Source organism: Urtica dioica, chromosome 4 (assembly GCF_054948205.1).
Source record: "Urtica dioica subsp. dioica isolate 48M chromosome 4, U.dioica_male_clone48M_v1_H2, whole genome shotgun sequence".
Taxonomy (NCBI): domain Eukaryota; kingdom Viridiplantae; phylum Streptophyta; class Magnoliopsida; order Rosales; family Urticaceae; genus Urtica; species Urtica dioica.
In genome coordinates, this window is record NC_142759.1 from 2,280,872 (window position 1) to 2,399,818 (window position 118,947).

The 118,947-nt window shown below is 33.0% G+C and overlaps 16 protein-coding genes, 1 non-coding gene and 1 pseudogene across 20 annotated transcripts; 6 read left to right on the forward strand and 12 right to left on the reverse strand.

The window, feature by feature from the left end:
* Positions 1-14,241: 14,241 nt before the first annotated feature.
* LOC149399204 (ethylene-responsive transcription factor ERF060 pseudogene) lies at positions 14,242-15,109 on the reverse strand (annotated as a pseudogene).
* Positions 15,110-20,956: 5,847 nt separating this feature from the next.
* LOC149399205 (uncharacterized) lies at positions 20,957-23,086 on the reverse strand. The gene is made up of 5 exons (XM_089612647.1): positions 22,930-23,086; positions 21,931-22,590; positions 21,801-21,854; positions 21,515-21,702; positions 20,957-21,380 (listed from the first exon to the last, which is right to left on the reverse strand). Exons 2-5 carry the CDS (start codon positions 22,550-22,552, stop codon positions 21,291-21,293), a joined length of 954 nt encoding a protein of 317 aa, XP_089468773.1. The 5' UTR covers positions 22,553-22,590; positions 22,930-23,086; the 3' UTR covers positions 20,957-21,290.
* A 3,669-nt stretch (positions 23,087-26,755) lies between these two features.
* On the forward strand, positions 26,756-31,259 carry ACX2 (acyl-CoA oxidase 2). The gene is made up of 8 exons (XM_089611420.1): positions 26,756-27,248; positions 27,496-27,611; positions 28,282-28,789; positions 29,406-29,784; positions 30,108-30,287; positions 30,377-30,543; positions 30,638-30,761; positions 30,846-31,259. The coding sequence occupies exons 1-8, from the start codon at positions 26,806-26,808 to the stop codon at positions 30,999-31,001; spliced, it is 2,073 nt and encodes a 690-aa protein (XP_089467546.1). The 5' UTR covers positions 26,756-26,805; the 3' UTR covers positions 31,002-31,259.
* LOC149399207 (bZIP transcription factor, putative (DUF630 and DUF632)) lies at positions 31,231-34,953 on the reverse strand. The gene is made up of 5 exons (XM_089611421.1): positions 33,434-34,953; positions 33,273-33,359; positions 32,867-33,060; positions 32,554-32,777; positions 31,231-32,084 (listed from the first exon to the last, which is right to left on the reverse strand). Exons 1-5 carry the CDS (start codon positions 34,116-34,118, stop codon positions 31,457-31,459), a joined length of 1,818 nt encoding a protein of 605 aa, XP_089467547.1. The 5' UTR covers positions 34,119-34,953; the 3' UTR covers positions 31,231-31,456.
* A 4,557-nt stretch (positions 34,954-39,510) lies between these two features.
* On the reverse strand, positions 39,511-41,413 carry LOC149399208 (putative ETHYLENE INSENSITIVE 3-like 4 protein). The gene is made up of 2 exons (XM_089613228.1): positions 40,784-41,413; positions 39,511-40,398 (listed from the first exon to the last, which is right to left on the reverse strand). The coding sequence occupies exons 1-2, from the start codon at positions 41,241-41,243 to the stop codon at positions 39,611-39,613; spliced, it is 1,248 nt and encodes a 415-aa protein (XP_089469354.1). The 5' UTR covers positions 41,244-41,413; the 3' UTR covers positions 39,511-39,610.
* A 1,202-nt stretch (positions 41,414-42,615) lies between these two features.
* BST1 (DNAse I-like superfamily protein) lies at positions 42,616-45,524 on the reverse strand. Of its 3 annotated transcripts, XM_089612136.1 has the most exons (7): positions 45,421-45,524; positions 45,223-45,327; positions 44,442-45,018; positions 43,792-43,985; positions 43,587-43,695; positions 43,229-43,377; positions 42,616-42,964 (listed from the first exon to the last, which is right to left on the reverse strand). In XM_089612136.1, the coding sequence occupies exons 1-7, from the start codon at positions 45,453-45,455 to the stop codon at positions 42,745-42,747; spliced, it is 1,389 nt and encodes a 462-aa protein (XP_089468262.1). In that variant the 5' UTR covers positions 45,456-45,524; the 3' UTR covers positions 42,616-42,744. The 3 variants fall into 3 exon arrangements, 2 of the variants coding, with proteins under 2 accessions (XP_089468262.1, XP_089468261.1); XM_089612135.1 differs by having other exon boundaries at positions 45,223-45,506; XR_016296532.1 differs by having other exon boundaries at positions 42,832-42,964; positions 43,229-43,399; positions 45,223-45,506.
* A 1,440-nt stretch (positions 45,525-46,964) lies between these two features.
* On the reverse strand, positions 46,965-50,120 carry LOC149399210 (uncharacterized). Its single transcript, XM_089613727.1, has 9 exons — positions 50,036-50,120; positions 49,295-49,527; positions 48,986-49,209; positions 48,278-48,396; positions 48,026-48,182; positions 47,854-47,955; positions 47,649-47,768; positions 47,321-47,385; positions 46,965-47,236 (listed from the first exon to the last, which is right to left on the reverse strand). Exons 2-8 carry the CDS (start codon positions 49,524-49,526, stop codon positions 47,341-47,343), a joined length of 999 nt encoding a protein of 332 aa, XP_089469853.1. The 5' UTR covers position 49,527; positions 50,036-50,120; the 3' UTR covers positions 46,965-47,236; positions 47,321-47,340.
* Positions 50,121-51,484: 1,364 nt separating this feature from the next.
* On the reverse strand, positions 51,485-52,979 carry LOC149399211 (protein DOWNSTREAM OF FLC-like). The gene is made up of 2 exons (XM_089613726.1): positions 52,681-52,979; positions 51,485-52,066 (listed from the first exon to the last, which is right to left on the reverse strand). The coding sequence occupies exons 1-2, from the start codon at positions 52,841-52,843 to the stop codon at positions 51,708-51,710; spliced, it is 522 nt and encodes a 173-aa protein (XP_089469852.1). The 5' UTR covers positions 52,844-52,979; the 3' UTR covers positions 51,485-51,707.
* Positions 52,980-54,588: 1,609 nt separating this feature from the next.
* LOC149399212 (uncharacterized) lies at positions 54,589-56,211 on the forward strand. Its single transcript, XM_089612465.1, has 4 exons — positions 54,589-54,801; positions 54,888-54,948; positions 55,029-55,173; positions 55,862-56,211. Exons 1-4 carry the CDS (start codon positions 54,627-54,629, stop codon positions 56,117-56,119), a joined length of 639 nt encoding a protein of 212 aa, XP_089468591.1. The 5' UTR covers positions 54,589-54,626; the 3' UTR covers positions 56,120-56,211.
* An 8,615-nt stretch (positions 56,212-64,826) lies between these two features.
* Positions 64,827-66,182, forward strand: LOC149399213 (FCS-Like Zinc finger 5-like). Its single transcript, XM_089613903.1, has 2 exons — positions 64,827-65,316; positions 65,808-66,182. The coding sequence occupies exons 1-2, from the start codon at positions 64,988-64,990 to the stop codon at positions 65,935-65,937; spliced, it is 459 nt and encodes a 152-aa protein (XP_089470029.1). The 5' UTR covers positions 64,827-64,987; the 3' UTR covers positions 65,938-66,182.
* A 6,355-nt stretch (positions 66,183-72,537) lies between these two features.
* TRNAA-AGC (transfer RNA alanine (anticodon AGC)) lies at positions 72,538-72,610 on the reverse strand. Its single transcript has one exon. It is a non-coding gene; the product is annotated as a tRNA-Ala (tRNA).
* Positions 72,611-75,415: 2,805 nt separating this feature from the next.
* LOC149399215 (putative mitochondrial protein ymf1) lies at positions 75,416-76,472 on the reverse strand. The gene is made up of 2 exons (XM_089612695.1): positions 76,282-76,472; positions 75,416-76,199 (listed from the first exon to the last, which is right to left on the reverse strand). Exons 1-2 carry the CDS (start codon positions 76,430-76,432, stop codon positions 75,775-75,777), a joined length of 576 nt encoding a protein of 191 aa, XP_089468821.1. The 5' UTR covers positions 76,433-76,472; the 3' UTR covers positions 75,416-75,774.
* A 2,503-nt stretch (positions 76,473-78,975) lies between these two features.
* On the forward strand, positions 78,976-79,599 carry LOC149399216 (chaperone protein dnaJ 20, chloroplastic-like). Its single transcript, XM_089613452.1, has one exon. The coding sequence runs from the start codon at positions 79,021-79,023 to the stop codon at positions 79,561-79,563; it is 543 nt and encodes a 180-aa protein (XP_089469578.1). The 5' UTR covers positions 78,976-79,020; the 3' UTR covers positions 79,564-79,599.
* A 1,086-nt stretch (positions 79,600-80,685) lies between these two features.
* LOC149399217 (Polynucleotidyl transferase, ribonuclease H-like superfamily protein) lies at positions 80,686-82,246 on the reverse strand. Its single transcript, XM_089613067.1, has 5 exons — positions 81,765-82,246; positions 81,644-81,690; positions 81,234-81,297; positions 80,912-81,136; positions 80,686-80,819 (listed from the first exon to the last, which is right to left on the reverse strand). Exons 1-5 carry the CDS (start codon positions 82,230-82,232, stop codon positions 80,727-80,729), a joined length of 897 nt encoding a protein of 298 aa, XP_089469193.1. The 5' UTR covers positions 82,233-82,246; the 3' UTR covers positions 80,686-80,726.
* Positions 82,247-83,872: 1,626 nt separating this feature from the next.
* AAT (aspartate aminotransferase) lies at positions 83,873-87,666 on the reverse strand. 2 transcript variants are annotated; one of them, XM_089612500.1, is made up of 10 exons: positions 87,423-87,666; positions 87,099-87,330; positions 86,492-86,585; positions 86,304-86,407; positions 85,670-85,918; positions 85,449-85,562; positions 85,249-85,332; positions 84,984-85,154; positions 84,473-84,586; positions 83,873-84,321 (listed from the first exon to the last, which is right to left on the reverse strand). In XM_089612500.1, the coding sequence occupies exons 1-10, from the start codon at positions 87,533-87,535 to the stop codon at positions 84,181-84,183; spliced, it is 1,416 nt and encodes a 471-aa protein (XP_089468626.1). In that variant the 5' UTR covers positions 87,536-87,666; the 3' UTR covers positions 83,873-84,180. The 2 variants fall into 2 exon arrangements, with proteins under 2 accessions (XP_089468626.1, XP_089468625.1); XM_089612499.1 differs by having other exon boundaries at positions 87,099-87,345.
* Positions 87,667-94,961: 7,295 nt separating this feature from the next.
* On the forward strand, positions 94,962-98,356 carry LOC149399219 (Cupredoxin superfamily protein). The gene is given in 5 exon segments (XM_089612181.1): positions 94,962-95,438; positions 95,561-95,653; positions 95,751-95,963; positions 96,479-96,676; positions 97,222-98,356. Coding segments are annotated over 5 exon segments (1,653 nt in total). The 5' UTR covers positions 94,962-95,168; the 3' UTR covers positions 98,101-98,356.
* An 8,131-nt stretch (positions 98,357-106,487) lies between these two features.
* On the forward strand, positions 106,488-108,686 carry PNSL4 (FK506-binding protein 16-2). The gene is made up of 5 exons (XM_089612766.1): positions 106,488-106,903; positions 107,868-107,960; positions 108,075-108,135; positions 108,225-108,293; positions 108,388-108,686. Exons 1-5 carry the CDS (start codon positions 106,556-106,558, stop codon positions 108,465-108,467), a joined length of 651 nt encoding a protein of 216 aa, XP_089468892.1. The 5' UTR covers positions 106,488-106,555; the 3' UTR covers positions 108,468-108,686.
* A 1,098-nt stretch (positions 108,687-109,784) lies between these two features.
* On the reverse strand, positions 109,785-111,169 carry LOC149399221 (Heavy metal transport/detoxification superfamily protein). Its single transcript, XM_089612235.1, has 2 exons — positions 110,692-111,169; positions 109,785-110,425 (listed from the first exon to the last, which is right to left on the reverse strand). Exons 1-2 carry the CDS (start codon positions 110,849-110,851, stop codon positions 110,121-110,123), a joined length of 465 nt encoding a protein of 154 aa, XP_089468361.1. The 5' UTR covers positions 110,852-111,169; the 3' UTR covers positions 109,785-110,120.
* Between the last annotated feature and the right edge of the window lie 7,778 nt (positions 111,170-118,947).

Below are 118,947 nucleotides of genomic sequence, written 5' to 3' on the forward strand. Positions count from 1 at the left end.
AAAAAAAAAAAAAAAAAAAAAAAAACTATTGACGCTTAATTGATTAACCTCAGCAAAAAAATTACCAACCCCTCAAACACTGTTGGCATTTTACCCAACAAAACACACAACTAATTAGATTCCTAGAACTGGATTTGAGCTTACGTGTCATGTGATCTGTTAGGAGGTCCAAAATTCTGTGCTACCAAAGGGGACAATAATATTTAATACAGCTCTATTATATTTCCCACTATATGTCTCACAAGACTTAATAAACCTCTACATTATTCTACAATGACACGTGGCATAAAACTAGAGCTTGGTCAATGCTATGTGGACAACATCAAGGCATGGCAAATATATATGGTGCGATGAGTCGTGATGACTATGAGTGAGAGGCTATAAAATAGAGTCAACTTGAAGTTCGGCGGATTATTTGCCAACTTCACACATGCATAAAGTACTGCATCGTCTTTGTAATGGTATTTCTATCGTGCCATCTTAACTGGGTTACTTTAATTATGTGTATACTAGAGCAAATTATTATAATCGGCTTTGCTAAATTATTTGCTAAAAATTCAAGATCAACTGAGAAACATGTCTCATGTAAGACTAGATATTGTCTAAATTGCCCGGTTAATGATCAAATCACTAAACTAAGAGCAATTTTACTGATTATGATTTTTAGTTGCTATAACCATACATGATACATCGTCATATAATACGGAGTATACGTAGCTCGAACACATTTTCAATTATATACTCGTCTATATAAAAGCACACAATAATCTCTCACAACTACAATTTAAAGTGTGTTCTAATTGCGGAACAACATCTTAAGTAAATTTAATAAAGTTCATTATTTTTCTCAAAGGTATTTTCTGTAAGTGTTTGGAATATCCCAAAAATATTTATTCATTAAGTTTATAATATTGTGTAAGCAAGGTTTTAGTTTATCATCAATGAATCAATATAGTAATATTAGGTGAAAAGGCTAAAATATCATAATAAATGTTTTACATGTATGTTTAAATCTTATATATGTATATAAATTATATATTAATATATATATACATATATATATATACATATATATATATATATAAGGGCATTAGTAATACAATTCCATGCAACTACAGAATGCGATACGATTCCACGAGAAGATAAAACATCGAAGATTATAGTTTTATTGAAGAAGGGAATAAAGCTATAACGTCATTTTTTTTTATTATCGAAAGCTATAATGTCATAAATAAAGCTTTATGCACCATTGACCTTATCCTCTCGAGGTTGAACTTCTGTAACTTATTATCGTTTGCAAGTATTTTCTTTGGGAAGTTATGAGTCTATAACATTGACCTTGTCGCAGTATGAAAAAAAAAGGTACATTATAATTATAGATAATAAAGAAAATATAACAAAACAATGCTACGAACGAACCACTTTTAATTTACATCAAGTACAAATACAAACGTTTTATGTTTTTCCTTTAATATGTTGCTTTCCATCATGCCAAATTTAAAAAAGTGTTATAAATATGGTTGCCAGTACAATTTCTCACCTCACACATTATTATTTTTGAAATCTTTTCCCGTTCTTCATAATAATAATGTAAAAAGACAACATTTAGCTTACTCATCCTATTATAAAGTTTAGGAAATGTCCAAAATTAACAGCTCATAATATATATATATATATATATATATATATATATATATATATATATATATATATATATAATCACGTTTAATGGCCATTTCCTTGGACCCCACAATAGTGCTATTGGTAACACAATGAAACGACGAGTGTTTACATTGTCTTTTCATCTGTAAAATAAAATAAACATGCAATAAACTTTTTTTTTTTTTGCAAATTTAAAGACTACTAGCTTAAATAAGGGATCAATCGTAAGGCCTTTCGGGGTTAAAACAAAAATATGGCACTCATCTCTATCAACATAAGTGAAAAGATTATAACGCCCAAGGATTGCCCAAGGATAGAGGATTCAATCCTTATGAAATGTATAAAGCTTTTTTTGTGTGATATATTCATTTTTACATCCACTGGTATCTAAAATTGATAACATTTATGGAGGCCCAATTTTCCTTTCTTTCCATATTTAAGCTTGAAAGTTATTTATATAAATCTATGCTTGCTAGAATTGATGACATACTTTGTATGGTAACGATAAATACATACCTAAAAAATATGTATATCTTTATACTCCAACTATGAAGTAACTCTCAGTACTACTTTATGTAAGAATTTTTTTTAATTTTGTTACTACATTGACAAATTTTTGTATTCCAAATCTAAATTTACGAGATCTCGATGCATTGGCAAAAAAAAATGTATCATTTATAATATTTTGTAATGGATTTTGCCGTGCATTTGTAATTAACAGATTATTATCATATTTTAATGGTTATAAATGATCGATATTATTTACTTCCTAAAGGTTCTCAATCGGTCGAAACATATTTTTCTAACCAAGAGTATTAAAATTTTACATGATTAAAGCCTTTAAGTTTTGTTCAATTAACTTCAAAAGTAAATATATTGTACTAAAAAAGTCAATTAATCAATTCAACGTAGGAGTCCCAAACATTGAGAAAACTTATTCAAAGAGTCTTACTAAGACTTTTTCTCTCATTTCAAATTCCTGAACTGTTGGAAAACAAGACAAAATTAATTCAAAGAGAGAAAGTATACCTCACACGCTATATCGCTATATATATCTATACACATATATATACCATAGCGACGTGACACAAAAACGAAAATAACTACCACATAACTAAAACTTTCGGTGGAATGCGGGCCTGGAAAAATGATAATATATATTACGTTGTATAATAATCCATACAAGTATACAACTATATTATATAGTTCCTCCAAATATAATATGACACGTTATATATCATGAAAACTTATTTTCTGCCTCTTTGATATGGAGTCCACTTCTATCGAGCTTTTTATAACCTATCTATTATATATGTATTATATATATATATATATATATATATATATATATATATATATATATATATATATATTAAATTAACTTGACTACTAATTATTTGACTCAAAAGTGGCGAACCGTGGTCTAGAAAAATCGAAATGAGGTGAAAGTGAGCCTTTCAATTTCTTCTTTATATCTTATCAGTTTTTTTCTCTTTTGTATTTATATATAACAGTAACAGTTTGTTTTACTCTTGATAACTAAACTTTACAAGTTCTTCAATTAAACCCATATTTTCATTTTATTGACATTATTAGTCCTTGAAATCCCTGACTATTTGATTAGTTCCCTCCATCTTTCAATTTGAACGTATTTAGGTCACGAAGTGGCATGAGAGGGATCTAAATTCTGGGCAAAGATTTTAAAAACACAAGAATATAAGTACACTATCGGTGTGAAAAAAAATTCTAATTAAAGAAATATATATGTATATATATATATATATACACAGTGACACACCAATACATATATATGTATATAATGTATATAGCACGTACCATATTATTTTACTGAGCTCCCATTGAGAATATAGCATATGCCAAGGATAACCCACTTTTGCATCTCCATACATTATATATATGCTGTATATTTTTTTTGTACATAAGGTCTCCCAATAAGAATTGAATATTTCATATATTATATATTAGGTTGTTTTATTGAATTTTCTAAGAAAGTGGCTGTCGCTGATAGATTACTCTATAGGTTTCGAGAAAGGAAGACAAAAAAAATCAAACAAACAAACTAGTAAATAAAATAAGGAGACGAAGTGTTAAAAGTATAAAATTATATATTAATTATGGGTGTTGTGACAAATAACTCTAAAATATGAAATCTTCAAAACTGCTTATAGACATTAGCTAATAAAATATAAAAGTATCTATATATATATTATTATCATAAAAATTTCACCATGATAAAGACATATAAATACATTCTTATATAGAAAACAAAAAGCTTAGTTCATGTCTACTTTTTAATGGATAATAATTTCGAGAAAAATGTCATTAAAGTGACTGCTATCAGAACATAGCTCATAAGATAAAAATTAGTTAAACTGTAAAAGTGATCCAGCAGATTATGTTATCTAAACCAACGAAAAAATAAAATGCTGTTAAATTTATTCTAGTTTATAATTATATAAACCAATGAAATGATGTTCAAAACATATAAATTGGTTACGGTACGTGCAAAAATGATTTGGATTTATATGCAAACCAACTACGAATATTAAAAAAAAAAATTAATTAGCAGAAGAATAGAAAAGTCCATATATTCCTTAAATAAAAATGTGATGGAAGAAAAATAGTGAGAAAAACCTTAAATTCATTATTAAAAAATTAAGAATATTAAAACAAAAACTACTAAATGCATTATGAACAGTTAAGTGTCATATAAATCACAGTTTTAAAAAATCAATAAATAAAACAAATAACTATTAATTTATATATAATTTTTTTTTTATCAAATTACAATTTAAAATGATCACTTCCTCGAATTTCTCATTAATTAATTAATGGTTGCTTAAGACACGGGTCGGCTCTTGGACCCCATGATTAAATGCCACTTTGATCTTTTTACTAAAACTTGAGTATCTTTGTGCAAGTTGATATATATTAGCATAAAGTGATTGATCTTGATCATGAGATTACAAAATGATATCCAAAAAGCTATAAAAGAATTTAAGGTGATTCATTGTCTCTTTAATGATCTCATTCTTAATTTTGTAATACCGCTTTTCAAATCCAAAGATAAGAATTATTTTCATATATTCCCTTACACTTGATCTCCTTTTTTTTCCTAAAACAAATCAAATGCAACTAGAAGCTAGGATATAAAATCAGCACTAAACGGTGATATATTCCAACTCAAACAACAATGGCTCAACTTGTCTACAATATGTGTGAATGAATCACATGGTATATATATATATATATATATATATATATATATATATATATATATATCTATATATTGTCTCCAAAATAAAAGTAGGGGTCACAGAACAAACTATATTTTAAATGATGTATCTCCGACCCCTCCATTTATTTTTCTTATTAAAATGGTTAGACTCTTGGAAGAAAGAATATTAAATTATGAAATGAAATTCTTTGACAAGAGCTTAGCAAATTGCAAACGAAACCCTAAAGTGTTGAAAAATGGCTGGATATGCAACTTGTGCTCTTTAATATTATATATGCTCTAATAAACTAATATTATGCTTTAATGATTGAAAATTATCAATGGAAAGCAATCCAGTTTGCTAAGTAATCGTGAATCTCTCTGTACTTGATTAACTATTTTTTTTAAATGAGCATTGAGTTTTGCAACATGAGGTAAAACATCTGTGAAAAAAATACAATAATGATAAAAGTAATAAATATGCGTAGCATATAAATTACTTGAACTAATTTCAAAGGAAAACTAAATAAAAATAATAGACAAAAATATATATACCAACTACAAGATAAAAAAAAACCCGGATAAAGTCTTAAGGGAAAAATAAGAAGGGAGCGTCGAGATCTATTGGACAACTTCCTCAAAAGCATTATTGTTTTCTTCGCGGATAATAAAATAATGGAACAAGCGTCTTTTAATATACGACGGCAATGAGAAAGAGAAAGATCACCACAATTCTCAATTCCCGCGAACTAAACACCATCGTCGGAACCCACCACCACGGGAAAGAAGAAAACACAATTAATAGAGAAATTTGTCTCTGAATAAAATGTATTCGGTAATATTTACTAAAAAAAATGGTAAAATAATTATCATATTGCTTTCTGTGTATATAGCCAGCCTAAAAGTACCAATCAATATTAAGTAGCCCTAGCTAGATCCATTTAAGGAATATTATTATTACGACTATGGGATAAACATATATATAGTTCCATTATCATATGAATGAATCCCTCGCAATTACTTTCAAAGTTTGGTCCTTATCCTAAAGTTACGAAATGTACAATACTTTTGTCGCTTATTACCAATTATCTCACAAAAATCTCACTAACTTTTGTCAATCCCCATAATTCCGTCGCATCATAATAACAAGCTAATATAATTAAGTATATAGATCCCACGCCCACAGCAAAAAGGACACCAAGCTAAATTTATATTTCATATATTTTTTAGAGTAAAATATTTATAATGTCCTAACACAAATATAACTGTTTTCTTAAACTAACTGAGATGTCTTGTAATGAAACCTAAAACAGATGTACTATAATTATTGTGTATTTTCTTCCTTTTTTTTTTTTTTTGCAACATTCGTCGAAAAATCCGTCCAATCTTGTTATCCATCAGACACAAAAATACTATCTGTACGTTTAAAAAAAAAATCAAAACAAAAAACAAAAACTCTCTGCGTGTCATATATAGTGCTATGGGAAAAGCTAGGGTTTGCTCTTCTTTTAGGGAGTCCATGATGAATAATCGTATCACCGCACTCTTTTAAAGCTTCCATGTGTATAATGATCACTCTTTCTATCTATCTATCTCCAACTTTTTATCTCCATATTGGTTTCAAGATTAAAAGCTTTTGTCTCTCATATGGAGGGAAAAAGAAAAGGCACGACTTTGGGATAAAACTCTACCCTTACCCTTTATATGCTTTTATTATCATCATTATTATAATTACTATTATTATTATTTGCTTTGGCATATCCTCTAAAGCTAAATGCATCAAACCATTTAACTAACTGAAACAGTTGATGATGTGATGTAATTGGGACCTTGCTACTAATGTCCATGTCAACATGATGGAGATCCACGTTGCATTTCATTGTCTTCTTTCAGTATAGAAATTATATATGGTTACATTTTACATGAATAAACCCAAAAGAAAAAAATACTATTATAATGAGCTCTTGATGAATTGTTTCAAGAAAAAAACCAAGGATTTGGTATTTATTTTTTTCCAACCAATTGTTACCTCCTCACGTTGAAGCTTAGATTATTAAAATACAAATAGTTTATGTATGTATGTATGTACACATATATATATATATATATATATATATATATATATATATATATATATATATATATTACTTGGAAGTTGCCCTATAATTGAAAGTACGTGAATGTTATTCTCTTCAATCATCATGATTCCACTTACATTATTATGACTATTTATAATAATAACGCAGTCATTATTGTTATTTATAGTGGTTGTGAATTACGCTTAATTAGTAACAAGTGATTATAGTTAAAGAGCTCACATGTATATAGCTTATGTATATTATATATATCCAAGTACTTTGCATTTATTTATGCGTTAGTTTAGTGCCCAATTTTTTTTTAAATTTCATGACAGGTATCTTAATCTTAGATAAATCTTACTAACTTTAAATTGCTTGGTTTTTTCATGCAACCCACTGATGTCTTTGTTCGCAATATAAATTAAATATGAATAAATGATACCTAAAATTTTATTTGCATTATATGCACACTCTCGCAGCTTAATTTGATAGCGAAATCTAACAAATATCGTGTTCTAATTTACAACTCAAAATTAACGGTGAACAATGACAGATGGTCAAGCATCAAAGTTTCATTATTAAATACATTTTTAATTAGTGGGGTAATATATGATAATATCTCTATAGTTAATTAGTACATCCCGGTCAAGAGAAAATAAGAAGCAACATATTATTAGAATATACATATACTACAACATATTATTATATATTTACATATATATATATATATATATACACACACATATATATATATTAATTTGTACTATGCATTGAGAGGTCAATTCAATCATTTGAATGATATGCATATATGCTTGCCCTTTCAAAACACATAGGCATTAATTCGTAAAGCATTCTAAATTTCTAATCAGTTTGAAAGTGCACACGAGTCTCTATTGATTTGCATGTATTTATATATACTATTTTGTTTGGACGTGAAACCTCTCACATGGGCACGGATGCTATATGGGCCATGGTATCATATTTTCTTTCCATGAATTGGTATCCATCGGCGTGACACCTAAGTTTTACAGGACCATCCCCTATCATTTGTCAAACATCTATATGTGGCTTATATTTAAAGAATTAATTGAGTAATTAATTACTTAATGAAACTGCTAAAGCCTATAGCAATTCGCCAAACATCGGTACACATATGATAAATATTGATATAAACCCATAATATATGTATATATATATATATATATATATATATATATATATATATTTACACATATAAATATAAGTATGAATCACAACGAGCACGGATCCGACCTGGTCTACTTGTTATGTTATCCGGATCCGATTTGAAAATAGACCCATTACCCAAATTCGTTTATTCGGTTTTTAGAACGGGACGGGTAACGGATATACCCACCAAATAAACAGGTAGAAAATATTGGACCAATTATCTGTTTACCCGGTTAATATTTTTGGATAGCGGGTTGGGTAGACCCAATAAACTCGTTTAAATACCCGTTCGAATTAAAAAAAAACAGCGAATAATTTTATATAAAAAAAACCATTATTGATATATATACATATATATATATATATATATATATGTATAAAATAGCAAACATTGTTAATATATATGTATAATATTAATCTTCTAATACAGCAAAGGAATGAAAACATTTGCTAATAAACGCAAATACAGCAGTGCTAATATTATAGTTCTGTACAGCATTGTTCATGTATATTGTACGTACAACCGTAAATGAAAACATATATTTCTAAAGACTTGTACATATATATAAATGATAAAAATAATTAAAAAAAAAAACACTATATCAACAACTTAAAATTTACTTCGGAAAGTTCTCGGGCAGCCCTAATCGCCATGAATGTTTGGAGACTCGAAAAGTTCCCGGGCAACCCCTTATCAGCCATTATTGAGTTTTCGTGACTTCAAAAAGTTCAATCAAGCTCTTATCGCCAAAACGCTTGAAGATTCTTGATACGCCCGGACAGTCTGATTAGTTGTGTCTACAAGGCTAGTTACTTTTCGGATGGTGATTTACTTCGTGCTCCGTGTGATCTGACCTGATTGTTCACGTGACGTAGCTTGGTTTGGGGAAAGATCGAGATGGAGATGAAGGTGGCGGAGCTCAAAGGGTAAAGGGGATTGGGATGTTGAATTGGTCTGGAATATGTTCGGGAGATAGGAAGCATACGCTATCCTCTACATCCCAGTAAATGGTAATGGCATGGAGGATGCTATCCGCTTGCATTACACTAAGGATGAAAAGTTCTCGTCCTCCCACTCAGTGATGATATATTGGTGGAACAAGGTCTGGAATCTCGAGGTCCCCCTAAGATACGATTATTTGTTTGGCGTATGTACAAGTGTTGGATTCCGGCGATGACTTTCTTTGAAAGACGCAAAATTGTTAAGGATACCCGCTGCCCATTCGCTCGGGAGGCCCGAAAACAATTGTGCATGCAACATGGGGCTGCCGGTGGACGCATAAACTGTGAAAGCTAGCTGATTTCGGGGAGGTGGTTAAGAGGATCCAAGGAGAAGACGCCATTAGGCTTATTCTAAATGTTAAGGACTTTGCCAAGGTATGTGATCTCGATTTTTTTGCAATTTTGATGTGGGAAATTTGATAGGAACAACGTGTATATGGGGAACGAGAGATGGTACTCCGAGAACTTGGTGAGTTAGGTCGAAAGTTTTTTGGATGAGTATAAGGTTGCCCAAACCGTCATTCCAAATATCGTTTGCGCGATGGAGTGCCGGGGGTGGATCCCGCCTCTGGAAAGAGAGATTACAGTCACGGTGGATGCGGCTATCGAGTTAGAAGGAAGACATTTTGGTACGATAAGCGTTCTTGGAGACCACAAATGTATGGTTATTGCTTCTAGTGTATCCCTTAATCATCAAAGTTTTTCTCCTCCTCTTGCGGAAGCTGCAAGCATTCTCCGTGGGGCGACCTTGGCGTGCCAGCTCGGATGGGATCGTGTTCTTCTTCAATCGAACTGTTTGAAGGTGATTAATGCTTTCAAATGGGGCATTATTCGGACGACAAAGCTCGGTGTTAGAAGGAAGGAAGGCATTTTGGTACGATAAGCGTTCTTGGAGACCACAAATGTATGGTTATTGCTTCTAGTGTATCCCTTAATCATCAAAGTTTTTCTCCTCCTCTTGCGGAAGCTGCAAGCATTCTCCGTGGGGCGACCTTGGCGTGCCAGCTCGGATGGGATCGTGTTCTTCTTCAATCGAACTGTTTGAAGGTGATTCATGCTTTCAAATGGGGCATTATTCGGACGACAAAGCTCGGGACGAATTTGAGGGATATCAAGGTGATGTCATCCAATTTTAACAATTTTCGGATGTCCTTCCCTGTTCTTGTATTTGGCTTGGTACTCTCTTAGAGTTAGGGAGGATGTCGTTTAGTCAGGGATTGTCCTGTCACATGCCTTGAATGAGATTATTTTTTTTTATCAAAAGAGTCTTTGTTCGAGTCACTTGTAACCACGGTACTCCTCCGCCATTTATGTGAGGGCTTTAATGTAATCTCTCCGTGGTGCCGTCCACGTTTATTCCAAAAAAAAAAAAAAAAAAACTTAGAATTTTAGTCAAGTGGTAATAAAGGCTTGATACAACTTAATGCGTAGTTGATCATTTTTTAGTAAAAACTATTATTTAAATATTAAGTTATTAACGGACCTAGTCTCGGCGGGTAAGGATCTACCTATTCTGTTACCCAGACCCTCCAAAATCTTAATAAATCTTACTCGTTTACCTGATTACCCGCTAAGAGCGAGTATTACCCAATCCGTTTACCCCAGATAAATGATGAGGTAACGGATAACGGGTTAAATTGTCATTCTACATGTATGGATTGAGTCTTCCTTAAATAGAATTTATTACGATAAATTGACAATTATATGTGTTTACATCAATGTCACATGTGTAGTGATACTTCATGATTTTTTTTAATGTGTATAGTTAACAACAATTCGGTTATTTAGTATAGCTAATTTCTTTACATTGTTCATAACTTATTATCCGAATGAAAATGCTTGCTTAAGTACAATGAACCGAATTGCTTTTAATTTTTTACGAAATGAACCGAAATGAGAAAGGAATTGAACTTTTGAATAACAAGGGAGAATATAGATTCGAGAATGTTTTGAATGGTCTATATACTCTCAGAACGTGGTAGCTTCATTAGAAGAATTAATTCCTTTTTTTCCTATAAGAATTAATTCCTTTTTAACCCTATAAGAAATTTCTCTTCAAACGTGGAATAATTCCACTAAAAATATATTTATATTTGTGTAGTCCATTCAATTTCTTTTTTTAGTGTCATCAATCTCTTAGAGACAATTTTTGCTCCAAAGTGTTTGACCATTAAAGTTAAACCACTTGGGGGGTTGAAGGTTTTTTTGACCAAATTTATCTTATCTCAATGCAAATTAGGAAACAACAACTTTGCTTGCTCATGGATGACTCAAACGTGACTAAATTGTGTATAGATTCAAATCCCTAAAATACTATACTTATTTCTCTCAAGGATAGGATTTTTTTTTTTTTTTTAGATTATTAGAATCAGGCTCATTTATCCCTAGAAGATTATCAAAAGCCAAAAGGCATTTCTTTTATTAGAAGGAATCCCAATACCGTGATCTCTCTATAAATTTTGTGTGTGTGCATATATATATAGAAGATCATGCATGTATATTTCATATGTCAAACTCGCGTGCAAAAAAGGCATGTTGTATGACAAAAGAAAATATAAAATACTCAACGGATTAATTCCTCGCATACAAATATTATTATTATATTTATTGTTGATTTGCATAGATATGCTATAAGAATATATATATATGACCATTAAAAGTAATGAGATCTAGAACGAGAACCATTAAGATAATAAGTAACATAAATATCATAACTAACGTTGGGTTAGTCAAAAAGATTCTTAAGATATTTACCTTTACTACTATGTGAATCAAATATATTAATTATTTATATAGGGTAAGGCCACCGATATTCCTCAACTTGATAAGGAAATTTTGATCACAAATTAATGTCGGATTCTTGGTAAGGCACAAAATCTAAAATTGGTAGAATCTTCTCTTGAATGGCCTCTAGGCCCTTCACAATCTATCTCAAAGAATAATTTTCACTTTTAGAACAAAGAAGAAAGAAAAAATAAAAAGGAACTACATTAATATGTGTCATGTGGGCAAAGGGATTTTCATTCACATGGAGTACAAAGACATATCCCACACTACCATTGATGAGGACATGCATTACATACTCACTATAGTAGGACTCTCTTTCTGATAATTACTTATCATTTTTTGGTATACCGGCAAGTCATTTTTATACTTTTCTAAAGAAAAATAAATAAATTTATTTATTTATTTATTCATCAAGCATCACGCTCTGTCACATTTTTGTTTATGAAAATAAATATATCACATAAAAAATAATCTGAATTTTGTTGACCTATGAATGATTATGCTTACGGCTCAAATAAAAGAGAATTGATTCTTCTTCTTTTCTTGTTACAAAATTTGATTAAGGTGACTCCTCAAAGAAGGAAAAAAAAAAAAATATAACGAGTGTTGAAAAAAAAAAAAAAATTGGTTCTAGGTCTAAGATATAAAACCGGTGAATTTTTCGATCACGGGCTTACATCTCTTGACTTTGATCCCAGGCTTTTAAGGGAGCCCATAATCCATTCAAATGGGCTACAACAAAAGGCCTAATCAGAAATCACTTATACTTCAAATCTGGGCTTGAGATTTTCTCTAGAAAAGGTCAACATCACATTGAAACTGTGGAAATTGCTTCTGATAGCCGTTTTCACACTTTATCACGAAAATAACATGTTCAAACTTTTTACTATAAAATAATATTTTTTAAGTTGTATTCGGTCATTTTTTTTTCTTAATGTTTAAGCCTTTTTTTAAAAAATTATTTACATTTTTGGCCTCTCTAACATTATTTAACGTGTACAATTATATTTATAAAGAAAACAATTATTTACCTTTTAAAAAGAATTATTTTTTAAAAGATAGCTGTTATTTTGGGGATGATACACTTAATAAATGCTATTTTTGTAATATCCATTTTTTTAGGAAATAATATCCCTATTCAAGAAGGTTGGAAAGCACATGTCATTCTACTTTGTTGATAAAAATCTGGGGAAATTACAAAAATATCGTATGTTTAGTGCAACACATCTAAAATAGAGAAATTGTAACAATAAATCTTAAAAAAAAAAGCTATAAAAAAAATAAAAATTGTTATTTTCGCAATAAAATATTTAAAATGCCATTCTTTGAGATAAAGTAAAATACGGTTCATTTCTTATGTATCCACCAGAAACAGGATTATATAAAAGGCTCAAATCAATTGCAAAAAAAAAATGGGAAATTTGCGTCAATGTCACAAATTCGTCGGGTTTTTGCATTTGTGTCACAAAGTTGTCAAAATTGCATTTGTGTCACGTATTTACATTCATGTCACATGTGCAAATTTCAAATTACTCTCTTTCATCATTTAATCTTTTTATTAGTTATTACATGTCTTTTGAATTTTTACAATACTTCATTAAAAATCACTGCATCTTCCTCTACAAGTTTCTAAAAATTTTGCGTGTGACTTATTTGCAATTGGATTGCCAATTTGTGACATAAGATGCAAATACCACAAAAAAAATTAACCCCAAACTTGGGCATGAGATTTTCTTAGATAATTTTCACTTCGGTAAAAGGCGTAAACTTATCATTTTAAAATTTTGAATATTCCCTTTTAAAAGAAAGGGAATCTTAAAACATGAGTTTGAAAATATTTTATTTCTCGAATATCTATATATATGTAAGTATGAATATTATTCTTTTCAACAAATGTGGCGTGACTTCTTCAAAGTCATTTTTTTGTATGTTTAGCTTAAAATTACATGATTTTTTTTATATATGCCCATCTGAATTTTAAAAAAAATTCCTACACCTCCTATACAATTTTAGAATATATAATTGTATGACCCCAAGGCGAAATAAAAGATAAAAGAAAAAAATAAAAGAGTATGACCCCAAGGCGAAATCTTTAAATTACATGACTATTATTATTACTATTTTCATTATTATTATTCTGCAAAGAGTAATACTATTATACACCCGGACTCACCGAGGCATAGGATTTAAAAAACTACCAGCCTCGCCGAAAATACAAGAAAATCTTGCACCCAAATTTTTTTTTGAAGATTCTAGAAAAAAAAATCTATCTCCAAGAGCCATATATATGATATATTTGTAATTAATTAAAGAGCGTCCCAATCAATTTCGACTGAAGGACACTTCCACAGAGACAAACTCTCACTCTCTCCCCAATTCCATCCTCCGTCGGAAAATGACTCCGACGAGAAATCCAAAGAAGCAATCTCGCCGGAATCCGACGACGACGAATATGAAAGGTCCTCCGGCTCCGCCTTGGGCCCCAAAGCCACCGCCTTGTCCTCCGTCGGACCTAGGCCTTTGCAGATCTCGGCGAGCTTGACGTCAACAGAGGATCGGAGAATCGAGTCAGCGGCGAGGTGGTTTCGGAGGTGAGGGAAGTTGAGCCTCGCTAGGTCTCCCCGGAGCTTGAAGGCGGCTCTGTCGTAAGCCATGGCGGCTTCCACGGCGGTCTGAAATGTTCCGAGCCAGAGCCGAGTCCGATTCCTCGGCAATCGGATCTCGGCGACCCATTTTCCCCAGTGCCTCTGTCGAACGCCTCTGTAGTTCTTATTACCACCCTCTGACTTGACCCGTTTTGTTTGACCCGATTTGGATTGGAAGAACAAGAGCGTGTTTAGGTCCGGGTCGGAGAAGATCGGTGGCGTTGGACTTGGAATGAAAGGCGAGAGAGATTTGGTCAACTCTGACCATGAAGCTTCTGTGTTATTCGTTTGGGTGTATGTGTATGTATATATGCCTGTTGTAGTAGTTGTTGTTGCCATGGTTTTTTTCTTCTTTCTAAAACGAAGCTGTTTTTTGAAGGACTAAAATGAAAAGAAAAGAACTTTGTGGGTTTGTTTGATAGTTTTTCAAGATTCTTCAGCTTTTGTACCTCTCTCTCTCTCTCTCTTCTTTGTTTTGCTCAATAAAATTCCTTCCGAGTCTCTATTTATACTATACAATATTCCTACCTCTCTCACGCTCTACGATGTTTTGACTTTTCTAATGTTTTTATTTAATTGATTGATACGTCACGCTCATCACGAATTTTAAAGATGCTTTTTTATATTTTATTTTCAATTAACGCTAGCTAATTACACGTGTTAGACTGTTATTCGCACGCAACTTTTGTTTGAGAGCACCATTTATTTTTGTCGTTTCTCCAGTAAGGACTAAACGAGATAGTGTTTTTTCGTGCACATTACGATTTGTTTTCATTAATTTTTTTTTGCTGAATAGTTTTGGACTAAGCTCATATTTTTACGAAACAACACGTGCGTTTTTCTAAAAAAAAAGTATATGAAGTTATACTCTACTTAGACCAGTAATGTGGGAGACTATTAATCCAATTTTAAGTAGCTCAAACTCAATTGTCAACTGGCAGTTCTTAATTTTAATATTTTCTTTTTTATTTGTTAACTATAATAGGTTAAGTTGGACATTTTAGTTTGGGTTAAAGTTAAAGTTAAACACGTTGATTGTTAAAATGGAACAATAATTTTTTTGGAAAATATTATGTCTTCTTTAAATTTTATTGAAATGCAAAATTTATTCCCTTAATTTTTAAAAATATCAAAATTCACCTTCAGCATTATTATTAATATTGAATTTGACCTTAAATTACCATTAGTCATCAAATCCATCCTTAATCTTCGAAAGTGTTGAATTTGCCTTGTTCCTAGATTTATTAAATCAGCTAAATTTTGGCTGTTTGAAGGATAGGTTTTGATATCACCAATCTCTCAAAAATGTATTAATGTTAAATTTATCAATATTACCTAAACCTAGTACACATGGGTTGTTAATTTATGTTAACTCTAATCACGATTGTGAAATCCGTCATTCTCTTGAAGCTAAAGTATGATTATTAAAAGGGAGTTAGTAAACAAGTGTAAGGATTAGTGAAAGGTTTTTTTTTTTTTTAGCAAATAGTCCTTGAGTTTTTATAATTGTATTATTTTGGTCCCGGACTATTTTTTTGAGCATTTGAGCTCCTAACCTATTAATTCAATAGTTTTGTTGTTCATTTTAGCAAAACAATTAATTAGTTTTTTATATATACAATTTAACACCTAAAAAACTTAAAACACATATATAAACTACATGTAAATATAAAATTTCGAAAGAGAAAAAAAAAATACTAAATCAACAAGTTAAAGACCAATATGCTTCAGAAAAAGTTAAAGACTAAAATAGCACGATCATAAAAATTCAGGGACTATTTGTGCCAATTAAAAAAATATAACAAATATAAAACAATACTAAGAGGCTAAAGGTGACCTTGATTTCTAATATAAATCGGATGTTTTGGGGTTAAATTGACCCTTATGTTTAGGGTCACAGAATAATGGAAATGACTTGACAAATAAATTGCGGCGCCTTGGTTATATTGTATGTATATAATAAGCTTTGGTATTTTATTGAAACTAGATATGGAGAAATGACCTTTGGATTTTTCGTTCTATCATTTTATTTTTGGCTTTAGCCAAGAGCCAATTTGACTTAGTTACTCGAACTCAGTTACATCACTCTATTGGGGTTGGTAAATTTGACCATGGTAAATATGTCATGCAAATTTACTTTACAGGAAAAAAACTACGACATGATGAAGTATTTTAAAATTGGGAAACGATAAAGTAGTTATAAATTAGTTCAACAAACCTTAATAACATCATTATATAAAATTAGTTACTCTCTTGATTTTTGCCTTTTTTCCATGTATTTTCCAAGGTGGACACCATTATCAAACCACGTAAAGTACATCTTCTCTATTAATATTTTTATATATAGTTTATAAGTTAATTACACGCAATACTAATACATGTGGTTAGTGGTCTTTCAAATTACTTAACGTGGTATTAGACGGTTGTTCAATTTAGTTATTGTAATTGATGATTGAGCAATTGATTTGATTAATCAACTATCAATCAGACAATAACTGAAATAAGTAAAGAACAAAAAGAATTAGTAACCATATTCGGTGAAATACACCTACTCGAAGGGACTAATACGTCCAAGATGAAAAGCAATCTACTAACTCAAAATAGTCAAATGTATAGAAATATTAAGTTTGACAAAACTCTCATTTGCAAATACTTTCGTCTTTGACTTTTCTCCAATGGATTTTATATGACTGACTTCTTAATCTCTCGCAAAATCTAATAAGTCAAATTCTCCAAGCAATCTGATTTTATACGTCCATAAATCTCGGAACCAAACAATTTGTTTAGTTTCTATTTTTCGCGCAGGAGGAAAAGACATAAGTACCCTGATCACTTATTGTTACTTGAACAACACCTTGACGCTTTGACCTTGAACAACTGTTGCAGAATGTTTTGCCAATCTAAAATTTATGCCACAAAAGATTCAACAGTCTTAAAGCTAAAACAAGATAAATCAATATAGAGCATAGTCCTTAGAAATTGAACTCCGCGAAAAGAGATAATCCGATATAAACGATACCTATATTGATTTTAAAATTTATTTACTCATCATCGTGTATGATTCATAATTGGAGTCAACATGTAAATTAGTTTTTCTCCATTGACTTGGTCACTCCCAATCAATGATTACATTATCGAGTCTAGTCAATAAAAATGCTGATCAAAATCTTAGAGAAACTTTAAACAAAAAATTGACCAAAAAAATTATTTACCTACGAAATGTTGATTGTCAACGAAAAATTTATAATTAAAACAGATTACAAATGACATAAAATTACTTGTAATCATGAATTTTTTATTTATGACTAATTTTAGAAAACAAAAAATCATTACAGACAGTAGAAGATTAAGATATCAATGAAGAAAAGAAGTAGGGTCAGCAAGAAAAGAAAAAGATTATCCAAATATTAAGAAAATTCATTAACATTGAGCAATGAGTAATGCTATTTGGCACGAGGCACGATTTTAAACTATTCACTCAGCATTTAACACGTGGATGTTTAAAGCTTTTGGGTGGGGACGTGACAACTCTTGAGTGGGTCGTTAAAATTCGTGACCCGTGCCATAAATTATTACTGTTAAGCAATTGAAAAACAAATAAAAAAAACTAAGAGGAGAGTTAAAAATCTAATATCAAACATCAGATGTTAAGGATACAATATATACATATATATCTCAATTGTTATGTATTAAAGGGTTGATGAAAATATAAATGCAGGTATAACACAAAACAATTAAAGCATAGATAAATGGGTTCAATATTCTAACTCTTAGATATAATGGAATAAATGGAATATAATAGTACATTCTAAATGAGTTTAAACCACATGTATTGTGAATGAAGAAAATGAGAAAAATGTTATTTATAATAGTCTTAATCTATAATAGTTTTTTTAAAAATTACGTAATTTCATTTGACTCGTGAATTTTAGTTGAAAGAGAAGGTTTTTATAAACAGAAAAATACTATCCCATTATTCAATTTTATACATATACAAATTATCCCTGAACAAAATTACGTTAAAAAAGATAAATGATATTTCACAATCATTCGATTATAAATTAGTCAAAGACAACCACAAAATTTCCTATCTAGAAGTTACAAAGAAAAATAGATAATCAATCACTGAGCACTTAGCTTGCTTGTTGCAGAAACTAGATTAAAAGACATCCATTCATTTCCCAATCACCGCCAAAAGAAGGATAGAACTTCACAATTATTAAGACTAGTTGACTTAATATAGAAATTCTAGCACCACAAATAATTGCTAGCTAGCATTAACATAATTTAATGGCCTAAGTAAGCATATATATGCCATCCAGTTCAATGGGAGCCTTCACTTGCACCACCCAAAGCCAATTATAAACAAAATGCTATGTTACAGATTAAAAAAAAATAATAATAAAAAAAAAATAATGCTATGCTATAAGACCAACATCTTTTTAAAATATTTGACTTTTGAATCACTTAATAAACTAAGAAACGTGTTTGTTAGTCTTTCTTGTGAAAAAAAAGTTGTCAATCAATATAGTGGGAAGCCAATGACTTTTTGAGGAAGAATATGTATTAATACGTTATAGTAAGCTAGGAAGGATAATTTACCAATATAACCAATTTCAAATATGATTTTAAGGATGTATTTAACGTTTGTTAAATTTTGTAATCTAGTTATTTAGAGAAATAAACAGTTAAAAATATCATAAATACTTTTATATAACATAAATCATATAAATCAATTACTTATTAAACCTTATCACGTGTAAAATAAACAAAATTAACTAAAATTAACTTAAAAAAACTTATCGCGTGTAAAATAAACAATAATAAATAAATAAAATATTATAGACTATTAAAAGTTAACATCTATTCTTTTTTTATTATTATTATTGAAAGGAAAAAAAGTTGACTTATATTAAAACATTGACTATATGTTGATGTTAGCTGATTTTAATAGAGAATAATATAGTAATTTGCTAAATAAATAATAAATCATCATTTGTGATTAAATTTGAAACTTAGATGAAACGTTGACTAAATTGCAATATCAACGTTTCAAGTGGCTTAATCCGATTAATTTTTCTTAGAGTAATCAATCAATCTTATGCCCAAAAACTAGTCATTGGCTATATTGTTCATTTGTTCTATAAGCAATAATTGAAACATAATTTTTTAGTTTGAAGACTTAGAAGATAAATGACGAACCACCATGGAGAAATAAAAGCTAAAACTTGGATAAGGCCACTAAACTCAACCTAACTATTATAACTATAAACTAGTTTGTTTTGAAACTTAAAAACTCATCAGTCACATCCACCACTTACGAAAAGTGGGAGATAACAAAATAGAGAAGTACTATTGGTTAAAAACAATGAAATAGTAAGGTCAACCAGCGCACTAAATGATTATGGGTTATCTCCGAATGAAACAAAATGTATTAAAAGAGTTCATTGAATTATTCAATGTTTTGACTACCAAGATAGTCAACTTCCACTAACGAGTGCAATAGTGGATCATCACCTTTATGGGAAAAGAGATTCTCAACCAATGGCTGTAACGTGAGACCATAAAAATGCACATGAAAACATGTGATATTGTTATGGATTTTATTACAAGTCCATAACTTGTGTTGTGTGTGTATTAAAATTTCAAAATAAAAAACATATAGTTGTCGAATGAGATATGGACCACTACCAAAATGCACTGTGAAACCGAATTGTATTTAAATTTCATACCATCATGTTAGTGGAGACATTTTCCTGTAATGGGTATTATTACCATGCAGAAGGAAAATACCACACCTAACAACTGAGCGAATTCTATAATAAAGTTTAAACTTGAAACTTATCACTTCGCACTTGTTCAATTATGTCAATGCCTCCACTACTTTAATGGCGTCACGCCAAAGATATTTTCATTCCGATAAGGTCTCTATTTTCTATACGGTAGTAGCCTGCAAAAGAATATGTCTAATAATAAATAAATAAAACGCCTCTAGAGTTGGGACTTTCAGACTCCTACTATGTTTTTCAACTATTCCCTTTAGATGGAATGTTAAAGGTCAATCAACACACGTATCTATGCAAATACTCTGTACATCCATCGCTATATTAGTCCTAAATTGATTCTATATAACCAGAAGCAAAACCATATAAAGACTACCTTATGAACTTCCAATCTGGTGTCTTATATAAATATCATCATGAGCAAAATCACCACCTAATCTCTCAATTCATAGAAGCCAACGAGTATTGTAATACAAAAACAATTTTTTTACATAAAACAAACGGTAAATTTACGAGAATATTAGTAATAGAAGTATTTAAAGCATTGACAGATTCAAAGTACAAATAAAAAAATGAGTATGTTAAAAGATCTTCAATTTTATAGGAGTGGCTGTAAGAAATTTGGAACCAGTAAGTCAATAGAATACATCCAAACCAACGAGGTTTGATCGCTGATGTGTTCATGTCATTGTAGGACAAGAAACCCGGTAAAAACATGCAATTAACCGATACGTTACAGACATGTGAAAACATTGATAGAACTACATCCCGCGAAACAACAAGGCAAGAACTACGCATAGGCATGCACTTTCAAACTGTGTTTCATTTTAGAGAAACAATACTGAAGTGAAGTGACGAGACAGCCTTGTATTTGCTACGGAAAAAAGATAGGGATTTCGGAAGCATACTAATGGTTCTGAGAAGGCGTTGCGTTGATAATCTCCAGATCAGTCTTGCAGTTCTCTCTCAATTCTTTAAGCATTAGGAAACTCGCTTGCTGTTTGAGAAGAACCCAAAAGGACCGATCACATTACAATCAAGCAACATTAAAGATAGAAAAGATAGTGCAGATAAACAAGACATGAGAACACAAATTTTAAGCGAGCGATGTTAATGAAAAATCATACTTACAAGCTGATTGTTTTCGTTGCGCAAAACATCTTCCATATGACAAAACAGTAATTTCCATTGACCGGTGAGATCGGATTCGAGCTTGGACGATTTGACAGGATTTGCTTGACCAAGACCAGCATCGGTCTCTGCTCCCTTGCTACTCCCCTGAGCCAAGGCATTAGCTTCCTTTTGGCTCCTCTTCAAGGCTAGAGAAATACAATAGGAAACCATGTCATGGCAACGAATGCAAACGGGTCACTTAGAAATCTCATTCACTGAAAAGAACAAAACCTTTAATACTTACCAGAAATTCGACCCTTTATATCTTGGTACTGCAGGTCCGACCATATATAAGCAGCTACAAAAATTTAACAAAATCAATCACTTAATGAGACCTTTTCTATGCCAAGCACATTAATCACCGTTGTTACTACCTTTCAAGCAAAAAGAACAGGAACAGTTTTTCAGAACGTCCTCGTCAACATTTACACACCGCCCCAATTCGTGTGACTGAGAACCCTGACTCGGAAACTTTGACCACTCGACCGAACTGGGCTTTTTTGACCCGAGCCCGAGACCCTCTTCTTGGCTCTCCTTGCAGACTGTGACCGTCGGGCCCACTACAGTCACAACGGGGTCGGTCAGGCCCGCATCGGAGGCCCGGCGCCGGCAAGCCTCGTTCCAGAGATCAGTCCACGTCGAAGCGTCGCCGGATTCTCGAGCGACTGAGACCTGAGAGCCCGTGATCTCGACTGAGCCCTCAGTCTCGGCCGAGCTGGACGAGGATCGGCATGGCTGTTTGTCCTTGTTGTTGTTGTTGGACGTGGACAAGCTCGGCTCAGCTGGGTGGGTCCCAGCTCTTTCCTGTATGAATTGCTTGACCTCTGTACGAAGCTGCTTTGCAAATCGCGAGTCAATTTCAGAGTTCTTTCTGCTTCCGTCTAAAGATTTAAGACCGGAAAAAACCGAGAAGTTCCTCTTGGCGGGGCGGTTCGTCAGATCGCCAAAAACAGCACGGGTTTTTCTTACCCCGTCGGTCGAGCCATCTTCGCTCATCTCGTAACTCACCGGATTGCAAAATGAATCAACAGATACTGTAAAATCAACCGAGTTTTTTTTCACCAAATTCACAGTATGAGCCTATAAGCCGGTCAATTTCACAAATACTTTAAAACGAAATGACGATTGAACAGCCTAAAAAAGGCGGTCAGATTCATAAATAATTTCGCTGGAACCCAAAATGATTCAACATGTATCGTAAAATCAACCTAGTTTTTTCACCGAATTCACAGTACGAGCCCTAAATCTGGCCAATTTCACAAATTATTTCAAACGAAATGACAAGTGCGATAATAATGGAAATTACGAAACCCTAGAAACCGAAGAGTACAAAATCAAATCAAATCGAATCAACATATGAATAAGGAACTGACCTTGAGATTTCGGAAGGCGATTTGGATTGGAGGCGAGATATTAAGGGAAAGAAGAGAGTGAGTTTGAAGTTGGATTAGAGAGTGTTTGTTTTGAAGGAAAAGGCGCGAGAATAGCGCTTTCTCAGTCTCAAAAACACCCCCAAATTAATTAAAAAATAAATGATTCAATTCGCTCAGAGAAAAAGAAGAAACAAATTCCAAATAATTCTTTGGCGGGAACAGAGAGGGTCTAACCCGCCTATTCAAAATCTTCATTGTTGTAAATCGGGCCCCGTTAATTTTAAGACCCATTATACAGGGCCATCATTTTCATGCAGTATTGCTTATTTTAACCGTATTTTGTACTTTATCGCAAGAATAGCGTTCTTAAACTTTTTACGCCAAAAATAGCGTTTTTTAGTTGTAAATTTTTTTCAATGTTTTAAAAAAAAATTAACTTGTTTACTGTTTTGAGCTGCTATTTAACTTTAAACTTTCATTTGTAAGGAAAATAACTATTTACTGTTTGAAAAATGCTATCTTTGAAAAGGTTTAAAGTAACGGTTATTTTAAAAATATTGTACTTAAAAACGCTATTTTATAATATTACATATTTTGATTGATTTGTAAGGCATATGACACAGATGATTACTAGGATCTTGCAATTTGTTTCGCGGAAATTACTGAAATAACGGATTTGTGATACTTTACGAAAACAAATGAATTTTTTTTACAGCTTTACGAAAATAATGGCTTGTACATTTTTAGTACCAACATGTCATTATTCAATGCGTTCAGTATTTAAACCAAATCCATGAGATACAAAAACGCGCTAAACTCCGCGTCATGTCGGAGCTCGAACGCCCGTGGGGAGCCGTCTCCGCCATTGCTGTGGCTCCGAATTGATATCGTTATATTCTATACAAACCAAATCTACGATATGCGAAAGGGCGCCAAACTTCGCGCCGCCACGTCGGAACTCGAACAGCCCATGGGAGATCGTCTCCGCCGTCGTCGTGACTCCAAAGCTTACAATATACAATAATCACATTATCAGTATATTGTATACAATATTTTTCGTTGTCGTCGTGGTTCCGACGCTAACAATATACAATAATTCGCATTATCATTATATTGTTTACAATATCTCCACCATCACATAATTCCGACGCTCCTCTCCGACTCTAACTGTATACAATAATCACATCATCAATATAATGTATATAGTATCAAATAATTAGTATATTGTATACAATAACTAGTATGTGATTACATAAAATATATATGATATATATATATATATTACTGGTTAAATTATATATATATATTATATATAAATCATATACCGTATACGTTAAGTTTATTAGACAAGACAATCAGCCCGATAAAATAAGTCATTGTTGGAGAAAAACTTAAGAGCAAATGTGAAATAAGCGAATGACAAAAAACCACCATTCACATTTAAAATTCATTGTTTTGTAATCCAACCAAACATACCATTTTGTTCTTTTTTTCCCCTTCATTCATAAAAAAAAATTGAGGCACACACATTCGATCTCCTCCCAATTTTTTCCCGTACGATTATTATTATTATTATTATTTTCATATTAAATCATGCCATTGTGCGGACTTTATCTCTCATCACTTGTGGCTCCAACCACTACCGTTTTGCCTTGGACTATGTGGAAGGCTAGTGCATATGGACTTTGCTGCTTTGTCAGAAAAGCGGTCCAACAAAAGTAGTCATAGGCGGTTGCACAACGTGGTTGGTGTCAATGGACTCCATTTAAGGTTGTTACAGTTTAGTGGCCTATTGGCGCGGTGGATTTTTTTGTCATTGATGTCGGGTCAATAGTTTGGGGGTGTGTTAATGTTATAGCATCTCCAATGCAAACAACTAAAGTTGCTTTATTGCTTATTTGACAATACCATATCATTTTCATTTTTGCATATTAATATTACGAGTTGTAATGATTATGAAAAAATAATCAATTCTAGCACCAATGCCAACTATTTTTTAATATAAAAAATAATAAAAGACTAAACACACCAATATCTTGAATAGAGTGAGACCCACTTTAGCAACTTTTGGTGTTATTATCATTGAAGTATTTTTATGTAAAAGATATCACAAATGTTTATATGGATAAAAATGCATTGGAGATGCTCTTAGGCGCGGGCTAAACTTGGCAACGGATCTCATGGTCGCCGAGTCTCGATAGCTCATACTTTCCCACACAACTCTACACCTTTTTTTTCGTTGTTATTGTGTTATTGACACTTTATTTTGTCGATGCGAATTCTTTTTATTTTGTTTTGAATCGGAGTACATATAACTATCTTTCACTATCTCATTATTAAAGTACTATGATAAGTGCTCAAATTTTAGTGTGCAGTTTGTCCTTCATTTTGGAATAATAATGCATATAAACGAGCAAACACATATACTCAGTTTAATTGTATTACTATGTTCTACAACTTTATCTATGCATATTTTATTCACATTTTAATATAATAGTTGTTGACACGCTTTTCACCAAAGTTAATATTCACAAATTTGACAAAAGAATTTGTTTTATTTAAAACAAAAAAGGGCCAAGTTTTTGTCGGGATTATGAATCTTCTATGAAATTAAAATGATCTATTTAATTAGGAAACACAAACAAAGCAAAGAATAACCTATTTCTAAATGAAAAATAAGAACAAAAGATTTGGAGTTCAAGGAAGGTTGTGGAACATGTGCATATATACGGATAAATAAAGTCAAATATCATAACGGTACTTACACATGCATGTTCTTTTATTAGTCTTAAAATTGTAGAATATAGAGAGATAAACTGGAAGTCGGAGCTCTTTGAATTCAAAGCAACAAAAAAGAACAATAGTTAGGTAGCACATAATTACCCACTTGGAAGGTATTGTTCTTTGCTCATTAATATGTTTCATCTGTAATTTTATTTTACTTTAAAGCAATGACTTGCATTTACCTCTGTTGTCGGAGTATTGGTATGTGGTAGTTGTATAGCTCGGAGTTCCCTTATAAACCAGCAGTTTATTGCTTCATCTTGTACGAAAAAATATATAGAAAATTTATGAAACACCCTACTTATGTTATGAATGATACTATTGGCTAATATATATTTTTTTCTATCTCAAAAAATTATTTCTTTAATAATTGTAACTACTTCTATAAATACTATTTACGCGAGTATGTTTTGTAAGAGGCTTCAAGAGAACTCGTAGAAACGTAAGTATCATTGATTTCATTTATTATTTCCTAAAAAAAAATCATTTATTGTCTTTTATAGGCGATTTGTTATCCATTTATATATGGTTCGACATGTGACATCCACATCGTAGACCACCACATACCACCAACCAACTTAATTATAATCTATATGCATTTGAAATTTATTTAAAAATAATAGAAGTTTTTTGCGTATACTAACGAGCCACGAAATTAACGTAACATAGAAGCAAAAGATCCCAAAGCCCAAATGCCAAATTTTTTTATATTATCCTGTATCATATAGAAACTAGCCTTTATAATCAATTAACCGGAAATTTCTAATTTTATTTTTTAGAATATGAGACGTATTCAATTAACCCAAAAAAAAAAGAAGAAGACAAAAACTGAACATGGTATGACATGTAAATAACAGAAACACAATCTCATCCAAATCCTTCTAGTTTTTACGTTTATCCTCAACAATATTATTGAAAGGCGCGCCAAAAAGAACCATTGCCAAATTGAGACCCAATTACCTCGCGCCGCGTGTCAAATATAAAAAGAGCCACGTCACAAATCGTCGCGTATAAGTAATACAACAAACAAAACGAAGCCACACTAAGTCAATTCAAAGATAATCAAATCTCCCACCCTCTCTCTCTCTAAAAATGGAAAACACCGACGACGACCGTGATCGGACGGACGAGGAACGATCATCGCTGGCGCTACGCCGAATCGAACGGCTCTCCTTCCACCTCTCGCCGGGAATCCGAGAACCCGCCGGAATCGACTTCCAGCTCACGGCGGCTCCGGCGACGAAGTTTACCTTCAGCCCCGAAAACCTCGCGGCGTACATGAGGTGTAAGCACAGAGACTTGCAGGAGAGAGTCTTCGAGTTCTTCGAGTCACGACCGGATCTCCAAACTCCGGTGGAGATCGCGAAGGACGATCACCGCGAGCTCTGTATGAGGCAGCTCCGAGCGGTGGTTCGTGAAGCCGGAATTAGGCCGTTGCAGTATTTGATCGACGATCCCGCGAAGTATTTCGCCGTTCTCGAGGCCATCGGAAGCGTTGACATGTCGCTCGGGATCAAGACCGGAGTTCAGTACAGGTAACGGAATCGATCGAGTCGTTTCTAAATTTAGATTACGTTTTGAGCTTGCTTGTGAGTTTATATGAAACAAACTCAGGTGAGAATCCGGCGATCGAGCGTTATCAGCTCGGTAGAAAATTGGTTTATGAGTGAAAAAGACTATTTCTCTGTCTGATTTATTCTCAATGCAACCCCAATTAGAACATTCTAGAATCTTAAAGGTGTATAATGGTTTTGAGAACCAATTTCTTTGTTATTTGGACAGTCTTTGGGGTGGCTCTGTGATCAATTTAGGGACTAAGAAGCATAAGGATAAGTACTTCGATGGCATTGAAAGTATGGAGTATACGGGCTGTTTTGCAATGACTGAGCTTCATCACGGTAAGTTTTTCACTTCGAGCATTAATGCTTTCTTGTCTAATTGCGTTTTACAGAACTATTTGAGTTGAAACAAGACACATCTTGAAACGCCATAACTCGAGATATCATGTCATTTGACTCTACTGCGTGTTAAAGAATTTTGGTGACCTTATTGTGTTTGGTTGGCCTGAAACGGTGCGTCAAAATCGCAAGATCTATCTGTGGCTATGGGGATTGTGCCCCGCAGACCTTAATATTTTTCTTGTTCATCTCTTTCTCTTTTGTGTTTTTGGCTTCTTTTTATTTTCAATTAGTCTCCAACTGTAACCTAATTTTTTACACCAAAATCAGAAGAAACGCGAAATAGGCTTTGATCCAAAATCCCAAACTCCAATCTTTAGTTAAGTTTTTGGAACTCCTAAAAAGAGAGATGGAGAGGCAGTTGTGTGAATTTTTCTCCTCTGTCCATTATTTTTACTCGTAAAAGAGTTCTTGCGTATTCTATTGTAGTTTTTGGTATCGCATTTTTAGTGGTAGTTTACTTGTAATTTACAACAACAGTATATCAGAATGTCTAATGTAAATAAGACTAGTATTATGAGCTAGGAGTGAGTGACACTAATATGATTCCTTTGAATAGAGAGATATTTCATAAAACCTTTTTTTTTCCCCTGATTGTATGAAATTTAAGGTTCAAACGTACAAGGCATCCAAACAACCGCGACATTCGATCAAATCACTGACGAATTCATCATCAACACTCCGAACGACGGAGCCATCAAATGGTGGATCGGAAACGCCGCGGTCCACGGGAAGTTCGCCACCGTCTTCGCCAAACTGATGTTGCCGACCCATGACACGAGCGGGGTCTCCGACATGGGAGTCCATGCATTCATCGTCCCGATAAGAGACATGGAGACCCACGAGACCCTCCCGGGGATCGAGATCCACGATTGCGGCCACAAGGTCGGCCTGAACGGCGTCGACAACGGAGCGCTCCGGTTTCGCTCGGTCCGCATCCCCCGCGAGAATCTCCTCAACCGCTTCGGAGACGTCTCTCGGGATGGAAAGTACGAAAGTACCCTCCCGACGATCAACAGACGCTTCGCCGCGACCCTGGGCGAGCTCGTCGGAGGGAGGGTCGCCCTGGCTTACTCCTCCGTCAGCGTGCTCAAGCTCTCCGCCACAATCGCGATTCGGTAATTGATAAGATTTTAGCAGTTGCAGGGTATTGTAATAGTTAGTAGATAGTCAGTGGTTTAGAATAGAATATCTAGGAGTAATGGCAAAAGGAAAGTTCAGTTACTTCATAGTAATTGGCCTAATGGAATCATAATCTGTAGGGTTCGAACCTGCGACAAATCAACTAGGAGCACTTTTTTATCGCAATAGATAAGGGCTTCTACCGAACTGAACTAAGAGTCCCTTTTTTTTGTATCACAGTAGACAACGACTGTAAAGAAAAACACACACTAGACTGGTATTGTATTTGTAAGACCTAGTAGATATATAGCCATATGAAATATTGGATTTTCCATTTAGTAGCCTTTTGTAAGTTTTTAGTAAATGGCCACGAAATATTATTTGCAAGCCCAAATTGTCGTAAATAACCTATAAAACTTACAAAGTTTAATGTGAAACACAAGGGCAAATCTGAAAATCAGAAACTATCCAGAAGATGCCACGTCACCATCATGGCTATTAAAATTTACAAAAGGTTGGCTATTTAGCAAATCTCTTAGTTTAGGTGGCTTGCTTAGTTATAAATTTGTTGTATCAGGATTTCACAGTTCTGATTACCAAAGGTCTTATCAGGTACTCTCTTCTCCGGCAACAGTTCGGTCCCCCGAAGAAGCCGGAGGTGGCGATCCTCGACTACCAGTCCCAGCAGCACAGGCTGATGCCGATGCTGGCCTCGGCGTACGCGTTCCACTTCACCACCGCTCATCTCGTGGACAAATACTCGGAGATGAAGAAGAGCTCGGGAGACGACGAGCAGCTCGTAGCGGACGTCCACGCGCTCTCAGCGGGTCTCAAGGCCTACGTGACTTCGTACACCGCCAAGTCCTTGAGCGTCTGCAGGGAAGCCTGCGGCGGCCACGGATACGCTGCCGTTAACCGCTTCGGAAGCCTCAGGAACGACCACGACATCTTTCAGACCTTCGAGGGCGACAACACCGTGCTCTTGCAACAGGTTATTGCTTTCGTTTCTTCATTTGAGTGTGATGGGACCCGGGTAATTATGAACACAAATAGATACTTCTATTGATAATTGAATCGAAAAATTACACCAAAACAACCTACAATTTGATAATTTATGATAAAATTAAACCCCTAATTTTCACTCAATATTTGCCTATCTTCCCATTCCGAGTCCTCTCACACTTATAGCATATAATTGATTTAACTAGCTCGTGATTCCTAATTACAGTAGTGCCTTTAGGTCCAGTAATCAACAATATCATTTTAAGAAGAAATTGTTTACACTTGTAGTCTAAAAATGAAGTTGTGACACAGGTCGCTGCTGATTTGTTGAAGCAATACAAGGAGAAGTTCCAAGGCGGTACACTCACGGTGACTTGGAAATACTTAAAAGACTCGATGAACACTTATCTCTCTCAGCCGAATCCGGTGACGGCTCGATGGGAAAGTGAAGAGCATTTACGAGATCCCAAGTTTCAGTTGGATGCCTTCAGAGTGAGCCTTACAATTCTTGTTCTTGCTCCTTTTCGTATCTCAAATCCATACAGCTCAATTTCTCAATTTACTATAATTTCTTCATGCAGTATCGAACGTCTAGATTGCTTCAAAGTGTTGCCGTGCGGCTTCGTAAGCACTCAAAAACTCTGGGCGGGTTCGGTGCTTGGAATAGATGCTTGAATCACCTTTTGACTCTCGCTGAATCGCATATCGAATCCGTACTCTTAGCGAAGTTCATCGAAGCCGTGCAGAAGTACATTTTAATCTCAATCTCTCTCTCTCTGTTCATCAAATTTTCTTAGCTTTTGCGATCGCAATGTCCAAATGTTTCCACATTTATGTATCAGTTGCCCGGATCCAAACTCTCGCACGGCCCTGAAGCTTGTGTGTGATCTCTATGCATTGGACCGAATCTGGAAGGACATAGGAACATACCGCAACGTGGATTATGTGGCACCGAATAAAGCCAAGGTATAAGTTACTCCGAATAGTTCTAATTCTTCAGTATTCTGATCCTGGAGTTCTGAAGTGGAACTTTGTGTTTCGTTTTTCCAGGCGATTCACAAACTGACCGAATACCTGAGCTTCCAAGTGAGAAACGTTGCTTCTGAACTCGTCGATGCATTCGATCTTCCCGATCAGATCACGAGGGCTCCGATCGCAATGAAGTCGAACGCTTATGCTCAGTACACGCAGTATGTTGGATTCTAGTGGTGCAACAACTCATAATGGAGCAAAAGATGATGGTCAAGAAATGAGTGTGGATTAGCAAGGGAAATGTCAGTTTCCTGATACTTTATTTTATTTTTACCACAAGGTAATTTAGATGCATACAGTATTACAGTGAAATTAAATTATAGAGCTCCGTGAAGCATGTATTTGCAACAAAACCAGGTTGCAAACCTACCATTGTTACACTGTATTACTACCAACTTAATCATCATAAATAAAATTCATTGTTTTATTTCATCAACCTAAGTATGTTATAGAGTAAGGGAGTGTTGTTCGTTGTATGAAAACCTAAATTGCCCAAAACTCTTAATTCCCACTTTTCTCTCTCAAATGTTAGGACAAAAACTAAAAATAAAAATAAAAGTTGCAAGCTTCAAAATTTACACAATCTATTTCCTCCACCAAAAAAAAAAAAGGAAAAAAAAGTAGACTGATCAAAAGCGAGATCTAGAGTTTGAATAGGCCACCCGAGCATCCTCGTTTTTCTGCTTGAGGTCCTCGTACATTTTAAGAGACTCCTCTGAGAATTTAGTCAGCTTATCAAGAACCTTGGTCAAAGTCCCTTGGATAGAACTCATCGGAGAAGGAGAATGAGAATGAGACTCGTTCTTCTTCTTCTTCTCCTCCTCCGCCGCGGGCGATCCAGCGCTCTTAGCCTCGTCCTCGTCTTCCCGGAGATCCTCCAGGAAGGCCCAGATGGCGGCGGTGAGGTCATCGGACGGCAAGGTCCTGATCGCAGCCGTCCAATCGCGGACGAGGACGAAGATCGGAGGGCCCACATAGCGTCGGGGCGAGAAGGGCGGCCTTCTTCTGGTGGAGCGCTCGCGCGGGGGAATGATGCTGTGGTGGAGCCAAGCGTTGAGAGACTCGACGTAGGAAGCGAGGCTGTTGATCCAGTCTGCGAAGCTCACGCCAAAGCACTCCACTTCTTCCATGAGCTGCCTGTGGGCGTCCCCGCGGGGAGTCCCCGCACCTGCGCTCTTCGTCGAATGGTACGCCAGCGATATCGTGATGTACTGCGCGTGGTGGCATTCCAGCATCGACTTCCACATCCGTATCATTCTGCAACAAAAAAAAAAAAAAAAAACGAGAATCATTCCACAGATTAAGTTTTTCGATTTCACGAGGAATTGTTCGGCTCTCAGGGTCTGTCATAGACGTACTGCGGCATAAGTTTGTTATTTTTTTTATTTTTTTAAATTAGCTCTATAATCTATAAATAGGGAAGATCATAAGAAGAAAGGCATTTACATGTTTTAGCTGTAGGATTTTCTAGCTCTCGAATTACTAGAATAGATATGGAACTTTTCAATTTTCAATGGTGAATTCTATTATAGTGCTAAAATTGGTATATTTTTCTCTTTGAAAGGAAAAGGGTATGATATTAAATAGTTTCTTGAGATTGGAAACTGCTTGTATACAGTGCTAAATTTGGTATAATTCCTCTATATTTTGCTACCCCTTAACTTTTTAGGAAAACAAATACAATTCTAATGGAGCTCCCAGATTAAATTTGGTGTAATTCTCTTACCCGTGAGTGAGTTCGACGAGCTGTGGATGCAATTCGTCGTCCCTCATCTTCTCGATCCGCTTTGATATCGAATCGACGGACTGGATGGCGACACGTATCCGAGAATGCAGGTCCTTCACGACCGATCGGGTCTTGTCGATCACTTGACTGCTGTAATCCTTCGCAAACATGATCCGGAGCTGCTCGCACCTCCGGTCGTACTCCTTCCTGATCGATTCGCTCGCCTACACACAACCACCGAATTCGATCACAAGGTAACTTTTTTTTTTTTTTTTTACGGTGCATATTTGAATTACTTATTATGATTACGTACCTTGACTTCGTCGTAGAGCTTCCTTTCCCACGCGAAGAGGCGATCCAAGGTCGAGGAGTGACTCCCAGCGATCATAGAGAACTCCTCGGCAAAATCGCTGCCACTGTCGTTTCCGTCGTCCTTTGACGTCAGAGGATTTCTCGACGACGACGATGTCGTTCTCTTCCATGTGATCACCTTCACTCCCCCTTGTTCTATAAAAAATACATTTCAACTTAAATATATCGTTAATTTTATAAAAAGAGAATAATCAAGTTCTAAATTTCTAATATATACCTCGTTTGTGTTCTTTTTTTTGTTCAAGTTTCTAGTATGCTGAAACACATAATTTGCTTCTAAATTTGGTTCTAAGGAGTAACATAATAAACCACATAGCAACTATTGGTGGAAAAAAAAAGGAACTTGCCGTGAGACGTGAGAGCGGAATCTCGGTGACAGCAAACAATCTGCAACGCCTGAAGAAACGCCAGCGGCGACGAGGACGATCTCCCAGCTGTCAACAAACATTCACGATCAGCGACTTTTTTCGAAAGAAAACCGAAAAGGCAAATTCGAATGGAAACCGACCTTTGGCATCGGAAAACCCGACCCTGATCTTGTTCCCCTCGAGCATCCTGGCCGTCTCTTTCCCCGCCTCCGAGGCCCTGAAGAATCTGTGCTCGATATCCTTAATGCTCGACAAGTAATCCTTGGCTCGGTGAGTGATAAACTCCGACGGATCTTCCCTCTCCTCCACCGCCGCCACATTCTTCTCCGCAACCGGCAGCGGCGGCGGCGGCGGAGGCGGAGACGCTTCCTCGAACCTCGGCTCCGCGAAGCGGAAGCTGCCATCGTTGTCGTCTCCGTCGAAGAAGTCCCAAGACCCGTCCGGGGGCGGCGGCGGCGGAGGCGGCGGCGACATCTGCATGGGAAACTCGTCGGGGCTGAGCGTGACAGTGACGGTTTTGGTGGGCCCGGAGTTCATGTAATTGACGGTCGTGGCAGCGGGGCCGAGAGGGGAGTCGGGGAGGTGCGAGGACGGGGACGGCGAAGAGTGGGAGATGGAGAGAGAGGACTCGGCGGCGACGGCCTCGGCCTTGGCCTCGGCGTGGCGGCGGAGAGCGACGCCGAGCTGGCGGAGAGACTCTGTGTACGACACGTGGCTGGCGGCGAGGGAGTATCTGGAGTCTATGGCTTGCTTCATGAACCGCCGTCTCTCTCTGCACAGCCTCAGGGCTTCGTCTTTCTCGCCCTTTGAGTTTGAGCAACCCATTCTTTCTTTCTGATTCCGAAAACTACCTAGCACCCCATTTTTGATCGACCGGAATCTGAAAACACTCTCAGAAAGCCCTTTTCTTTTCCGACGAACGTGGGAAAGAAAAAAAAAACAAGAAGTTTTCTTTGTTAGCAATAGCTAGGTTGGTCTCGTAAATTTGCAGGGTTACTAATAAGCAAAATGTGGATAAGAGGAAGAAGAAAAATACCTTCTTCAAGCAAATGATAGTTTGGTGTGAAACAGAGCGCATAAACCCTTTTTTTTATGTTCAACAAAGGGGCTTCTTTTTTATTTTTTCTTTTCCCTCCTTTTTTTTTCTTTTCTTTTCCTTTCCAAAAATGAAAAATGAGAGTTACACAAAGACTCTTCTTTTAACAAAATGTGAGAGAGAAAGAGCTAGCTGAAAATAGGAAGAAGAAAAGGAGAGACCATAGAACGGAGAAAGACGAAAGAGAATACAGTGTGCCGAAAAAGAAATGAAATTTAGTGAGAGAGAGAGAGAGAGAGAAAGAGAGGGAATCTACTACGGTTGGTTGCATGAGAAGAAAGGACTAACCTCGACTCGGATGTGTGGAAAAAGAGGAGTGATTTTTGGAGCTTTGATTTAGAGAGTAGAATGAGTATATCATTTAATTGCTCTGTGTGAATCTTAGTTGTTTCAATTAATATTACAACTACAACAACATTAGTAATAATAATAACATGTTATTTTAAGAGCCAAGGCCGAAGATCGTACTCCTTTGATATTGCAAAACAAAAAGCCAAATGGTACCATGCGCATATTTAAGAAGAAAAATGAAGAGGAGATGGCATTTGGTGCTCTGTCAGAACGAGAGAAAAAAAGGGTGTGTATTATTAGCTGCTATTTTATTGGGAAATGTGTATTCTAAAAGTACTGAATTGCCCTTCTTCAATCTTTCTTTCCCCTTCCCTTGAGCCTCTCCAACGGCTCCTTAAAATCCGGCTTCTTTATTTTTCTTTTTTTATTTATTTATTTAATGCCTTTCTTCTTGATATGTTTTTTAATCAGCCAAATGAAACTGTCCCAAATGAAACTTTAAGATATAAGGAAAATTTATGAATAATTAGTTGCTATTCGATGAAAAAGTCTGTTTAAGATATAAATTTGGGAGTTTGGATTCCAATTTAATCTATTTTAAATTTACTGGAACTCCGATCTTTAATGAAATCGAATACTCTGATCTAAATAGTTCCAGAATTCTGACCAAATTAGAAAGAAATATTTTGTTCCGGCTGATAACAATATTTGTAGTATCTTTACAAATTCACTACATTTGCATATGATATATATGATGATTTAAAAAAAAAAAGTGTTTTTAGATTCAGTTTTTGGAAAAAAACTGTTTTTTTCAAAAACTGATAGGTGTTTGATAAACTGTTTATATATCAGTTGTTGCTGATAACAAAAGTTGATTTAGTGTTTGATAAAATAAATATATTATAGTAAAATGACTAAAATAGATTTGTTCTTAAAAATTAAATAAAAATTATTAATATGATTATTTATATGCATATACATGAATAATATTTTTTTCTAAAAAAAAATCAAAGAGAAAAAAAGATAACGTATCAAGACAAACTACTATTGGACTCCAATGGCCAATGACATTCCAATAAAATGCACAGATCATTTTTTAACAAGTTTCACTCTTAGATAGAAAAAAAAAAGATAAGACAGAGAGAAAAATTATGTATTATGGTACAAAAATTCTCACAATTTATGAAGGGATCTATAATTTAAAATATCATACAGATGACTTAGAAACACTTTGTACGAATATATCACGGTAATTTGTATAGCAAACTTAAAATCACTTTTTATAAAAGCTAAAAATCATAATTTCTCTATCTCATATATAAAATCTAAAATCTTTTTTGAAGTTTTTTGTAAAAACAGTTTTGTCAAACACAAAATAAGCAGTTTAATTTTTTCTAAAAATAAAAACAAGGCATTTTAATCTCAACCAAACGCAACCAATATTTATTTTTCTGAGGAAACACAATATTATTTCAAGTTGTAAAATATTTAAAATTAAAATCTAATGATAACACATCATTTCAACATATGGATGACGATAATAAACACTAAACTCATAGCAACTCTATGGCTTGTTACAATGAATACGCTTTTATCCAAAAAAAAAAGAATGTCTGAAAATATATATGGCTAAAACTCTAATAGAAAAACTTGAAAGATGGATAATTTATCTTAAGAATTAGAACACACCAATTAAAATGCATATCCTTAACAACACAATATGCTAGTTCATATGTTTGAGATTCTTATATTTAAAATAATCAGTAATTTTGTATTATTTGTTTTCTCTCTAGAATGAGGACACGTAGTGTAATTCTTGTTTTATTCTTATATGTGTTTACCTACACTAAAATAGTTTTGTTTTATTCTTTATTTTTTTATTTTTATGCGTGAAAAATTGCATCATAGTTAAATAGTGTTAATTTGAAATCACCATGAGATGAAGACTTCGCGCTTAAACCAAGTTAAAATAGTGATATAATTATATATAAATATACGTATACATGTAGATGTACACAATCTAAAAATATTTTGTCCAAGTATAAATACTATTTCTTTTGCTAGCAGAAAGAAAGAGAGACAATACATATATTTGTACTTTTATATTTCTTCGCCGTAAAAGCCGAAGAAATTGAGGAAAGAAACACTGCATATTTTTTAAATATATATGCAACCTTTTTGTAAGACTGCTAATTTAGTGGTCGTGTTGTGTCACTTGTGTTGTATTGATGGTACACCACATATAGTGGGAGGATATACGTTATTTCTTTAACAAAATGTAAGAACATATTATTATGATCAAAACTTTCAGAGAATATTCTTTATTTCTTTACACCTGACCGTTTTTTTTAATGAAAATTCCCGTAATTAATTGAAACAATATAATATATATAATAATATAATGCTACACGAATCTTTACTGGTGACATGGAATGCATAAGCAGTAATGCCTTTGATATCACTGAATAAAATTTGTTATACTTTCTCAAAAATAATATTATTAAATTTGTTAAAGTGTAAGAGATGGTTTATCACTTTATCTCACTGTAAAGAACCATCACTCCCTGCTGATTTCAAGCTCTATGATTCATCCAATTCCGAATCCACATATTATTGTCTTTTTGGGACACTTCTCATCTCTTTTATATTAGAATTTGTATTGTCCATATTAACGATGTATATTTTATCAGATTTCATATGTGTTATTTATATATGTGCTTACTCACATAGTGCTATATACAATGGTGGAGCCACATGGAACATGGAGACTAGGGGTCAATGCCCCCATGAATTTTTCAAAATTACAAATTTTACCCTAAATTTTTATATTTTTTTATATTTCTAGCTGAGATTTGTATAAATGTTATATTTGTTTTCACTTATAAATTTAGAATTTATTTCATGAGGCTTAATGTCTGGCTTTGATTACAAAAATAACCTCAACTCTCTTGCCCTAAGTGGGTGACGAACACATGTTGGATAACTTTTCGAGAAATAAAACAATTTTCCCGAAACAGAAAGGCATGTAATTACATGGCACCAACGATACCCTCATGACATTTTTTTGCGTAAAATATATAGGCGACTAAAAGAAGTTAGGAGAGAAAGGATTTTTGAATCTGTACTTCCAATCTCAATTCAATCAAAGAAAAATTAAGACAAAGATCTAAATAGTGAAAGCATATCCGAATATCAAAATTAAGACAATTGTATATTTTTATGTTTACACTTATTAGTAAAAGTGTCAAAAAAACATAATTTGATTTATTTTGGTCAAAAAGATCAAAATTGCTATTACTTGTGATCATTTTCCCTATGATTTGTTTGTTACGATTACGAGACATTAAGTCAAGCCCAAATTTTGAATTCATTTCAGTTTGACCGTTTATAAAGGAATAGCCAAGAAAGGAAATACTAATAACTACCAATATCTACTGATACTATGAACGTATTATTTTAAAAAATGTTTAAAACTTTATGACCCAAAAACTAGGAAAGTCAACAATAAATTAAACCAAAAGGATAGAATAGTAAAATGAGTTATTTAAAACTGCCTAAAATATTGATAATGACTAGTTATTTCAATAAAATAAAAGATTGACTATTTTTTAATTGAGTTAATTTGAAGTGACATAGTCTGTGTAATTTCTCTTTATTTAATAACATTAATAGTCCCAAAGTTATTCTAAAAAAGGAGTTTAAACTACTTATTAGTATTACAACCAAAAATGATTGAACAACCAAAATAAAATCACATTTGCTTGCCACAAAAAGACATGGTGGACATAAAATGCCTAGAAAAAAAAATTAAACATTTTAAACCCCTCTGATACAAGTTCAGGTCTTCAAAAAAAAAAAAAAAAAAAAACGAACATTCGAACATAACTAGTTCTCTCCTTAATTGTTAAACACGAGTCACAACAAGTTCCTTGATATTTCAATGGTGACAAACGTAACTATAAACTTTTAAAATAGAACACAAATGCTCTTTCCGTCTTAGTATTTAATAGATTTAAAGGAAGATGAGAGTAATTTCGTAAATATGGTATTTTCTTCTTCCTCTGATCTTTCTTCTTATAGTCCTTTTTCATATTTTTCTTCTCTCTGGAAATAATTGCTTAAAATTTATGTATACGTGGGTGTTAAACAAGCTGGAATTCTAAATTACATGACTGAATGCAATAAGCCACGTCAAACAATTGAGTTGGATATAAACAAACGTCTAACTAATTCTAATTAAATAGTCTCAACAAACATATTTGACAATTTTTTTTCTTTCTCAGTTTATCATTTAATTTTACAATTATGTATATATGGCTACGTGTGTACATCAGCTGAGTGTAATCAGTTTCAATTAATTTCAATAATTATTTATTATATATTAACGAGGAGAGATATATATTTTTTGTATTATGAAATTATATAATTAATATTTAATTAGTTTTAATAAAAAAATATTAATTTTTTAATAAATTTGAAGTTGACACGTATTTTTCTAGCCAAATTAACCATTTAGATAATTATAGCGCAACTAAAACATAACATCAAGTATTTTTGTCGCATGAATTTTTTTTTTATCATTTTTTTTTTATATAAATATGATTTTTAAAAAAATGTTTAAGTGTTTTTTTTTTTTTTTGCACAAGTATCCAAACTTTGTTTTTTATGACGTTTGGTCTTGAAACGAAAAAGTCAATGGAAATTTGGAAAATGAAAAAGGCAACCGAAAAAATGTGAAAAAGGAAATTATTATAAGACAATAGTCCATAAAAACCTACGAATCATAAAAGTAAAAAAAAAAAAAAAAAAAAAAATTATCTAATACTCCCAAATATAAGTACACGATGAGTTTCGATAAGCAGCACATAAAAAAGAAAAGTTAAAAAAAAAAGACTAATAAACATAGGGTTATTGACGCCAATTTGAATCTCTAGTCAAATCCCAAATTCCCAAAGTCCCAAGTGGAAGAACTAGATATTGCTTCTTCATTTCGATCATTAACTATATCGCTTAGAAGAACCAGAGGGGTGATCATGTTATGGTGGGCCCCAAAAATCTCGGCATCGTCATAATAACTCGTACTCGCATAATCATAATTCTGATCATAAAAAAAATCATTACGTTGATTATCATCGTTGTTATCATTACTAAAACTACCCACACTCAAAACTTCTTCATCATTCTTCCTTGAAGTCTTATATAGGATTGGATCAACACAGCTGATTTCACGATCACCATCGAGATCAATCAACGCACAGCTCTTTCTCTTCTGTTGACCGTTGACTATTTTCGTATTACTTGACTCTCCATCGTCGTCAATAGTGAGGCATTTGTTGGTCAACTTAGATAGCTCGAGCTCCTCTTGGTTGACCACCTTTGACCAGACCGCGCTGTCCTTCGCCGTCATCTTCCCTTGCAAGCACTTCGACCTTCCGACGAGCCGCCGTACACGGCCGAGATCCGGCGACATGTGCTTGATCACCGCCGTCAAAACCCCGACCTTCCACACCTTCTTCAGATCGTGCGGCTTCCGGTACGGCGGTCCTCCGTCGTCTCCGGCGACCGGCCACCACGGCGGAGCCAAACCCTTCTCCAGAGGAAACTTCCTCTGCGGCGGCGCGCAGTGCTGCATCAACGCCGAGATTATCGAGCTGAGAGTCGTGTCTTGCAGCTCAAGCAACAGGCTCGCCGAGCTAGGAATAATTTTAGGGCCGTTACCTGGAAGTCAGGATGTAAAAAAGTTTTGGTAAAGTAATTGTATTTTTTTTTTTTTTTTGGATCGAGAAAAAATTGGGAGATATTTTTTTTTTTATGAAAAATAGAAGAAATATATAATTAAAATTGAAATACTACAAAAAAAAAAAAAAAATTATGTATAAAATATAGAATTTTTTATTTTTGTTTTACTTGCTTCCTTGACTTCAAATTTTAATTTCCTTACAAAAATGAATACCAAAACGTGGCCTAAGGGCTTCGAAGAAAAATAAGAGGAAAAATCTATATAATTAAAAAGTAAAATCCTACTTTTTTTTAAAATAGAGAATTTTTCTTATTCTCTCATTTTCTTTTTCTTCAAAGTTTAATTTCCATGATAAAATGGTACCAATTATATCCTCAGGACTTCGAAGATCCAACGGAAAGGAGAGCTCCGTGGAAGACGATGAAGAAGCAGCAGTGGCAGCGATGGCGAGAGGCGCGTGGCGGTCGAAGCTGACGTGTTCGCGCCACCATTGACGGAGGCTGTCGGAGGATCCGGTGACCGGCTTTCCGTTCTCCGGCACGATTCCATAGACGAACCCTTTGGCTTTACAAACCTCCATTATCTTCACCATGTTCCTCAGAATCGCGTCCTGAGCTCTCGCCGTCTTCTTTCTCAGCGACGCCGATGATGACACGTCGTGTTTGTCTTTGCAGAGTCTTCTCATCAGCATTTGGTCCTTCCACATCCTCTTCTTCAGCTCTTCGTAGCTTATTTCCTCTTCCTTCTCTTCCAACTCTATTTCCTCAGTATCTTCTGCTTCTCTAGGGTTTTCGGGGTCCGAGTAGTCTTCGAGGACCTTCATGATCACCACGAAAAACTATATATATTAAGAGAGATCAGACAAACAGTGATCAATAGTTTCAGTGTAGATATATATACTTAGTACTAGTGGTGTATGTATAGAGAGAGTGAACGTTTTTATTTAGTAATACAGAGAGCGAGTTTGATAAATTGTTTCGGTGAAGATGATCATATAAATGTGTGTGTGTGTGTTTGTGTATGACAAGATAGATATGGTATATATAGTGTAAATGCGTGACAGAAAATATAAAGGCGGTTTTGGATAAGATTTGGTCCGGCAGAGGGAAAAATTAAATTTTATGTTTTGTTGTAGGTCTGTGGAGAGGAAAATTATACAATACTATATTATATGTTTTGTTCTGAATATATTAGGAGGATACAAAATATAAGTGGTTCACCTTGGAAATTGGAATAGCGTAGTTTGGTTAGTATTGGGGTGATATATATATGTGGCAAGTAAATATTGGTGATGTGTACGCAAGTTTTTGACTGGCGGTGACTGAGTATATATGTATAACTACGAGAATGCATAACGACATAATCTAGCGGCAATTGACACTCTATAAAAGCTCATGCAAGACACGTGGAATGTATTCTATACTTCATAGTGACGTGGTTGAAAATTTAGAGATACTTCTAATTTTATTTATTTTTGTTAATTCCAAGAATTCATATCTGACCTCCGAGAGATGAATATTAATTAATTCATTTCTGCTCTTTGAATTAAATCATAACCCTCCGTAAATTACGTATGGTGTGTAATATGGGAAGGATCTAGATGTAGGGTTGGATATCATGGATAGGCGTATTACATGCATTTGCTATTGCTATTTTTTTGCGATTTTACATAGAAGTCGATTGTCATTAATAAAATGTATTATCGTTTCTTTAATTCATATGTATAAGATATTAAAAAATTCAAGTTAATGCCTCTCTTTTTTTCCTCAGATCATATCACGTATTACTAATTTAATTCTCTAGTATGGTAACCCTATATGCAGAGACGGTATAAAAAGATTGAAATAGGGGAGTTAAATGGTTAAAAGGCTGCTCAATCCAGATCTAATCTAGTCGATTTCAGATTTGCGTCTAATTATGAGTTAAACGCGAGTTTTCTCGCACCTGAAGTTTTTTTGTTTTTTTATTTTTATTTTTGTAGCATAATTTCTCAATTCTAGTCCCCATAGTTATATTTATTATATATATAACCACATAATTAGACTAGTTTAAATAAGGTCACATGGGACACACATCCTATATATAAATTGTTTGGTGTTAGGGATAATGGTCACACATGTCAAGTTTCTAAATTTCAGTGATCTTCAATGAAGAAAATACAGGCTATTCTACAACAACTCGTATAATTTTTAGGGGACAATTATAACACAGTCCATCTTCATTATAAACTTTTAATACTAGTATGGACAAAAGGAAGATCAGAAATAAATGTACAATTAATATGTCACAATTAGCTAGACTACATAATCAAGTGTGTAAGTGTTCTAATCGCAGAAGCTGTGTCGTTGAGGAACGCAATCATCGAAATCGAGCCTGTGAGGAAGGCAAGTAAAGCCTTTTGTAATGAATCTGACGTCGTTTCGGATGATTGAAACTTCGACGGAGAAGAGAGAGCACACGGGTCTGTGATCTGATAGTCTCGATTCTCCGCGTACATATGATAGTTGTTCCATCCCATTCCCACGCCATAGTATTCTGTCACACCTGTTTGAGTTTCATAAATATAAAAAACTTTTAATTGAGTTTCATACTAATTAATGCGCATCATTTAATTTCTCTATATATAAATTGTAGCTTGTTTATGAGGTCACGAGTTACTTTTTTTTTTCCTTGCTAGTTGATTTTGTAAAGATGCCATATTTTATAGCTTGAGAAAAACTATTAAAAGTTATGACCATTGGAAAATATGATAAAACTAGAAACATATAAATGTGATAATTATTAAGTAAAAGAAATCATTAATAGTACCAAGCAGGTGTTCTTCGTTTCTTCTTGGATTTGACGGTTTCACCGGCGTAAGAATCGGAGTTATGAGAGTATTTGTAAGTTGGGGCGAACGAAATAAGTCCTTCCTTGAATCCCTCGAAGACTCTCTTTTCCTTTCTCTCCATGTTTAACTGTAACAAATTTAGATTCAATCTGGAGTAGGAAAAAATAAGGGATCATAATTGCATATGTGTAGCTTAGTATAAATAACGTTAAAATAAATTTTAATTTTTGTTCAATCATTTTTGCTCTATCATTCACTAAATTAATTATGAAAATTGGTATCCGTGGTTCTTGTAATAATTTAATTAAGTGGTCATAAAAAAAAAAAAAAACAAACCTGGTCTTTTTCCAAGAGTGTGTCCCAATCATTATCCTCCAACAAAATCCTTGCTTCCTCATAGCTCAGAGCCACCCGGTAATTCAAATCTCCAAACCAAATCACTCGACTATAAGTAATAGCATATAGTAATTAAAATAGTCAATGGCCATAATAATTCAATGCACTACATATTTAACAAGTAATTACTTAAAGAACTACGTACTCATGGGCAGTGATTCTTTGGGGATCGCGGCGGTTGAGACTCTTGCAGAGCTTGGGGAAATGAGTGCTCTTCAGAATCTCAGCCACGTCAGCATTTCTCTTGAGCTCATCGCCTTCCTTCTCGCCGGAGGCCAAGTGACTGCACACGAAGCAAAAGCTCGTTCTGTGCAACGACATGCTTATCGATATACATCCCTGACCCAATGTATATCTATACCTCATTAGTCTTGTTATATAAACGAATCATGTCTATGTCCACATACAATTTAAAATATTAAACACAAATTCACACACAAATTTCTCAAAGCTATGATTTTGATCAAAGGCTCAAGGTTCTAGTGATATTATAACATTTAATCAATAGTAGTAATCATAGTACTAAATCATAATTATTTTATTTTTATACTAGAAAATAATAAATGGTTTAGGTAAGAACTAAAGTATATAAGTATTTTAGGTCTGCAGGCGTAGTAAATTTTTCACAAATTTTAATTATAATAAATTGTTAAAAGGAAAATATAACCTCGTATGTAATTTTTTTTTTAACATAGCTAATAAACCATTCAATTACATAACGAATATTTAACTAAAAAAATAGGCTATCTTAGAAAACTATAGGGTACTTAATTAAGATGCTTGAAAATTAGATACCTTATTTCCGAGGCAACCCATTATCCCCCTTCCCACGGAGGAGACTCTAAGATGCGAAACGTGAGGGACTAAGTCGCTCCGAACCCAAACCGAGACGAAAATCCCTACCATTTGTTTGCTTGCCACTAAGCGATAGCACCTACTTTTAGGGTTATCATCATATAAAGGTATCTCCGCAGCCGCAAATAATTCATCGACACAACTACCATATCTTGGGCTAAGAAAACTCTCCGAGTCTACGAGCTTTCTCAGCCTTCGAGGCCTTTCCCGCGAGGGAAAATCCTTAGGGCAATTGCAACACTTGAGAGGAGCGCTATCGGCTCTCAAAGCCTTGCTTAAAACTTTGAGAGACGGCTTTTGGAAGAAGTGAAGACCGCCACCACTTGACAGCGAGGGTTTGTTGAAGAGCTTTGAATGATTAGCAAAAATGTTTTTTCTCGAATCTTCGTGAACGTTGTTGTTACCGTTCTTCGATTTGTTTAGGGCTTTGTTTATTAGGTCAAGCCATTTCGCCGCCGGCTCGTTGTCTTCGATCACTAGAATGTTTCCAGCGCTAAGTGGTACCACTTCCTGAAATCTACACAGTTTTCAAAATAATAAAAAGGAGTGAATAATAAACAGAAAATATGATTCCCCTTGAAAAAAAAACCCTAGTATACATTAGGCAAGAAAATTAATATTTATGTACAATGGAAACTCTAAGAAAGTTTAATAATGTGTGATATCTTCAAACTTGTAATTTATAAACAATTTCGAAAGGAGAATGAAAAAAAGTACATACCCTAGAACATAAATATCTGAAGAGCCCTCTGCTTGCAAGAAATCTTCTAGGTTGAGATCATCATGTGGAATTTTTCCTCCAACATTCCATGTCGCCACAAAAACCCTAAAATGTGATGAACTTATAATCAAACTATACAATATGACACTATATCTATACATTAATACATATATCATCAATTGACAGATATTTTTTTACCTGAGTTTTTCCGTTGATGTGGCGGTCAGAGACATTTTAAGTTCGAAATCCGAGAGGCTTACGCTTTGATCATCATCAACCAAGTTTCTTTCTGAGAATTTACAAAATTAATTTTCAAATACTTAGCTAATTAAGCTACCATAAGTCGACGCAGAACTATCATTATTATAATATATATTATTCCCATGTACAATAAGTCTACGGAAAATTAACATTTTTATCAAATGATTAGGCTAAGGCGTCAATGTGAATATAGTGTGTTTCCCTTTTGTAGAATTATGTGTGTGTATGTGGCATTATTATAATATTGTTTGGTTGGTGAACTACCAAATTCAATACAAGTGGTTAAGATGAGACTTTTATTTATCTATCTGCATTTACGTGTCCTTATATCGTATTCACTTCAGATTCCCACCTGAAAATGACCCATCAATTATTCTAACTGCAAAAAAAAAAAAAAAAAAAAAAAAAAAACCTTTTCCCTTTAATTAAAAAAAAAACCCTACCTGAGCTTAAAGGGTCTCTTGGTACGAAACCTTCTTCCATTGATGCGATTTTTCTGTCCAAGTCTGCCCAAAATGAGAAAATCGGTAACTATATTCTTTTTGCACAAATACAATTAATTCGATTAAAAAAACATTGATATATCAATAAGAAAAAGGGAAAAGTTTATAACATACGTACCATGATCAATTGCATCAACAACAACAGCATCAGGTTTAGTAGCTATTCTTATTTCATCCAAGTTTTCTCGTCCATTTCGCTTCAACCCGAAAAGCCAAGGAATTTTAGACTTTTTTTTTAATCCAATTTCGCAAATAGCCAAAAGAAAAAAAAAACCCCTCAATTAATTAATTGGACAATCGGATGAATGTAAAATCATATATGATGAAAAGAAATTAGAAATGTACCTTCTTTTTCTTTTCTTCCTTGACAGAGTTATCGTGGATGCTTTTGGCCATTAAAATATTGGCTTCCATTGGAATGATCATTAATTACTATGCATTTGATTTGATCAGTAAATGTGGTATCATATTTACATAATAATTGGGAATGACGTAATGATTATGTGAAGATAGTCTAGGTTTACATATGGGGTTTTTTTGTCGCCTGAGCTGGGAATAATAATTATTATTATTATTTTTTTCGTTTTAGTATTATGTTATAAACGATGAAATATTGGCGCCAAAGTTTTCGGGTGCATTGAAAACCGTTTATTTAGGTGGTTCACGTGACTCATGAAACCCTATACATACACCTTTGATTCTTTTGTTACGTATTCATTAAATTTTTGGATTAACAAACATTTACAAAACTAAGTGTTTTCAATCTTTAAAAATTAAAAGATTAATGACATTGGGTTGGTTTGGTTCAACTCATCACGACTATAAAAAACCAAACCAATGCGAAATAATTGCGGTTTGAGTTGATTACAACTCAAACTTCATTGGATTTTAATAGGGCGATTTAAAAAAAATGCGGTTTGATTTGGATGATCGGGTTGTTTAGTTTGACGGTTTTCATGAACACCCCTGTAACATATTATGTCATTAGTCAGCCCAAAAAATGCATAAAAAATAAAAAAAAATTAATAATAATAATAAGACTAGAGGAAAAATTTCTAGCCTGATATTCAGAATTCCTTGGGCATTTTGCCCATATGTAACTCTTGCTTCTCTATCAAATTTCAACTATTCTATGCCATAATTAATACAACGCTAAACAACTTCTAAAATTCTTACTGTGATAATTAATTAAAAAAATCTGCTGCCAGCCTCGTACCCCCTGAGCTGCAACGAAGTTAGACCCGATTTTCCTGCAGAGAAAAAAAATGAAGGCCAGTTCATTAATTTTATAACAATCAGAATAATAAACAATGTCGATAGAATGCATTAATTACCTGTTGAACAAAAAATTTGTTTAATTTGAGCCTCCATCCAGTTCCTGCTTGTAAGAAGCTAGACTCTGCATTCACATTTATTAAGAAGAATTGAAACAGTGTGTAGATTATAAGAAGCAGGTTTTAACCAAATATAAAAATATGATAAAAAAAACACTTAACCGCCTTTTTAACAAATTATAATAAATGGATATTTCTTGGTTAATCGAGGTTCAGCTATAGCCTCTAAAGTTTAAACTAAACAAGAACTATCAGAAAATATATTCAGCTTTAACATGAAACCAGTAGATGAATTTGAGAAAAAAACAGTCAAAGAATAGAACTGTACATCCGTAAAAGCGTAGACACCGGACTCAAACGGTCCCACGGGACTTCCTCTGTTCACAAACTCCCCGTCTCTATACACGTATAGAAGCGGGACCCCCGTTGATAATTCCAAGCTAATTACCTGTTTTTTTTCACGAAAAAAAAAAAACTTAAATAATAAGTTTGAAAGTGAAATACATTATTCGAAATTTCGAAACAACTTTTACCTCTTGAGTTGTTAACCCGTCGAGATACATTATTATCGACCTCAACGAATTACCGTGAGCTGCGACCAAAACGTTTTTCCCCGATCGAAGACGGGTTTCAATCTGCAATTTTGAGGATTCACTATTTAATAATCTTTTGATCACATAATTAAAAAAAAATTATTTTACTTACATTTTGTTTGAAAAAGGAAACGGCTCTTTTCGAACACATCTCCAAGCTCTCTCCGTTCGGAGGTGGAATGTCGAAACTCCGACGCCACTCGTGAACTTTTTCTTTGCCATATCTCTCGGCCGTCTCTTGTTTGTTCAGACCCTGCAATTCTCCGTACCTTAAAAAAAAATCGAATTAAATCAATCCCATCGGTCTTCTCAAACACTTTCAGGCATTAGACTGAGTAGAGAGAGAGAGAGGATTAATTTTTACATTCTCTCGTTCAATTGCCAGGACGTTATAACAGGAATCGATCCATCCGCGGTTTCTTCGCTGTAAACTCTGGTCCACTCTTTTGCCTGTTCGCTCTCATTGTGAATGATAATTGGCACCTGTGAACACACCCAAACCATGAAATCCACATTTTGTTATAAATCAATGAGAATTGCACAGAGAGATGTACATGACGAATTAAGACGGTGAAAAAAAACCACGGGTAGATGAGAAAACTTCACTATATCGAAAAATATGTTACAATTGGAGAGCTTTAAAAGAACGATAAATAGTAATTTAATACGACTATTTGATTATGTTTTGACTAATAGGTAATGCCTTGTTATTGATTTATGTTATTTGAACTTATTGATTATGGTCAAGGTTTAAGTAATTACGTTTTGTGCTCAGCCCATTTGGTTGTGATCCTTGGTCTATTTAAGAGACTTCAGGAGAAAGATAGCCAATAAATTGATCACAAGTAAGTTTTAGTCTCTCTCTCTCAAAAGAGAGGAGATCAAACTTTGTGAGAGATTGATAAATTCCCATTATGAGATCGAGATCTCGGGTCATAACAGTAAACTGCTGAAACTTTGTATCAGATATTTTTGCAGTGCTTCAGGTCATCAAAACTCTATTATATTTAATATGATAAAAATAATTTAAAAAGTGTCTAATTATTATTATGGATATGATTTTTTTTTTTACCTTCTTGGAATGGTGCTGAGTCATGACAAGCATGGCTGTCATTTGGGCGCGGATGAGCGAGGAAGTGAATATTACGTCAATGGGCATAGTGCTGATTCTCTTCCCGGCTTCAATGGCTTCGTCAACACCTTTTCCGGTCAAAGGCACGTCCACGCAGCCCGTGAACAAGTTCCTCTCATTCCACACGGATTGTCCATGTCGAATCAATATCAACGCCGCTTCACCTAATTAAAAAGAAAACACAAAATAAATACAAAAAAAAAAAAAAAAAACTTTTTGAGTCACTAAAAGCCTTGTTGAAGAGCAAACCTGAAGAGGATTTCTGCGGATCTGCGGTGATGCCATTCAAGGAAGGCGTTTTGGCCAAAGTGCAAACCGTGCTTCGTCTGATCAGCGGTGGTCTAAAGCTGCAATGACCTCTTCCGAGGTTCGGTGATGAGACTTTCAAAGAGGGATTTCTTGGAGAAAACCCGAAACTATCCTCGGGACCAACACCGAGCTTAATTCCCGGATAACAATGGTGATGAAGACTCCCCAACATTCTGCGAATTCAAGTAAAAGTGTTAAGAACAGGACCCTAAATAAATCTTCAATTATTAATAAAAAAAATAATATAATAAAATAAAAATAAAACAACTTTCGGATCCCAAAGTATAATTTTAACAAAATCATTCACATTTATAGAAGTGATCTTTAAAGATGATTTTGGCTCTTTCATTCAGATATTCCCAAAAAAAAAAAAAAAATCATACCTTCGGTTGTATTTTGATCAGAGTTTGACTCAATAAGAATGATAGAGATTCCAGCACAGGGAACAAAAATCTTGCATAAACAGTAAATAAAACATACAAGATTTTTTTATCACCCTGGACTGCGATCATCAAAGCGTAGATAACGAAAACGGAAATTATATAAGTTTTTGGGTGAGACCGGAATTAATACTTCAATGCGGATTTGCGATCCATAAGAGAGCATGCATATTATAGATAGTTAATATCAAAAGAAACGTACAGAAGAAAAAAAGAAAAAAGAAAAAAAGATTGCACTCACATTGAAAGCGAGAATGTAAGAACTTGAATGAATTCGTGAGTTCGGTGAGGGCGCTTTGAACTGGAATAGACTACGAAGTGTGAGATTTCTTTTCAGAGTCGACCTTTGATTAGTGGTGTGTCAATATTTAGTTTTATTAATTTTTGCTTCTAAACGACGTCGCTAAAAAGATATTAGAAAATAGGATTCACATAATAGGATTTCCACTTTTTTTTAGGTTATACTTTATAACTGTTTCGTTTCAATAGAAAATAGTATATTGTATCCTCTCTTTAATAAAATATTACGATTCAGTAGGTCTATAATTAAATCTCTTATCTTTGACAATTTAAATTTTTAGTCATTAATAATTTTCTGTTTTAAAAACATAAATAGTATTTTAATAGTTTATATTATTTTTGGCGCCATTATTTTTAAAAGAAAAAAAATAATAAATAGATATATTATTTATCATAAAATAAATTATTAACATAAATTAAATTTTCTATGTCTTTTTTCAATCTTGTGATACAAAAATATCATAAATTTTCTAATCAAAGAAGCTTTTAGTTTCCGAAAATAAATGCTGATTATTTTTAGTATCATGTTTTAGTAGCGCTATTTAAATCCTTTCAAACATAGTTTTTTTTTAAAACAAAAATATTTATTTTCTTTGTAAATAGAATTGTAAGCAGTAATAATAAAGTTAAATATGGACAAAATATTAAATAATTTTCTTTTTAAAAAAGGAGTGTAATCATCGAAAAAAATCAAGAAATTTAACTGTTTACAACTTCAAAAATATTATTTTACTATTTTCGCATTGAAAAATTTAACACTAGGTAAAATATAAAACACGGTTACCATGATACAAGTGAATCCAACTTCACTTTCACTAGAGAGAAACCCATTCCACCGTGAGGCAATAAGAGGTCCATTTATAAATTTATAGCCCAAACCGTATTCAATTTACCTTCAACATAGCCCAAGTGGATGCTAGGGCCTACCTCCCGTTTAAAACTAGTTCTAACAATATCTTAATTCTCATTTTTATTATGTATATAACTCATTTTCTGTGTATATTTCCTATTATGTCATAATTTCTAACTCTCACCGCAAATAAGGTGAAATAAGCAAAGCAATTAAGTATAATCTTGATTCTTGAGGGCATTTTATATATTATTTATGAGATAGTTTAGGAACTATTTAAAAAGTGAGGTGTTTTAGTAAATTTTATATCATTTAGAGTTTGGACTTAACAAGACAAGATCCAATTATTTGGGTGGACACCAGCTTGGCCGAAACACTTGACCCAGATAACAGTTGATCACAATTACAATAGAAATTACGCCAGTTTGCTTGCTTTACCATTTTTTAATATTATTTGTTTGATAAGGTCAAAGTAGAAAAAAGTCAGAATTCGTGAAACGATTAATTTAATTATTTTATGTAAAACAAAGGCAGAAGATGATATTCAAATGAAAAAAAAAAAAAAAAAAAAACTTCAACACAAAATTAAACGTAGCGTGAGATTGGCAGAACCTCTTGCAAAAAAGGCCACAATTATATAACATAAATAAAAAAAAAAACGTAACGACGATGATGTGATGATGATCGACAACGATCTAAAAGTGTAGTAGTTAATAAGTCCTAATTAACACTCATACTTATTTTTTATAAATAGAAGTAATTATTAATTATAGTAGAACTCTCGAGCAGCATCGGTCCCCTCCGGGAAGTAACGCTTGAGAAGCTTGTCGCATCCGGCGAGGCGCTTTTTGGGGTGGATGAAGAAGCCCATGTTGTTGACCACGTGGCGGTCGTTGTGGACCCCGTTGCCACGTGTCACGACGGCAGTGGCGGTGGAGCGGCCCGGGTCCGCCTCGTTGCAGTGGGTCAACGGGCTGTCGAGGAGCTTGCAGGTGCAGATCTGGTCGCCGTGGTCGTCTTCCACGGCGAACTCGTATTTTCCGGCGGAGTCCGTCGTGGTTTGCATGGCGAACCTCAGCCCTAGGGTTTCGCCGTCTTTGCACTCCATCCTCACCGTTGCACCTTTCATTATATATTGTTCATAATTATTATATAAATATTAGTATTTGTTTTTTAAGATATGAGCATGGACGAAGCTAAGCTGGGTATTTTTTTTTTAGGAGGCGACTAAAATAAGAACTCTAGTGGTACTGGTAGTAGTGTATACAATTTGTATTCGGTCAATAATTAAAATATATATATATATATATATATATATATATATATATATGAATTTATTCAGGGGAGCTTAAATATTAGTATATAACACTATTTAAATAGGATTTTATGAGATCATGATCCTTCATAAACTCGTAGTATATATACAAGAATAGTTTTTTTTTTTTTTTTTTTAATTACGTTTTATCAGCTGACGTTCAAGATCTTGAAACCGAATCATATACTTGTATTTGTAGTTATTCTTCCATAAGCTCCTACATATAATATATAGAAGATTATAGACTCATTATTTAATTTTTATTTTTAGTTAGCAACAACTATAAGTATCTTAAATATACTTATCATCAAATTAATAATCTATCCTTGCATTTTACAGCATGCACGAAATAAAATTTGATGCTTTATCACACATACACACTAGTAGATATTAGGCACACAAAATAAAAAAACATAAATACCGGCGATGAAAGTGGTGGCGGTGGTTTCGAAACCAGCACGGCAAGTGTCACAATAAACACTGCCGGAGATGTAAAACGGCCGGCCGGTGGGTAGGTAAGCGATAGCCGGCGTAGCTACGGCACTCAGAGCCGACAAAATTACCAATAATACCCTCATCCTCATCAGCAAATATATATATATAACGGTTGTACTCAGTTGTGTTAGTCAACTCCAAAAAGTATCGTGAGTGCTAAATATCCAGAGGAAATGAATTATGCGATTCGTGATTTATAGGAAGCTTTGGAGTTTGGTCATAATGTATTAGAATTAGTGCTTTGGACTATCAAAGTAATTTTATTATTTAATTATTTATTTAGTTAATATACAGTGAGAGTCGGTGGTAAGTCATGTGGGCTAGCTAGAGAGGAAGAGAGCGAATCTCTCGTCATGTTATTGGAGTCACATTCGATGTCCTATTTTTATTTTTTATTTTATTTATGTAATATGATATACGTGTGAATATATATTTTTAGGTTCATCAATTCGAAGCAAATATTCATTTTTTATATTTAAAAATAGTATCTATTTTTTCTTCCCATGGCTTCCATGTTTGTCTCATTTCATATGGCTGTTGTATACATAAAAACACCTTAATAATTGTGATTAGCTAGTAATTTGTGTAAAATCTATCATAATAAAACTTTTCTCTCTTGGCACAAGTGGCGATATTATTTAAGGAAAACAAATTAGAATGAACGATGCTCTTATATACACTATAAAGGTCTTTAAATGCATGTAATGGATCCTAAAAACAAGGTCATCGTATCTTGAGTCATCTTAAATGCAAAGCATGTGAAGTTCCGAAAAAATTTGAATATTTTCTTCCCATATACATATATATTAATAAAGTGAATTTAGACATTAGTGATTTAACAATTTATGCTCCTTCCTCGTCTTCTAGCCCAGCGTCTCCAAAATCGACTCATTCGAAGAGCAGTTTTACCGTCAGTAAGATTAAATATACAACCTCTACTTTGAAGATGGTGTAGAATTACCAACTAAATTATGCTAAGTATTATTTGAACGTCCATTTATTTCATAATTCACATAAATAAATTCATTAAATTATAGGATGAAAGATTATGTTCTAACAATTTATCAATTCTCGAATTATGGATCCATAAAAATCTAGATAGAATCCACAATTTCATATTTCCAAATTACCTAATTATTAATTTTAATGTGATATTAAAGGATTTATTTGAAAAGTTTTTATGGTTATGTGTCAATTTGAAATCAATGATAAAAATTTAAAAGTAAGTAAATTATATAAAATACTTAAAGAAAATATGAATAAAAGTTATATATATATATATATATATATATATATATATATATATATATGAAAACTTAGAAGTAATACGAATACATAATTATTTTTATTTTATTTTTTTGGAGTATAGTAGTGTGTATAAGTAGGAGTATTCAATTAATGAATAAAGAAGTTTATCTCCCACATATATTTTTCTGCATTTTGAAAACAATGCCTTCCTTAAATATTTTTGAAGAATGATGAATGAAGATAGAAGGAAGAAGAAGAGCATGTAAATGAAATACAGTTTTTTAACCGTTTAAAATAAAACGTTGTAGGTTCAATTTTCACTAGCGACAAAGCTGTCATTAAAAAACGATATTCAAATAATTGATAAGTAAAAAAATTTCGTGCATTTAACATAATTTTTTTTAATGCATTTAAGACATTAGAAAAAGAAGAAAAAAAAGTTGTGGCTGTCGATTGGGAGAAGAGTTCTTACATAGAAAACTAGTTTATATACCAAAGTGGCAGTGTAATAATAGTTCAGGGACTATTAGGATAAAAAGCCATACTTAAATTTAAAATACACACAAACTCAATTCTCTCGCTTTCTCCGCTCTCTCGCTCTGCTCCTACTCCAAGTGAGAAACAATGGCAACGATGACATCGAATTTCTTCTTCTCTTGCTCTCCTCAACACTCTTCCACCGCATCAACACCTTTCTCTCTCCTCCTCTCCCTGAACCCTAAACGACACCTCAATCTCTCCGTCTCTTCTTCTCTCCACGGAAACGACATCGCAGGCCAAGCCATTCCCATCGAGAAAAGTAACCATCCAAACTCTCGTCTCTCTATCTTTCGATAATGTTGTACTAAAATAATATGTGAGTGCATTTTCGTATGCCAATCCCAGAATATCCTGCGTTTCCTTCGGTCTTGGATATCAATGAGATTCGAGAGATATTGCCACACAGGTAACATTTTCAATTTTATATGTAATTTTATTCGATTTTTTCGTTTACATGTTGAGCTGATTCGAGGTGTTGTGTTTTAGGTTTCCATTTCTGTTGGTGGACAGAGTGATTGAGTACAATCCTGGGGTCTCAGTCGTGGCGATTAAAAACGTGACGATAAATGACGATTTTTTTCCTGGCCATTTTCCCGAGAGACCCATAATGCCTGGTGTCCTTATGCTTGAGGTACAATTTTCAGTTTATCCTCTCTTTTTGTTTGGGGGTTCGAGAGAATGGTATGATATAAAAAAGCTTTATTTTACACTTGTATATAATCATGGCGTGTTTCAAGCTGATTTTCAAAGGTACCCAATAAGAATTTTACAGGCATTTTTGGTTGGTATTAGGTCTTTGTTTTTAGTACTCGTTCGGAGCCTAAAAAGAGGCATATAGTTCTTGTCTTGGAAGTGTGTTGGTGTGTTCTTGGATTTCTGGGATTTGGCTTACAAGAAAGAACCCATGCTTAGTGTGAAATTGGTTAAACTCTTGTTTGGCTTGAGCAAGCTCTTGCGTTCGAAGTAGCGATATTGATTTAGGAATTTCTCGTTAATCGACGATCTTGAGTCATGGGCTGATTTAGCATTTCAAGCATGTTTACTTGGGTCTCAAGTAATAAAAACAATGCTTGAGTTCATTTTGTGGGCTAGAATGCATTCCGATTACAGAAGATAAGCATGATTTGTTTTGTTGTGAGATGTATTGCTAGAATTTTCATCTCGCGGCGTTTTTTTGTTTAATTCTTTTTTATTTTAGCGACATTTGATTCTTGTTTGGGAAAAAAATAGTTGGCATATGGTCCTTTTAATTGTTTTTTTTAATTAGTAAAATTGAAATTGTCCTTGCTTATTCTCACTTAAAAGAAATCACTTTTCAGGCGATGGCACAGGTCGGAGGCATAGTGATGTTTGAACCCGAAGTGGGACGAGAGTCTCGAGAGAAATTCTTGTTCGCGGGGATCGACAAAGTGAGGTTTCGAAAACCCGTCACCGCGGGAGACACTTTGGTGATGAGGATGACTCTCGTGAAGCATCAAAAGCGGTTCGGAGTGGCCAAATTGGAAGGCAAAGCCTACGTTGGAGGCGGGTTGGTTTGCGAGGCCGAGTTCTTATTGGCCACCGGATCAGCCAAGTGATTTTACATCGTAATTATTTTCTGTACGTGTCGTATTTGTTTCGAGAAAACGACGACGTGAGGGGTTTAAGTGATTTGGAGTTTCGTCAAGTTCACCGCGGCTTTAGTGATTTAAAAAATGTCAAATTTGTAGGTTTTAATTCTGACTTTTATATCATAATTACACACACACACACACACACACACACACACACACACACACACACACACACACACACACACACACACCTATACAAGCATTTAGTACACAAAGTTTTCATTAATTGTAAAGAGAAATCAGAAATGTACAACTTTTTTTACTTCAGAAATTCCTATAATTATTTTTCATATTCACTAATGGTAAAATTAGGAGACTATTTGTTTTTCAATATTCGAACAAAAGTACACATAAACCTCAATAACCTCATATGCTTGCACATGCAACTCACACACACACAAAAAAAAAAAAAAAAAAAAAAAAAAAAAAACCGTCGTCATTGCAAACCATCGAATAGCTCATGGCCGTCGCCGATCTCGAAGTTGTCATTTATTTTATCTTCTCAAGAGGTTTATATATATATATAATATATATATATATATATATAATATATATATATATATATTAAATCAAGGTTATAAGGCTCTAATCCAAAGTGATTTGGTGTTTATTGATCTTAATATATAGTTTATTTTATTTTATAATATTAGTTATAAAATTTATCTTTGAAAGTATGTCCAATTTGAACCTTTTATTTATGATTTAATAACTATTTACTTACTTTATATTACAATTATATATTTACAAGGGCTTAGTATATTTAGCAATATAAATTATATAAAACTTATTAGGCTACCATGGTGAAATTAAATTTCAAATCGTCAGCAGTTTTAATGTAAACAACTAATAATTGAAATGTTTACTTTACAGGCATTTTAGAGGAAAAGTGCAAAAGAAAAGAAGACGGATTAAATGAGTTTACTTCAAGAAAGTCATGATCTAGTTGTGCTTGTGTTAAACTTGGTGAATTAGGTTCATTTTGCCTTGACAATTATGACAGTTTAAAATATAATAATGAAAAAAAAAATTAATGACAGGTTAAAGTATGGTCCCAAGTAGTGGGAGTTTTCTTATTAGAAATTCAGAATGTCATGACTCATTTTCAGGACATTATCATTGAAATTTTTGCAAAATAATGCATCGAATTTCCTAATAAGAAAATGACTTAAAGCTTGGACTATTGGGAAATGATCAATCATTTCCTAACCACTTGTGAAATAAGTGACTAATATAATATTGCATCGGACAAAGCATTACACATCATCACTTGAGTCTTGAGGTATGAAAGGGAAGAGATTTATCTTTTCAACTTCATTTTTAAATGCCTAAGGTATTCCAAGTGATATCACACCTTTGGTTTGTTTTTATACAAACATGACCATTAAAATTAATGTATGATATCACAGCGTGATAAAACCTTTTCAATTTAAAAATAAAATCTGAGTTCATATCCACCTCACTCTCCAATCTCTAGGGGACTCTTATGACCAACCGTTTTCTCCTTGAGGCTATCTCCAGAATTGATTCTTTGTTAAAAAGATATGCAAAAAATAAATAAATAAAAGAATTAATTCATTAGGTATACATAGTCATCAAACCCATATTCACATTATTAAATAAAATTAAGAGAAAAAAAAAAATTCATTTGTTTTCACCTGTCCAAAGTTCACCCTAAGTATTAAAAAAAATGGTTTTTCCCCTTGAATTTGTACATTAATCAAAACAAAAATTCTTGTGTTGAGTTTTTAAATGAAAACAAGGCATTATATTTGGAGAGATTTATAAATTAAATTAAAAAAAGCTGGTGTTTAATTTTTAGAGACATGTAATGATATTTCATTTGAAATTTAATTTTCCTTAGAGGGGTTTTAACTAAAATTTAAACTTGACCTAAGTTATCGCTTTTGTTAAATTAAAAGCAAAACTTTATCCGACGACCTTTATGAGCTAAGAAAATATTGAAAAAACAGTTATAAGATATATATTTATAATTTAGAGCACATACGCTAACAACCAATAACAATTATCAAGGCTTATTTTCATTTGTGGTTCTTAGAGATTAGTTTTTTTTTTTTTTTTTTTTTTTTTACACTAACAATCTCCAACTTTAAAAATTAGGCAATCGTGATCTATTTTCATAACATTTTGTCAATTTTTAGTCTTTGGTTCACGTGGTTATATACTCAAATCATTGATCTTTGTTCGTGTTGTTTCACCAATCAAGAAGAGTTCATATAATTTTTATAAAGTCAGATAAACATAGTATTAGAATCTGAATTCGTGTATTTATCTTTAGAAGTACCACCCAGTTATACTTATACTAGGTACAAGAATTCATTTAAAACATACAGGGTTTTCTTTTAGGAATATATAGTTTATGTTTTAATATCACCGTCTTGATAGAGATGCTTCTATTCAAGGTATAACCAGTGTATAGTTTATATATGTGGATCGATCAATCAATATTGGTTGACCATATTTTCGTGAACCCTACAATGACATCACTTTAAGATTATTCTCAACATTATTAAAGTACACAAGTGCTTAACTGTTGATGCATTTTTTTTCCTCAGATAGTTAAGCTTTAATTTTAGTACCATTTTTTTCTTTCTAAGATAGACCTATGAGCGAAGGAGATATTGAAATTCAAAGTCTTGTATGCATATATAACTTGTAAAACAATTGGGAGCTCAATTTAAAAATATATATGAATGACATAGTTACATAGAATGTGGGTCCTAGTATTTTTATTTATTTTTGTAAGTTTTTGGGGGTGCCAATAATTCATTTGATGAGTGCAGATACACATAATGGATATGTAGTGTAGTGGAGTGTAATGTTATGAGATGGGAAAAAAATGGTGTCCTTTATGTAGTCATCATTATAGGCTTGTTTATCTCACGCTTTGTGTTGGTAGGGAACACTATAATTACTCCTCCATTACATTTATATATCTTGTACTAAAACCACACATTTATGATTTTGTGCTTTTATTTTACCTAAGGTGTCTTTATACTCAGTTTTTATTTTAATGTTTTGGGAGAAACTTTATGGAGATGTTCTTCCACTAATAAATTATACCTAAAGTCGAGCTTTGGAACAGAACAGAAGTTTCATTCCGATCCGGTTAGAATTTTGCCCGAGACAAAATAAAATGTTCAATTCTTTATATGGGAGGATTCTAGTCAAAACAAAGTTCACTTTTCAATTTTTTAAAAAAAAAAACTCGAGATTCCATTTCATAAATTTATGTTTTGCTTGTCTTCTTTTTTTGGGAACATGATTTTCCGTTTCATAAATTTCGGTATTTTCCACGACAATATTTCGTTGTGTTTCACAAGAACATGTCATGTTTAGCTAGTAGTGTCAAAATAGTTGGTACAACCCCTATTTTCTCAAACCTTTTTAATGGGGGTCTAGTTGTACCTAAAAATAGTGATTCCACGATGAACCTGGACCAAACCGTCGACCCTCGGATGGGCATGGACTGATCAGACTTAAAAAGCGTATCATCCTAAAAAAAAGTTCATAGGAAAATAATTTAAAATACAAAAACATAAAAAAAAAAAATTAATTTCAAAAGGTTTTATACAAACGGATCCGGTCGGGCTCGGAGACTTATACCGCTGTAAAACATGCCCTCCTAAAACCCTTGAAAATAGGGTTAGCCAACGGACAATCTGACTCAATTGACAGCCGTAGATTTAGCTATGTCATAAAAATAAAATAAAATACATGACATGAGCCACATTTTGTTTTCTTGGTTAGCAAAATTAAAGCTCCTTTAGTAACTTTAAAATTGATTATAATATTACTGTACGTGATTACGTCTAATTAGTGGGTGAATAACATAGTTATCGGTTATTTTTTTTCCCCTCTCAATTAATATAATATAATGGACACAGAGTGGACGAATAATCATAATCCACAAGCATAAATGACACGGCTCTCTTACTCAATAAACCATCGTCAATTCTTATGTATGTCAATGTGTATACATAGGTGGAATAATGATGAATCACATAGTTGAAAGTTAAATCAAATGAGTGGGAGGCAAAGTGGATGGTGATCTCAAAGTAATAGAATAATATCATGTAATTACATTTTCGTTATTTTGACGCACATAATGTTCAAGGGCTAAAGTGATTCGTGAAAAGGAAACCCAAATGAACACTAGTGTCTTTACAAAACAAAGAGTCCTATTTTTGTTAAAGTGAATACTAATGTCTTTCTCTACCGTACAAAGAGGTCTATTTCTTTTTTAAAACTTGTTTGTATACCATTCTATTGAAAATTAACGACAAAGACCAAAGTCGATAAGATTGGCCATATTTTGCAAGGCTATGCCTTGGAAGATCACTATTTTTTTTATTGGTGGATAATATTTTGGCAATCATAGATATCCTTGCTAGATTTAGCTAGTTGAATAGTTGACTGATAGTGTAAGATTAAATCTAAAGATCTTGGTCTGATCGTATCGAGGTATAGATGAATATTGCACAACGACTTATCTTGTAGTCTTAATACGTCGAGACAAGTTTGACGATTAGTCCTAAGCAAAGATCATTTATAATTATATTGCACTTATTGCCATCATAATGAGAATGGAAATTCTCGAAACTGATATTGTTTGGAGATCTTCCTAATATATTTGCTGTAAGATCGGTTATAAATCGATGGTGGAGCATATATATATGTTAACATATATAATAGCTTTAGCAATGCGCTACGCGCAATTTATTAAAATTAGTCTAAACATATGATAATTTTGTTATTTTCATTCAAAATCCAAATTAATTTTCAAATAAAAAACAAAGAAAAGGAGAAGAACAAGAGTTAAAGTGAAAGTAAACAATATAGAAACATATTTTGTTAACATGTTGCTTCAGGTCTATAACTAACCCACGAGTAATTAGAAGGAAAAAAAAAATCACGAATATATAAAGAATGAGAGAGAGAGAGAGAGAGAGAGAGAGAGAGAGAGATCATAATCAAAATAAAATTTTATCTTCATCTAGAGCACACCACTTATTAAGTTAGAAAATCTTTTGCAGATATTCTGTAGCTCACCACTTCAAATCATCTCTCTGTCAATTTTTTCATCGTCAAATTTCTAGCAACAACATTTAGTGTGAAAAAGAAATATTTTATTGTGTATATGTGTATGGTTAGACCGTTAGGGTATGCAATATGGAAAATTTTGTTCATCAGCTACATTTAGATATTTACATTAACATACGATCGATCTTTCTTAGCCGGAGGACTTTTTATGAGCTACATTGATCTCATATTTCGTTGGTTTTTTTTTTCAATTATTTGTTTTTCTTTCCATTTTAACTATTTTTATTTCTTGATATAGATAATTGTAATTCATTCTTTATTATTCAGAGAATCTTCGCATTTATTGATAGCAATTTATTTTATATTTTTATAACTCAAGATAAATTTTTAAATAATTTATTAAATGTCGTATCCAGTTACGCTGAATTTTTCAAAGAATTTTAGTACTAAAAATATCAATTATACTCGTCTATATGATCCGTATGTAAGTACAATATTTTCTTAATTCATTTTGAACAATTATGTGGGTGGGTCCATTTGATTACGACGTTGTGTGACTTTGTTTGGTATTGTAAATTATATATTCATTTCTTTATTTATATTTATATGAACAGAAAACACAATAATAGTGCTGACAAAGTATTGATAATTGATGGAGAGTCGAGATATGTGTTCCATAAAATAATAAATAATTAAATACTACTTTAAGTAAACAATATAAAAATACACCCATAGCCTCATAGCATTACATATGTAATATGTTATATCAATATGTAGTACATACAATAATTAAATTACCTTAAGTCACTCCGAATACCCTCATTGTCTCGTGTTTGTGTGCGTGTATATTCAATATGTATAAATTTATTATTTTAATATGAGTTTTACTTAATTGTCCTCAGAGTTAAACTGTTGTAGACGTTCATTATCAAGCTAATAACAAAAAAATTATTCATTTTACCCTACCAGTAAATTTTCAGTGGTTCACACTTTGATTTTATTGTTTTTTTTAGATGAGAAACTATTTTAATTTATAAGAGGCTTCAAATCGTCAGACACAACACAACATAAGAAATACATAATGATTTTTCACAAACGGCACATATATGTCCTCTCATCAAACGGTCACGAATTTTGATGATATTTTATTTGAATTTATAAAATTCTGGTCTCAAGTTCTTGTTTATAAGTATAAATTTATTTGGTATGAGAACTAAATATAATACGATAGTAGATATATTGAACCGAAGATGGGAACTGTTATGGAAATGAATTTGAAGAGTGAAGATCGAGCAAATAAAATGAGAATATCATTCAATAGATCGAACTCGAATACAGAACGTTCAAGTCTCAAAGCCCATAAAATTATAAATTAAAAATAATATGTGCCATTTTTAACCTTACATCCCTACATTATACTAAGCTTATCAAATCATTCTTCCACGGATTTTATAGCCAATGTCTATCTCTTTAATTGCAGTCATCGCTTCGAGCTCGCTTGTTCAAATCAGATCCCCGCGCCTTATCCTTAAATTTGTATTTCAAGTCTACGTATCTACGAAATAATTTTCTCTAAATAATAGCTTAAAAAAATGGTACTACAATTGTTTTTTCATAGTACATATATGTACTTGTCTCAAAACTAGATCATTTTTCGGGTGTTTAACAAGTATTTCACTTTGTTAAAAAATCGAATACAAGAGTTTTTGACCATCCCTTTCGCACACGGCACATCAAAGGGAGGGTCAAAAACTCTTGTATTCCTTTACGGTACAAAGGGTTACAGTAAATTGAAGCTCGAAACGGTAACGGTTCTTTGATATATATATATATATATATATATATATAAATAATTATTTCTTCTCGTTGCAGTTAAAAAAGCAAATTATATGCTTGATGTAATTGTTATCAACACCTTTCATTAAATAGGAGCTGTAGCTGTGACAGCCATGTCACTCCATCATGCCTCTTATTTTGAGTTGACTTAAGAGCCCCACTGAAAGATTGTCATCTTAATTTTTTAGAGGTGAGCTTTCACGTAGCGAAGTGAAACTTTGTAATTGACAATAGACAATAGTTGGTGAAATTGAAGTATTCATATGTCTTATCATAGTAGCAGAGATATCCAAAAGTTAAATTTGATACAAACATTAGGAAAAAAAAAAACATAACACGTTACTATAAACAATTAACAGATGTATTGTAATATTATTACAAAAAAAAAATGAAAAATTCAAGAGTTTACTAAAATCAATAAATACTAGATATAAAATTATATGAAGTTTACTTTATAGCTTTTTCTTAAAGACTAGAGTACAAAAAATAAAAGGAGACTATGGCCCCTGCAAGAGCTTTATGTCCCTCACTAGGCCACTGACTACATGTATTTATAGTGTGTGCCTGTTTATATGGTATTGTTGTAAAACATCCTAAACAAGATACAATATGATCTATGGTCGAATGCAAGATTAAGTATAAATGCTCGCGTAATCTGTGTAGACGTTAAACGTTCACGAAGAAAAAAAAAAAGGCACGCTACAATTCGAACACTTATCTAACTCTTTGAAAATACCACATCGGTTGATGAAGAAATGATCAAATTTAACACTAAGTATAAATGATCACGTAATCTGTGTACACTTTAATTTATTAACCACGAAGAAGATGGTATTTTAGTTTGCACACAAAAAATTATGTATCAATATTTCAAATGTGATCATGGATTACAAGAATAATTGTCGATAAACATAAGAAAAACTCGAAAAAAGCAATGAGAAAAGGATGCCAATATCAGTATAACTGCGTAGCACAATGAGAACGAGAAACAAATGCTCGAAATTAAAGAAAATTTTGTTGGTGCGGTAGTTACTCCATTTTTCCTCCTCTACATAGACAAATTTGGGCGTCCTCTCATATCCTTTCGTCTTAGACGAAGGCGCTTCGGGGATTGGAATCTTGTTGGCTACTTTTATGTCGAGAGCGAAAAGTCGTAGTTTATGTACTTTCAATTATTGTAAAAATATGTAATCAATTATATATGTTGGAAAATTATTAAAAAAATTGTACAAATTCCAACGTGAAAGATTTTTTGTGTTTCATCGGAAATGAATTATGGCCCTCTTAGTGAAGACACCTTACCTCCGTAAAGTCTTGTTACGAAGAAAAGTCATTGGGGGGTTATTTTAGTGTGTGCATGGAATTAAATGAGAGTTTTTTTTTTTTTTTTGGTAAGATATAAAATAGTTCAAGGCAAAGGAAATAGTTTAAAGTTTAAACTCGTGGCCAAACTGGACAATTATAGGAAATTGTGTATAAATATACGTTTAAATTTATTGCGTATATTTTGTTACTTATTGCGAATATCTTGTTATCCAATTTTTTTTTGTTCTTTTTTCTTTTTTACACATTGACACCCCAAATCAACTATTAGAAACATTGAAAATAAATTACACCTTCTGTCCGCCGACGTGCCTATGACTGTAAAAATGATCCCGACGCGAAGAAGGAAGTAAATTTGTTTTTAATAATAATAAATGAATTCTAAAAATAAAAATATAGTAATAAATGAAAGGCCCAAAGTATGTCCCAAAAAACTCCTATAAGACTCCCTCTCTCTCTTCACAATATCTCTCCCCTCTTCCCTCTCTCTCTCTATTATCTACCGATTTCCATTTTTCTCACTCTCTCCACACACATCACTAAAACTCTAAACCCCTCTCTCTCTCTCTCTCTCTTCTTTCTCTCTCTACAATCTCAATTTCCGACAAAAGGATGTTGCTTGGAAAGCGTGCACGGCCACCGATCAAGAGAACAACGAGCATGACCGGCATCACCGCTATCGAAGAGAACCCGTCGGATCTCGCGCCCACGGAAACAGCCGTGGTCTCGGGCGCACCGGATTACACCCCGATGAGCGCCGAGGAGATTCATGACCAGTATTTGCTCATGTCCATGATATCGCCGAGACCGCAAATTCAGAGCCAGCAGAGAAGCCAACGAAGAAACTCTGCCTCGGATTTCGTCGAAACCGCTGACTTTCTTCGCACGTGCGGACTTTGCAACCGCCGTTTGGTCTCCGGTCGTGACATATACATGTACATGTAAGTCTCTCTCTCTCTCTCTCTCTCTCCATATCACATACATACACGGATGGTTTAAATTGCAGTTAATAGCATTCATTGTCCGTGGAATAGTCATCTCGTGATTCATGTCTTTTTATGGTTAAATCTTTATATCGATTCACGCGTTAATTAATTTGGTATATGATCAACTAGTAAGAGGAAGTTTTATTGAGCTGCTAACTATGTAAAGTTTCTATGTTCTGAAAAAAAAAAAAGTAAATTATTTGTTGATTATTAGGTATAGTTTAAAATAAAATCATTTTTTTTAATCAATTGCATATGATATTTTTAATCAATAAGAACATGATATTTTTATTTCGGTTCTTGTATTGATAATTGTAGTAAAGTATGATTGAGAAAAAAAAAATGGAATAATAATGAAGTTTGTTTATTAAATAATTTTGAAATTTGGAATTGGATTTTTTTTTTTTTTTTTTTTCTGATAGAAATTGGATTATTTAATTGTATAGGGGAGACACGGCTTTTTGTAGCCTAGAATGTAGAGAGAAGCAGATGAAGAAGGACGAGCGGAGAGAGGGTTGTACGGCGCGGAAGAGCGGCGAAACGTCGTCGTCCAATAAGCCCGTTCCAATTACTTGATCCGACGGCTGATATCCCTCCATCGTCAAAATAAAGAGGAGACCAAAAACAAAAAATTGTAATGATGTTTCGTCTTTTTCTTCTTCTGTGATTGGGATTGGGACCCACCACCGTTGCTTAATTTACCTATGAGATGACACCATGTCTTTGTTCTTCTTTTATTGTATAACTCGAAAAAAAAAATTTGAAAAAAAGGAAGACTATCGAGGATGAAGGTAAAAATAAAGGCTAGCTTATTTAAATAATTGTGATTCCAACCATTATAATTATGAATTATTATTATGCGATTCTCTCATAATTGATTATCGACTTTATATACGGCTTATTTTTAAATATAGTATCCAATTTCACAAAACATAAAATTCAAGGATCGGTAATACAAAATAAAAGGCGTACATATAATAATTGAAGAAATCATTTTGGAATGTTGTTCAGGGCCTTGATAGGTGATAGGGGTATATTTCAAATTCAGAAATGTCCATTCACATAATTGAATATTCTAAAAAAAAAAAAAATCACATAATTGAATGTGATTATTGTATTTATGATAATCACGCTTTAGAGTATATCTCTATAGAAAGTTGAAACTTCCTGCAATATTATTCCCATCCTAGATTCCTAACGAGACTTAATATCTTCGTGGGATAATTTTAGTTTATTCATTATTTTAAGAAGAGTATCTTCTTTTCTCGGGATTTTTTTACCTCGTTTATTCATGGTAATGTTATTTTTTAATCTATTTTCATCGAATGGTCCTCTTTCTGAAACAATAAAATGATTTCATGTAATAAAATATATAGATTGTATGAATGAAAAAATTATCAAAAAAATAAAATAAAATGGTTAAGTCGACGAGAGAGAGCAAAGTATAAACTAGATCAAAGTGCCGTAAATAGTTACTATTCTCTAATAAGACATAGTTTTTTTTTTCTTTTTCTTTTTTACATTTACGTACTTGCCAAACTTTATGGCTAAAGTTCTCTAAACTATATCCGTTAACCTAATATATGTTTATAGTTATATTCGTAAGGGTGTAAATTTTTATATTAATAAAACGTATTTCCTGAATATTTTACTCCTTCTTTATTTAACTTGCAAATACAAAATCTCACAATTAACATAATATAATTCCCTTAAAAAAACATAATATAATTATACATCCCAAATATACATCACACAATTTGGAGTTTCTGAAGGTTAGACTAGGCTTACTTATATTAGGTTATGATTAATTTAGGTGTTAGATTTTATTAACATCAACGCCTAACAAATAAAAAACTCTAAGTAATTCTCAAATTGTAACCCCAAAACAGCAAACTTGAATATAGGGGCAGAAATTCTCAAAACCTAATATGAGAAAACCCGATTTCAACAACCAAGCTAAGCAGAGATCCTTTTATCTCATACAAACTAGACTGTTTTTATTGATCTGATCATAAGGACTCCCTTGTTGATGCCGAAAATAAATATCAACAGTTAACAATATACATTTCAATTTATCTGATTCTAAAAATAAGTTATTTATATGTCAAATATATACTGATATAGTTAATGCAAAGAATCAATCAGGAAAAATTAATTAAAACACATAATAATAAATTTTTAAAAAAAATACCAACGTAAACATTTAATATCAATAAAAGTTGGAAAGAGAAAACTAGAGATTGAATTCATTATTTCCTGGGAAAATGTCGTACGTGTATTTGCCCCATAATTAAGACCAGGTGAATTCATCTAAATTAAGAACGCATATAACTTGATGAGATTGTCTAAAGGGGAAATAGTGGCAATAATACTAAATATTTGATCAAAATATTACTTATATACTCAAAGTTTTTTTTATATGTTACGTTATTGTTGGTCCGTTACTACTCAAACCGTTAAGTTCAAACAGAAATTTTAACGACAAAGTATTTAACTAAATTTGAAACTTTGAGTATTTTTGCCCAAGAAAAAAAAAAGAATGAGTATATAAATAGTATTTTGTCACCATTTTCACTAAAATAAAATAAATTTCAATTTGAATTTGGTTATTGCCAATAGATATTAACATGAAAGGTATTCCTCGTGAATGGAAGAATATTATTTTTATAATTATGTAACACGAATCACCAACATATGTTTTTGCTTTAATGCATCCGTTGCAAATTTACGTATCTTGAGAGCTTTTTTTCCCACATGAGATCTACATTAAAAAGGCCGTTAAAAACTACACTATATTGAGTGACTCAAAATGACAAGTGAGAATGGAAAAGAAGAAAACTGTCAACTAGGTTGGATGCTTAATAAAATTTGATCAAAGAAAATTTTTATACGTGGATTTTATTTTTTATTTGAATATTTACATCTGTCATTTCAAAATGCCAGCTTCCGAGAAAAGCTATTTCTACTTTTCTTCTTCTATTTCGTTCTTTGGCGTCCTTAAATTCTTTGGATGTGTTCAATAGTTCGCATCAATTATCTAACTCAACCACCAGAAAACAAAAATCTACAATTTAACGTTTTGCTTCACTTTATTCTTTATTTGTTTGTTTGTTTGTTTGTTTATTTATTAAAATAATTATGGGATCATAGTTATGCTTCGTTTTTAACAATTCGATGTTCATCCACCTTAAAATCTGTGGCCAATAAATGACGAAATAAGGCTTCTTATGTCCCCTTCAATATTTGCACTTTTTCTCTACGTCGTCCAAATTTTATTAACTTATTAGCACTTACGAAACCCGCACAGGTCTCTTATGATATTTTTTTTAATTACAAAACATCTAAAAAAACAAAACTTACTAAAGATTATCTTATTATTTAAAAATGAATATAAAAAAAAAGAAGAATGAAGTATGTATATGTATAATTATCATAAAATAATTTAATTTTTTTAAAATTCTTTATCTTTTTCGTCTTCAAACGTCTGTATTAATCTTTTCCAAAGGTGTTATAGAGAGTACTTTTTTCAGAAATGAGAGAGTCTCGGTATCAAAATCATCATAGCCTCATAAAAATAAGAACTAACGGTCAATATCTTTTCTTAAATTTCTTTTGAAGGTATAAAACAATGCTGTTGTTGAAGGAAAATTTTTGCATTCTCTCATTTATATATTGTTTTGGTCTTGAAAAGTTTATATAAACAATCCATGTGGGAATTTTTCATTTCCCTCATTTGTTGCACATGTACACACCTTAACATTTGCACATCACTTTTTTTCATACATCAAAATACTCACTAGTGGCAATCAATGTTCAAAATAGCCACAATTGTAACTAACATTCAAAATTCCCAATTATTATTATTATTATTATTATTATTATTATTATGTGTGTGTATCCATAATTTATCTTTAAATTCAAACTTAATAGCTTATACATGCTTACTATTTATTCAAAGTCACTCATGTATTTGAGTATAAATTTTTAATTAATTTTACAAATTTTATAAATAAATAAAAAGCTACAAGGAAGAATTATTAATTAATGTTATAAATATACTTAGTGTTTTATTGGTGTATAATTCATTTGATGTATTTTGAATATTGTAGAGACTATGAGTGACATTATGATTTATGTTGTATTCTTGAACCTATATAATTTTCATGCTTTTATATATATTGTTTTATGTGAAATTTGTCCATATCCGGTATACTTCTAAATTTGAATAGGTAGAAATCGGTAGCCTTATCAAAATCATTATAGCCTATCCGTCGATATACCCATCATTAGTCTATATGCGATTAAATTCATAACTTTAGTCGGTATCGGTATTTTGAACATTAGTATAATTTTTAATTAAATATTGACGAGTCGTACTTGCTCGGAATTTTAAAAGTTAACACTATAGTTAGTAGCTCTAAATATGGTTTGAAAAAAAAAAGTATCTCGGGATATGTCAAATTATTGAACATGCCATGCCTATATCATTTATTTTTTCAAATGTGTTAAATGTAATATAAGAACACCAATAAGTTGATATTTTTTGTAATTGTGTCCCTACTAGAATAAAATCTCTACAACAGGGTAATATTGTATCTATTAGAAATATATTCATTCTGTATTCTACCATTAATATGTATATCTGTTAATGTCAGTCGATTATATATTTATATATATATATATATATATATATATATATATATATATATATATATATATAATGCAGAGCATTCGGATTATTTATTCAAGACAGCTATATAGTTCCCAACTCCCAGTATATATAATTAAGTTGTATCCCTGTCGTATTCAATGACTAAGACCGAAAACTTACGCTAATAATATTAAATTATATATTCTAATTAAATGATTCATGATCATTACATGTATGTAATGTGTAGAGTAGAGTGTAGATGTGTGTATATATATATATATATATATATATATATATATATATATATATATATATATATATATATATAGATAGATATACACGCTTGAAACAAAATAAGTTAAAAAAAGCAGAAGCATTGTCCTGCAATAGATCCAAATTCCAAACTTGAATCTTATTAATTAAATATTACATGCATATAAAATAATAACATATATATATATATATGTATGTATATTTATATATGTATATTTATAAATCCAGTTATTGACGTATATAATAGTACCCATTTATAATATAGGTCACCAAACTAGAAAGATAATATTGGTTTGCTTATTTACTATTGATGATCATTTGATATATATATATATATATATATATATATATATATATATATATATATATCAAATAAATTCCATTAGATAGAAATATATACATAACCAGTGTAAATTTTGAAAGTCTGAAATCTGAATACAATGATACTTGATCTAAAGCTATTTTTAGACCCATCAAACATGAAAAATGAAAGCATCCATGCGAATCGAATGTGTACCAAAATATCGAGTTTAACGTTGACTCTTTGACAAAGCCTCTGGTAATGGATAAACCAACAAATAAGAGAACTCAAAAAAGTGTCTCAAATACAAACATATATCTATCAAGAACCCCATATAACAACTTTGCAAGATTGTGATTTCTCCATCATAGATGATAACAAACAAAGCAAAACAAATATATAATACAAAGTAGTAAAATAAAATAAGGTTCCGGTTTCGCAAGAAGAACAATCTATCAAGAGGTTGAAGGTACTGGTCCCGCTCTATAATTTTTTAGGCCTAAAATAAATTTATCTACTAAGAATTTTTTTAATATTTACTTAAACTACTTAATACATTTGAGCCTTAATGTCCCTCTCTGGCCCTAATGTTCATCACATTTTTTTTCGAAGAGGTAGTTAATTTTATTGAGCGGACATAAAAAGAGAGAAAAGAAAAAAAAACATTTGTTTAAGCCCAAGTCAATCTACACAAGGAGCACCAAATAGAAGATACAAACATGTATAAGGTTTAGGCTTTAGTATTTGCTGGTCATTCAAAATGGACACTAAAAATATATATATATATATTTGATAATAACAATCCGGATCTATCTTCTCTATACTTAGATTCTTAAGCTATATACGTTGATCAACATTAGTTACTAATATTCCATGTACATGAGATTATTATATATTAATTATTAGCATCATACTTTAACCTCTTCAGGTCCAGCTAGCTCTCTAACTCTAACTAACCAGATGACTCATTAATAATTAATTCAATTTTCCATTTCACTTTCGGCTACATAAATAAAATGCTCAAAGAGTCAACAACCCTCGATTCGGCTGACTGTACATTATTGTCTGGGAAAGATTTTGTAAACAAAGCAAAATACGAAGTAAATATGTTATTCAAATAGCTCAGGGCAATGAGATTAAACATATAATATAAATGCATGTGCGAGTATATATAATACTATTGTTGATTTTCAAGAGTGATTAGCTAGCTGGTGTTGGGATTTTAGGGGTTGCCCAGTTCCCGTGCTTCCTGCCCAGGGTTGGTAAAGAATCTTTTGTCCACCATAGTTTTATTTATTATATTTATGTATATATATATAGTTCGGTATTAATTTTACAAGAATTGTGGTGTGTACATATTTTAGATTTGTTTGTAAGAGAACAAAAAAGTAATTATGTTTCTTCAACAACGAACACTACTACAAAGTACAAATACAATCTATGTATTTTCAGTTTCATACCCAAAAAAAAAAAAAAAAAAAAAAAAAACCCGCAACTTGTTGTATATGCTTAGACGCGACTTTTTTAGATTTAGACGCAATTAGTCGGTTCAAAATCTAATTTTCTTTTTCAAATATGAAAGTTTTTCATTCATTTTCTTCTTACTAATTCTCTCCTCCTCTAAACAAAGAACATTGTCTATAATTGAGCTACGAAATGGCTTATGGGTGAGCAACACAAATATTTTATTTAACGATGCTAATTTTCCAAATTTTGGAAATTTTCCATGAATACATTTTATTTTTAATTTTCAGACAATTTTACTCTATGAAAGTATAAAAAAAAAAATACCGTAAACAATTTTTAAAAGAGGTATTTATGAAATAAAAAGTGAAGAAGTATTTGAGGGATTAATTTTGAAAAGTAGATTCATGAGTCATTTATTTGTTTAAACCGTGCAATTTGTAATTGGGCCTATCGGGCGTCTCAATAAAAAATAAAACCTTAAGTGTGGAGATGCGGGGTATCGATCCCCGTGCCTCTCGCATGCTAAGCGAGCGCTCTACCATCTGAGCTACATCCCCAATACATTATGTAGTTTACAAGTTAATTATATAGTCAAAGTTTTCATGTATATAGTCGGACAAAGATTACTCAATCGAAAATTTAACGAACATTTATGTTGGCCCTAAATCCACTCATTTACATTAGTCCGCATTAACAAGAAGCAAGATGTGAGCTTTATTTTTTTTTTTACGTTTTGTTGTATTGGAGCACATATATTCATATTTTTTTGTCGTTAAAGAGTTTCAACTTTAATTGGATCATTTGAGCAGTCCTTTTATTTATCTGATTGTTCCATTCTCATTCCAATAAATGGAGACGTGTGTGTGGCTGCATAACATTTCACCACAACCATGCAAATGCATCGAGAAATATTTATCAATTACTACACGAGAGGGAATAATTCACGTACAACAAAATAATTGACGTGACAAATACGTGTGTCGGGTAGATAAAATTTAAAAAACAACAAAATATGAAAGGAACACTTGACACAATGAAAGAGTTACAATGAGAATCGAACTAGTTTTTAACTCTAGTGAGATCTAGTGGGAATGTCGGACTTCTCATTTATCTTATTGTCATTTGACTCATTTTTTCAATGATAAGATTATACATGTAAATAATGATAATAGTAATAATAGAGGTTGACAAGAAAATTGCATTACTTAGGGACCCAACATACTTATGGCTTCAACATCTTAATGAGAGGAATATGAGGACCACAAATCATTGAAGCAAAAAAAAAAAAATAATAATAATAAAAAAAATGAGGACCACAAATCTTAGGGACCCAATTTATGGGCATAGAAGAGTTATTGGGGTTTGAATGTGGAGATCGATCTATGGAATGGTCTTTGAGAGACATATGGTCCATGGTCAAGATAGATTCCTATTACTCTTGAGGTAAAGGAAGCCAAATAAATTATAGCAAAGGACCACTACATATTCAATTCCCCTTGACATCTTTATGAATTTATGATCAATTATGTTTGTTACCCTTGACTTGATTGGCTATAAAATATCGTTATTAATAAAAATAAAAAGAATGTGAGTAAGGAATTTTAACTCTTGAGAACACTGAATCACACAAATTTATATTACTTTCTTTCTTATTCTTAGAATGCTTCGATTGCTAAACCTCTATTACGCAAGAACAAGGATTGAATACGCAACACACAACTCGATTAGTAATACCCCTTAACAAAGGTTTTGACTCTCTCTCTCTCTCTCTCTCTCTCTCTCTCTCTCTCTCTCTCTCTCTCTCTCTCTCTCTCTCTCTCTCTCTCTCTCTCTCTCTCTCTCTCTCTCTCTCTCTCTCTCTCTCTCTCTCTCTCTCTCTCTCTCTCTCTCTCTCGTTGTTAGAGTTATAATTTAAATGTGCGGATCCACTTAAGCCATCTTTTTCACCTCAATGTAGCTCAATTTGATGTACAAGATTTTCTCAAAGAAGTAGAACTAGTTGTGTGTAAACGGATTCCTTTGCATTAGATGTAATTAGGTTCAAGTACTTTATCGACTTGGTTGTTTACGAGAAACTGAATATTCATCTTATGATGTTGTTACAACTTAAGAGTATGAATTTATAAGAAATGAAAATGCCAACGGAAGTTCAAAACCATATATGCATTGAAGCAACGATCTAGAAGTATGTGATACAATTGCTAAAACAAGTATTTGTTTCAAAAGAGATATGTCAATAATCTTTCGTCCTTACATTTTTATTGAGAAAATTATAACAGGATGTATGATTATAGTTGTATGAACGGGACTTAAGAAGCGGTCTCTAAATGATAAAAAAAAAAAAGTTAGAACGAAATTAGAAAATAAAAAATTGTCTCAATTTGCAAATTGAGCACATCCAAAAACAATACATCAATCCAACTACACAAAACTATAAAAGTTTAAAATCCTTCAACTAACCCAATGGCCATTTGATCTCTTAATGTATATAAATCATCCAGAGAATTTGAACATTTTACTAGTATGACATACCATACTTTCTGATACTAGAGAGTTTTAACTAACCACGTTCATTGTACTACACCAAAAAAAATTATAGGTATCACTAAAATGAAACCAAACATGTGTTCTTTTATCTACGACGAAGCAAATGATACATATTGATTTTCTCCTCACAGCGTAGCAAGCTTTAAACTGGATGAGCATGTACGCAAGGAATCGAAATTTCTTGTTTCCACAAACAAACTCATATTATTACATCACTTCCTTGGTGTTCCCAAAAACAAACTCTTATTACTACATCGCCAAATACGAACTGTTGAGAATTTCGATAAACGACACAAGATATACGAACCTTCAGTGGGTCTCTCTATAAATAAAACGCAATAGCATTTCATGAAGACACATGTTGTCTGTCAAAAAAATGACGCGTTCCATCGAAATTCCTTACTTTAACACGAGGGTCGGGGGAAAAAAAGTCCAAAGTATTCATTCTAACTATTACACATATGCATAGCCATGATATAATTTGGAACTTGACGTTAGGAGAATTGGTTAGCATGTCAAAGATAACCTAACTAAGAAATATAGAAATAGATAAATCTATATGATTTCCCGTTCGTACTTCGTATCCTCACCAATTTCAATTTCATCTAATGATTCAATCATATATGACCATAATGTTTATACATTATTCAGTTCTCTTCTGTATTCAAGCAAAATGTACAAAGAGAGTAAATGAAAAATATTAATATAAAAGCTTCATACTAGTAAACCACAAAAACAAAAATGAAAATTATACCTAACGACCAATTTCTAAAACAAGCCTCAAATTATATGGTCCTTGTCTCTGCCTACTGATATAAATTACTCAGTAAGCACTAAGCAATGATTGTGAAATAATATTCATTCCGAAAGTTAATCAGTCCATAACAGGGTCATCAAAACAAGCTTACTGTGTAAGCGGTCGTATCGTTATTTAACGAAATAAAATTGACAGGTCAAAGGCAAATCTTGCTGTTAATCAGTTCATATTGTGGATTGCTAAGATTTTCTGAGACTATGATGAATTGTATTAAACCATAAAACAAACTCTAGAGTCTAGATTCGTTTCAAATACTGTTCTTCAACCTAAACTATGATACAGAAAACTTATTTCAGGTCAAAAAAGAAAACGAACAATCACAGCCAAAACATATATGTAATCAAAATTCATACTTGTTCAAGCTTGAGGAACTTCGACGTTCTCATTCCCGGTCTCCTCCGCCGCAAAAACCGGATCAAGAACCGAGCAGAGGTACGCTCCGGGAAGGTGAAATCCGAACAGCGACGATTCTGAATCGTCAACCTCGGAGACCTTGGCGATGTCCACGTGGCCGACGAGGCTCGACTCGTACTGACCGTAGAGAAGAAGCATGTCCTGGCCAGACGATTCATCCGACGGAAGGAGGTGAAGGAGCTTCTCCGCCGCCTCTTTGTCCGGCAGGTAGAGCACGCTCGTCGGACCGGAGCTCTGGCGAGCGCGATCAAAGAACGGCGTCTTCTTATTGCCGGCGGGACGGAAGAGAGTCTTGCCGGGGTACCAGAGGTTCTTCAGCTTCCTCCATTGGTTGCTGGTAAGTCCACTGGCGTGGAACAGCACAACGACTGTGTTGCGATCGGGTTAGGAAGTTCGAAACCCTAGGATTTTGAGTTTGCGAAAGAGAGAGAGAGTTTGTGGTATAATTACCCGGTGCTTTTTGAACTTCATCTTCGCGGGAGGGGCGGGTGACAGAGTTTTGACCCGTCGCCGGTGCGGCGGCGCTGAAGAGTCTGGAGGCGGCGGCGGTGGATCGGGGTTTTGAGAGGAGGCGTCGGAGAGTGACCGAGGACGACGCCATTGGAGGTTCGAGAGCGAGTGAGTGGGAAGGAGAGGAGATCTAGGGCTTTGCTTTTGGGCTTTCGTTGACTTAAGCAATGGGCCAGAGCATCTAGTTCCGGCCCAAAAAATTAAGGAATTTATTTTTATATGGGACGAAGACCTATTAGAAATAAAATTATGGTCAAGCAACACAGGATACACTACAGATTCAAGTCAAAATAAATTTATAACTAAGTAGAAATAAACCTGCATATCTTGTGCATACTTCCAATAAATAAAAGGATAAATAGTACATTAAAAATTAAGCACACTCAATACTCTTTTAAAATATATATAATGGCTGATGAATATATATCCATATAACCGTAATCTTTTGACCATGCTGTAGAAGATGATTCTATAGTCTATGTAGAGAGAAAAAAAATAAAAAAAAAAATCAAATCACGATAGTAAAAGACGACTAGTTTGCGCCTACAATCCAAAACAAACCGAACAAAACACAATTATAAAATAAAATGTTTACAAACACCATAAAAATGAACAAAACAATAATTAAATTTAATATTGCTACGGGTTGGTGCAAAGGATAATTTGGAACAACCCCTTCCCGATTAAGACCCGCACAACACCACCATCATCAACAAGCAATGTCAACATTGTCAACAGTTTATGTCGAATTGTCACCGACGAACCATCCTGCACCACTGCCGAAAAGCAATGTCACATCGTCACCGTGGACGAGAAAGCCACACCACCATCGCATACGAACAAAATGTAGTTTTTCACAATGATTTCATTATAAAATTAGTTTTTTTTCCTTCATAATAATGGTAGGATGAGAACCAATTTTTCTCTCTCTCCTTAAATTATTATTGGATTTTAAAAATATTCATGCCCATTTCTCAAGATTTCGGTATAAAAAATATTCATATGGATTTTACTATTATTCATGCCCATTTCTCAAATCGAAAAGCTCATTATTTTCAAGATTTTGCAGAATAAAATAGTCAAATGATGGACATTATTCATTGAATTATTATGACTTAAAAAAAAATCAATTAACATGATTTAAAAAACATAACCATTTTACATGAGTAATTGGGAAGTGGTCATTTCTTGGGGTCTAATAATTTAGTTCCGGTTTTGTTGGCCTTTAGTGTCTGTATTATATAGAGCTAATGAGATATTTGTGTCTCTAACTTCTGATGCTTTTAAAGTCAAGACGTAGGTTTTGGCCGGTCACTCGCTAATTTTTGCTTGAATATCACATAACTTGATTCAATATGTATGAAAGTTTTGGCCGCCCCTGAATAAATGCACGTGCAGTTTGTGCACCATCGGATGAAAATCTCAATTTGACCCGTATTTGTTTACCCTCTATTTTATAGCTGTATAATTCGTGTTAAAAATTTCAATAGAGTTCTCTAATGAATTTATTTCTTAAAAAAATAGTGTATTATGTGCTATAGTGATGAGTCTAATCTAAATTATGTGTTAAAATAAAAAAAATATGAAATATATATACAATTTAAAAAAAAATACCCTTGGCACATAATTTTTAAATTAAAAAAACTTTAACCTTTTAAAATCTTAAACTGGTCGTAGTCTATGATAGTTGATCACATTTGACCATAGTTGACCGCAGTTGATTACGGCCAACTGTGATCAACAACATTGTGATGAACCGGAGAGAAGAGTTTTTTTTGTCAAAAGCACATATTTTTTTTAGATTTATGAAATATTTTTGAATTATGTGTAATTTACACATAAAATACAAAATTTTCAGGACACTAACAGTTTATATTATGAATCCGCCATCGTCTAGAGATCATTGGCGATATTTTGTTTAGTGTAAATATCCAATGTGATCATCTGTGCACATCGTATACATGTAATAACTAAAAATTAAAAAAAAAAAAAAAAAAAAACCCTACAATGTTAACATTTATGGTGATTTTATTTAGCCTTGAATATGGTGATTTTACACTCGCTGCTTCGAGAGATATTTTGAGAGTAGTTTTTTTTTTTTTTACCCCGACTCTACTGACATGGCAAGATGGATATATTTCTTATAACATTTATAAATTATCAAGCATTAAAAATAATATAGTGTATAGACTTCCAAAAGTTCTTTCCATTATTCTTCAACCTAACAAAACAATAATTAATAATACGATAATTTGAGTATGTATTGACTCGTTCTTAGACTTTATATATTGAGCGCAGTACTTTTGGAATGACTTTTTCATAGAAGCTTATATATCAAATACAAAAACTACGAGAAATACGTGCAACTGAAACTAATAAAGGAAACACCTACGAATCTGCAATGGTCAAACATGACTACTTATATATTGTATGATAAATAATCATTCAACGGTCTTAGACTTTATAAACACATTTGTAAACAAACCAACTTTTACCGCGTTATAATATAAAATAAAAAAGGAATTCAATTTTAATTTAAAAATGGCTTTAATAAAAATACCACGCATACACTCACACACACACACACACGCATATATATATATATAGTCCTACATTCCCATCCTTCTCACACAAAATTCTTCTTCTTTCTTTGCTATCATATACTCATATAAATACAACATGAACATCGCTTTGCATTTGAATAGTAATCTATTGGGAAATAAACACAGTCTAATGAGCACTTACAAGCCCATGAAGTGCCCTAAAATTTCATGCAGATCAAATTATAGCAGCACTACACGTGACAGACACGTGACAATGTACGGCAACAACATCAAACAGGACTACTACGAACTTCTGTCTCTGGGCTCAAGAGACGTTGGTGTCGATGAGATCAAGAAGGCCTACAGAGGCATGGCTCTCCGGTGCCACCCTGACGTGGCGTGCCCTAAAGGCAACGATCCTTCGGTCAAGGACGAGTCAACGAGGCGGTTCATCGAGCTCAGGAAGGCTTACGAGACTCTCTCTGACCCGGTTTCGCGTGAGTTGTACGACTACGAGCTGAGTTTGACCGGTCAAAATCGAGCCAATACTGGCTTGGGGATTGGGGCTCCGGGTTTTACTGGGAGGAGATCTTCTTCCGTGTTCTCCAAGGAAGTTTTGGAAAATCAACTACGGGGTTTGAGAAGAAGGTCACGAGTCAGAATGAAGCGAAGAAATTAATTCGACATATGTTTTTTTTTTTTTTAATAATTTATTCACCATAGTAATTTTAAACTTATTAAAAATATTGATAAATCAAACTGTAAGCACTTATTTAGATCATTTTCTTTTTACAAATCTAATAAGAGAATTATCCTATTAATTAACATCATATGGGCAGCAAAATGAGTTCATTTAAATATCTTAAAATAACAAATACCATTTAAAAAAATATATAAAACTTTATAATCGGTGCGATCCGGTTTATAATAGGATTTCAATTTTTATAACCAGAGTACTGGTGGGTTTTAGACTAGTCTAAAAAATCAGACCTGATAAGATGAAAAATCATGTAAAGTGATTTACGATTTTATGGCTTATTTATGCACCTCTACGCACAATAAATAGACTTGCACATTAACGTAATGTCAACCGATCTTCACAATGGCGAGAATTCAGTTTTATTTAATTATTTAGCATTCTATCGCACACAAAGATGAATTGAATATCCCGTGGTATCGCCCACGTTTCCTAAAAAAAAAAAAAAAAATAATAAAATAAAAGATGCATTGAATATGGAAGTACTTTTTTCGTTTTCTTCTTTTTCTGACGGAGTACGTTTTTTCATTCTATCTTTACCATTATGCATTGAATATGGAAGTACTTTCTGGTTATAATCGAGAAACAGTATTGTTCATTAACTTCATTTGGCGCACATTCTATACCAAAATCCATTTGTACGTGTTTCCTGTCAAGAGATGATGAATTTAATGCTAATATTCATATATGCAGTGGCTTCTCTTATTCATGTATGTACTTTAATCTTATGATGTCCGCGAGTCATTTTTATTTTTTATTTTTTCAGTTGAAAGAATGGGCATAAACAGACAGATCATAAACTCACATTTATCGAATTCCATTATGGTAGCTTTACTAACTGTCTTACAGATTTTATTTTATTTTATCATTATCTCCTGAGTAAATATACATCTATATATAATAAATCAATTGAATTAACAATACTCCAAGAACAACCAATTTTTGGCAAGAAAAAAAAAGTAATTCTTGTTTACTACAATTATTAAAGTTACTCATGGGAATAAAATTCTTTTCACACTTTTAACACCACGGTAGAGAGAAATCTTTTCTTGGTGTTTTTTTTTTCTCATTCCTCATCGTGAATTTCATCTTAGCAAAGAGTGAGAATGCTTGATTATTTGGGTCAAAGGCTGATTTCCATTGGCTTTGCGCAGAAGATTCTTCATACTCTCCGTCATCTGTATTTTTAAGCAACATGTAAGTATTAAAATCCACATGAAATTATATTATGAAATATATGTAGTGATGAAAATAATTATTATATTTTTACCTTTGACAAACTTGACCTTGTAGTGTAGGGCATAGATCGTTGGTATCCAATACTAAAGTTAGTAGTAGTTGGTGGAGATTTACGATTGGTGGTATTAACTATTTCTTCTCTGCATGACGATAATGATGATGATTTTCCTATATAATTGGTTTTACTTCTTGTCATTATCGTGGGAGAGACTATCGTAGGCGTGTTTCCTTTCAAAACACTTGGGAGACTTGCTTCCTGGTACAATATTATATATTAGTCGGAATAAGGTTAATTATTCATTACTTTGATATAAATAAAAAAATTCTAAATATGAGTATTTAATTTAGATTACCAGGAAAAGCACGGTTGCGCAGTGCTTGACAACTTCCAGATTCATCCGAACGTCCTCGAGGCTTCTGTTATTTTAAACAAGTTATTAGTATACCAATGCCAAAATTTAAAAACTTAATTACGTTTTTTTTAAGTATCATCAAAGTACAATGTGAATAATTAACATCCAAACTTCTTGAACTGTTTACGTTATAACATAAATTAAAGAGTTTCCTTTATAAAATTAACAAGATAATTAAGTTTTAAAAAATAATTGAAGTTTATTGTGGGATAGATTTCATTAATATATAGAAAGAAAAAAAAAATTAAAATGCATGCTACGAAGTAAAGACTGTTAATTTACTTAACACTCCAAAAACTACATCGGGTATAAAAGCCAAAATAAATCTTAAATGTGATATCAAGGCATACCTGTGCTTTTGTTGTCCCAGTCCAAAGTACGTAGCCAATGTTGCCATCTAATTGTTTACAAGTAGTGATTAATTACAACATTATTACAAGATAGATCATACATAAATATATATATACGTACCTTCATATCACCGGCTCTTTTGCCAAACTTGTTACCCAAAACCCCCAAAGAATCAATGAGCCCTACAGGCTGAGGTGGCGCTCTACCGATGCGGGCAAAAGCGTCTTTTATCCTCACGCAATCGAACCTCCGGATATTGTGCCCCGCCCAAACCCTACCGTCCAACACCGAGAATATCTCGTCCGCCACCTCCTCGAAAAGCGGGGCCCGCGCCACCTTCTCGCGGGTGATCCCGTGGGCCCGCGAAGACCTGAGCCCCACGGCCGACAGGTCCCCGGGCCTTATGAGGGTGTTGTAGCTCCCGAGCTCGACTAGCTTTCTAGGGCAAACCACTATGGCTCCAAACTCGAGGACCCAAAATCGGCTCCCGGGTTTCGTAGGCACGTTCGTCTCCAAATCGAAGAACACGATTTCTGCCCTATTTGATGATGACGATGATGATGATGAAGATGCAGTACAAGCCTCCATATTTATTTATTTATTTATTTATTTGGGTTTTTGTTCAATTTCTGGTGATTGTTTTCTATATATAGGATGAAGGAAAGATACATGGAGAGGGTTTTGTTTGCCAATTTGATGAGATTGATTGTCTTGTAGTTCAAGTCAATTTATTAAGTTTTTAGGGCTTTGGGTGAGAGAGGTAATTCTTAGCTTCTTGTGCATGTTTTGTAGGTTGTACAAAGTGATCACACTCGGTCAGGAATATATTAGGGTTTGTATATGTGTGTGTATATTTGTGGATTTATATATGTATTTGAAATGGGAAACCTTTAGGGCAAGTTTTAAATTTTCTTATCTGTAAACTCAAGGGATCTTTGGAACATTCATAATCAGGTATTCCTTATCATCTGGAACATTGGGAATTTGTAAATAATTATGGCACGTTTAATTGTTTAAGGCAGATTATTCCTTTGTGAGAGGCTGAGCGCTGATAAATTTGATTCCTTTGCTCACTATATCCTTACACGTTATTATAAGAGACTTTTTGGCTGGCTTTGCTAAAAGATTATTCATACAAAAGCATAAGCGCGGCAATTTATCATATGGGATTAGAATTTATATGTAATTTTCTCTCTTTTGCAATTTTCCTTTTTAACGAAAGAAATTGACAATGTTATTAACAATTTATTCGAATATAAAAACCAGTTGATACAATTATATTATATATGTCATAGTTAAATAATCGGATAAAATTTATGAATTTACAAAATTGTTTAAACTTATCTCAAATATAATATAATAATTAAAATTTATAAAAATATCAAATTTTAATAATATTTTTTACCTTATAATTATATATTATGAAAATTATAAATTGCTTATATACAACATCAAATTTTAATAAGAGTGTAAAAAATTCGACAACGTATTTTTTTGTTTTTGCTGAAAATTTTTGGTATATTTTTTTAATTAATTAATTTTAAATGACTATTTTGTACAAATTTTCCAAATATATGTTAAAATTACAAATTTATGAAGACTTAGTTGCGTTTAACTACGGGCATAATAAATAAATTATTATAATTTTTTCGAAACATTAGCACTTTTATTTTATATTATGAGTTACAACTGTTGCACATGATTTTTTTTTTTATAGATGAAGCATGAAAAGAAATTGTCACGTGAAATAAACCTTTTGAGTTTTGGGACTCGTTGATGACGTATCAAACCTATAAATTTTACCAAATAATACTACAAAGACAACCAAAAAAAGAGAGAGAGAGAGAAGAAAAAGAAGACGACATTTTAAGGCATTTTATATAAAAAAAAAAAAGAGTGGCACATAAATGTCAAAAAAAAAAAAAAAAACAAAGAGTGGCAATTTCTTTTTCGTTTGGAAAAGAGTCTGCAAGCCCTGTCGTTTAGAAAGGCATGTTTTTAGAAGCTTATTGTCGTTTTCGAAAGGCATGCTTTAGAAGCTTATTGTCCTTTTAGAAGCTTATTGTCGTTTTAGAAGCTTATTGTCGTCTTTGAAAACTTTAACAGGGTCGTATTTACATTTAGCAACACTCAAAAATCAAAATGACAGTTAGAGAGAGAACATATAGCTCTCCTCTTTCGCTTATTCCCACCAAACCATTATGAGTGGGAAGCACTTCATAGAAAGATTAAAAACCAAATATTCAACCACTTGACTGTTTTTTTTCTTCTTTTATTACGTCAACATGATTTTTTTTTTTCCTGCAAAAGAATATGAATTTAATACCATGAAATTCGCAAAATAAACTTATTTCCGAGCTTACACATGGTTGGTCTTTCACTTATTCCCTGAAAAAACAAGAACTCTACGAACCTACATTTAGTGAAACAACAATGACAAACACACGGCGATGTCATATCTTGATCGGCGTGTGCTCGGATATAAATCAAATGATACAGTCACAACCTGTTTTTTATTTTACTTCAAATGTCAAGATCAAACCCGAACGGGGCGTTTAAGGGCGAGGATCCCTTTCTTGATTCTTTCGGAAGCCGCTTGCAGAGTCGTTAGGGACGTCGCATACGAGATTCTTATGCATGTGTCGTCTCCGAATGCGCTTCCCGGGACTAGCGCAACCTGATTTTCATATATATATATACACATATACATATTATTAAAAAAAAAAAAAAAAAAAAAAAAAAAAAAAAAAAGGCATTCTGATTTTGGTACAAAAATTGGAAACGTTATATACAATAATAAATCAAAGAATTCGATTTTTTTTTTTTACCTGGCTCTTGTCTAGGAGATATCGGCACATAGACTCAGAATCCTCAACCACTCCGAATCCTTCGGCCTCTGATCCGTAGTAACTGCTCAAATCGATGAAGAGATAGAATGCTCCCTGAAAATTTTGAATAAAATAAAGTCAAACAAGAGCTTCAATAGTAAAATGTTGTATTAGAGGTAAGGTAACTGTTATAATTAGTAGATAGTAAAAAGTGTTAGAATAGAATAATTAAAAGTTATGTTAGCCTATAAGTAGGGTTGATTATTAGAGGCAAGGTGTTGTGTAATCAAAGTAGAGCCTCAAATTTCCCCGAGCTATCCAAATCCGCCTTTCATTAATCATTCCTTTCATCTGATTACCAAAAACCTAGAACCAATAAAGATTTCTTTTTCGATTACCAAAAACCTTAATACTATTTATACCGTCGAGGTTTTGACAAGTCTGATAATATCATTGTAACAATAAAATATACGAATTTAATCACTATTTCAAGAATAAGAGGCGTTATTACCTGGGGTTCATTCATTTTGACATCCTCGAGCTCGCTGAAAGTTTGTATCAAGAAATCCCGACGTTCTCTGAATGCTTTGACCATCATCACAACCACCTCTCCGCCGGCGTACCCTAGTCCCAACGCAGCCACAGCCGCTTTTTGGGATATACTACTCGCATTTGATGTGATCTACGATAACAAATCAATTATATATAAATGGAAAATAAAGTATTTCGATCCGGTCAAAAGCTCTACACTCGAGATTAATTACAGACGTGTGTACCTGAGTCTGTATCTTTCCACACGCTGCGACAAAGTGTTTCGGAGCAGCGAGATATCCGATTCGCCAACCGGTCATCGCAAATGCCTAAAAATTCATTCCACGGTGAAATTCGAGTGAGAGGAAGAGAGAGAGAGAGAGAGATAGAGAGCGAGAAAATGGCTGATCGTTAATGTAAACTCAATAGAATAGCTTGAGTTGACCTTGGAAAACCCGTTGACCGTAAGTGTCCTCTCCCACATTCCCGGCAAAGAAGCAAAGCTCGTGTGAACCGCCGGCTTGTAGATGATGTGCTCATAAATCTCGTCCGAAAGAACCTGAGCCGAAGAAGAAGAAAGAAAAAAGCCACGTGAATCTCGATATTTCGGTTCTACTATATTAGAGGACTTTCGGTTTTTTTTTTTCTTCTGATGGGAGATAATACCAAGAGCCTTGGGTGCCTAGCCACAATTTGAGCAATCTCTTCGAGCAGTTTCTTCGGGTAAACGGAGCCGGTGGGGTTGGAGGGAGAGCAGAGGATCAAAAGCCTCGACTTTTCGGTGATACTGGCTTCGAGGGCTTTTGCGTCCAACAGAAAGTTGTCTTCGATCCGAGTCGGAAGAATCACGGGCGTTGCGTCGGCCATCCTCGCCATTTCGGGGTAGCTCACCCAATACGGAGCCGGAATTATAACCTGAAAACAAAAAACACATTCATGAGTACTTGGCAACAGTCTCTGAAGGTGATATAGCTTGATATTCCTAACGAACCCGTAAAACACATATAATAGCCTTGAATCGGAGCATATATTTTAGCAAAATAGTTAAAGTTTCCGTCTTTTCAGTGCCCTAGTCATTTGAGTGTGATGATTGAAGATCAACTTCGAATGCAGTTTTCGAAACGTAAAAACAAACTGCCTCAGCTCAATCCAGCTCCGAACGACACGCAGTTTACATCCACAGTACTATTTGTGCTACTAATAAGAAGGAAATCTAGTGAAATCTAAACAGTCATAGAAACAAGAGAAAATCCAGAGGAAGAACTAAGAAGAGCATAAATTGAGAGACAGTTTGGTTGACCTCATCACCGGGGGAACAAACTGCGAGCACGGCCTGTATTATGCTCTGCTTTGCTCCGTTGCTGACCAAAACCTGATCAGGCGTGTATGATATGCCATTCTCCTCTGTAAACCCAAATCTTAAACTCTCTTGAACACTAGAAAAATAAAAATAAATACAAAAAACCATTGCACCGCCAATTCACAAACCTTTGAGCTTATGACATATAGCTTCGCGGAGTTCGAAAGTCCCGACGCTCGCGGTGTACTTCGTGTGACCCTCTCGAATCGCATTGATACCGGCCTACAAAAAGATCGAAAAACCACACACACACACACACACACACACACTTTTAGCAAATAAAATCGAAACTAAAACTGATATAAAAAACAAACAAACAAAAAGGACTTGGCAAGACATATAAGGTCACAAGTCAGTCATTCTCCGCCTTGGGAATTAGTTTTGAGATGGAATCTCGACATACTAAACATTCATAATGGGACCCGACCCAAGATGACCGAGTTCAAAAGCCACCTTCTTGAGGAAACATGTTCACGATCTCACGTCGAGAAACGACAAAAGGTCGTGACTTGCTCATTTCATTGTCAATCGATTTTCGAGACGCAATGTCGTCGTACTTAACACAGACAACTCCAACAATCACATTAAATATCCACCTCAGACGAAAAAAACTTGGCAAAAAGTATAAGGTCACGAGTTACTACTCTCATTCTCAACTAATTTCGACACTGAACCTCAACCAAAAAAAAAAAAAAAAAAAAGCCATGGCACAGTAGATTCATATTTTTTTTTTACCTCGGCAACCGGGGCTGGGGTGTCGAAATCGGGCTCTCCGACAGAGAGCTGAATCACGGGCACCCCGGCTCGAGCGAGAGCCATGGCTTGGTCGGTCAAAGCAACGGTCTTGGAAGGCTTGATGGAATTCACTCGTGGGCTCAGAGAGATGTCCAGCTCTACTGAGCTATTCGCCGCCTTAATTACCGAACTCATTCTATTATTCGATCCCACAAGCCTCGTACTTCTTGTACTACTCTCCAAAGATCTATTATCAGAACCCCCAATTGGGAAAAGCTAAGAGCAATGTATATGCTGACGATGAGAGAGTTGGTTTTGACTTACTTGAGAGGGAGAGAAGGGAAAGCGAGAGATCTCACGGACGAGAAATCGGAGTCGGGTCTGGGACTGAGACGACCGAGGCTCGGAGATATGTGGGTCTTCACTGAATATGCCATTCCACGACTGAAAGTTGTTTATTTATTTATTAATTTAGTCGATTAGAGACGAGAAACGAAAACCAAATAGGTAGAACGTAGAACACAAAAACAAGGCATTTTAAAACGGAGAATAAATCATGTGTGGGTTGGTAGGTTGGTGGCAAAAAGAAAATAGAAATTGAAAAAGAAAATAAAAAAAGGGTTAGTTGAGAGAGAGAGAGCGAGTTGGCTTTGGCTACCTACGACAGTCAAGTTGCGTTCGGGTTAAACTTTGTTTAATGGACGGGTCGGATCTAGTGCGATGGGAAACGGTTGAGATTCACGGCTAGATTCCGAACCCAAATCCCTGAAGCCACCATAGTCAGATTCGATTCGCGATTTGGTCGAGACTTATTTTTTCGGATTGAACCCACGACCTACGTTACTTACGTGTGTGCTATGAAATTAGTAATTATCACTTAGATTAGCAATTAAACATATATTATTTTTTATGTTTTTTTAAACTAATATATATTAAAAATATATATTATTTTAAATAAAATACATGTTTCTATATATAAAACTACTTTTTTTTATTTGCAAAATCTGTTTTCAAATTGAAGTTATATTATGGGAAAATATCACGAGTATCCTTTTTGTTTAATCGAAATGCGAGATTTATCTCATCTATTTTTAGAAATATCATACATATCTCTTCAGTTTAATATAAATGATATATACATCCCCTAAAAATGTTATATTATAAATATCATCATTTTCGTTTCTTTTTTACAAAAAAATAATTTGAAATCCCTTAAATACCCTTAATGAAATAATTTTTTATCTTCTATTCTATATACAAAAAAATTAAATTAAAAAAATTTCTTTATAAAAAGTTAAGGTTTTTTTTTTATAAAGAGAGATTTTGATTTTTTTTTTATTAAAATAGTAAATAAATATTTATTCTATTAATGGTATTTTGAGGAGTTCAAATTATTTTTTTGTAAAAAATAAACAAAAAATGGTGATATTTGTAATATAACATTTTTTAGGGGATGTATATGTCATTTATATTCAACTGAATGGATATGTCTGATATTTTTAGAAATAGAGGGGATAAATCTCGCATTTCGATTAAACACGAGGGGTACTCTAGATATTTTCCCTTATATTATTGATATAAATTTTAAATTAAAAATATAGTTGTTCTAGATTAAAATTGCATTTTTTTTTTAATTTGGGATTTTGTTAAGCCCATCCAATTTAGACCTTTCAATGCCATGAAAATTACATCAAATAGCGTGTTTTTATCTTTTTTTACAAAAACAACGTTTTACATTATGAAAAACAATGGATTTTAAATGTCAATGGTCGTCTTTGCCCTTCGCGTATTTTTCTAGTTGCTCTTAAGTTTTGCTCCGGTCATGACTTATTTTGTCTCAGTGATTGTTGTTGTTGTTGTCCAATAAACTTTACATATACAATATATGGTTAGCATATAGTATAGATATATAATTTAGGATTTACTAATTATGTGATACTATATACGTTATATTGATAATGTGATTATTGTATAGTATTAGTGTTAGAGAGGAACGATGGAGTTACGACGATAGTGGAGATATTCTATACAATATATTGATAATGTGATTATCATATACTATTAGCGTCAGAGCCATGGTGATAGCACATGCCGTAGATCTGGTTTGTATACAATATATTGACACCACAAATCGAATATGTGGAGACGACGGATATGAGTGTCGAAGCCACCGCGACGACGGTGACGACCTCCTGCGGGCGTTCGAGCTCTGATGTGGCGGCACGGAGCTCGGTGCGTTTTTGCATCTCGTAGATCTGATTTGTATGCATAGTGCATTTAATAATAGCATTTTGGTCCTAAAAAGGTAAAATTCATCATTTTTTGAAAGATTTAAAAAAAACGATGTTTTTGTAAAGTAACAAACAAAATCCGTTATTTCCGTAATTTTTCCTTCAAAGCCTGGGTCGTGGCCCAATCCTTAATAAAAGGGCATGAGTTGTGCCTAGATCCAGTTAGGCTTGAAATAAAAAAAGGACCGCCCGATCCGACCCTTTTGATATTTTTTTTTTATACAATTTTGTTGACGAAAAACTTTTTTCTTGAGTTTTGGTAGACATTAGCTATTTTGTAAGGTCCATACATCAATAAACTCATTTTTTTAAAGTTTTTTATAATCAATTTGCAAATCACACGTATAATTTGTGTATTTATGTTAATATTATATTTTATATTATAATTTTACGAGCGACATATTAACAATTTAAAGAGAAAAAAATCATTCATAAAAAATAGAGGATTCTATCCTATTAGAGCATCTTCAATGAGTAACTTTATTTGCATAATGATGACATGGATGATACTCAATGTAGTCTACCTACTAGAGTCAACAAAAAAAAAAAGAAGAGAAAGTTGAGCACAATTGCTTTTTTTTTTTGCACCAAGGCTAACTCAAATTGAAACTATTATTTTATTATTTTTAATAAAAAAAAAATATAACAAACATGGTCTCAACTCCCAACCGTAAATAAAGTGAAAATAAAATAATATTATAGTTGACACTTTTAAAAGTTGTTACCATTGAAGTGTTTTTTTGTAAGTTGCCAAATACATGATGTGAAAAAATGTTATAATTAAATATTATTATAATAATGATGTGGCAAAAATTAGCTACTCTTAGTATTTGAGATGCTCTTAGATGCGATTTGTGAAATAGATTTTTTTTTCCGCAAAGTTATGCACGTTTTGGGGCCAATGACGTTGCACCACTGATTTTTTTTTTCCGTCATGCAAAATTTCACACATTATTGCGAGATGCTCAGTGCAATTGAAAATGGATCAAAGTTATTTTAAGTCAGTAAAATCAAAGACTTTGTATGACAAAAACTATTTTTATTATAGTCTTTGCAGTATTGAAATTGCACGATTGATAAATTTTACTGTCAGGACTAAAGTTTTTGTGAGAGAGAAAACGTCACATTTTTTTGTGTGTAAAATAATGATTTTTGTTGTGAGAACCGGATACGAACAATTCAAATGCAAACAATCAAAGTTCTTTTATTGCTTATGTGGTAATGACATGTCACATTTTTTTTGGACACCTTAGCATTTGTATTGCCCACATTATTTTTTAGAAATTTTGGCGCAAATAGTCCCCAACCTTTTATGATAATGATGTTTTGGTCTCTACTTTTTTTTTAAGCATTTTGGTCCTTAAAACCTATTGATTTTGTAGCATTTTGATCCTTATAACTTTTTTTTATAAAATTCAATACCAAATCAACTTAAAACATATTTACAAGCTAAAATAACTTGTTTATAATTTTGATAAGTTTAAAAAGGTAACATATATAATGCTATAAAATCTAATATTGTATATTTTTTTTTAGTGTTGTTAAGATCAAAATATGATGTAATAAATTTATTTTGTAAAATTACCAATTTAATTTAGTATATAAACATGTTTTAAGTTTATAAAGTATATAATTTTATAAAATAAAATATTTTTTTAAAAAAGACCAAAATACTACAAAATCAAAAGGTTAGGGACCAAAATGCTTCAAAAAAGAGTTTAATGCCACTATCATAAAATGTTAGGGACTATTTGAGTCAAAAATCCTATTTTTTATATAAAAGAATAATAAACACATCACTACTTTGGATAGAGTGAGACCACTTCAACCACATTTTGTTGCTATCACCATTGAACTTTGAAGGGGTTTTTTTTATGCAAAGTACTACAATTGATTATGTGTATGAATAAAAAAATAAAAAATAAATATTTTTTAATGATGTGTAAAAATTTGGCAACATAAGCATTGGAGTTGCTCTCTCTCTCTCTCTCTCTCTCTCTCTCTCTCTCTCTCTCTCTCTCTCAGGAACATAATGTGATTGGGTTGATCAATAAAGAAGAATGAGATTAAACCAAAACTATGACCATTTCATATTATTGTCTGAAATTACAGAAAGTGCGACAGTCGCTGAAATTTAGAGAAACAAAAGATTAACAATATGAGTGCGGAAATAATAAATAGACACCAGAGTTAGTAACCCAGTTCGGCAATTCGTGCCTACGTCTGGAGAGCCTTTGTCCGGTGGAAAGCAATTTACTACGATAATGTGGTACAATAAGGATTTACACTCAACGACTCTCTCGCTAGCCACCCAACCTACGTCTATCCTCTTCAACAGCAACTTAGGCTCCCCCTAAGCTCGAGATCCCCTCGATTCCCATAGAAAATCTCTCCCGAGACTTCTAAACGTGTTTCCCAACAAAACAATTGAAAAACCTAACCTCTAGCTTCTAATACAATCACCCGTATATAGGCAACAAAACAGAGGTAAAAGATACCTTAAAAGCTTGAACACAGGTCGTTCTAAGCTCAGCTAAAATACTCAAATAAATCTCTCAAAAGGCGTAAGTGTAGAAGGTGAGGTGATGACCTATTTATATGAGAAAACTAGGTCAACACGAATCTTGAAGTCGGATTAGGAAGACCAGCCCATTATCTCATTAATCCACGCTGAAATCCTTATTCAAGTCGGAGTAGCGAAGCCCAAAAGTCAATGGGTCGAGATTGTTATACAGGACTGTTACAACACAAACTGCGACACGTGTGACCGAAAATTGTAACAAAGCCCAACGCTATCCGATAATATATTTCACGATTCTATATTATTTTGCCAACATTAAATCACCAATTAATGTAACAACAATCTCCCCCTTTGGCGTTTAAAGGCAAAACAGAATCGTACCTGTGACACTTGTGACGATGACGACGACGATAAAGCTTTAACACCATTATAGCAGAGTCACCAAGAGTCACATAATCTCCCCCTTTTTGCCATAAACATACTTCCAAATTTGAACAACCACCAAACAACAATTTGCTCCCCCTGAATATGATGCATCATCGTAGATCTCGTTTCATGTCGAAAAGAAAATATCACGGCGTCGGAGAAAACACGATCCAAGCTCAATACAAAAGCTTCTAGCTCAATGAGTGTAGAAAAGAGGCGCTCATGGTGGTGCAAATCTACTCCGGAGGTGGAGAGAAACATTGGTTCATCGGCAGTGGCGGACCCACGTTGAAGGCCCAAGAGGCCTGGCCCCCCCCCCCCCCAAAAAAAATCAGGCTTAAATTTAATTTTTTTTTTTTTTTCCGGCCAAAATTCAGTTTTGGCCCCCCCGCCCCCCCGCCTTCCGAGTCTGGATCCGCTACTGTTCATCGGAGAAGAAACCAAAAAATTTCGGAATAAATCGCAACTACTCCGACCAGCGTTGCCAAACACGAGTTTCTGAATTCGTCTACCGTTGGATCGTCACGAAATTGGTACACCATGGTCGTAACACATAAAGGTACATTCTAAACGGTGGAGATTAGATTCTGAGACTTTGAAATCTGTCTGTCGAGTGAAAAACCAGAGCAGCAAAATCTGGAAATCTGCAATTTTTTTTTTTTTTTTTCGAATTTCGACTTTTTTTTTTTTTTTGCATTTCGACTTTTGACTTCTTTTTTTTTTCGAACTTTGACTTCGACTTTTTTTTTTTTTTTTTTTTACGAAAAACACAAAGACAACTCCTCGGACGAACACTAAAAATCCGAATTAACATGACAACTTGCACTTGAGGTAAAAAATATCGTACCTCAATAAAAGTGTATTCGAGCATTAATTTTATATATTTATACTCGAATACACGTCGATGATAGATCACGAATCAGTCACACAAAGACCCACGACAGGCCTAAGTGATTCGAACTTTGAATCGTCTTTCGTGAAAATATCTGCAAGTTGTTGTTCCGGAGCAACATCCTCTTTTATGAAGTTACCGCATACGATAGATTGCTCGTCTTTGGTCAGGACTTTTAGAGGAGTACACGCACCGCGATTTTGTGGATCTTTGATTTTCCAAACTTTTCTCATGGCAAGAGGGTTTGACCTTGAACGTCTTTGCTTTTTCAGATCTTTCAGGAGCTTGTAACACCAGAGTTTAATATGACCCTTCTTCGCACAGTAATGACAAACCCAAGATTTTTGGCTCGCCTTCGCAGGTGTTGCAGAAAATGTTGTAACAGTTGTTGAGCCAGTAGCTTCATTCTGGGAATTTATGCTCGAGACGAATATAGTCTTAAAGCTGGATACTCCTCCTCTCTGATAGCCTAGACCATGATGATCGTCACTGGTTTTTCCTATACATAAAATTTCATCAAGTTTTGACGTTCCAGAATTGAGCATTCTAATATTTTTCTTTAAGAGAGTTATTTCATAAAGAAACTTATCTTGTTGAGATCTTTCAGATTTCAATTCTTCAACCTTTCTTATGGTTTCTAATATAAAAGCTAAACAAAGACTTCGAATATTATTCTCCCGTAAGATTTACTTCATCAATTTTCCCACCGGAATCTTCATAAGAAAAATAAAAGATGAAAACTTTGAAAAGCTTCAACAAGATAATAGACGAGTCAGGATTTCACTTTAGGGGGAGCTAATTTGTAAAAAAAATCTGAAGGGAGCTAATTTGTAAATTTTAAAGGTAAAAAATTGTAAAAATAAAATGAAAAGTGGATAAAAAACGAAAAAAAAAAAAAAATTGAGGGGGGCTATAACCCCCCTCAGTTACACCTGGCTTCGTGCCTAATGCAGACTTTTCGTGATAACGTATTTTGAACGAGCTGAGAAGTTGACTTCATAATTCTGCTCAAACGTGTTTGACCAATAATGTTGGTATTTCATGAAGATACTTAGAAGCTACAATACAGGCACTAGTTATCCAAATTCCAAACCTAAAAGAAATAAGCATCGTTAGTGTATAACTACATCTATAATATTGTGTTGACCACCTCATAAATTATCGGGGAAATTTCTCCCGTAACCATCGAGCAAGTTGATCAATAATTATAAACGACTGGTCTATGTCAATACTATGTAGCCAAAATGTCTTTTATAAACAATTAATTTACAAACCAAATATCTTTTCAGTTCAGCGACTTTGAAAGACAATATCAACTTTCTAAGGGTTTTTTTTTTTTTTTTTTTTTTTTTTTTTTTTTGCATCATATTCATTTGATGTTCCACACAAACTTTATATAAAATATTATGAACCACAAGCTATTGCTTTCATTTTAAAACCAGCAAACGTGTTTTCTAGCTACGCATACAAAGTCTTTTAATTAAAGGTGATATAGAATTATTATAGAGCTATGACTTATCAATATCCAAGTCACAGAAAAGCGCAGGTCAAATTCGCTGTTAAAAAAAAAAAAATTATATAGAGCTCATGTGGAAACCACGCGCGAAGGGATATTATATAGATATATACGACGAGAAATTTCCTGTGTGTTTCTTATACAACCATAGACTTTGAAATCGAACTAGTAATGACTAATTCATGAAAAGACTATATTTATGCTTGTATATATATCATGTAAAGCATTATTATCAAGAAATGAAACAATTGAACAGAAAAGGCTGAAAGAAATACAGCTTGTATAATTGTATTATATACAAGCCTACGTCGGAGTTCAGAAATTATAAGCTAATAATATTTTATTTTTTTCTTCCGGATACTTTCCGGAGAAATTATCTTCGGAAAAAAATTACAGACACAACACAAACCCCAAGATAGAAGCTATGAAAGGTTTTTCTCTTGCTTTTTATTTCCTTGTGATTTTATTCGTCGCGAGTGTCGAAAAAGTAGAGCCGGCTAAAACGAGGCGTTATCAATGGGAGGTCAAGTACGAACTCAAATCTCCGGATTGCTTTAAAAAGCTCGTGATCACAATCAATGGATGAAGCCCCGGGCCCACGATATCGGCTCAACAAGGTGATACCATCATCGTCGAGCTCAAGAACAGCTTGATCACCGAAAATGTTGCGGTCCATTGGCACGGAATTAGACAGGTACTAGAAGATAAAATTAAATAATTTAGTAATGCCTAATCCTATCTATCCAGAAATATAAAAATGAATTAAATATATATATATGCTAATTTTGATTTTTTGAATTTTTTTTTTTTTTGAAGATTGGTTCGCCTTGGTTTGACGGAACAGAAGGCGTTACTCAATGTCCAATTTTGCCCGGTGAAACCTTCACGTACCAGTTTGTCGTCGATAGGGTAATTTTCTTTTTTTTTAATCAACTTAAAATGAAGGTTTATTATTAGGGGGAAAAATAAATTTTCCGAATTTGATTTTTTTTTTCGAATTTTTTAGCCCGGAACATATATTTATCATGCTCACTACGGAATGCAAAGAGAGGCGGGGCTGTACGGATCAATCAGAGTGGGGCTACCGGATGGAGAATCTGAGCCGTTCGATTACGATTTTGATCGCAGCATAATACTCAACGATTGGTACCACAAAAGCCATCAGGAACACGCTGCCGGGTTATCGTCGTTGAATTTCGTTTGGGTTTTGGAGCCTCAGGTAAACCAACTTTATGCTCAAATCCTATATTATTATGAACGACACAAAAATGATACATATAATTGGGTTTTTAGTGTAAAATAGCCTCCAATAGCATTTGAGTCCATATAAACAAATTTTTCAGCATGTTTTTTCCTTTTTATCATTGATTTTTTAGTAGTAAAGTCTTTTTTTATAAAATATGTTTTTCTTGGTTAAATTCAACGCCTAAAGACTTAAAACATATTTACAAACTTAAATAATTTATTTATAATTTTTAATAACTATCGTTCGAACAAAAAATGACTCTAAAAATTAAATTTATACAATGTTTTATCCCCTATTTTATAAATTAATTAGTTTCTTGAATAAAATTAACAAGTAATTAAAGTTGTCAAACTATGATTTATGCTTCATTAAAAAGTTTAATACTAAAAAATGACTAAAATGTTAAAAAAAAAAAAATTAGTTTCGGGACCAAATAGGCTTATAAATTCTATTTTAATAAATTAATTACGTTTTGTTTGTGTGTCCAGTCGCTTTTGATGAATGGGAGAGGAAAATTCAACTGCTCGAGTTTGACTTCGCCGAGCTTAAAAAATAAGCTTGAGAGTGTTTGTAACGTATCAAATCCAGAATGTTCTCCGTACTATCTGATTGTAATCCCCGGAAAAACATATCGATTGAGGATCTCGAGCGTCACAGCTCTAGCTGCTCTTAGCTTTCAAATAGAGGTAATTCCTCAATTTTACACACCAAGTTCATTTCTGCTTCAAATAACACAAGGAAGACTGGATTTTAAAATGATGACAATATGTAACGACGCATATTGATATTGAACAATAAATTACCATTCTAAAAATAACATTAAATGACCAGCATACTATTTTACAGTTTTGTTATATGCATGCATGCCTTAATTAAAAGTGTATCTCAAACTTATCCAAATATTGAATATAAGTGCAATTTAAGATTACTTAACACACTCGCAAGAAGTAATGACCATGAAAATAGTATTAAATTGGTGTTTATATTTAGGTTGCATGGTTCATTACATTTGTCCTTGAAGTTGAATCTTAAATCAACTTCTTTTACAATACATATAAACAAGAAACAAGGAAATTTAAGTCGAAGTTTAACGATGGTAGTAATTTTAACCAAAATCCACACTATAACTAGCTAGTTTAAGTGCATTATTTGATATAATTTCCAATAATTGTTCGTGGGCCTGCAATTGTAATACTAAATTGTTGACAATTTGCCACAAAAATTTTGGCAGGGACATAAAATGACGGTAGTTGAAGCGGATGGGCATTACGTACAACCATTTGTAGTAAATAATTTGTTCATATACTCGGGAGAGACATACTCAGTCCTAATCAAAGCGGACCAAAACCCTAATAGAAACTATTGGCTCCAAACCACCGTGGTGAGTCGTGAACCAGGCACCCCGCCCGGTTTAGGCACCCTCGTCTACTACCCCAACCACCCGAGCCGACTTCCCCCCTTGGCCCCGCCAACGGGTCCCATGTGGGACGACACTGCTTCCAGACTGGCCCAGAGTCTGGCCACCAAAGCTCTAGTGGGTCGCAATCGGGCCCCGCCAGCCGTGGCCCAGAGGGTCATTGTCATGCTGAACACGCAGAACACTGTGAATGGGCACACACGTTGGTCAGTCAACAACGTGTCGCTGACTCACCCACACACCCCTTACCTGATTGCCCTAAAACACAATTTGACTGGAGAGTTTGACCAAACCCCACCTCCTGAAGGGTACGACTTTAAGGGCTACGACATCAACATAAAGCCGAATAACACGAATGGCACCACGAGCAGCGGGATCTATAGGCTCGAATTCAACTCGGTCGTGGATGTGATCTTACAAAACGCCAATAGTATGGCCGTGAGCAATAGTGAGACGCACCCGTGGCATCTTCATGGGCATGACTTTTGGGTGCTTGGGCATGGGGTTGGTAAATTCAACATGTCTGTGGACCCGAAGAGCTACAATCTTGTGAACCCCATCGAGAAAAACACCGTAGGGATACACCCTTATGGTTGGACAGCACTAAGATTCGTGGCCAATAATCCGGGAGTTTGGGCCTTCCATTGCCACGTGGAGGCTCATTTCTACTTGGGAATGGGTGTGGTGTTCTAGGAAGGAATTGAGCTGGTGGGAAAATTGCCCTCCTCTATTATGGGGTGTGGCGCAAGTAAAGGATTGATTTCATAATTGTATTTGTATAGGTTGTGTGTATGTATTACTATATATTTTACAAGTTTCAAATTCGTTTAACTAATTATTGGAGCGTTCGTTTGCCGGAAAAATTTGACAAGTAGTAGCCGGTAATATATCATTATTATTATTAATATTCTATTCGTTAGAACTCTACTTTTAAATTATAACTAACTTTTTGGACAAGGTTGTTTTAACGTTGTTGTAGCTTATATAAACTTTGTTCGTGGTGAGTATAGGAGTAGTTATCTCGAATAGAATTTACGATGGCATTTTTCAGATTATTACTTCCTTACTCAATATTGAAAATTTTACTAATTAGAGAACAGAAGGTTCCATTCAGATTTTTTCCGAAGTTCTGGAACTCATTCCATTCTGGGAGCCCATGTTTAGTAATAATAGCATTGTTGGGGAATATTTTCCTCTCTCTATAATAAATTCATATTTATTTTAAAATAATGAATGAGATAAGGCAAAGCACGGGGAGAGAGAGAAAGAGTAATTGACTGAATTGAAAGTCATGCTCTTACTAATTAGAGAATCTGACTAGATTTAATGCTGGTGTAATCTCATTGTAATCTGTGCACAGTATCCTGGTTTATTAAGGATAAAAATAAGACTAATCTATTAAGAAAAGATAAATATTATCATTTGATAAATTAGTTTAAATATCCTATCATATATATTATATTTTTACCCTTTTTATAATTAGTAATGAAGATTTAAAAAACACGCAGTTTATTTTATTGATTATTATAAAATAATGTATAGTATAACATCCTCAAAAAGAGAAAAGTGTGAAAATTTGTATACAAAATTAAAATATATTAATCACTAAAAAATAATCATGAAATCATTCCATTTAACTACCTAGTAATAGATTTTAACTAGGATGTGTTCAATGACTCAAACTATGGATATTAATAAACAAACATGGTAAAGGATACTTTGGCCATAAAATGGAACTAAACACAAAATTACAATTAGATATATTTCAGGAAAATTAATTTGATAAAATCTCCTAAATATGTAAAGCAAATTAACATCCCAAAATTAAATCAATGCAAACTAATATTCTCTTCCAAAACTGCCTTTTTCACCAAATATCGCAAAACCCGTATAGAAAGTGGAGTATAAAGTTAGCGCCACGTAGTCTTCTAACACTGGTGACTATGGCCATTATTTAACTTTTGCCCCCAAAACTTTATGACTAAATATATTTTCGTCTGTTATGTTTTAGAAATTCTAAATGAGTTTAAAATTCATAAAACATTACGGTTTTACCCACACTAAAACTATTTTTAATGTGAATATTCTTCTTTTTGTTGGATAAATTGGCAATACAAAAATGAAAAGAAAACGTAGTATATATTCTGAAAACTTGTGAGGCTTTCTCTACATTTCACTTAAAAATGACAATTCTATCAGCTACATATCTCAACGTTGTTATGATAATACATTTTATAACGTGCCTCGAATAATTTTAATATGTAACAAAAGATAGGGAATTAAATGTGATTTTTTTAAAACTTGGGGGGCAAGAGTGACATTAACTACTTTTTAGAAACTCGTAACCTCCTTAATTTTCTTATAAATAGCGTCTCACGCCTCTTCTCTCGTCCTAGGGTAAACTTTAGGGTCAATATCTCTTTCGTCACCCTTTTTTTTGCTCCGCCTCTATAACTTGTCGCGATTCGTCTCACTTTTGGTTCGATTTGAGATGGATACAAATCAAATCTGGAAAAATGATGATGAGGCTCGTAATTATGGAGCGCTTTCGAAAATAGTAAACGAGTTATTAAAAAAGGTTTGTAGATTATCGAACTCTAATGGAGTGGGTGACATTAAAGTAGAATATCCGCCGTCGACTTGTGGAAAGAACGGCAAGCATAGGTAATCTTCGGGATCAATGTTCATTCATATTTATATGGTTGTTTGGTGATAGTATTTTTTTTTTCTTGTAAAAAAATGAATTAAAAGGAAAGATAATTCTTAAGATATTGCTGGAAGAATTATTAAATCATGTTTGAGATTAATTTTTTATATTCCATTTTTCTTTCTTTTGTTTCAGTAATTGAATTGGACTAAACTTATATATCGATTTATGAACAAACAATAAAAAAAAATTAATTATTTTTGTGGTCACATCAATTCGTAAGAGTTTATTTGTCACGGATAGGGTTTTACCCGAATAAATGAGTAATGATTTTTAAGTACCCTACCCAGTACCCTAACTACTCTACTCGCTTGAAATTATTATTATATTTATGAATTTTAACCAAATTTTAGTGTATTTATTTATTAATATAAGTATTTTTTTAGATTTCTTTATTTTTCATTTAAGTATTTTATTATGTTTGTTTTTTTATTAATAAATCTAATATTAAATGGATAAAAAATAATCATGAGTTACCATGTACCCTCTAGGTTTTTACCCAGATCCATACCCATTAAAAATAAATGGGTGTGGATAAAATATGGTTTTAAAAAATATTCGTGGGTGTGTTTTTGACGTTACTCAAACCCATCTCTTCATTTTAGTTTCGGAATTGATTTTTGTCCAGACTCGTGAACCGTGACGATCCACTCACGCGTTGACACGTGGCAACGAACTGCCACGTGTCAACGCGTGAGTGGATCGTCACGGTTCACGAGTCTGGACAAATAGCATTGCTCTTTTAGTTTTGGGGAAAGAGAAGTATATTTGCCACTGAGCTAGCCCCTCTTATCAACTTCCGTTTATTGAAGTGACGATTATATAAGTTGTTTTTTTGTGTGGTCAAAAGGGTAAAATGAAAAACATTTTATATATTGATAGTAGCGTTATATATAAAAACCGTAGAGTTCATGGTTGAAGTAATTTTTATTTTTTTTAATTGTATTTTGAATATAATTTTATCGTTCTTTGTTTGTATAATATTTTACAAGCCTTCTCTCTGTTAATCATATTTTTATAGTAAATAAATAATAAATTTTAGCGGTAATCATATTAAATTACTATATTATCAGATTATTTCTAGACTTATTAACGGTAAAAAATACTCAATGTCTCAGAGTATTTATTAAACTCTAGGAATATTAGATAATTAGTACATAAATATCGTGTAATTTATTTATTGTTACTTTTAATATGTTTAAAATTTATTTAAAATAAAGAGTATTCAAAATTTTTAGTATTAAAATAAAATAAAATGCGTTAGAGGGGTAGATAATTCTTTTATCTATTTTCTTCAAGTTTTTACTAAATGCACCATGATATAAATAGAGTATGGAATATGGACTATGTATTACGCAATATATTCAATACATCTAAATAACAAAACCAATGCAAAATTTAACTTTAATCTTCTTACTCTTTTTATTCAATTAAGATGTTTTTATAATTAAATCTTATAATAACCATTAGTTTACTATTCTTTTTTATTTAAATTGTTTGGTAGTCTATAATGCTCTAGTTTTATTTTATTTTATTGCGGATGTACTTATTTCTGCACTAATATTATGTTTCTGTTTCATGTTTTTATGAACATGATATATATGTTGATCCAACACGAATGACGTACAGTAATACAAGGGATGTTTCGGTAATTCTCCTACTCCCATATATATATATATATATAAAATTAAAATTTAGTTTTATATAGTCATTTGGAATATTACATAATCGATATACATTTGTACAATATTATCTCAGGAAAAGCTCAAGCTTGTCGAGTTCATAAAAAAATCTGAAGAAAATAAGCTCAATTATCTGAAGAGCCAGTACGTCACTCTCTCTCTCTCTCTCTCTCTAAATCACACAATATTTACGCAAATTGTATTTATTTTCTTTCTCTTTTGAATTTTGGCTGACCAAATTTCATGTTTATATTGTCACGACGAATAATAATGCGCTGGATTAAAGAATTAAGGTAACAAAATACTTTCTCTTTTAAATCATCTGTATCTGTTCACGAATCACGATTCATGATGTTATATTTATTATATTGAATTATAATTTCGCAGCTCTCGGAGGAGCTAATAGTAAAGGCAACAGAAGTTGGATCGAAATTTGTCAAGTCCAGGTAAGATTAATATTTATTTATATTTTGTATTCATAATTAATGTAGTGAGATACGCAATATCCGGTACTACTAATTTTGAAAAGTAATTACTAATAATATAATTCGTTTTTTTTTCATATAATTTATATGTAAACACCTATATTTTGAAATATTATATTTATCATGAAGGGACAACATTGGGAGTGTGACAAATGCAGTTTCAACAAATTATGTTTCATTGGACCAACTCAACAAAATTGAAAGAGAGCTAGAGCAATCTCTGCTCGGTATCACTGAAAAAAAGGTAATTCTTATTTCACACCATTATTTTCTATATTTTTATAATTTGGTTCTAATTTGTTCCTTCTTCTTCACCAACAGAAAAGAATGCTTGCAAGTTCATCCTCTTCAAACGGACAGTTGACGAATCTTGTAAGCAATTAAGTTTGCAAAGTTATTTGTTTTTTTGTGATAAATTGAATTCCAGCGAAAATTGTTCGCGGAGTTCTCTTCCATAGGCGTCTCAGATATTTTGCACTTGTTGCCTCAATTTTTTTTGGTAGTTACACATTATATATTATTTTTCTTCGAAAACGTGCATTTTTACCTAACGCCCGTTACTCCCCCGTAATATTCAATGGTCTAAAAATCCATAGACTAATGGAACAAACCCAAAAATTTAGGTGCAGAGTTTGACGAACTGAAAATTTTAGGGACTAATATGCAAAAAATACATCTTAGACAAATCATTCATGTACAAGTGTTAATTTTGTTCATTACCCAAAAAAGATAGATAACCTAATGAGCAACTTCTTGAAAAAATCAAGGTGACATAGGAGCCAAGATCCAAAAAACTATTTTCTCAATTCTAGTCTTCAATGATTGTATGTTAGTTTTTTTTTTTTTTTTTTTATAATTATTTTGTGGTAAAAAAAAAAATCGAATTTAGTGTCATACGAGTCATTTCTTCCATCAACTACGAGTTTATGTGGAATTTTTTTTATTAATTTACTGTATGTGCACTAACCATTGAGATTAAAATTGTGAAGAGTAATGATCAGAATGAAGAAAGAGGTCACATGGGTTATGGTATAAGAAGCACAACAAATATTCAGAGTCAATTGAGTTCAGTGAATCCTGAAATTCAAGTCCACGAAAGTGTCTACTCTTCTCGTCTCCTTGCAGAACTTGATCCATGGCTCAGCCCTCACAGGTTAATCATCTTATATATCTCGCTTAATATAATAAAAGCTAAACAAGGGTAATATAGTAAAATGTTCATGAAGGATAATTTTTTTTTTTTTTTACCAAACTCTACAAAGTTTCTCATGTTTTAATTTTGATCAATAATGTCACTTTAAAAAAAAAGCTTGATTGTACCGTATCAACTATTTTACTTTCGGAAATACCGATTTTTCATTTACATTAACTCATTTACCCTTGTTGTCAATTAACTCATTTATCCTTGTTGTCAGTTGAGCTTTTCCACTTCATCTAAAACTAAAAAACCCGTCGGTTTTCCTTTGTTTTCTTCATTCTCTATGTTATGTTGTCTCGTCGTCTCATATCTTCCTTGTCACCGCTGTGTTTCAGAGCTTATTTTTGTGAAAGTTTTTAAATTCGGGGGAAGAAAAAAAAAGTTGTCCAAAAATTAAAATTTCAAAAGTTAACGATATATTTAGAATTGTTGTATCTAAAATCGGTATTTTTGTCATTGTACAAATACAATTATATAGACTACTATATTATGATTGAATGTGTACTTTTTTTAGTGTATGAAGTGTACTAATTTAAGTCTTGGAATAATTACTGAAAAAGGAACATTTATCATCCAAAAAAAAAAAAAAATCATTGAAGTATTGATGGATATTTGATTTAATTACAGCAATTCGGTTCGTCACGAGATGATGAAAGGTCTAACGCCGAAGCAAGTGGCTGAGCTCTTCGCCGGAGAGACCGGAGTGCCACTTGGCCCGTCCCCCACAACCACCGCCGCCCAATTTCTACAGCAATATATGTCCGCCGGAACTTCATCTCAACTATCAAGACTTCAAATTCCGGCGACTAGTAATTATAATCTAAGTGTTAATCATGTCCCAGTTACCAAGGTAATCTAAATTCACCATCTTTATTCAACTCATATAGTACTTTTTGTTTCATTTTTTTTTTTAAATTTTTACTAATTAATTTATAGTTCCAAAACGTGGCTGGAAACTGGAGTACTCATGTGAATCAAAATAATAGTATATTTGGCGCCTCAGCAAACATGGTTAGTGATTTTTTTTTCTTTTATTTTTATATGCATTATTATACTGTCACTAGCTACGCTTATAATTTTTATTTATTTAATATATGTAACAGGGGACATTTGGTGTCAATCCTCAGTCAATCAGAAAATACCAAGCTCAAGATAATAATTCAACTTTGTTGACTAGGCCTCGGAATTTCAGTCACTACCAGACCCAAAATAATGCAAATTTGTTGGGTAATTCTCAACAATTCCAAAATCACCCTCGACAAAATAACATATCTTATGGAGCTCAGCTTCAACAACTTGGACAATTTGGTCAATACCCTGCTCAAACATTTAGCTCTCACTGGGTAAGAATTATTTTTTTCCTCTCTTTATTGAATATTTTTTTTTCAATATACCCCTATATAGAAACTAATTGCCCATGTTTTTTTTGTTAAATAGAACAACAACAAACAAAATGGCCATGGTGGTAATGCTACAAACTATATGAGCAATGTTCCAATTGGCAATAATATTCAGAATCAGAAGCCCAACAATGTACAACTTTTCAATTCTGTGACAAGGTAAACACAACTACTACTAGTTTTTTCTTTCCTTTTTGTCAAGTATGACATTTAACTAAAAACATGACCATATTTATTCCATCATCTGTATTTTATCTAATAAATCATACAGCTTGAACAACACCAATATCACCGTCAACGAGTTGCCCGATAGGAAGAGGAAGCGAAGCAGCGGTATCGTGATCGCAAACAACACAAACGAGAATCATGGTCCAACTCCGAACAACGCACCTACTGATCAGGTTAGCTTAGGAGCTTATTGTTTTTATTTGGGGACATATATAGTGAATTCTGAAATATTTGAGATATTTTCCCGCTATATATCAATGTCACGTTTTTTTCACTAGAACATAACTTTTTTTAACAAAAAATTACTTTCTAACTATAGATTACGGAGGAAAATAATTCAGCGAATATAAGGAGCGACGCGTTAGAGTGGGATGGCTTCGCTTTGGCAAAGGATATGAACAACATGAATTACTATCAGCTGATTTAAGCAATAATACTCAACTGAGTTTGAACTCTTTTTGTTTTGTTTATTTTAGTTAAAGAAGGATAATGCTCAGTTTGTCTTTGGGGTTCAAGACTATCTGTTCTTCGGAATAATTTTTCTTTGCTTGTCAGATTTTGTTCGAGAATTCATGTGGAATTGGAATGGTTTATCTCTTTAATGTTCACCATTAGTTTTGTTTAGACTAACTATGGGAAACTACAATATTTTCAGAATTATAATACAATTTTATATCCATATTTTGCCATTTTTTTTCCTCCCCTAATGTTGTGTCACATGTTCTGTTGAAATTGGCATACCGGTTTTTCAAACTTAATCCCCAAGTTTTAAAAAAAAACCCGGTATTTGCGGAATTTTTTTATAGGCGGTATTCTTGAAATGGAATGGGCATAAAAATCGTTATCAGGGAAAATTTTCGGACTTTTCTGTTGGATGTGGGCTTGCGTATGACCCGGTTATGAGTCTGAAATGGGCCCAATAGTAAAAGCCCGAGCCCTGAACAAGGCTTGTTTAGGTCCAAAGTCCAATCCTTTAATAACCTTTTAATTAAAAAAACTTTTTTCATACATATAAACAGTTTGTTAGAATATAATTTCCGCACATAGACTATAGTTTCATGTAACTAATGCTATTTTAAATTATAATATGATATTTTTTTTTTTTTTGTAAGGGCTCAATTCTTAATTTTAAACTAATTATTAATTAAATCTCTCTATTTAATTGCTTGAAATTCGGTCTCTTTATATGTTCTATTTCCAATTTTCCATATCTTTAATGCTTTGCTTCAAATTTAGATTTTAGACCCAAAAACTGAGGCCTCCTTATCCATAACGGAAGACAAAAGACCTCCTACCTCAAATTAGTAGGACCCACAAAGAGTTCATATCTGAAAAAAAAAAAAAAAAAAACTTTCTTTTTTCACACTCGTAATAAAATAAAAATACTCAAAACAATATCATCATTATCAACCATGCAGAGCCACTAAACTGCAGTGGACTAAAAAGAAATGGAAATCTCTGCTCTGACGACTCTCACAACCCCAAAACTAAAATCCCATCGATGGGATTTTCGCGCCAAACCGGCGTCCAAAACTATTCTCCGGTGTCTGTGCTCAAACGACAGAGAATGCGGCGAAACGACAAAGAAGAGGTGGGAAGTGGGAGCTGTCGTTTTCGGGGCAATTGCGGCTACGGTAATGGCGATAACGCCGATGGAAGCGGACGCGACACGGATCGAGTACTACGCGACCGTAGGAGAGCCTCCGTGTGACCTCACTTTCGTTCGCTCAGGACTCGGCTTCTGTGATCTTCGAATCGGCACCGGAAAAGAAGCTCCTTATTATGAGCTCATCGATGTAAGTATTGTCTTTGTATATATTTTCATTTTTATTTTTTTAGGGTGTGTTTGTGGGTATTACAGAGGAACATAATTTGGTTCAATTGGTGCAATTTTGTCCATTTATTCACCGAAGCTGATTGCCGTTTTTAAAATTTCGGACCAATAACCAAACCCATGTGTCGAAAATTTCGGACCAATAATCAAACCCATGTTTTGAGGAGGCCCTCCTTTTCACAAAAAAAATAAAAATAAATGTGTCGTAAATTGAATTTTTTTTTCTCACTTTTTGCTTATATAAAAGTCACTTTTAAACTTAAATCTCAAATAAATAGTTAACGTTTGGTATATAAAAGTGATTATTTATTTAATATTTACGTTTGAAAGTGGTTATTTATCTGAGATATATCAAACGTTGCCTATTTATCAATATCAAATAGTTAAATTGATTATTTTCTTGATTGACCGTTTTTAAATTTATTAAATTGGTTAATCATTTTTTAAATACAAAAAAAAAATCAAGCTTATATTAAAGGTTTTGTTTTATCACATGTGGTCGTGAATCCAAATATATATATTTTTTAATAGCTTGGATAACCAAAAGTTATTCGATTGTTGTTACTTTTAAGAGATAAAGCACAGGAAAGTTGAAACCTTCAAACTTTTTATGTCATTTATTGTTCTCAATAAAATGGAATAAAAAATGGTACTATAATTCTCATTTCGGAAAGAGTATTGGATCATAATTCAATTACCATTAACAGTAGCGTAAAGAACAAAATTCCGGTTTTGTTATGTTCCGGATGCTCGGGTTTAGTTTAAAGCAATAGTTAAAGTTGAAGGCAGACATGATGACTATGGAGTGAACAAAAAAAAAAAAAAAAATCGATGGAAGATATTAATTAACAAGGAAATTTTCCAAAATAATCCCAAATGACAAAGTAAATATGTGTAAAAAATTATGCGAATTTTGTATAATTCAGGTTCATTACACGGCAAGATTTGCCGATGGAACGGTTTTCGACAGCAGCTACAAGCGCGGTAGAGCTCTCACTATGCGCATTGGCGCCGGAAAGGTGTGAAATTATTATTAATATATTTATAAATAGTCTAATTTCTTCTTTTTAAAACTCACTTTAATTAACAAACTCAATAACAACAATGAACTTAATCTCAAAATTGCTATTTAGGTCCTCAGGGGATTGGATCAAGGGATCTTAGGTGGTGACGGAGTTCCTCCTATGCACGTAGGTACGTATTTCGTAAGACTCGACTTTTTTATTTCATTTTTTTTAATAAATTTGAGATACAATAACATCATCAAAATAAACGTTACACAGGAGGGAAAAGAAAGCTTATGATTCCTCCGCATTTAGCTTATGGCCCTGAACCCGCCGGTTGTTTTTCAGGTACAACGTTACGTTCGACACTTTCGTTATATATTTATTTATTTATTTTTCTGCCTAAAATTTGTTTTTTTTTTCTTTCTTTTTTGTCGTATAGGTGATTGCAATATACCTGGAAATGCTACTCTTTTGTATGACATAAATTTCGTCCGCATATACTCCGGAAATAGAAAGTGAAAAATGTTTGAATTCAATTTGATGTATAGTATTTAACCAAGTTCCCTCACAAGAAATTTGAAAAAAAAACAGAGGGAAGGTTTTGTTGAATAAAAATATTCTTCTGTATCATAGAAACCTTTCTCTTTTGTACACACAGAGTATTGCTAATGAAAACTCCAAATTGGTTGTCAATTTTGTACTCCTTAAGCCATCGCTTTGGGAGAAACCCGTCACTATAATAAATAATGGGTGATTTGGTTAAATAGTCGATTTAAAGTTAAGGATTTAAAAAATAGTTAAAGTTTGTCTAAGATTATTAGAAAAATAGTTATAATGTACAGTAATCAAATTTCAAAAATAAAATTAATCTTAAAGTTAATATTTTTGAAAGTGATAAATTACTAATAATAATTATCAAAAAATTTAATCTTAGTGAAATTTTTTTTTTTACAACGTAACTTTTGTTAATTAGCTGGAAATTTACAATTTTAGCTACTTTTCTAATCAATTAATTTCAAATAACTATTTTGTACAATTTTTCCATAAATAATTTGGTCCTGATTTTATACTTCTGTAGGCAAATAGTAGTGACGAGTAATATTAGTGAATTACAGCTCTTAAAAATAGCCGTTACTAAATTGATGTCAAGTTTTCTTTACGCTTAATTTTGGATCCGAGACTCTAATAAAGAGAAAATTTGGAAAGGTGAGAAGCAAATAAAAGAAAGCTTTCTTTCCTCGAAGAAGATCAATGCTTTAGTTTGACAGTCTGTAATATCTTTGCCTTTATAACCTCCACTCTTTCTTGGAACCACAAAGAGGTCCCAAAAATCACTTATTTATTTAATTGGAATAACAATTAAGATTTTTCTTTTTGTTGCATAAATAGTCTCTGAATTATTACGAGTGAAATTTTAGTCCTTAAATTATCTTCCAAAACACAAGGGTTTTCAAAGTTCATATTTTATCATTTTTTTAAAACAATTTTTATCATTTTCTAAAAACAATATTTATTTTGATCAAGTTTAACATTTAACCAATTTATAATACATTTACAAACTTTACAATTAAATTGTATTTTATCCTTAGATATTAATTAGTATTTTTTAAATAATATTTAATTTTAATGATACTTTCTAAATAATAAACAATTTATTTTAATTTCTCTTTTTAATATGTTTTTATTAATCGTTTAAGTGTTGGACTTCATAAATCGTAAAATGACACAAAAGAAATAGTTTGCATAATTATTTCGCTGTAAAAATAATCCAGGGACTAAAATGCAACTCACTACACAACAATTCATTGACTAGTCCTAAATTTATTCGAATTAATTAACATGACATATAACGCCAAAACATATTCAAAATCAAAACCAGACTGTGCAGCTTCATCAAGAAATCTAGTGCTTGACCTTCTTTCTTTGGCTAAGAAACAAACTCCAAAAATGTAGAACAATAATTTATCACCATAAGAGATAATAAAATAAAAAAGTACAACTACGATTGGAATGGATTCTCACAATCACCCATGTGATGATCAAATTTTTTTCTTTTACCAAATACCCATAACCGACCACCGAATTTCACTTATAGTAATAAAAAGAAAAAAAAAAAAAAAAAAACTCTCTCATCTTCCATACAAATAAATATAATGATAGTTATTAATTAAGCTACATTAGAGAGCAAGCATTGGGATTGTCATCACTAAACATGGTGATATAAGGGTCTTCATGGTACGTGGAGACAGTATTGTTATTATAATTGGAGGTCTCGACTTTTCTGACAAAACCAGGAGGGGCTTTTTTGTCATAAGAGTGAGCAGAGTAGGGTTGTGCGACGAGAGAGTAAGGCACGTAAGGCCATATCTCAGCTTTTTTGCCTGTTGACTTGGCTTTCTTCAACACTTTGCTTGCCTCCATATACCCACTCACACTCACCTTCTGTTGCTTCCTGTTTATCTCCACATTTTTCACTCCTAATAATTAAAAAAAAAAAAAAAAAACAGAGGATACATAAAACAGAGCAAAAAAAAACAGAGTATTAATAAAAACAGAGCAAACAAAGAAAAGACGAATAACGAAAATAACAGAGTAAAGAAGAAATGGGTTATTTATTATCGGATGATGAACAGAGGGCATTTTTTTTACTTAATGGAATACATAAAAAAACAGAGGAATAACATAAAGCAGATGAATAACTAGAACAGAGTAGTGAAAAAGAAAAGGGTTTTAGGTTTGTTACCAGATAGTGAAGAGAGGGCATTTTTTACTTTGAGCTCACAGCCTTCACAGTCCATTCTGACCTTGAGGTCAACGGTCTGATATTGGTTCCTTTTCTTCTGCTTGTTGTGACCACTTCCCATTAGATCAGACAAAAACTCCATTGTATTCCCAACTCCCATTTCTCTCTTTTTTTCTTTCTTCCTAGAGAGAGAGAGAAAATGTGATCTGTGTGTGTGTTGTGTATGTGTATATATAGGAAAGAGTGTTGAGAGTGAGAGAGTTGAGACTTGAGATGAGACGAGAGAGTGATTCAGAAATTACTAGGAAGGAAGGACGGTAAAAAAAAATAAAAAATATGCATGTATTTTTTTTTAGTTGCTTTTGTAAAAAGCCTGCTCTGTTTCTCTCTGCGAGACTAGCTTTTTTTTAATTGCTTCTTTCTGAGCCCTGTGCTTCTGTTTCTTATATAGAATAATAGAAGGAAAGCTTTTGCGTTTCATGATGAGAGATTTTCGAAAAACCACATTTCATTTAAAAGAAGGAAAAGAAAAAGTTGGTGGACCCCATGATCATGCACTATTTGCCAAGGAAGGAGCTTTATAGAATGAATTATGTAGTTGGTTCGTGTAAAAAAAGAATTATGTATATAGATAGTTGGTGTAGTTGGAAAATACGATTTGATAATAATATGTAAATAATAAGAAAAATGTAACGTTTATTAACTATATATATCATGAAATTCTTCATAAAATTTGGAAAAAATAATGAAGGGAAGGGATTAAACTACAAACCTTATAACAATATCAAAGTTTTAGTGAATTTTTTGGGAAATTAACTGCGTAAATACTTAATATTTATTGTGTTTATACACTTATAAATTAATTTTATTGTGCAATATCAATATTTGAGATTATCTTTAGTTTCAATGTTGGTTGTTACCACTAAAATTGCTAAAAGAATTTTATTCTTATTATTTTCTTAGAACACATTTAAACAAAAGAAAACAATAGTGAACATAACCATCACCAATTCTGAATATTTTGTGTGCTTTGACACCATTTAAGAAGGGAAAACTCACTATTTCAAAAGTGTTGTGTTTTCAAATCTCAAACTCTGATCAATTGAATTATTTATCTATAAATCTTAAACTACATGTCACTTTTGTTGCTCTTTAAAATGAGACTCAACTACCAGCCGACGTGGTGGTGGAGAGAATCGGGATCCGACCAAACACCTAACGCTTCAAAGGTCAATTGACGCTAGAAAAGGTGATAAAAATCAACAACAAAATTCATTCGAGCGAGAATTCAGTATAGCCTGGGGTGGCAATTTTTTCAATCAAACTCTTCGGCGATGTCTGCCGACCCTCGAGCACTTTAATAAAAAGTTAATCAAAATTGCTTTGAATGGTTTTGACCTCTAATACTTAACTAAAAGGTAATATTAAGTATTTATGCTAAAAAAAAAAGGGATGATCAACACATAAATGTGTAGTATTTATGATGATATTGTCTAAATGTGTATGTATATATATATACATATATATATTTAAGTCTTACTAATAACCATATATGTATTATTACGTACTTTTTTTAAAAATATATAAATACATAAAATATATAAATAAAATTAATAACATGATTGATCTCGGATCTCGGACCCGCTTTATAGTAGGGTGGGTGAAAAAAAAACGTCACACAAATATTGCCACCACTACGGCAAATATATATTGTATCTTTATATTTCATCACCTCATATGACATTAAAATACAAATTTATAACATAAAAAGCTATAATGCGTAAGGGTCGTCTCATCGTCAAGGGAAAATAGCATAAATATTTTATATGTTTTTAGCAAAATAAGATGTTTGTATAAACTCACTATCCAGTGGTTTTACTGACTTTATTGTTAGAATTATTTAATAAAATATCAAATATCTTCGAGATAAAGAAGATATATATTCCCAGCAAAGCAACGCGCTTGGATGTTGACATGGCATGAAACAAATTTTGCTTTTGGTTAGAGGCCAAACACCATATAAACATAAACTATAGAAGTAGAAGGTGAATATATATAACACATTTAAAACAAAATGCAGTAGTAACGAGGGGAATGTAACTAAATAATCAATTTAAAATGATAAATTTATAAAATAATAAAAGTTTGTTTAATTTAGTGAAATAATTAAAATATGCAATAATCTGATTTCAAATTTTTTTTTACTCAAAAGTAATTTTTTTAAAGTGATAAATTATTTATAGTAATCATCAAAATTTTAATCTTGACTGTAAAAAAAAATTTAAAAATGTAAATTTGATTACTTTTACTAAAAAGTTGAAACTTTGACTATTTTACTAATTAATAAGTTTCAAATGGTATTTTGTATATTTTTTCCTAATAAAAATACATATATTTTATATATCCTATATGCGTCCCAGCTTGTTTGCCGTTGGCATATTCAGCGTATCATTGTTCATCCACCCTGAAATAACCAAGATAGAAAGAATATATTTGAAATTTAAATAAAACTGCTTCGACTTATCTCTGATGCATAACGACCAACAAAAATCAAAATAAAAACATTTATTTATCGGTAACTACAAATTTTATATAATGTCCAAATTCTTCTTAACGGTGATAGCTTTCTAGGAATCGCCTTTATTATTAAGTAAATAAAACATTGGTTGTGGTGACAGAATATTTTTTAAAATTTTAAGTGTGAATCTTGCGAGCATTATTCATTGTCACGTACTATTGGCCTCCAATGACCAGTGAGATAGGCGACAACAATGTAACCAATTTATTTGTAAATATTGAAATGAATTATCGTTGATGCTGTTATTATTATTATTATTATTATTATTATTATTATTATTATATATATATATATATATATATATATATATAAGTGGACTGAGACTGAGTGGACATCCATTTCACCAAAACTGAAATAGTAAAAATGCCCATTTAAAAAAAAAAGTAAAAATGAGGTTTGTAATAAACCTATAATGCTCCTTTGATTGCTAATTTGTTATACTTTTCTTTCATTTTTTCTAAAACAAAAAAAGTTAGTTCAGAATATAAAAATAATAATGGAGGATGGTCAAATAGCTGAAGAGAGACGATATTATAATATTAGAATAAAAACAAAACTTGACAATGAAAGCCACTAGTTGCTTGATTTATTTATTTTTATAGGAAAAGCTTCACGATATATATGCATGCAAACTATATACTTTTGTTTATAAAAGCGAAACTCGCATGGTACGATCTATATGTACGTCGTATGCGTGTTTACACAATATTGCCTTTTCTTTCAATTATTAATAATTAACGTCCAAAAGTTAAAAAAAAAAAAGAAGTTATAGTAATTGCTTTTGCTTCTTGCTTTAATATAATCGTGACGTGACACCTTAAATTTATGAGTTTTACAAAATTAGTTCCTTCAAGCTGTTTTTAAAATTACAATATAAATTTCACACTTCTCTTTTCTTCATCTTCATAAGCAACTTCCATCAATTTTGTAATATAATTTTAAGTATTGGATCATCGTAGCCTTGCTTTTTTTGTTAGAGCAATTTAGTTAGTTAATGTGTTTTTATACTATCATTTTTCTCACTATGCTATGCAACTCATTAAACATAACATTTTATCTTAATACAGTAAGGTCGCGTATAGGTCGACTTGAAACTTTAACCAAAAAATAGTAAAACAATCACAGATGCCAAATATTCAAAATCCAAGGACTGTTGGGGGAAAATGAGAAAAATAAGAGCCATTTTGCTATTAATCGTAAAATTTAGGAACTACAAGTGTAAATAATTAAGTTGATTTTGTTTTCTCTTGTGCCCTTGTGTAATTTAGGATTTACCTATAACTCAATTTTTATTTGTTTTTTATCTATAGACCCCATCAACTAACATGTAAATAAACTATTTTTTGTAGTATAACAATCGTCTAGGAGAAGTACATTATTCAATTTATGATATTAAAATTAATAACCGGTTTCTAACTTTCATATACTATGATAAGGGTTCCAAAACTGACTAGGTATTATTTATGTTTAATTTTTATGTAAAAAAGAAGTAAATATTTACAATTCCAAATTAGTCACGAACAGTTGATCATAAACACAATATTATCAACCTACAATTACAAATTAGGTCACAGTACGCATATATCCATGATAGCATAATTACTTTTTTCTGTCAAAAATTGGCAGCTCGGAGATTTATCCAAACTTGTAGTATAGTTACTGTTAAGCCGTTTTTTTAGACTTAACGTTCGTGAACACGCGGCGTGCTTGGATTGGTCGCGTGCCTAGTCTCGGGTCGGCCCAAATTACTTTTCAAGAGTCCAAAGGGCTCGAGGAAGTTCGGGAGAAAGCCCAAAGCGTCCAAGAGCTTCAGAGGATCTTCGAATCGCAAAGAGGGAAATAATTATTTGCCTTTTTCTTCGTCGGGAATACGTTCTTCGTCCTTAATTCCTAAGAAAATAAGAAAAGAAACGTGAACTAGAGGGACGCGGGAGGTTTTCCCCCGGCGCGTGCTCCGACGCTCAACATTAGTCTTGGTGACGTTTGTATGAGTGGAGATAATCTTGAAATATTTGGTTATAGTCTCAAATGTGTGTAAGTAAGAGAATATTGTTGAATATATTTTTTGCCATAGTTTGGCTAGAGAGAGAGAGAGAGAGAGAGAACCAACCCCTAAAATGATAGAGCTGCGGGGTATTTATAATGAATTGTGATATGGGCTCTCTTCTTTATGGGAGCTATTCAGTCCTTTTTTGTGTGTGTGCCGGTAACGTGGCCAAAGAAAAAGTGAGGGGCATGTCTCTTTTTTCTTTTGCGGATAAGATTATTAGCCAGTGGGTATGGTGATGATATATGTGAGGTAAGCTTCTTTTGTTTTTCTTTTGGCGGATGACATGGCATGTCAAATATTGTGGGCAAATAACTCTCTTCGTTACTTTGTGGGGAGGTAAAAAATTAACTTTTGTGGCTTGATGGGTGGGACCAATTTATTGGCAGCACTATTTTAATATGGGCTCTCTTCTTTATGGGAGCTATTCAAGAGCGGCTTCCGTGTCGCGATGGAGAGAGCCAGTACTCCGGTCGCCAGCTCTTCAGACTCGACGGTGATGGAGAAGTGGTGGACGAAGTTCTGGCAGCTGAGAGTTCCTCCTAAGGTGAAACTCTTCTGTTGGCGTGTCTGTCTTGGCCAGATCCCGGCCAGAGCAGTTTTAGCTAGGAGGAAGATCACCTCCGATGACAGCTGCCCTGTCTGTCAGGAGGCGAGAGAGACGGTTTTTCACTCTTTTTGGGGTTGCAGGTGGAGTAGGAGAGTTTGGAAAGAGGCGGGCTTCGGCCACATTCTTCCGCCTTTCAGAGACGGCGATGCTTTCGACTCTATCCTCAGAGCGTTCGAGACCCTAGAGGTTCGTTTCCATGAGCTTTACATTACCATTATTTGGGAACTTTGGCACCACAGGAACAACGTCATAGCCGGGAGATCGGCTTGGAGCCAGCCTCAGCTAGTCCAGTGGACGGTGAGCTTCCTCGAGGAGTACAGAGCGGCCACGGTTGGGGACACTACGACGGGCATGAGGGTGACTACGACCCCCAGATGGGCCCCCCCTAGGGACGGGACCCTCTCGATTAACGTCGATGCGGCTCTCGCTCGCGACCGTGGAGGCTTCGGTGTCGGTTGTATAGTTCGAGACCACACCGGAGAGGTGATCGCCTCGCAGACGCTTTTCCTGGCTAGGGGGTACTCCCCCCAGCTTGCGGAAGCGTATGCTGTCCTCCAGGGCATAGAGCTAGTTCGCAGTGTCGGTGGCAGGAGAGCGGAGATCCAGTCCGACTGCTTGGGGGTGGTGAGGAAGATTGATGAGGGCGTGTCGCCTGCGACAGAGCTTGGGACGATCTTGCACCGCATCTTCAGAGAGGTGAGGGAGCTCGAGGTTTTTCGCATTATGCATATTTCTCGTCTTTGTAATGTTGCTGCGCATAACCTAGCGCGCTACGCGGTTAACCATCACTCGTCCTCGACCTGGCTGGGTTTAGTCCCGCCTTGTTCGGAAGAGGCCATTAGGGCCGATGATCGAGAGTTGAGGTCCCGCATGGCCTCTTAGGGCCAGTTTTGTTTGAGTTTTTGCTTTCTTTCCGTTGGTTTCTGTTTCATTCCTATCCTTGTAACCACGGTTTTCCTCCGCCATACGTGAGGGCTTTTATGATATTTCGTGGCCCCGACCACGCTTCCTCAAAAAAAAAAAAATCAACAGTTACGATCCAAAGTTGGTATAATTTAGGGATCGTAGGTGTAACAAGAAATACTAATAATGTCAAACTTAAAAGGGTTAGCCTATCACAATTGCAAAAAGGAAAATAAGGAAGGCCTGTATATATATTTACTATTCTTCGCAAAAGGTCTAAAGCTATACATGTTTTTTATAGTGCACACATGCAATTTTTGCTTTAGATGTTGAGATGTGTTTTAGAAGGAAAAACTTTTTGTATAAAAGCAAATAATAGTCCAATCATAATATAATTTTTATTCTGTATGCATTGTCCACTTAAAGAAAGCTTAACAAAAATACTAAAATTATGATTGATAGAGTAAGATAAACGTACATCCAAATGTACGATACATAGCCGTGGATGCATATTATTAACCACTAGATCATAACATATTCGAATGTGTATATATTTCGTAAAAATAAAAAATAAAAAAAACCTCATTTAATGCAAAAAGACCTTATGTCCAGGTTTTTTTAAGTCCAGACTCCAGAAACTTCTGGTGCAAAAAGAAAAGAAAAAAACGCTAATATGAGATCTGTAAAATTCAGGAGTCTCGTAGTAGACGGGTACAAATAAACCTATCTTTAAAGCTATTACAACATCAGTGAAATTCAAATGTAATAGTTTTTTTTTTCTATATGTTAAAGGCAATTTTTTTTGGTCATGTGTATGTGACGACAATTAGTACGAGCAAAGACGTAGCTAGGATTTGCCTTCAGTAGGGGCTAAATATAAGGGTTTTTTTTTTTTTTTTTTTTTTTTTTTTTTTTTTTTCTGTAGGGGAAGCTAAATATAAATTCTGTGTAAGGCCGCGTAAAGAAAATCATTTTTTCTATTAAAAAATTCTAATATTAAATTATTTTCTTCGATTTGTCATTGAAGTTATAAACTTTAATTGTTTTTTTTATAATAGGTTACGAAGAGGAATTATTTTTAAATAAAAGTTAGAGTGGACATAGCTTCGCCCTTGTGTACGAGTATTACCCATTTGATTTTTTTTATTTTTTTTTTATTTGTCTTTTTATATAGTTCTATATCTAGTTGAAGCTATTAAAATTCTTACGCTAACTTGCATTGTTTGGGTATGTGTAAATACTTCAAATGTTAATTTCAGTTAACGTTGGTATTTGTGAGTTGAAATTAGCTTATGTCTTTGATTTTGTACTTTTTAATTAATATTTAGACATTTGTAGGTGTTAAAATTGGGAAATTGACTAGATTGTTCCATTGTTTTGAGCGGTAAGTATTCATACCTCAGTCCACATTTGTTTTCAAATCAATGCTATTTTTTAATGTAAAATTTTATGTAAATGTGGGGTATTTTTTAGATGAAAAGATGTAAATGGCATAAAAACTTCACATTTAAAAAAATAAGTGCACACAACGCCATTTTCTCGTTAACTTTTTTTTTTTTTTTTTTTTTTTTTTACAAACCAGTAAATAATTATTACATTCCGGTAGAATTTTTAAACTACGTAAACAGGTACCACATATAGTGATTTTGTATCTCTTTTCCTAGCGGGTATACCCCATACTAACTTAAAAAATTGGATAAACTGGTTGGATAAATATGTAATTTTATACATAATAAATGTAATTAATAGGTGTATTTGGTTATATATGGTTATTATTTGTGAGAATAATGGATCACCACACTACTATATATGTGTGTGACTTGGGTGATTTATATGGAAATTGAGAAAATAAAATATTTTCATTAAGCAAAGCCCTTTTCAACTACGTGTCGTTTTATTGATTGTATTATCAATATAAAAGCAATTGTGTCGTTTTTTTTCTTCTTCTTAATTTGATCATTTCCTCTGTTTTATTTTTCCTTACACCATATCATTTTCGTAAACAAACTCTATTAACTGAAAACATGGCATATCGTGGAGACGAAGAAGAATATAACAAACAACCAGAAGTAAAGTTGAAAACAAAAAGTGACAAAACAAGTTCAAAACGAATACAAA

What these genes read in the sequence shown, in the direction of transcription:
- LOC149399211 (XM_089613726.1), bottom strand. Translation starts at nt 52,843, where the DNA reads ATGAGGATGAGGGTATTATTGGTAATTTTGTCGGCTCTGAGTGCCGTA. An exon ending in CGCCACCACTTTCATCGCCG is followed by an intron (nt 52,067 to 52,680) that starts GTATTTATGTTT and finishes ATATAATGAAAG; the next exon opens with GTGCAACGGTGAGGATGGAG.
- LOC149399216 (XM_089613452.1), top strand. Translation starts at nt 79,021, where the DNA reads ATGAACATCGCTTTGCATTTGAATAGTAATCTATTGGGAAATAAACAC.
- PNSL4 (XM_089612766.1), top strand. Translation starts at nt 106,556, where the DNA reads ATGGAAATCTCTGCTCTGACGACTCTCACAACCCCAAAACTAAAATCC. An exon ending in CTTATTATGAGCTCATCGAT is followed by an intron (nt 106,904 to 107,867) that starts GTAAGTATTGTC and finishes TGTATAATTCAG; the next exon opens with GTTCATTACACGGCAAGATT. An exon ending in AGTTCCTCCTATGCACGTAG is followed by an intron (nt 108,136 to 108,224) that starts GTACGTATTTCG and finishes AACGTTACACAG; the next exon opens with GAGGGAAAAGAAAGCTTATG.
- BST1 (XM_089612135.1), bottom strand. Translation starts at nt 45,398, where the DNA reads ATGATATATGTATTAATGTATAGATATAGTGTCATATTGTATAGTTTG. An exon ending in TGGGTTGCCTCGGAAATAAG is followed by an intron (nt 43,986 to 44,441) that starts GTATCTAATTTT and finishes ACATTGGGTCAG; the next exon opens with GGATGTATATCGATAAGCAT. An exon ending in CAAAGAATCACTGCCCATGA is followed by an intron (nt 43,696 to 43,791) that starts GTACGTAGTTCT and finishes TATTACTTATAG; the next exon opens with TCGAGTGATTTGGTTTGGAG.
- LOC149399217 (XM_089613067.1), bottom strand. Translation starts at nt 82,232, where the DNA reads ATGGAGGCTTGTACTGCATCTTCATCATCATCATCGTCATCATCAAAT. An exon ending in AAAGAGCCGGTGATATGAAG is followed by an intron (nt 81,691 to 81,764) that starts GTACGTATATAT and finishes GTAAACAATTAG; the next exon opens with ATGGCAACATTGGCTACGTA. An exon ending in CTGGGACAACAAAAGCACAG is followed by an intron (nt 81,298 to 81,643) that starts GTATGCCTTGAT and finishes TTAAAATAACAG; the next exon opens with AAGCCTCGAGGACGTTCGGA.
- LOC149399210 (XM_089613727.1), bottom strand. Translation starts at nt 49,526, where the DNA reads ATGTTGGGGAGTCTTCATCACCATTGTTATCCGGGAATTAAGCTCGGT. An exon ending in CTCAGCACCATTCCAAGAAG is followed by an intron (nt 48,397 to 48,985) that starts GTAAAAAAAAAA and finishes GTGTGTTCACAG; the next exon opens with GTGCCAATTATCATTCACAA. An exon ending in ACGGGTTAACAACTCAAGAG is followed by an intron (nt 47,769 to 47,853) that starts GTAAAAGTTGTT and finishes GAAAAAAAACAG; the next exon opens with GTAATTAGCTTGGAATTATC.
- LOC149399221 (XM_089612235.1), bottom strand. Translation starts at nt 110,851, where the DNA reads ATGGGAGTTGGGAATACAATGGAGTTTTTGTCTGATCTAATGGGAAGT. An exon ending in TGCCCTCTCTTCACTATCTG is followed by an intron (nt 110,426 to 110,691) that starts GTAACAAACCTA and finishes TTTAATTATTAG; the next exon opens with GAGTGAAAAATGTGGAGATA.
- LOC149399208 (XM_089613228.1), bottom strand. Translation starts at nt 41,243, where the DNA reads ATGAAGGTCCTCGAAGACTACTCGGACCCCGAAAACCCTAGAGAAGCA. An exon ending in AAGTCCTGAGGATATAATTG is followed by an intron (nt 40,399 to 40,783) that starts GTACCATTTTAT and finishes CCTGACTTCCAG; the next exon opens with GTAACGGCCCTAAAATTATT.
- LOC149399213 (XM_089613903.1), top strand. Translation starts at nt 64,988, where the DNA reads ATGTTGCTTGGAAAGCGTGCACGGCCACCGATCAAGAGAACAACGAGC. An exon ending in CGTGACATATACATGTACAT is followed by an intron (nt 65,317 to 65,807) that starts GTAAGTCTCTCT and finishes TTAATTGTATAG; the next exon opens with GGGAGACACGGCTTTTTGTA.
- ACX2 (XM_089611420.1), top strand. Translation starts at nt 26,806, where the DNA reads ATGGAAAACACCGACGACGACCGTGATCGGACGGACGAGGAACGATCA. An exon ending in TTCAGTTGGATGCCTTCAGA is followed by an intron (nt 30,288 to 30,376) that starts GTGAGCCTTACA and finishes TTCTTCATGCAG; the next exon opens with TATCGAACGTCTAGATTGCT. An exon ending in TTCATCGAAGCCGTGCAGAA is followed by an intron (nt 30,544 to 30,637) that starts GTACATTTTAAT and finishes TTTATGTATCAG; the next exon opens with TTGCCCGGATCCAAACTCTC.
- LOC149399205 (XM_089612647.1), bottom strand. Translation starts at nt 22,552, where the DNA reads ATGAGCGAAGATGGCTCGACCGACGGGGTAAGAAAAACCCGTGCTGTT. An exon ending in CTGTTCTTTTTGCTTGAAAG is followed by an intron (nt 21,855 to 21,930) that starts GTAGTAACAACG and finishes AAATTTTTGTAG; the next exon opens with CTGCTTATATATGGTCGGAC. An exon ending in TATAAAGGGTCGAATTTCTG is followed by an intron (nt 21,703 to 21,800) that starts GTAAGTATTAAA and finishes GTATTTCTCTAG; the next exon opens with CCTTGAAGAGGAGCCAAAAG.
- AAT (XM_089612499.1), bottom strand. Translation starts at nt 87,535, where the DNA reads ATGGCATATTCAGTGAAGACCCACATATCTCCGAGCCTCGGTCGTCTC. An exon ending in CCCCAGCCCCGGTTGCCGAG is followed by an intron (nt 86,586 to 87,098) that starts GTAAAAAAAAAA and finishes ATCTTTTTGTAG; the next exon opens with GCCGGTATCAATGCGATTCG. An exon ending in ATCTCCTAGACAAGAGCCAG is followed by an intron (nt 84,322 to 84,472) that starts GTAAAAAAAAAA and finishes TATGAAAATCAG; the next exon opens with GTTGCGCTAGTCCCGGGAAG.
- LOC149399215 (XM_089612695.1), bottom strand. Translation starts at nt 76,432, where the DNA reads ATGGCGTCGTCCTCGGTCACTCTCCGACGCCTCCTCTCAAAACCCCGA. An exon ending in TGAAGTTCAAAAAGCACCGG is followed by an intron (nt 76,200 to 76,281) that starts GTAATTATACCA and finishes ATCGCAACACAG; the next exon opens with TCGTTGTGCTGTTCCACGCC.
- LOC149399207 (XM_089611421.1), bottom strand. Translation starts at nt 34,118, where the DNA reads ATGGGTTGCTCAAACTCAAAGGGCGAGAAAGACGAAGCCCTGAGGCTG. An exon ending in CGGGTTTTCCGATGCCAAAG is followed by an intron (nt 33,360 to 33,433) that starts GTCGGTTTCCAT and finishes GTTTGTTGACAG; the next exon opens with CTGGGAGATCGTCCTCGTCG. An exon ending in TTCCGCTCTCACGTCTCACG is followed by an intron (nt 33,061 to 33,272) that starts GCAAGTTCCTTT and finishes TATTTTTTATAG; the next exon opens with AACAAGGGGGAGTGAAGGTG.
- LOC149399212 (XM_089612465.1), top strand. Translation starts at nt 54,627, where the DNA reads ATGGCAACGATGACATCGAATTTCTTCTTCTCTTGCTCTCCTCAACAC. An exon ending in AGCCATTCCCATCGAGAAAA is followed by an intron (nt 54,802 to 54,887) that starts GTAACCATCCAA and finishes TGCCAATCCCAG; the next exon opens with AATATCCTGCGTTTCCTTCG. An exon ending in CGAGAGATATTGCCACACAG is followed by an intron (nt 54,949 to 55,028) that starts GTAACATTTTCA and finishes GTTGTGTTTTAG; the next exon opens with GTTTCCATTTCTGTTGGTGG.